The 144,179-nt window shown below is 33.6% G+C and overlaps 4 protein-coding genes and 1 non-coding gene across 7 annotated transcripts; 4 read left to right on the forward strand and 1 right to left on the reverse strand.

Moving 5' to 3' along the window:
- Positions 1–11,383: 11,383 nt before the first annotated feature.
- LOC112731956 (small nucleolar RNA R71) lies at positions 11,384–11,488 on the reverse strand. Its single transcript, XR_003167703.1, has one exon. It is a non-coding gene; the product is annotated as a small nucleolar RNA R71 (small nucleolar RNA).
- A 35,270-nt stretch (positions 11,489–46,758) lies between these two features.
- On the forward strand, positions 46,759–51,616 carry LOC112727712 (vesicle-associated membrane protein 722). Its single transcript, XM_025777577.3, has 5 exons — positions 46,759–47,393; positions 49,098–49,239; positions 49,335–49,455; positions 50,358–50,420; positions 51,158–51,616. Exons 1-5 carry the CDS (start codon positions 47,204–47,206, stop codon positions 51,299–51,301), a joined length of 660 nt encoding a protein of 219 aa, XP_025633362.1. The 5' UTR covers positions 46,759–47,203; the 3' UTR covers positions 51,302–51,616.
- A 629-nt stretch (positions 51,617–52,245) lies between these two features.
- On the forward strand, positions 52,246–88,779 carry LOC112727714 (uncharacterized). The gene is made up of 13 exons (XM_072209480.1): positions 52,246–53,166; positions 65,177–65,260; positions 65,355–68,131; positions 70,415–70,672; positions 70,852–71,568; positions 72,322–73,143; positions 73,819–74,556; positions 76,483–77,313; positions 77,497–78,240; positions 78,447–79,274; positions 79,795–79,871; positions 80,812–80,860; positions 88,345–88,779. Exons 3-11 carry the CDS (start codon positions 65,381–65,383, stop codon positions 79,819–79,821), a joined length of 7,716 nt encoding a protein of 2,571 aa, XP_072065581.1. The 5' UTR covers positions 52,246–53,166; positions 65,177–65,260; positions 65,355–65,380; the 3' UTR covers positions 79,822–79,871; positions 80,812–80,860; positions 88,345–88,779.
- Positions 53,165–55,182, forward strand: LOC140177069 (uncharacterized). Its single transcript, XM_072209481.1, has 2 exons — positions 53,165–54,807; positions 54,904–55,182. Exon 1 carries the CDS (start codon positions 54,191–54,193, stop codon positions 54,791–54,793), a length of 603 nt encoding a protein of 200 aa, XP_072065582.1. The 5' UTR covers positions 53,165–54,190; the 3' UTR covers positions 54,794–54,807; positions 54,904–55,182.
- Positions 88,780–114,078: 25,299 nt separating the features above from the next.
- On the forward strand, positions 114,079–118,622 carry LOC112727715 (meiotic recombination protein SPO11-2). Of its 3 annotated transcripts, XM_025777582.3 has the most exons (13): positions 114,086–114,530; positions 115,618–115,665; positions 115,926–116,130; positions 116,223–116,306; positions 116,537–116,666; positions 116,755–116,892; positions 116,976–117,064; positions 117,171–117,299; positions 117,444–117,538; positions 117,609–117,671; positions 117,826–117,902; positions 118,006–118,133; positions 118,360–118,622. In XM_025777582.3, the coding sequence occupies exons 3-13, from the start codon at positions 116,050–116,052 to the stop codon at positions 118,492–118,494; spliced, it is 1,149 nt and encodes a 382-aa protein (XP_025633367.1). In that variant the 5' UTR covers positions 114,086–114,530; positions 115,618–115,665; positions 115,926–116,049; the 3' UTR covers positions 118,495–118,622. The 3 variants fall into 3 exon arrangements, with proteins under 3 accessions (XP_025633365.1, XP_025633367.1, XP_025633366.1); XM_025777580.3 differs by having other exon boundaries at positions 114,079–114,530; positions 115,618–116,130; XM_025777581.3 differs by lacking the exon at positions 115,618–115,665.
- The last annotated feature ends 25,557 nt before the right edge of the window (positions 118,623–144,179 follow it).

Consider the following 144,179-nt stretch of genomic DNA (forward strand, 5'->3'; position numbering starts at 1 on the left):
GGTCACACAATTCTCAACCCAATCATTAATTCACGTTACATATCAACTATGCATATTAGCACCAACCATTTACATAATCCAAACTTAATCCTAGGGGCATCTAGCCTAGGAATTCTCATCACAACACATGGTACTTAAATGAAACTTAAACCGTACCTCTTGTAGCCAAACCAATTGAGCCTCTTCTTTGGAATTCTTCACCAACTTTAGCTCCAAGCCTTACCAAAGCTCCTCAAGTAATATCAATCTCCCAATTGTGCACCAACATCACCAAATACACTAACATAACCAATATCACATACATACATCAACTTAGGGCTCATAAAAATGACAAATTACAAGGGTTTGAGCACTTCTTACCTCAGTTCATATGAAGTAGGGATAGAACCCACTTAGAATCCATGTTGGAGTATCCCTAAACACCCAAAATCATAAGATTTCAACACTAACTACCCAAAAACGTATAACAGTGGGGAATTTCGAAAACTGGGCAGAGATGAATGGAATACTCACCACCAAACTTAGATATAATTGTAGAGGATGAGAAGAGTGACGCGTGGCTGCAAACGGCTCGTCAATCGGAGCTCCGTAGCTCAAGTTATGGTGGTTTGAAGATCAAAGAGAGTTAGGTTTTTTCTCTTCTCTTCTCTCTTCTCAAATCAGCGCCTCAACCCTTCTTTTTAGGGTAAAATGAGCTGAAATGCTCACAACTAATGTTTATATATGTTGGGTCTTGGGCCCACTTAGGCCCGGTTCACTTATTTTTGCCTATTGGCCCAATTTTGGGCCAAAACCTTTAAGATTAGCGCTCTAAATCGCACTTTAAATATTTCTACCTTCCCTAATTATAATTCCTCATTTCTTAATCCTACTTACTCATAATCAATTTTCTCAGCTGCAGTACCAGACAGGTCTCAGCCGGTACTGCCGGTCAAAATTCCACTGCGCGCTTTTACGCAGAAAACTATGTCTTCCGACTCGGAAAAATTCACTGAATCCAAATATCATATTTAAATCATCAAATTCCAATTGCCAAATCTTTCAACCGTATTCGCTCCTATTTAACCTATTATTTAATTAATTTCGGTTAGACCGGGTATTACACGAAGCAAACCAGAACGATAAATCTAAAAATTTTCTCTCTCTCTTTATATAGTGTTTCACCTTAAGTAACTCTTTTTTATGGATAGTATTCAAATGATGAACAAAATAATAAGAAGATTCTTATTAGATTATGAAAATTAATCTCATCCTTATAATACGATGGCATTATTTCAGAACATATAAAATGAAATAATAAATTATAGTTTAATTGATGTGCATAATAAAATAAATATAAAACTTATAAAATAGCAGTCAAATGTGGATAGCAATGGTTGCCTTCTGTCTTAAGGTACTATATTAACTGCGACTTAAATTTATAATTATTAGTTAAAAAACTTATAATTATGTACTATTTTTTATTATTTTAGTTGAAAATAATATATTTTGATATTATTTTTTAGGATTATTGACATCAAATTTGATAATTTCAAAAAATTTTAAATACTTTATGTCTGAAAGACAATATATAAAGGGAGTAGGGAAGTTTGGTGTCCAATTTCTGCTTTCCCATCTTAACCCTATTAATAAAGAGTAACTGATGTATCCTTTTATTTCGAATAAGGTCAAAAAAGTAAATTATCAATTAACTTTTTTTTCATTCATATTGCGGTTACTTTTCCATTCCACGCATAACTTTCCATCACTTTGTCTTCCTTCTTATTCCATTTTCTTCTTTCAGGTATTTGTCTACTTTTATTATTTTTTTTATTTCTTTGTATCTTTTTCTCTTTATTAAATTAATTATGTATTACTTTTATTTTTTTTTCTAAAAAATTGCAAGAAAAAAATGATTCATAATTAACCATACGAAAAATTTTTCCATTTTTATGATAACTATAAGAAAAGTGGTTATAACTTTTTAACAATTTGTGGTAGTATAAAAGATTATTTATACTGGATTAAAACACAGTCAAAGAAAAATTGAGAATAGATAGAGTATATATTTTTTTGCATTCATATGGTTTACATAAAAAATTAAGAATTGAACGATTTTTAAGAAAAAAAAAGTATACTTTAGAAGGGAGGAAGACAAGAAAAAAATCTTAATTTATATGGTTTAGTACTCACTACGTACTCTGTGATACACTGTACTCTGACTTGCAATTCGACCTCAATTTTTAACAAACATAAATAGAGAATTCATTATATGCATACATGCATTTTTTTAAAGATGATATTATAAAATAATAAATTAAATTTTTTATTTATAATATTATTTAATTGGTATATATCTAACTTTTTCTTTCTCATTCTTTTTACTATTTCAACTCTTAGAATTTACAATTATTTTTTATTTTTTTTATTCTTCCGTAATTACTTATTGACTATCCTAATGTTTATACTTATCTTCACATAATATTTTATGTACCTGTTGATTCACATAAGATTTTTGAATTTTTTTAGTTATTTTTAAAGTGTTATTCACTTTTAAATCTCGAATCACTGTGAGTGTGTTTGTGAAACACGTTGGAGAAGATAAGAGTGCGTTTCAGTGCTTTGAACGCTGTTCTTTGATTTTTGGCAACTTTTCTTCTTTAAACGCCAACGGGATTCTACATCCCAAAAGCTCGTTTACTAGAAGTAAGAAATTATAACTTTTGCGTTTATTCAACCTACGTTTAGGTTTGTTGCTAGTTATTATTGGTTTTTTCATAATTTTTTCTAAATAAATACTGAGAATATTAAAATAATTATTCTAATTTTTGTGCATTATTTACTATTTTAATTTTTTCTAATATGTATTATTGTACCTATTAGAAATGATAAATTAAATAAAAAATTAATTATAAATAATAATAAAATATAACTTGTAAAAAATTAGAACATAAAATAATAATAAAAATAAAATTATTAAGAATACTTAAAAAGGGTACTAAAATATGTTATTTTATATATTATTTTTAATTTAATAAATAAATATTATTTTTAATTTTATAAATAAATATTAATTTTTATTATAATAATAAAAAATTATAATATACTAAAATAGAGGACTATAAAAAAATACTATATAAAAAATATTAAAATAATATAAAAATATTAAATATATTTAAAAAAATAATATTATAATTTAATATTATATTTTTTTAGTAATTAATTAATTATTTATCTAGAAGTGATTTTAACTAGTATTATCCAAATAATATTTATTTTATCAAAATTAATTTTAGTAAAAATTACCAAACATAAATCATGTTGACACAAACTCACTTATACTCAAAATCAATTCTACAACATCGCTTCCATTCAAACTCCCGTTTACCCAACGTAAATCCAAACACACACTGTGTTGGATCGTCCTTTTCTTTTTTTTTTCATCTTCTTCAAATTATAACTTGACACACGATTCACGATTTCTAACTATATTATGCGATTCACAAATTGAATTGTTCGATACTGAAGATTATCCAATTCTTATCATTGATTCGAAATTATCAGAATACTGACTCGTATCAAATCGTGCGATTTACGATTCGCATGACTCTTCTACCATGCTTTGAGCCATTTTTAGAGATTACACTCCAATTGTCAAACATTTAAAAAAATAAAGTTTTTCATGTGGTTGTTATTCGTACCAAGAGCGAGTTCATTAACTGAGGGGTTAGAGATCGGAAATTCTAGCTTTAGCCTGCATAGAATCAAGTCGGAAAGATAACCTACAAGACACTCTGATACTTAAATTAGCTGAGTGTTTAGGTAATATGTGCTTGTTTGTGCACCATTATTTTGATAAAAGAATATCTTTTTTTCATTGAAAAAAAATTTTTTTTTTTATTTTTTAGCGTGTTTGGCGAATTTCTAGTAGTAAAAGTAAAAGCACTAAAAAAATAAAAAAAAAAACATCTTTTTTGAGAAGCTCTAATTTACATCTTTTTTTAAAAGATCTTTTTCTCTTAAAAAAAAGAATGTTTTTCATGTAATAAATAAACAAAAAGTACTTTTATATTGTTATACCCAAACATAATTGATAGATAAAAAGATCTTTTTGCATGAAATACCCAAACATAAAATTACTTTTACTTTTTCATAAGATCTTTTAAAAAAAGATAACTCGAAAAAAGATCTTTTTTTAGAAGCTCACCCAAACAAGCTCTATGTAAGATTTGAAATTTACTTATTGAGTGTCTTTCTCTTTTATTCCCTCCCCTTGAAGCTGCAGTTACATAGGTTTTAATGCCTTTATATCTTGGTCTTATCGAGATATGGCGATTTCTCAAAACGGCATTCCCGTTTGTGTTATAATTGGACAACATCCCATAACGTTGGATTCTCATTTAATGGTTATTTTCTCACGTGACTATTTGTCCGAAACAGTTGTAGTGCTAAATCTCACATAAGTGATTTTCTTCTACTTTTTTTATCTATATGTAGTCCTTTTACAAATTTATTAATAAATTACGAACGGCTGGATATCTCCATTATTTGTTAGAAGAGACAATATAGAATTGTCACACTTTCAGTTTGCTGATAACACTGTGTTGTTCTGTCCACCAGAGGAGGAGACTATTAAGAACTATAAGAGGCTTCTATGATGTTTTGAGTTGATGTCGGGGTTAAGTATCAATTTTGACAAATCCAGTTTGATCCCAATCAATTGTGACCAACGGTGGATTCGAAGTATGTGCAGCTTGTTGAGGTGCAAGGAAGCGACTCTTCCGATCAGATACCTTGAAATCCCTTTAGGAGCTAATCCGAGATTGGTTAAGACTTGGAAGCCAATTATAGACAAAGTGGAGGAGAAGCTCAATTTATAAAAATCTAAGATACTCAACAAAGCGGGAAAGTTGGTGCTCATTGAAGGATCACCATGTGTTCATAACACGCAGCAGAAGAAAAGAAAGTAATCTTAAAAATCTATTTTGTGCCTAAATTTTATTCAAATAAACAATATATAGATCAGATCTAAATACCTGTGTATACTAGTAAAAGTCACTTTCTCCTTCGATGGTACAAAGGCGCGATGCGTATCCACATCGAGACCAACATTTGCTGTCAACTCCTTGACCAATGGACATTTGATCTAAATTGAGAAAACTCTTACAACTCTTTGCACGCCATAAAATTCTTCTCTAAGAATTAGGTTCACATACCTTTATGTGTGTAGAAGTAAAGGAATAAGACTCGTGTTTTATTCTCATCAGTTCTTCCTCTACTCTTGGCATACATATATATAGTATGAGATTTGTTACTGATTTTAAATTTGAATCTCAATTCAAATTTAAATTATATCTTGTTATTTTAAACTTGAATCTTTTAAATTTATGAATCATATCATAACTCAATTTGAAACAGAATCAGTTAGGATCTCATCCAAATTTAGAATTCAAATTTAGAAATAGAATAATTAATCATTCTCAAATCTCACTCAATATTCTCAATTATCATACTATTATTATATTTTTGGTGCTAGTAAAGAATACAATAATATTTCATTTGAATTAATATAATTATTTATTTGATCAAATAAAAACAATAATTAAATAATTCTACAGCAAAGATTAGAACACTCGTTAGTGTGTGACCCTATAGGTTCAATAACTAAGCGGGTAGTAAATTAGTCATACTAAATTTACTAATTAAGGTTGGCGTCTAGCAACACTCCTTAACGACTCGATAGTATGAAATAATATATTTTTACTAAGAACCAAGAAGTAGAACAAAGTATAATTTCTTCCATCTTTTCAGCTCTTGGTTGACCCTTAGAGTATGGTTTAATTGTCAAACTCTAACTTGTTACCATCAGTGACGGATCCAGAAAAATTTTGTTGTGGGGGCAAAAAAATAATAAAATTTAGGTATAGATATATTTTGTTTGGTTTTTCAAAATATCCAATAAGTTAAGAATTAATCTATTATGACTTTGAGTTTCATTTAAGAGGCCAATGAGTTGCTACATATACGAAATGAAATTCGAACTCCTAACACTTGTTTAAGCGGACAATTAAGCTAATTATTCGACTAACCCAAATTTGTTTAGACATATTTAAAATTTTATATTAGAATTATCTATATATATTGATAAGAATTAAAAACATACACACAATTATTTATTATAATATTTAAAATAATAAAAAGGTGATTTCATTCAATATAATATTTAAAATAATAAAAAAATAATTTATAATAATTTTTTTATTTTTAATATAATTAAATATTATTTTTTATATATGTTTTTAAACAATTATTTTATTTTTTATTATCTCATATTTAATTATAAAATCTACTTATTATAGTTTTTATGGTATAAATAAATCTTTTATCTAAAATAATTACTATAATCAAGACCATTTTAATAATAAATATTAGTAGAGTATATTAATATATAAATAATATGTTTTTTTATGTTAAATATTTTTTAAAAAATTACTAATAATTTAAGTTGTATTTAATTAAAAAACTAAGTTTCAATTTAGTTATCAACTAATTAACTAATATAATAAAATTAATTATCACTATTTTTTAAATTTATTTATTTTTTATTTTTATAATAAATCAAATTTAACAATATAATTATTATTAAATGTTAAGTTTAACAAAATATTTTTTTAACATAAAATACAAAAAAAGTTATTTATATTTTATTTTAAATAAATATAATATAATAAAAAGCATATATATATATAGGTATTAGCTTTTTTTGTAAAACTCTGTGGAGGCAGATGCCCCCTCCTCCTTCAATGTAGGTCCGTCCCTGGTTACCATTATTATAATGAACCGTGAATGACTTAACAAACTAATTTCTTCATTCATTCAAGTCCCTTGGCCAAGGTTTTATTCATCTCAGTCATTATAATCATAAAGCTCAAACTCTTTACCGAGAGTTGATGGATTCCTTATTGACTAATCATTAATTCTACAAATATTTAAATCATACCCAATATCCATTCAACTAGCACCCTAGGGTATTAGATGTCTGGAATCAAAGTATAATAAATATATTGTTAATTACTATGACAGTCGTAGGTCATAGAAAACTCTATTACTATGTTCATCTTAAGAATATCCTATTGACAAATATGCGGTAATTATAACCATTACGATATATTTTGGTTTGATTTGAGTGGATTTCATCACATAAACCCACATTTATTCATCTAAATAGCATGCTTTTGAGATTTCTCCCTAAATTGTGCTTGAAGGTGAAGACATGCTTTTTTGTGCTTGATTTGGTCAATTTTAATTCACTTTAATCCCATTTGGTACCTTGATGTGTTTTTTAAGTGATTTCAGATTTTCAAGACAAGTTTGGGTTGAAGAAGTGAAGAAAGAGCATCAAAAAGGGGGAGAAATCATGAAGAAAATGAGATTTAGAAGCTGCTGCAAAGATGCGTACGCGCAGTGATGCGTGCATAAGCACAACGGTGACTTCGTGCAAGGATGCATACACACCAAATGTCGTGCGTACGCACGATGGAAATTCTGCGCAACCGTGCGTACGCACAGTAGGTCGTGCGTACGCACGCATGCATGCACGTGAGGTCATTAATGCAAATTGCTGGAGGTGATTTTTGGGCCTCCAAAATCCAGTCCAACTCATTTTTTGAAGCTATTTGAGGCCAAAATAAAGAGGAATGAAGGGGAGCAATTAGGTTTAGCTTTTATGATGTTTCCTCTTAGTTTCTAGAGAGAGGAGCTCCCCCCTCTCTCTAGAATTAGGGTTTTTAACTTAGTTTTCTTTTAATTTCAGCACTTTAATTCTTGTTTTAGTGTAGTTTCATTTATGTTTCTATGCTTTCTTGTCTTTATCTTCTTCATGTCTTTTGTTATTTTCTCTTTTATGTTAATTTTCATGTTATGAACACTTTTGTTATTTTAATTCCAATTAATGCAAATTTATGTTTCCATGTCATTGATTGCTTCCTTTAGTTGTCATTGTCATTTTTTTGCTTTTGGTATTTTAGAATTTATTATTAATATAATTTAATATTATTTTATTTTCATGCACACCAAGTGTTTGATAAAATGCTTGGCTTAGTCTTTACATAGTTTTTCTTAACTCTTGGCTTGGAATTGTTGACTTTGGTGTTCCTTGAGTCATTGATATCCATTCTTGTTTGATACATTAGAGTAGTTAGTTAATTTGGTCTCCCTTGACTCTATGTAACCCCTTAGGGTTGACATAGGACTTAGGGATTGAAATTAACTATGCCTATTTGACTTATCTTTGATGTAAGGTTAACTAAGTAGGATTAAATCTTCATAATCATCATATGTTTGTGGTCAATGGTTAGGATAGGTAGCCTTAGCTCTCAATTATTTTCCAAGATATTTTTCTGCATTTGAAATTTCCTTTCTTTGCATTTCATTGCTTTGACTTTCATTGCTTTGATGTTTAATTTCTTGCATGTTTAGTTTTCACACTCTTGGTTGAGAAATTGGGTGTTTGGGTGGAATTGAGTTGTGGATGTCCATTTCGCATTGTGTGAGAATAGTTAATTGGTTTGGTTTCCATTGACGCTAGCCTTTCACTAAGTAATTAGTGAGTTGACTAGGACTTATGGATTGATATCAATTATACCCTTTGACTAATTCTCAAGGAGGATTGACTAGTTTGGATTGATTCCACACAATTGCCATGTTTGTGGTCCATAACTAGGATAGGAAACCTAGACTACCCAATACTTGCCAAGAGTCGCCATTTACATTCCTTGCATGCTTGTTTGCTTTCTTGCTATTTATATTTCTTGCTCTCTTGCATTCATAATCCCGATGCTCTCTCATAGCCAATAATTGTACATTTCATTGCAACTCCTAGGGAAGATGACCCGGGAGCTAAACACTCTCGATTTATATTTTATTTTGTGTTGTGATAACATTTTATTGATGGCCAATTTGTTGGGTTAGGACTATACTTACAACAACAATTCTATTTTGATAATCAAATTCCTAACCTATGCAAATTGCTCATTGTAATTTGGCTCTAGTTGTCAATGGAACATACGTATATCTTACACCGAAAGTAGAAAAAAATTGGAGGTGAGGAGATATAGTGGTCCTCATACTTGCATGCAAACATCAATTTGGCTAAGACCATGGAAGGTTGGACTTGAAGATAATTACTCAGCACATATTCACAATGGTCAAAACAAATCTAACCATAAGAATAATGGTTCTATAAAGAGGTGTGGAGAATCAATTTGGTTACAAGGTGTCGTACAGAAAGGTTTAGCTTACAAAGCAGAAAATCATTGCTAGGATATATAGAGATTGAGAGGAATCATAAAATGAGCTTCCAACATGCCCGTGCATCTCGTCGATGTTCAATGGGCTGGTCGGAATGCTGGAGGCTACCAAAGTGTCGCATCACGTGGTCTACCTAGTGTCACTTGACAATGGCAAAGTACAATAGTGGACATACTACTGTAGCAGAGGCTTCAGCCTCAGTGGTCCTCCGTGAAACTATATTCTGGATGAGTGGGTCAGAATATGGCTTCCAATCAACCTGTTGACAGATACCAAGAAACATGATATACATTATAAATAATTATTTATAATTTAAATATGTCTTAATTATTTATTACTTACATTATAAATTCCAATGCTATTAAGGACATGCTTCCATTATTGAAGCCTCGTCTTAATGATGCTTTGGCATTTTTAGTAGTATTTTTTTAGCATTTCTTTTAATAAAAATTAGTAGTTTTCTTAGAATAATTAAAGTTTTTACAACTAGTCTATTTTATTTGAAGTTGTGTCAGAGTTGTTGTGTTCTCAGGATATTTTCAAGAAAATTTACATGATGAGAAGAAAATCCAGAAGCAATCAGGGAAGGTGGGGCACCCAACGACCACACACTGGTGCCCAACGCCGATGAAGTATCCAAAGGTGGCATGAAGAAGCAAGGGTGGGTGCCCAGTGCCCACACACTGGCGACCAACATCCATGAGGAAGCAAGGTGGGTGCTCAGCGCCCAACGCCTACGCACGGACACCTAGTAACTTTTTTCGGCGCCCAGTGCCACTTCCTCATACTTAATGCCCAAGATTTTCTTCACGTCCAGGGCTCCAATGCCAAGCGCCCAATCTTGGCGCCTAACGCCTTCGAAGAAAAATAAAGTAGCACCACAACTGGCGCTCAACGCCCATGGTCAGAAACACATCAAAAAGCCATGGGGCCTAGCGCTATGGGCCAGCGCCTAGTGCCTGTGCATTCATTCAAGTCCTAGTTTTTTTTAGAAAAAATAACATGGGCATTTAACACAGACCACACACTCCAAGGATTTATCAAGATTTTATTTTTAGTTAATTTAAATTAGAAAGATTATGTTTGGTTTATCTTAATTTTTTTAAAAAAGATAAGATTAGGTTTAGTTTTAAATTTAAAAGTTAGGTTAGGATAGAGGTTATAAATAAGTTGGAGAAGAGTAGTTTGGATATGTAGCCGACATTTATTAGTATATTTTCATCTTTTGTTTTTGTTTGTTCATGAGTCGCTAATTCCTCTGTGTTAGGAATAGGAGTGTTGTTTAATTATATGGATTAATAATGATTGTTCTTTTATCTTTATTAATGCATTGATACTTTTAAGAAATTGGATTTTATTTTATTATAAATGATTAGAGATATTAAATAATATTTTTAGTTTGTTTTGGATTCCTTTATTATCTTGGGAAGGTTATTATTGTGATTATTTGGTTGAATCACTAAATTAGATATTTGTTTTTATTTTTTATTTTTTTCTTTTATTTTATTTTGTACCGTGCCTCGAACTCCCTTCATTTTGACATAGGAAATTCTAACCTTCATGCTGTGATTTTTTATTTGTATTTGTGCATGCAAGGTAGTGAAGATTTCACGCCTCTCTAATTTGATCCAGAAATAGAGAGAATACTAGCAGAATTAAGAAAAAAATCAATGGCTAGGAGAGAAGTAGAAGAGCAAGAAAGAATGGTAGAAGGTGACAACAATGGCAGGAGAACTCTAGGTGACTATACCACACCTACCACTAATAGATGTAAAAGTAGTATAGTGACATCTAGCATCCAAGCCAACAACTTTGAGTTGAAGTCCTCACTCATTCAACTGGTACAGCAGGAGCAGTTTGGTGGTAACTCCTAGGAAGATCCTAATATCTACATAGCTAGTTTTCTGCAGTTATGTGACACTGTCAAGAGTAATGGAGTTTCCACAGAAGCCATAAGACTGCGTCTATTCCCATTTTCATTGAGAGATATAGCAAAGTAGTGGTTTCATGCACAACCTCTAGAAAGCATAGCAACGTGGGAGGATTTAGTTAGTAAATGTTTAGCTAAATATTTTCCACCACAGAAGTTGGCTCGATTAAGAAATGATATTAATTCCTTCTTCCAGAAAGATAGAGAATCACTCTATGAAGTCTGGGAAAGATATAAGGAGATTTTAAGAGAGTACCTTCATCATTCATTTTCGGAGTGACTACAAATTCAAAATTTTTATGATAAAGTCTCTCAAACCTCTAGAATCATGATTGATGCATTAGTAGGAGAATCATTGCACAGAAAGACACCTAAAAAAGTTTGGGAATTGATTGAAACAATAACATCCAATAATTACATGTACTCAACTGAGAGAATAATGAAGAGAGGAGTGATGTGGTTGAACACACTGAACACACTCTTAGCACAAAACAAAGTCATGTCTCAACAACTCACTTCACTCACTAAACAAATAGGACAAATGCAAGTTTCCGCCATTGAGACACAAGTTATCATCTATGAATAATGTGGAGGAGCTCATAAAAATGAATAATCTGAACTATTTAAGGACGTCTAACCTTCAACCGAGCAAGTGAAATATATGGAAAATTATTCAAGACCACAAAATGATCCTTTCTCAAACATATAATCCTGGATGGAGGAACTACCCAAATTTTGGTTAGGAGAATCAAGGATAGGAAAACCTCAATGCTTCGTACCAATAGCAAGCACCTCATGTGCAATCACAAAATCCTCAGAAACCTTCATCTCTTGAGATTTTCATGAAAAAATTATCTCAATCAACCTCCATGTTTATTCAATAGACTTCTAATTTTATGCAAGAAATATGAGCAAACTTCAAATATTAGGAAGCTTTCTATAAGGAACTTGGAGGTGAAAGTGAGACAAATTGCTAAACAATTAGCAGAAAAAACCAACAAATTCTTTCTCAAGTTATAGAGTACCTAATCTTAGAGAGAAATTCAAGGGTATTAATCTTAGGAGTTGAAGAATGGTTAGTAAAGAATCTCCAAAGAACAATGAAGAACAAGCTGAGAAAACTTTAGAAACAAAAAAGGAGAAGGAACTAGAGAAGAACAACACTCCTACACCTAAAGTCAAGAAAGAGAATGCAAAAGAGAAGACCTATGCACCTAGACTTCCATTCCCTCAAAGATTACAGAAGCATAATTAAGAAAAACAATTTTCTAAATTCTCGGAAGTGTATAGAAAGTTGCAGAATAACATTTCCTTCGCAGAAGTTTTAGAGTAAATGCCTCTCTATGCTAAATTTATGAAGATTTAAGAAACTATTATCCAATAAAAGAACTCTCAAAGAAGACGAAATAATGATACTCACCAAGAAATGTAGTGCCATCATCCAAAGAAAACTATCACAAAAATTAAAAGATCCAAGAAGTTTTCAAATTTCTTGCACCATTGGAGACATCACCATTGAAAAGGCACTATGTGATTTAGGGACAAGCATTAATTTGATGCATTTGTCCGTGATGAGAAAGCTACAAATAAAAGAAGTAAAGCCAACAAGGATATCTCTACAATTGTCAGATAGATCAATAAGGTTTTTACATGGAGTAGTGGAAAATGCCTTGGTCAAAGTGGAAAAATGCATCTTCCTTGCAGATTTTTTAATCCTTGATGTGAAGGAAGATGAAGATGCTTCAATCATCCTAGGGAGGCCATTCTTAGCCACAGGATGAGCTCTCATAGACGTCCAAAAGGGTGAGTTAATATTGAGGGTTCATAATGAACAAATGGTCTTTAATATCTTCAAAGTCATGCAGTCTCCAAGTGAAACAAAGAGTTGCATGAGAGTTGATTTAATTGATCTATTAATTCAAGAAATTCTTGATGAAGAATCTCTTGTAAACTCTTTGGAAACTCCATGGTACCCATGTTCTGAAGCAATGGAAGAATTGGAAGTAGTGAATTCAATAGAAAATACACCTATGTCCACCTCATTCATGCAAGAAGGAACAAACAACACCAAGAAGAAAGATGATAAAGGGCAAGACCCACCTAAACTGGAGTTGAAACCCTTACCTCAAACTTTCAAGTATGCATTTTTTGGAGCTAATAAAACTTATCCTGTTATTATAAATGCCTCATTGAGTGAAGTAGAAGAGGAAGGATTATTGCAAGTGCTGAAGGAACACAAGACTGCCATTGGATGGACAATCAGTGATCTCAAGGGAATAGTCCCCACGATGTGCATGCACAATATTTTATTAGAGGATAATTCTAAACCAGTTGTACAAACACAAAGAAAGCTTAATCCAACAATGAATAAGGTTATTCACAAGGAAGAGATGAAGCCATGGGACGTAGGAATCATTTATCCTATTTCTGACAGTCTGTGAGTCAGTCTAGTGTAGGTTGTGCAAAAAAATGGAATCACGGTAGTTTCCAATAAAAAAATGAGTTAATTCCTACAAGAACAATTACAGGGTAGAGAATGTGCATTGTTTTTGAAAGCAAAACATGGCAACTAGGAAGGATCACTTTTCTTTGTCATTCATTGATCAAAAGCTGGAGAGACTAGCTGACCACACCTTTTACTGTTTCTTGGATGGATATTCAAGGCACAACCAAATTGTAGTTGATCATCTCGATCAAGAAAAGACAGTTTTCACATGCCCCTATGGATTTTGTGCCTACTTAAGAATGCCTTTTGGGTTGTGCAATGAATCCGCCACTTTTCAAAGGTGCATGCTTTTCATCTTCTCTGACATGGTAGAAAAATTCATAGAGGTATTCATGGATGATTTTTTTTTTGTATTTGGTGACACTTTGACACATGCTTAAACTAGTTGTCTTTAATTTTGAGAAGGTGTCAAGAAACAAACCTGATTCTGAATTGGAAAAAATGTCATTTTATGGTAATAGAGGGTATTGTTCTTGGACACTGAATCTCAACTAAAGGCATAGAGGTTGATAAAGCTAAAGTAGAAGTAATTGATAAATTACCATCATGAGTAAATTTGAAAGCAATTTGGAGTTTTCTAGGAAATGCCAAATTTTATAGGAGATTTCTAAAAGATTTTTCAAAAGTTGCAAAACCATTGAGTTGGCTTTTATTTAAAGATGCCTCATTTGTGTTTGATGAGGAATGTCTGCATACTTTTAAAACTCTGAAAGCTAAACTTGTGTATAATTATCCCACTAAATTGGTCTGCACCCTTTAAGTTAATGTGTGATGCCAATGACTACGCAATAGGCATAGTCTTGGGATAGAGAAAAGATAAGTTATTGCATGTCATTTATTATGCAAGTCGTGTCTTGAACGACATGCAAGAGAATTATTGGCTGTAGTGTTTACTTTTGATAATTCAGGTCATATTTAATTGGATAAAAAGTAATAGTTTACATTGATCACTCTACTCTCAAGTAGCTTTTGCCTAAGCAGGATGCCAAACTCAGGTTAATTAGGTGCTTAGAAAATCCTGTGGTAGACCATTTATCCAAAATCCAACCTAAGGAAAAGCAAGCACCTCAAATCCTAATCAATGAAAAATGTTCAAATTAGCAACTTTTGGATATCCAAGTGACTCCATGGTTTGCTGACATGGCTAACTATAAGGTTGGAAAGGTTATTCCAAAAGAATTGAATTGGAATCAAAGAAGGGAATTGGTTCATGATGCTTGTTACTTCCTATGGGATGATATTTACCTTTTCAAGAGATGCTCAGATAACATAATCAAGAGGTGTATCACCGAAGAAGAAGTACAAGGCATGTTATGGCATTGTCATGGTTTAGATTATGGCAGTCATTTTAGTGGAGAGAGGACATCAGCTAAGGTTCTCCAAAGTCATCTTTACTGGCCAACATTCGTGAAAGATGCACGAGCTTTTGTTGAGAGATGTGATAGATGCTAGAGAATTGGAAACTTGTCCAAGAGGAATGAGATGCCATAAAATTTCATCCTCGAGATAGAACTATTTGATGCATGGGAAATAGATTTCATGGGACTCTTCCCATCCTCATACTCTAACCTCTACATATTAGTGGCCATTGATTATGTATCTAAGTGGGTGGAAGCCATGCCATCACCCACTAATGATGCTAAAGTCATTATTGGATTTTTAAAAAAGACAATCTTCAACAGACTTGGTGTGCCAAGAACACTAATCAGTGATGGAGGAACTCACTTCTATAATAAACAATTGGAAGCTCTTCTTCAAAAATATAGAGTAAGGCTTAAGGTTGTAACTCCATACTATCCACAAACCAGTGGATACATTGAGGTGTCCAACAGAGAGTTCAATAGAATTCTGGAGAAAACAATGAATATGCTTCTAGCAAGGATTGGTCCACACTACTAGAAAACTACTTGTTATAGACAGATATTTCTGACATATTTTATCCTACGAAAATATAGACATATTTTGAGAAGGAATTTTTTGTCAAAAACAAAGGAAAATGAATTATCATAAATTACAGACGGAAAAGAGAATCTGTCAATAATTCTGTCGAAAAAATTATTTTTTTCATGGAAAATAGTTATCGACAGAAAATCCGTCGGTATTTAAATGAATAAAAACACTGCATTTTATTAAATTATTACAGACAGAAAATCCGTCTGTAATTTAAAATATTCCGTCAGAAAATATTGAGTTTAACCTAACTTTACCCCCACCCTATCGAGCTCAATTCACACTCCACACAAATCAAACGAGCTTGTTCTTCGCTCCGTCAACAAGCTGCTTCTTCTCTCCGTGGCACGAGCATCTTCCACCGCTGTTGCTCTCGTCGTGTCTGCTCCTTTCATCGCCATCATCGCAGATCTCTCTCCGCGGCTCTCGTCGCGTCTGCTCCCTTCATCTCCATCGTCATAGAGCTCTCTCCGCTGCTGCTCTTGTCGCATTTGCTCCCTTAGTGAATTTTAGGTATACTCTGATTTTGTGATTCTGGTGCTTAGGGCTGAATTCTTTTGTTCCAATTTTAGGTTTATCAATTTTTCTTCGCAGTTTCCATCTTCTTTTTGTTGTTGATGCTGATTGAGCTTGTTGTAGGTTTATCAATTATTTTATTATCAGTGAAGAAATAGATTTTTTTGTCGGTCATTTCTGCAATGATTCGTGAAATTCAGCTCAACTTGGTGGAAACTCGGTGGTTATTGTTGAATGGTGAAGCTCGGAATGATAGTTGACTCTGTTGGAAACTTCTTCTCCCGTAAAGACCAGCTTCCTTGGTGTGACCCTGACATCGTCACTGTAAGCCTTTTCTTTTTCTCGATTCCATTTTCTTCATTCAAAATTGATATCAACTTGTGATTTCTTGTTATCTATTGGTCGTGATTTTAGTATTGATGTTTAGGTCAAAATCAAGTAAGCGCTTGCAATAGGTTTAGGGTTTAGATATAAATCAATCATATATCTTTTGTTACTTTTGTTAAAGAGGAGAAATTACAGCTTCTATGAAATAATTCCCTGTTGTGATGGATCATTGTGTAATCAGTTAAAGCTATAGCTTGGAGCATGGTATGTTTCATTCACAAAAGAAATTGTTGATAACAATTGAAACCTCCTTGTCTTTTTATTGTTCCTTTGCTGCTTTTTATAACTCGAGTTTTTATGCAGGGGCGCGAGAGAGAGGTTGCTAGGGCTGGGAAGCAATCTGATGAGTTCTTGCAGGAGTGTCTCCTGCGATTATCGTGGGCTCTTGTTAATTACAAACGATCGCAAGATGTACAATGTGGCATTGTAATGCTTGAAGGTGGCTCCAAATTTCCTTACCTTCTAAGTTTTCTTCTCTCTAACATTCTTCTTTGGCTGAGAAGCTTGACAAGGATTTCATAGAGTAAAATTTACAAGATAGTGAGAAAGTGAGTATAAATGTTAGTTTGCTAGGTCTGATAGAAATTTTTAGTGTCATAACATAGTACTGAAGTAGTATATTTGGTTGTTCTTGTTGATGAACAAATAGAAGATATTGTGTTGTGTGAAGGTGTTTAGAAGGGCCTCCAATCCTTATTGAATTTGTGTAGTGGGTAATTGGTTTCCATAGCACTCTTCAATATAAATTTTGATAATAGATTTTGCCAATAAGTGAAAAAAATCCAAAATAATAAGGTTCTAGTTGGTTACTTGGTTCCAATTTTTAAAATCTGATTTCAAATACTGAAAAAAACCCTCATTAAACTAATTGTTACCATAGTTTTTTTATTTATTTTTTTTAAAAAAATTATTCCCTAAGGCAGTCATTGTTAAGGTAGTTACTAAGTAGATACATAATAAAGTAACAAAAGTTGAAGTTCTTATGATATATTGTATAGATGCAATTGGGTAGCAAAATGCTGCTACTTGTCTGGTTAAAAGCAAATGTGGATGTAGTTATTGATTTAAGGCACAAATTTAAAACAAATCAAATTGTGACAATATATATGCTAATGACATGTTGCTGCATCTCTTTTCTCCATTTATTTAATTCAACTTGTTGCTGATGTTTCTTGACTTTGTTCCATCACTCTGGATGCAAGTGTAGTGTAGTTACATTAAAAGGTTAGTCGTCAATTCTCTCATAGATTGAGTGTAATAACAGACAAAGTGCTAATTCCTAATTGGTTATATGTTCTAGTCAAGACATTCAACTTGTTTGCTTCTATTTATAATTTATGTTTTCTGTTGATACTCCTGTATTATGTACCAGCAATATCAGAAACAAGAGAGAGAAGCTGCAATATTGGTAAGAAAGTAGAGGACTTATGACATTGTGAAGGCTGATGATGATGATGATGATTATGTTGGTGGTGAAGATAAATCTTCCAAAGTTACTACATCAACGTCTAAAAAGATTTATAGCTGTAACAAACATTTCAGGAAGAAAACTGAATATCAAGATGATGAAGATGATGAAGCAAAGTGCTCATAACCTATTAGGTTCACTTTCATATTTTCTGGAATGGTAAGCTGCTGATCAACGGCTCTTCTAATAGCAGGTGACTTATTTTGACCAAATGCAATTCTATCGGTAATTTCAAGAAAGGAAATGGAGAGACAAGTTAAGAGACGAACTTCTCCCAGTGAAGATACTCTATCAGAGGTGGAATTTTTGGATCCTGTGTCAATCTATTATTATTTTGGAACAAAATAAGATTTGTGTTCTACGAAAAAATAAAAGGAAGATTGCACTTATCTTATTCTTTTCCGTTTTCAATTTTCTATTTTCTTTTTATTTTTTTAATCCTGCGAAAGAGTGCCGTTTCTTGAGATATAATGTTCTTTTCCTTTGCATTTCCTTCCCTTCTTTCTGGTTTTAGAATATAATGCTTAACTATATCAGTTTTGTTAAGGTTTTATTTTCTTCTCTTGAGGTGGTTCCTTCCCAATTTTGCAAACAATCAGAAAAAAGATTAAAAAAGAATAAGGACTAAGGAAGGAGAGTTAGAAGTAAATAGAGTGTGAACAATCAACAATTTGAATGGATACTATTCTGCAATACATAGTTATGTATTTTGTTGATGTCAGTCGGTTTGGCTGGGGTTTTAGGTCATGGGTGCCTGTTAGATCATACCCATTCTCATCAATTTATTAACTTGTTTTTTTACAGCTCATAAGAATCTTTAATTTGTTGAAGAACTGATGTTTCTATATGTAGAAGCACAAATAGATTCTTCTATACTAACATTTCAAGTGCATTAGTTTTTCTTTTTGTTTCTTCTTTCCTTTTCCATGTTTTGATTTTTTGTTTCTTTATTCTAATTATTTGAATGTGTTCTTGTTCGACAATCGACTAAACAAAAATTGACAAGAAGGGAAGAAGGTATAAGCTTTTCTTGTTTGAGGTTACTTGCTTGTTAGATTTACAGAGACAAATTCTTTCAAACAACTATCCATGTAAACTTCATGTACTTTGAGTTTGATTTTTATGTTACAGAAAAGGCAATTCGAAGATCTACTGCACAAGAGTAGGATGATATTCAAGCTTTGAGACTTGTTACTTTATTTTATCAAGGCATTAGTGATGGATGGAGATAATGTATGTCAATAACTAAGCTTTGCTCATGACTTTTTAAATTTGTTGATTTATTGTGTGACGAACAGATTTTTGACGGTCTAGAATTTTACAAATGAAACCTCGTTGCAAGTATAGTTTCTAAACCAACAAAGAATCCTTTCATACAAAAATTTGGTTGTCACAAGTAACAAACCCCTATAAAAATAATAACCGGAGTATTCAATCCTCGGATCGTCTCTCAAGGAATTGCAGGGAAGTGTACTTATAATTGGTTATGAGATTGTATCTTTTTGGGGTTTTGAATAAGGAACAAGAAAAGTAAATTGCAAGAATTAAACTAATAGCTAATAAAACTCTTGGCAAGGTATGAGAATTAGAAGTCATATCCTAGCTATCCTTATCAATTGTGACATCAATTGTCCATTGCTCCCACTTAGTTAACCTCTAACTATGAAGGAAAGTCAAGTGGATGAATCAATTTGATTCCTCAAGTCCTAGTCAACTCATAAGGAAAGACTAGCTTTAGAGGGATCCAAATCAACTAGCAACTTTCAATTATCAATCAACAAAGGAGTTTGATAACTCAAGAGTCTCCAATTACTCAACCAAAGCCAAGAGGAGAAAAATCTAACTTAAAATCCGCCCAAGCATTTTATCAAACACTTGGAAAGCACAACATAAAAGCATAGAATTTAATAAGAGACAATAAAACCTAAGCAACCAATTGCAAGGAATCAATAACAACAAATGAGAAAAGAAGTAATAAGCATGAAATACCTAAAATTGCATTAAATAGAAAATCAAATCTAACATGAGAATTCATAAACCAAATTGGAGAATAAATAAATCAACAAGAGAAGATAGATAAACTAAAGGACTAGAACAAATAAGAGTAGAGAAAAAATAAATTAAAGCAAAGTAGAAATCTGAGATTAAGAAAAGCTAAACCTAAAATCCTAAAACCTAGAGAGAGGAGAAAGCCTCTCTCTCTAGAAAACTACATCTAAAACCTAAAATTATGTGAATGAAAGTTGTGTGAATGAATGAATGGATGATTCCCCCACTCTACAGCCTCTAATATGTATTTTTCGGGCTTGAAACTGGGCCAAAAACAGCCCAGAAATCACTCCAGCGATTTCTGATACGTACAACACGTGGTTCGGTCACGCGTACGCATCGCCCACGCGTACGCGTCGCTTGTCTGCCGCACTATCCACGCGTACGCATCATGCACGCGTACGCATTACCTAACAGCAAAGAAACTATGGCAAATTGTATATCATTGCGAAACCGCATATGTTAGCTTTCCAACGCAACTGGAACCGCCTTATTCAAACCTCTGTAGCTCAAGTTATGATCAATTTAGTACGAAGAGGTCAGGCTTGACAGCTTAGCAATTCCTTCAATTTCTTGTCTTTCTTCCACTTTTGCATGCTTCTTTTCCATCCTCTAAGCCATTCCTGCCCTATAAACCCTGAAAACACTTAACACACATATCACGACATCAAATGGTAATAAGAGAGAATTAAAATTAGTAAATTTAAGGCCAAAGAAGCATGTTTTCAATCATAGCACAAAATTAGGAAGGAAAATGTAAAACATGCGAATTATATGAATAAGTGTGAGTTTAGTGGATAAAATCCACTCAATTAGGTACAAAATGTACTACAAAATAGTGGTGCATCACTGTGATTGAGCCAGCTAGTCTCTCTTTGTAGTTTGATTAATAGAAGATTCACTTGAAAAGCCTAGAGCAAAATCAGCTTTAGAGGCACTTCAAGTAGCATTCATGATTCATCAATGAGTTCATTAAGTTATGAAAGAGTGGTTTGGCAATTCAATGCTTCTCATAACCTTTTCCTGCTAATGTTTGCAATAGTTTTAGGCAACAAGCATTAAAAATAGACAAAGGCTTTTAATTTTGAAAAGAGTGGTTTGGCAAAAATGTTTGTTCAACAACGCTCAACTGTTTCTGGCTACTCGAATTGATTGTTTGAGGCAACAAAAATAAGATAACCACTAGATGTGGTGATAAACCTCTATTTCATGGTTTATCTTATGCTCAATTGAGTAGTTTTTATCAACTCTTTACCCACTTATTCATACTGTTTGCATGGTTTTACATTTGTCTTCCTAATTACGTGCTTTGATTGAAAACATGCTTCTTTGGCCTTTATATTGCTAATATTAATCCTCTCTTATCACCATTAGATGCCTTGATATGTGTATTAAGTGATTTCAGAGATTACAGGACAGAAATGGCTCAGAGGATGGAAAGGAAGCATGCAAAAGTGGAAGGAAAACAAGAAGTTAGAGAAATTGCTAAGCTGTCTAGCCTGACCTCTTCGCATTCAAATGGCTATAACTTTAGCTACAGAGGTCCAAACGACGCGGTTCCAGTTGCGTTGGAAAGCTAACGTCCGGAGCTTCGATTTGATATATAATATGCCATAGTTTCTCTAACACTAAGCGACGCGAACGCGTGATCCACGCGGACGCGTCGCATCTGCGAACTTCAATCCGCGCGGCCGCTTGGGCGACGCCTCCGCGTCACTTGCGAGCGACCTGAACATACCAGAATATGCTGGGGGCGATTTCTGGGCTGTTTTTGACCCAGTTTGTGGCTCAGAAAACACAGATTAGAGGCTATAAAGTGGGGGAATGCATCCATTCATGGGAGAGCTCGCCAATTTTCATTTTCCATGATTTAGATTTAGTTTGAGAGAGGTTTTCTCCTCTCTCTCTTAGGATTAGGATTTAGGACTTCTCTTAGTCTTTAAGAGTGACTCTCAATCCAGGTTTAATATTTACTTTAATCTATGTTTCTATGCTACTTTTACTTTAATGCTTTTATTCGTATCTATAAATGTTGCCAAATTAGCTTATGAACCCTTTCCATGTTATGATTTGAATTAATGATTATTTGAGGTATTTCAGTTATTGATTGCTTTCTCTTTAATTTGTGTTACCATTGCTTTCCATCTAAGGACATCTTTTATTCCAGCAATTTTACTTTTTCCCCTTTTGGTCTTGGTTAAGAAATCAGTAACTCAACAGTTATCAGCTCAGTATAATTGATAATCACTATCTTGCTAATTGAACTGAATTTCAATAACCCCAACTTTTTCTTAGGAAATAAATAGGATTCGAAGGTCAAACTAATTAGTCCCTTGACTTTCATTTACTTTAAAGGTTAACTAAGTGGAATTTAGATTCAACTTTCATTATTGTTGAGAAGGATAACTAAGTTGGACTTCCAATTTCTCCTACCTTGCCAAAAGTTGCTTTACTTGCCATTTATTTATTTTACCGGCCATTTATTTATTTTAATTGTCATTTAATTTACTCGTCATTAAATTACTTATTCCCCTTTCTTGAGACTCCGAATTACTACTTTTATAACCAATAATAAGAACATACTTCCATGCGGTTCCTTGAGAAGACGACCCGAGGTTTGAATACTCGGTTAACAATTTTTAACAGGGTTTGTTACTTGTGACACCCAAAACGTTTGCACGAAAGGGATTTTTGTCGGTTTAGAGACTATATCTACAACGCGACTGTTTTTATGACATTCTTTACTGGCAAAAATCACTAACGTCAAAATGGCGCCGTTGCCGGGGAACTGCTAACGTGTGCCTTATTATTGATTATTGTAAATATTTTTCTTTTGCTTGTTTATTTATTTTTGTTTTTCCTTTTTATCTTTATTTGCTACCATGAACTCTCACCTCTCTTGCTTTGAGTTTGGTTCTAACTTTGTTGAAGGAAATAGAAGTTACAGCAGGAATATGCATCAAGGTCAGACCAATCAAGGATGGATGGAGCCAAGAGGATCTAATCAACCCTTTAGGCAGCAACACCCTCCGAGATATCCTGGACAAAGACCATTCTACCGTGCATTTCCAACTGAAAGATATGGTGGACAACCTTGCAACTACCAACAAGCCCCACCCCGTGCATATAAACCATCCTTTCAACATAACCTCGAACCACCACTCTCACAAGCTTCTCTTCACCATTCGCCACCATATGATCCTTCCTTACCCCAGTACCAATCCAATCACCCCCAATTACCACCACTTTCCTACGTATCATGTCCAAATCCGGCAACCCGAGAAGCAGAGGTTCGCCTAAAGGAAACAGTAAATAAACTTCAAACAACCATTCGACAACTGGAGCAAGCAGTAATTCAATGGGTTTCTAGGCGCTCAAATACACAAGGATCAGCCACAGCCCCATGTGAACAATCTAATGAAGAGCGTAGCATGAAGGAGATATTGGAAACTCTAGTGGACAAGACAGAGCACGAATTCGTACTAGAACAAGTAGAAGAAGCTGTTATTGTTCAAGAAGAAGAGTTGGTTGAAGATCTAGGAGATGCTGAACCTCCATGGGAATCCAGAACTGAGGAGAACTCCGTCAAAGATGCTACAGTTGATGCTAAGGAGGATATTGTACAATCTCCAAGGCAAGTTGTTTATGAAGAATCAGATGGAATAACCCAGGACACAAATTCCCTTGATGATGATAGTCACAAGTCAAATTCTCTTAGTAATGAACTGGCATCCGCAAGTGAATTCTCTAAGGTCGAAGAATCTTTCCCAAGTGAATATGAAGACGATGCGGAGGTAGATTTCTCTCAACCTCCAATCTATGACTCAAGTGATGAGGAAGACATAGAAGACTTTGACCAGGACACAGATACAATTGGAGAACCTTGCAAGGAAGTGGAGGAATTCACAGAAGAGCATAAGGGAGTAGAACTTACGGAACCACCGGAAACACCTATCCCAAGTTCATTACCACCTAATACAAGCTTCAAGTGGGTACAATCCTTAACTTATAACTTTACTTATTCACTTGAATATGGTTTGCTTGAAACAGATGGCCAGCTTAGAGCTCTTCGCGGTTTTAAGAGTAAGCGAAAAATGGCTCGTGCTCAGAGCAGGTGCACAAGGTTCAATAAGGTTCCACGCTTCAACTCGAAGTGCACGGATTGGCTTCACATTCAATCGAATGGATCACGAAAAACGTTTGGTTACCATGGTGAGAATTTACTCTTTAAACCGCCCGGATGGAAAAATATAGATCAAGACGGAGGCGGATTTAAAAACAAGGCTTGGGATCCTGGAATCTATTCCGACATTCGTCACCCCGGGAGCCTGATAATCTGTTTGAAGCTGCTCAGAAGCTTTACATGCCTAGTTTCGGACCCCGGAGGCTATTGGCATTCCAAGCACTGGTGGAGGTTTCTGGATGAATTTAAACACAAGCCACCATAACAGAAAGCTCCTCCAATGTCCAACTTAAGGACTTTAACTAAAAGTACTAGGTGGGAGACAACTCACCGTAGTATGATCGTTCCTTTTGTAATTTTAATTTTATTTAGTCTTGTTTGTTTTTGAGTTTTATTTTATTTTATTATTAAACCTAGAATCATGCATAACATTCACATTGAGCATTGCATTCTGCATTCTGTAAAAAAAAAAAATTTCATGCGACGCGACTGCCTGATTGACGCGTCCGCGTCGCAGGTGTGGGAGAGAATAACAAAATGAACAGAGAGTCACGCGAGAGCGTGACTGGAGGCGTGCCAATGGCACAAATCGTCTCACGCGATCGCGTCATCTGGGAATAATGGCCTCCCACGCGACCGCGTGCCCCACGCGGCCGCGTGACCAAGATTTTGACGTCAAAGTGGTGCACACCCGAAAGTTGTGTGAGAGTAGTGCTGGATTGGTGCTGAACGCATAATCCTTCCCACGCGGTCGCGTGACCCACGCGACCGCGTCATATTCCTTTAAAGCCCACTCACGCGATCGCATGCCCCATGCGATCACGTCAATTAAAATTTGGCACTAATATGATTTTGAACAGAGAGTTGTGCGAGCGCGAGGCTGCCCTCGCCCCAGTAGCATAAACTGTGTCACGCGACCGCATCAATTCTGATAAGTGCAAGTCACGCGACCGCGTGCCCCACGCGTCCGCGTCGATTGCGCCGCACAGCTTATCCTAATTTGCCAAATATCTTATCTTTTCTCCCCCAATCCTAATTTCTTCTATCTTTTCTTCTTTCTTCTTTCTCTCTTACTTTATTTCTTTCCATTCTAATTCTTCTTCTCTTTTATTTTATTTTATTTAATTTATTTGCATATTTCATTCATTGCATCTTAATTTTGTGCATATTTTTGTTTTCTTTTCTAAATTCATTATTTTTCCTTTGGTGTTAAAACTTTCTTATTTAACTGTTGCATCTCCTCTTGAATTATTTTGGGTGCTTAGTGATTTATTTTATTCTGGTTAGGTAATATTATTTAAGTCAATGCCAATCTTTTATACCTGTGTTACTTCTACATTGACATGAATTTATATTATCTCTCCTTATCCACACTCTCTTCCCTATTGTTGATTTTTACACTCTTGATTTGCCATGTACTCCTACTGTTTTCTCATTTGCATGTTATAGCTACCATGTAATTGAGACTCTCATTTTTGGCATTAACCAACCCATGTTTTATTTGTTTTTTTATCTTTGCTTTGGGTTACTTTTCTTCCCTTTTTCTTTCAGAATGGCAACCAGGAAGAGAACCAGAAGACATTTGCATGGGGAGACACAGCAAGTAAATCTGCACAATCTATAGAGAAAGGAATCAGTTGGAGCAGCCCGTCCACTTGTATATCTTAGCATGCACCGAGGACGGTGCAATCTTTAAGTGTGGGGAGGTCGATACTGATCTCCATGGGTTAGTCACTCTTCTATCTCAACACCATTGTTTTATTTTCTTTTCATTATTGCAATTGCATATTTAATTGCATGTTTATTTGATTTTATGCATTTAGCCACTGCTTGGTTAAAGTAATAAATTTCTTTTTAAGATCCTATTTTTTGAAAAATTTCACTAATTTAAATTAAAAAATTTTTTTGATAAATTTGTTTGAAGTTGTATTTGGAACATGGTTTTTGAGCCAAAGAATACACAACCTGTGAGATTTTGAGTTTATTTACATGGTTACATTATTTAACCATAAATTTTTATTCCTGTGTGTTTCCTTCTCTATGATTGTAATCTATATTTTGTTCCAATCTATATGTTCATTATTTAGTGTATTTACATGCTTGCATATGATTGAGGCCATTGTTTGATTTTAGCTCACTTATCCCAAATAAGCCTACCCTTTAAATCACCCTTGTCAGCCACTTTGAGCATTTTAATCCCCATTTGTTCTGTATTTTACCACATCACTAGCCTTAAGTAGAAAAACAATTAAATATCTCAATTGAATCTTTGGTTAGCTTAAGATAGGGATTGTGCATCAACTAAGTGTGGGGAAATTGTGGGAACTTGGGTTAATAAGGGAATGTATCATGTTCCTAATTTATTTGAATATTGGGAATTTGGGAACCTACTCATGAAAAAAAAAAAACCAAAATAGAAAAATAATAGAAAATCCATGTGCATTGATAAGTTATGTTTATTTCTCTAAAAAAAATAGAAAAGAGAAAAAGAGAAAAAGAGAAAAAGAAAAATAATATATATAATATAAATAAATAAATAAGGGGAAAAAATTATCCCAATGTTAAGTTAATAAAAGATCAATGCACATGTGATAAAAATTAAAGAAAATTTGGTACATGAGTATGGAAATTATACAAAAGTGGAAATTACGGGTAGCTAGGCATGAATTTAAAAGTATATAGAGTATATGTATATTAGGTAAGAGTTTAGGTTAATTGAAGATTCATATTATAGCTCACTTGGCCATACATATATCCTTACATTTACCTCAGCCCCATTACAACCTTGAAAAGACCTCATGATGTTTGCATTGGTACATTAAATATTTGTTGATTGGTTACATGAAGAACAAGGTTTAGCAAGCATGACTAGAGAAGAGTAGAGTGAATAACCCTATACACTTGAGAGATTAGAGTGATATACACTACCAGTGAGGGTTCAATGCTTAATTATATGTTCCCTGCTTTCATGAGCTGTCTTCTTACAAGTTTACTTGCTTTTTATTGTATGATTTGAATTAGTGAAATCTGGTTTATGTTTGTCTTGAAGAGCTTATTTACTTCTAACCAAGTAGGTAGAAACATTTTTGCATGTAGTTGCATTCATAGGTTGCATTTCATACATTCTACCATTCCTCTTCACTCTCTTATAGCTTCTCTTGAGTTTAGCATGAGAACATGCTAATGTTTAAGTGTGGGGAGGTTGATAAACCTCTATTTCATGGTTTATCTTGTGCTCAATTGAGTGGTTTTTATCAAATCTTTACCCACTTATTCATACTGTTTTGCATGGTTTTACATTTGCCTTCCTAATTACGTGCTTTGATTGAAACCATGCTTCTTTGGCCTTTATATTGCTAATATTAATTCTCTCTTATCACCATTAGATGCCTTGATATGTGTATTAAGTGATTTCAGAGATTACAGGACAGAAATGACTCAGAGGATGGAAAGGAAGCATGCAAAAGTGGAAGGAATACAAGAAGTTGGAGAAATTGCTAAGTTGTCCAGCCTGACCTCTTCGCATTCAAACGGCTATAACTTTAGCTACAGAGGTCCAAACGATGCAGTTCCAGTTGCGTTGGAAAGCTAACGTACGGAGCTTCGATTTGATATATAATATTCTATAGTTGCCCTGATGCTAGGTGACGCGAACGTATGATCCACGCAGACGCGTCGCATCTGCGAACTTCAATCCGCGCGGCTGCATGGGCGACGCCTCCGCGTCACTTGCCCGCGACCTGAACGTACCAAAATATGCTGGGGGCGATTTCTGAGCTGTTTTTGACCCAGTTTGTGGCCCAGAAAACACATATTAGAGGCTATAAAGTGGGGGAATGCATCCATTCATGGGAGAGCTCGCCAATTTTCATTTTCCATGATTTAGATTTAGTTTGAGAGAGGTTTTCTCCTCTCTCTCTTAGGATTAGGATTTAGGACTTCTCTTAGTTTTTAAGAGTGACTCTCGATCCAGGTTTAATATTTACTTTAATCTATGTTTCTATGCTACTTTTACTTTAATGCTTTTATTCGTATCTATAAATGTTGTCAAATTGGCTTATGAACCCTTTCCATGTTATGATTTGAATTAATGATTATTTGAGGTATTTCAGTTATTGATTGCTTTCTCTTTAATTTGTGTTACCATTGCTTTCCATCTAAGGACATTTTTTATTCCAGCAATTTTACGTTTTTCCCTTTTGGTCTTGGTTAAGAAATCAGTAACTTAACAGTTACTAGCTCAGCATAATTGATAATCGCTATCTTGCTAATTGAACTGAACTTCAATAACCCCAACTTTTTCTTAGGAAATAAATAGGATTCGAAGGTCAAACTAATTAGTCCCTTGACTTTCCTTTACTTTAAAAGTTAACTAAGTGGAATTTAGATTCAACTTTCATTATTGTTGAGAAGGATAACTAAGTTGGACTTCCAATTTCTCTTACCTTGCCAAAAGTTGCTTTACTTGCCATTTATTTATTTTACCGGCTATTTATTTATTTTAATTGTCATTTAATTTACTTGTCATTAAATTACTTATTCCCCTTTCTTGAGACCCCGAATTACTACTTTTATAACTAATAATAAGAACATACTTCCCTGCAGTTCCTTGAGAAGACGACTCGAGGTTTGAATACTCGGTTAACAATTTTTAACGGGGTTTATTACTTGTGACATCCAAAACGTTTGCACGAAAGAAATTTTTGTCGGTTTAGAGACTATATCTACAACGCGACTGTTTTTATGACATTCTTTACTGGCAAAAATCACTAATGTCATGTGGACACCAAGGTGTAAGATGTAAGATGGAAGTTGAATTTAAGGTTGCTATTATATTTATGAATGATATTATTAGAATAATCATATTTATATTTTAACACCGTGGCGGAGAAACTGGTTATGAAGTTGATTATTACGTTACCATTTTAAATGTGTGTGTCAAGCAGAAAAAAAAGGGTCCAAATCTTCTGACTTATCGGGAGGAATTGCTCCATGCTGTGCATGATCATCAGGCATGGTTTTTCCTCCCTCTTCTTCTGTATTCTTCTCTATTTCTCTTTATTTTTTTATTTAACTATTTCTGATTGTTGGTATTCTGTATCCTGTAGGAGTGAATTTCACCTTTGTTGCAAATAAACTGTTGCATTATGACATTTAGTTGCATTCACTACCATCTTATTAGCTTTATTCTTGCATATATATATATATATATATATATATATATATATATATATATATATATATATATATATTCAAATTAACCTTGACTGTTTTTTTCAGGTGCTTGTAATTGTTGGAGAAATTGATTCTGGAAAGACCACATAGATTCCCCAATATCTTCATGAGGCTGGCTACATTTATAACCACTCACTGTTATATGCTTATAAAAAGCTAAGTGTCATTGTTTGGTAAATATGCCCTATTAGTAGCATATTCTCACTAAGTGTTCTGCATTTTGAATGGATATTTGTTTTAAGTTGATAATCAATCAATAATTTTTTTTTTCTGTCTCAATTCTCTCGGAGTTGATGATAACTTGGGCAGGTTTCTTGGGGAAAAAAGGTACTTCTAATTGGAGGGAAGACAGATCCAGAAAGTGACAAGATTTCAGGTTCAACTTTGCGCCCTTTATATCCAATTGATTTGTCCTAGTTCATGTTGTGTTATTGATCTAATTATATTTTTTATCTTTGTAGTATGGACATTTGATACAGAGATTGAGTGCAGTTCAGAGACATACCAGTATGAATTTCTACTAATAATTATGCAAATGCCTATGAATATCATTATTCATGATTGAATAAATATCTTCACAGAAATAACACTAGGCAGTACTAATAAAGATTTTGTTCTTTGAAGGTCAGAGCGTCAAGTAGTTCCAGTGTTGTTCCACTACCACTGCCACCACCCTCAATCTCTTCGGACAAGGACTATGATGATAATAAGGATGAATATGACACTAAGGAGTATAATTGATAGTTTTAGTATGATTGAACAATATAATAAGGATTATAGTTAATGTATCAATACATTTTGTTTATGTTTTAAATTGACTTGCTTGTTTATGGTACTTTTCTTTTAGTTTGATAATACGATGAAAATTTAGATGAAAATTTGTCTTCATTAAATTTATATGTATTTTGTATAAAAACAGGTTTATTTTGCAACGGAAAAATCCAAAAAAAATTATGTTTTACCTTACAGACAGATTTTTTGTCTGTATTCAGAGTTTGGAAATGCTTTCCAAGGCTCCAATTACCGACGAAAAATCTGTCAAAAAATCTGACGCTAGTTACCGACGAAAAATCTATCGAAAAATAAAACAGTTTAAGAAAAATTGAAATGACGATTACCGGCGAAAAATCTGTCGGTAACGGATAAAAATCTATCAGTAAATTATCGACGGAAAAAAATCCATCGGTAAGCAATTTTCGATGAGGCTTTTATAGAAGGACAAAATCCGTCGATAATAAAAAATTCGTCGGTAAAAGAGACTAAATATGTCTGTAAATCCATCTATAATAAGCAATTTTCTGGTTGTATCCAGAAAAATTGATGATGCCCTCTGGGTCTATAGAACAACACTCAAAACTCCAATCAACATGTCACCGTATCAACTAGTTTATGGTAAAACATATCATTTACCTGTTGAGTTAAAGTATAAAGCATTCTGGGCAATCAAATTCTTAAATTTTGACGTCAAAGTTGTAAGTGAAAAAGAAAAAAGGAAAGGAATCAGCAACCCCGTCTTATGATATAAAAAGATTTCGGTCAAAACAACATGAAGACCACTATAACAGTTGAGCGATTAAAAAATCTGTGATTCCCGAAATGGAATTTGACTTGAAACCTCATGAATATCCTGAGATTCAAGCCGAAATCTTACAAAAAAATTAGGACATTTTATGCACTCCACCAAGAAATGTGGAGATTTTTCTAGTTCAAGAATTCTATGCCAATGCTTAGAAGACAAGAGAAGAAGAGGAGAATAAGGACCCGAACTACATTAGCTATGTCCGAGGACAACCAATTGATTTTGGATCTCAAAACAACCGAAGGGTCTTCCACCTACATTCTTACCCCTCAAGCACGGATTATGAGATAAGAATAAAGAGGAACCCAAGGTTGGAAGATGTGGTCCACGACATATGTGTCCCAGGAATACAATATAAACTAGATGCAAAGGGGAACCAAATCAGCTGAAAAAGATCGAGCTTATCCCAACAGCTTGGGAATGGTTTAATTTTATCTAACATTTTATTCACCCCACATCTAACTACTCTGATCTGAGGTCACTATGGATAGAGTAGTGTTAATCCATTCCATAATGATAAGAGTAGAAGTAAAGATGGACAAGCTTATCACTAAGAATCTAAACAATATTGCTCAAAACTTAGACCTGAGAACAAGACTTGAGTTTCCAAGCCTCATTCACCGCTTCTGTGAAGTCGCAGGGGTAATAATTGAAAATGACATTTGGTGAGCGCTAGAGACTGGTTTAGAATCTTACAAGTTTAAAAGCTCGAAATTCTTTGTAGCTCTAAATCAAAATTCAACATTCTTCAAAATTTAGTAAAAGTGTCACAATTCAAAATAATAACCGGTAGTTTAATCCCAAGTCGTTCTTCTTTGAAATCACAATTGAGTGCATTATCATTAGCTTTGGAAAAATCAGGAATTTTAATTGCAATTAACGAGAATTGAAATAGCAAGAAATTAAAGAAGCAAGTAATAAGTAAATGTCAAAAGAAATTAAACTAGAAGCAATAAAGACAATGAACTAATAAAAGAAAGTAAATTCAAATGCTAAAAAGATCTTGGTAATGGTTGAGGGTTAAGGATCACTAACCTTGTCACTAATCACATGATAATTACAAAGAGCAAACCTAATTCGTCAACTTCTACAAATTGAAGAAAGTCAATTAGGCTTAATTAATCTTAATCTATAACTCCTAACTAACTTACTAATTAAATTAGTAAAAAATTAACGTTAATAAAAACAAGAATTAATTAATATTTCTAAATTATCAATCAACTTAGACATTAATAACTCAAGGACATCCAAGTTCCCAACCCAAGTCAAGAATGAAAAATCTACTCTATAACTAAGTCAAGCATTTTAGCAAACACCTAGAGTGCATAAATATAAAACATCATAAATTACAAAAAATAATAAAATCTATAACTATCACATACAAGAATTCAATAATATCAACTCAAATAAGCAACAATAAAACATAAAAGATCAAATTCATTAAATAAAATTGAAAATTCAACAAGAGTTCATAAACTAAAATAATATGATGAATAAATTAACAAAATATTCCAAGTAAAGTAGTGTGTGAGAATAAGAAATAAGAGCAAAACTATACTTAAACAAAAGTAAAACCTAAAACTAAAGAGAAAATGAAGTAAAACCCTAGGGATTTTAGAGAGGAGTTGGAGCTTTTCTTTCTATAATCGCACTAAAAACCTAAGAAAATGTAAAAATAAGTGAGTGTATGAGAATGTATCAATCCTCACTTCATCTTGGCTTTCAAATACCATCAGAAATAGCTATTGGGGCCTTAGAAAGCTCATAAATGATAATGCACATATTTCATTAAAGCAGGCATGTGAGTTCATCTCATGCATGAGAGAATCTCGTTTAAGCGAGCTGCCAGACAACTTCTCTTTTAAATTGCTTTTTAATTCGCTTTTTTGCTCCATTCTTTTCGATCCTTTGATACCATTGATGCACCTTAATCCTGAAACACTTAAATAAATTTTATTACGGTATCGAATGGCACAAATAGAGATTAAAAAATTAATTATTAGGAGCACAAAAAGCATATTTTCACACACACTTCATCGGAAACAAGATTTGAAAAACTTAATTAATTGAGCTGAAATTGTGTAAGATAGTTGATAAACTCCATACTTTTTAACACAAATTAGAATGATAAAATAGAGTTGATTAACATTCACATTCAAATAGAGAGAGAAATCTCTATGGCAGTAATGGAGAGAGCGAAGAAGGCGCCCTGAAGAAACTCATAGAGATGAGCCTGAACGGCGTCTACCTCCTCTACTTGAAAATCAAGTGGGATTAAGCGAAAACCAAGGAAAAAAAATTGACATACAACATGTTTATAGATATTTCTAAGAATTTAAAGTACAAACAAATCACAAGTTAGATTATCTCTATGTTGCAACTCATCTATCGAATCCAACAAAAATTCTGCTCTTTGCGGCACTGGATCCAATTTGGAGTCAGAGGAGGCAAGAAGAGAAAATTTAGAGGCAAAGAAGGTGAGAAGAAAAAAAGCAAGGACTTTGAAATGCAAAGAGAATACAACAAGAAGAAAAGGATAGCCCAGAGGAAGAAGAGGCTGATGATGATGAAAATTGAAAAGTAAAAAAGTGGTAACTTTCTTGTTGTTTTTAAATTCTCGGCCATGTGCCTTTAACTATTTTGTTTTTGTTTTTTTGCACTATATTTATATTGTCTATGTGTCTTCCATTCTGTTTTTAGTTTAGGCTTTAGTTTGTTTAATTGTTTGTTGTCTAGTATCTGTATGTGTCAGAGAAAGTCTAAGTAGAGTAAATTGAATAAAATATAAAAAGAGGATATGTAAGATTAAAAAAATTGAGTTATGTGAAAAAAAATGTGATTACATAACGGATTAAATATGTGTGAAAACTTGCATAAATATAGAGCTAGAACATTTGAGAGTGAGATCTAGAAAAATATTATAAGAATTCTTGGAATAGTCTAAAACCGTGAAGCAGTTGAAATGACAAGAATGGTGAAAAAAAAAAGAAAAAAGAGAAAAATACTCAAGGCTCCCAGTACCATTGTCTAGGATACATGAGATAAAAGATTTTTCTAGTTATCTGTTTGTGGTGTTGTGTCAAGAAAAGAGACTTGGGGGAGTAAATTCGAGGGATATAATACTTCCTTGATGCGTTGGGCTCCACACTAAACTTGAAAAAGCTCAAGTTCAGCGTGGAGAAGGCCGTGTGGAATGGAAGAAAAGAGTATACTATTATATATCGTTGGAAAGATCTGGAAGTTAGCTTTCTAATGCCGCTGAAATCACGTCAATTAGATCTCTATAGCTCAAGTTATTTCTATTTGAGTGCAAGAAGGTCGGGGTTGACAGCATCATTCGCTTTCTTTCTTTTCTACTACAAAACTCCGTCAAATGCATCCGAATGCTACCTGAAATAAACAGAAATTGCAAACAACTCAAAGTAGCATTCATAGTTGCTAAAAGATATTTAAATCTTTATTAAACTCCATAATTTGAATGCAAATTCACTAGGAAAAGATAGAGAAGATGCTCACGCATCACAACACCAAACTTGAATTATTGCTTGTCCTCAAGCAACCAAAACTAATATAGGCCTAGGATGTGAATTTGTATGAGAGTGAGAGTTCAATTAAACTCATGTCTCTTCTTAAAGTGGGGTTTACAACTGCAATCCTGAATAGGTTTGGCATCTCACTATCCTTTGAATCAGAAGAATATTACTGTCATTCGGAATTAGAATCCGGATAATATTATGAATTCTCTAATATTTTATGCTTCAGTTTAATCCTTGAACACAGCAAATTTCCTTTAATTCTCTTTTCTTGGGTGTTTTGCACCCTGAGCCTAGTCGTGACTTTAAATGTTTTGTCTCAACCTTTATTTGACACAAAAACACCCCAAACACTTAACTGGGGAACTCTCTTTAAGTTCTGATTTTTCTTTCAGTTACTCCCAGACAGTGGTGCGCAAAGCCTTGGGCATACTCTGCTAAATGCACTTGATCTTGACTCTTAGTGCTCTATCTCAAGGATTACTTGACACAATTACACCACAAGCATATGACTAGGAAAATAAATCTTTGAGCTTTTAATAATGTCAGACCTCCCTAGTCATTGATGCTCAGAGCCTTGGACCTTGTTCTTATTTTTCTTTTGTTGTTTCTTTTGCTTCAAGGATTAAGCTTTTGTTTACTTTAGAGTATTTATAATAGTTCTCTAAATTCCTATTCCTTATACATCAATATCCTTTTATTCAAATTCAAATATGTACTGTTCATGTCATGCATTTAGAATCACAAATAATACCACTACATTTAAGTAAATAAGATTACTCTTAAATATAAACTCAATTTCTCATGCAATACATCACTTCTTTTTCTTTTGAATTCAAGCTCAGTGAGCAATACATGAGACAAAATTTTTTTAACTAAAAGCAAATTACAGAATGAAACTAAATCTAAGAACTGAAAGTACTAAAGATCATGCAGGCAATCAAAGTAATAAAAAACAGAAGACAACAAAATAAGAACGGAAGGGGAAATAGAATGAAAGGAATTCAACCACCTCAATTATACTGGTGGCTATCTCATTCCTCCGGACTGTGCTCCTCCGTAAAGATGATTCGCCTCCCTTTGGTGCCATTAAAATAAACAGAAAATCTACAAGCGAAGCGACAACACCAAACTTAAAAGTTTGCTTGTCCTCAAGTAAAGAAAATCTGAAAACAAAGAGATATAAAAAGTGCACCGAAGAGGAAAAATAAAAATTAAAAAAATGAAAATGATAAAAAGAAAAAAAAGTTAAAACTAATTAAAATATATATATTTTTGTATTTTTTTTTAATTTTTTTTTTTGAATTATATATATATATATATAGTTATTTATTTATTCATTTATTTATGTATTTAGTTATTATATTTTTTTTTTATTTATATATATAATAGATAGGGGGGGGTTATAGACGTGAAAATATATAGGAGGGGGAGGGGGATAATATATGTATACGTATATAAAGGGGGGTAGTATTATAATTATATATATTATATAGTGGGGGCGTTAGGGGGTTGGGAAAAAAAAGAAAAAGGGAAGGGAATCAGGAAGGGGGTATGACATATATATATATATATATATATATATATATATATATATATATATATATATATATATATAAGAGGGGGAGTAATATATCTTATATATATGGAATGGGAATGGGGAAGGAAATCGGATCAGGGGGGTGGGGATTTTGAAAAAGAAGAGGAAATCTTGTAATTGAATGGGGGATCGGATGCAAGAGGTTTTAATTGGGAATAGATGAGATTGCTTTTAACATAGGCCAATTTGACTAAGCCAGCGCCGAACTTGAAGAAAGGAAAGTTCAGCGTTGTAAGTCCTGAATGAAGCATTCACCTCCACGCTGAAACTAAGTTCCGCGCCAACTCCCCTTTTTTTTTTTTAAATTCCCACGCTGTATTTGGAGATAGGCAAGTTCAGCGCCCATTCTTTTTAAATTTGCACTCTTTTGCGTCGTTCTCTATGCTGAACTTGGGATTTTTCAAGTTTAGTATGGGTAATACAGTGACTAATTCCATTTTTGTGCACAAATCCCACGTTGAATTTGAAAAATTTTAAGTTTGGCGTAAACCTGGCAGAATCAACTTTTTTCAGAGTGGGCAAAAGTTTTTTTAAGTGTCCAATTTCTGTTCTGAAAAATTCTGGCTAGGAATGGTCTTCCTAGAATTATAGAGGCATTCTCATCCTCCCCTTTTGTCAAGAATCACAAAATCTGCTGGGAGGAAGAACTTACCCACTTTGACCAAGATATTTTCCACTAGTCCATATGCAGGCTTTAGAGATTTGTCTGCCATTTGTAATGCTATCCTTGTGGGTTGTGCCTCTTGAATTTTCAACTCCTTCATCACAGATAAACGCATTAGATTTATGCTTGCCCCCAAATCACATAGGGATTTCTCAAAGGTGATGCTCCCAATGGTACATGAAATTTGGAAACTCTCTGGATCTGGCATCTTCTTTGACAAGTTATTCTGAATTATGGCACTACATTTCTTAGTCAAGACCACTATCTCATCTCCCTTTAAAGGCTTCTTCTTTGACAATAACTCATTCATGAATTTGACATAGAGAAACATTTGCTCCAAAATCTCAACAAAGGAATATTGATTTGCAACTTTCTGAAGACTTCCAAGAACTTTGAAAACTGCTTGTCCTTGGTCTCCTTTTGAAGTCTCTGAGGATATGGTATTTTAGGATTGTACTCAGGAGCTTTTGGCAATGTAGGATAAATGTCAAGAGAGTCTGGGAATGGGTTGTCCGCACGCTTTGGAGGGACGTGCTCTACTTCTTCCTTCTTCTCCTCTGGAGCTTCTTTTTCAACAGGCTCCTCATTAACTTGTGCTTCCGTACTTGCCACTTGTCCACTTATCAAGGTGATAGTCTTGCATTCCTCTCTTGGATTTGGAATTGTGTTACCAGGAAGGCTATTAGTGGTCCTCTGATCAATTTCATTAACTTTTGTGGCTAATTGACCCATCTGAATCTCCAAGTTCTTGATTGATGCTCTGGTTTTCTGTCTAAAACTTGCCAATATTGCTTCCAAATCATTGTTCTACTAGGGCTGAGAAGTTGCTTCCTGAGATGACTGAAACTGGTGGTTATTAAAATTATTCTGTTGAAAACCACCTTGAGAATTATTATTAAAATTCTGTGGTCTCTGAGGTTGGTCTCTCCACCCAAAATTTGGGTGATTTCTCCATCCTTGATTGTAGGTCTTGGAGTATGGATCATTGTTGGGATTTCTAGGGCCACTCCCCATGTAATTGACCTGTTCAGAAGAGGATTGAGTATAATCATGAATATCATTTTATACAAAATTATCTGTCATGTCAAAAGGGACCTCTTGAGGTGTATTCTGGGTGTTGACAGCTGAAACTTGCATTCCACTCAACCGTTGGGTAATTAGATTTATTTGCTGAGATAAAAGTTTGTTCGAGCAAGAAGGGCATCAACAGCTTCCACTTCCAAAACACCTCTCTTCTGAGAGGTCTCAGAGTGCAAAGGATTCCTGTTGGAGGAATATAAGTATTGGTTGTTAGCAACCAACTCAATAAGCTCAATAGTCTCCTCTGGTGTCTTCTTCATGTGAAAAGAACCACCTGCAAAATTATCTAAGCGCATCTTGGACATTTCACATAAGCCCTCATAAAAGATATCCAGCTGAGTCCATCTAGAGAACATGTCCGGAGGACATGGCCTAGTCAGTAGCTTGAATCTCTCCCAAGCTTCATAAAAGGGTCTCATCATCTTTCTGTCTGAAAGTCTGAACCTCCACCTTTAGCTTAGTCAACTTTTGAGGTGGAAAAAATTTAATCAGAAATCCAGTGACAACCTTGTCCCAAGTATCCAGACTCTCCTTGGGTTGAGAATCTAACCACAACTTTGCCCTATCCCTCACAGCAAATGGGAAGAGCATGAGTCTGTATACCTCAGGATTCACTCCATTGGTCTTCACAGTATCACAAATCTGTAGAAAATCAGAAATAAATTGATTCGGGTCTTCCTGAGGAAGTCCATAATACTGACAATTTTGTTGCACAAGAGTAACTAGCTGTGGCTTCAGTTCAAAGTTGTTTGCAGCTATAGGAGGCACCACAATACTTTTGCCATAAAGATCTGCATTAGGAGCAGTGTAAGAGCCAAGCACTCTTCTAGGTTGCTCATTCCCAACTGGATTTGTCACATTGGCATTAACAGCATTATTATGATCCATAGTGGACTCTGCAGTCTTGTACAGTCTTGCTTGTTGCAAACGCCGCCTGAAAGTCCTTTCAGGTTCAGGATCAAGGTCTAAAAGAGGTTCCTTATCTCTGTTTCTACTCATAAACAGACAGAAAACAAAAAAAAATGGGAATCTCTACGTTAGAGTGCAGAGAATTCCCAATGAGATAACCTATGTAAAAGAAATAAAATAAAGCAACTAAATAAAAAAAAATTAAAACCTTTGAAATAGTTTTATTTTTTTATTTTTTATAAAAAAATATAAATAGGTAAATTAAAATAAATTTACTAGGCGACACTAAACTTAATTTTAGAAAATAAAAAAAATAATTGAGCAAAAATTCAAGAGTTAAAGCTAAAATTTAAATAAGACTAATAAAATAAAAAAATAAAAAAAATGAATATATAAAGAAAGAAAACGGAAATGAAATAAAATAAAGTAAATAAAAAAAAGAACGAAAGAAAGCTTGAAAAGAAATAAAAAATGGATAAAATAAAACTAATAAAATAAAAAAATAATGAAAAAACAATACGAAAGTGGAATAAAAAATTAAAAAAAGAAACGAAAGTAAAAAAAAATAAAAAGAAAACGCGGTGGGGGAGGGGTGAACGAGAATAAAGAAAGAAAAAAATAATTAAAAATTGAAAATGAATAATGCTAAAAAAAAAATTTACTAAACTAAAAATTATTTAATCTAAGCAATCAAACAACTAATAGTTGTTAATTACAGTCAATCTCCAGCAACGGCGTCAAAAATTTTGTGCGAAATTTATAACCACAAACTAACCGGCAAGTGCATCGGGTCGTACCAAGTAATACCTCAGGTGAATGAGGGTCGATCCCACGAGGATTGATGGACTAAGCAACAGTGGTTAAGTGATTTACTTAGTTAGGCAAATAGAAAATGGTGTTTGAAGGTTCAAAAGCATTAACAATAAATTCAGAATATCAGAAAGCAAGCAGTAAACAAAGTTGTGAATAATATATGTAGAAACAGTTAAGGCTTCAGAGTTATCTATTTTTTGGATTGACTTTTCTTACTAACTATTTTAATCATGCAAGATTTAATTCATGACAAACTATATGTGACTAAACCCTAATTCCTTAGACCTTTTTAGTCTCCTCTAACTCTCATCAACCGCCAATTCCTTGGTCACTTAATTCCAATTAGAGGGTGAAACTTAATTCTAGTTTATATGCCACAAAAATTCTAATTACCCAAATATAAGAGGATTATATGTAACGTATTCCGTTAAGTCCAGATAATTATAAATTTAGGAGAATATGTTTTCAAGTTATTGTTCAAATAAAGAGTTTTTCCAAGTTATACAAGAACTCAATTAGAACAAGGGTCATACTTCCGTTCTACCCAAATTCATAAAATAAAGAACGAAAACAATTCTTGAATTATAAATCAGTACATGAATTAAAATAGAAAAATAATAGTATCAATCCATACAATAGACAGAGCTCCTAACCTTAACGGTGAAGGTTTAGTTGCTCATGGTTCATAGAGAAAACTAGGATTCGTAAAAACTGTAAAATTTCGGAATGAGGTAGAAGAGAAGATAAGAGATTCCCGAAGGGCTGATTCTTTTCCCTTTTATATCTAATCCTAATTAATGTAAAAATATCATTCCTAAACTAAATAATATCTTTTCCTAATTATAAATAAAATAAAAATTTAAATCAAAATTATTTTAAATTGATCCGTGCAGCTTTGGACGAATTGGGGACCACTTGATTCATTAAGGTCCACGCTGAATTTGGAAATTCTCAAGTTCAGCATGGACGAGGCAGTGTTGCAAACTTTGTTTTCCTTAAATCCACGCTGAACTTGAGAATTTCCAAGTTCAGCGTGGAGTAATGCGTGCAGCTTCCTTGATGCGTTGGGCTCCACGCTGAACTTGAAAAAGCTCAAGTTTAGCGTGGAGAAGACCGTGTGGAATGGAAGAAAAGGGTATACTATTATATATCGTTGGAAAGATCTAGAAGTTAGTTTTCTAATGCCACTAGAATCATGTCAATTGGACTTCTATAACTCAAGTTATTTCTGTTTGAGTGCAAGGAGGTCGTAGTTGACAACATCATTCGCTTTCTTCCTTTTCTGCTACAAAACTCTGTCAAATGCATCCGAATGCTTCCTGAAATAAACAGAAATTGCAAACAACTCAAAGTAGCATTCATAGTTGCTAAAAGATATTTAAATCTTGATTAAACTCCACAATTTGAATGCAAATTCACTAGGAAAAGATAGAGAAGATGCTCACACCTCAATATCCATACTTCATGAAATACTTCTTCAATTTCCATCATTAAGACATTCTTTGTGCATTTTTTTTATTGCTTGGAGACTAGCAAAGTTTTAAGTTTGGAATTGTAATGTCTTGGCATCTTTAGTAATTTTTTAGCATTTTTTTAATAAAAAGTAGTAGTTTTCTTAAGATAATTGAGGTTTTCACAACTAATCTATTTTATTTGGAGTTGTGTTAAAGTTATTGTATGTTTAGGATATTTTCAAGAAAATTTAGACGATGAAAAGAAAAGCTAAAAGAAATCAGGGAAGGTGGAGCACCCAACACCCACACACTGGATCCAACGCCCATGAAGCATCTAAAGGTGGGTGCCCAGTGCCTACAAATGGTGGCCAGTGCCCATGAAGAAGTAAGGGCGGGCACCTAGCGCCCAAGAGAAACAAAAGAGGGGCACCCAGTGCCCACAAATAGCATCTGTAACACCCCGTTATCCTAAACCTTACTTCTATCCGTAAAGCAAAGGATAACAAAGTGCCACGACAGTTCTAAAGCTTATAATATATATATATATATATATATATATATATATATATATATATATATATATATATATATATATATATATATATATATATATATATTGTGTCCAAGAATTTATATAACTAGAAGCTCGATGAAGGAATAAAGCTCAAAGTTGCTTAAAGCGGAATAACTCAACGCAAAGCGTTCGCACACGATAACTAAACGTGTAGGTATGAACAGAACAAGCCATAATACTTTTGAAATCTTGTAGATAGCTCCAGGATACACAAGGTAATAATTAAAATAAACAAGACATATATATATATATATACACACACACACACACACCAAAAAGAAGACTAGTCACAGCCTGCGGAGCTTAGCCCGGCTAGTCAAACTGGAATACAAAAGAGTTTTTGGAAGTTTAAAATAGCTTATACAATTTATGTATAAAATCAAGCTTCTAAGGCCATAAAGTCTAAAATAAAAAGGTGAGAGAAAGTACTACAACAATTGTAAAGTAAAACAAAGCATAAAAAGATCACCCTCCGCTCTGTCACCATACCTGCAAACTCACCAAGGTGGGTTGCGATCTGCATCTGAAAAACAACAACATATGGTATGAGAACCGGAGGTTCTCAGTATGGTAACGGTACCCAATATGTAAGATGTAAAGTTCCGGGACGCCGAAGGCAATCCTAGAACTTCACACCAAACAGATATTCAAGCTTAACGAAAATAAATAATTTAAACCATAAACAGGGTTATCTAATCTTAGAGGATTTCTAACTAAAACTAGTCACATCGTTGTATCCCACAGCCTTCACCAACCTAACCTCCGAGCGATCCCATCGCCGTTGCCTACCTGACCTCCTCAGTACCAAACAATCACAGATATATGCAAATAAGTAATACACAGGTAATATTCATGTATAACAAGTAATTCAAGAAGCAAGTAGGCATATAATATATTTAGGCAAACTGCAAGTAATCAAAGCAAACAAGCACATAAGAGATGCATATGATGAATGCCTGTCCTATTGGCTCGTGATATCACTTGTCGGTCCATGAATACCAACCCAACACATCCTTTCGGATGTCGCCTTTCTGCCACGTTCGAGGATATAGTGCCTGGCACGCTTTTGTATCGTTTCGAAGATATAGTGCCTAACACACTTGCATGCTCCAAGGATATAGTGCCTGACACACTCTTGCGGCAGAGAAGGAAAACAACAGCAACATATGGTTCATCATAAATCGTTATAGGGATATAGTACACGGCACACTATCATTCCAAGGATATAGTGCCTGGCACATTGTCCACATCCAATAAGTCCATCAACCTCAAATCATCATCAGTTATCACCATTTTGTCATCTCAATACACTTTCAATTCTCAAGTCTCAACATTCCAAGGATATAGTGCCTGACACACTCTCCTTCAATATCCATCAAGCTCATCATAACCATCATCAGTTCTTAATTCCACAAGCTACCATCCACTCACAAGTTCTCAAACTATTGCCAATACAACATTTCGCTAATTCACCCACAACTTCAGAAACCTAAGTCTCTGTCTTCTAAGCTCATATAGAAAATTACCAATTTAGCTCACTAATGCATCTCTATTAGTCTTAAGATCTAATTACTAGTTAGCAATCTTAAACAGTAGATAAAAAAGTTTGGAAAGCTAGAGAACCCTTGCAAAGTGAAAAAAAAAACTATTTTTCAACAAAATAGGGAGTGTGCGTATGCACACCCCTGCCATGCGTACGCATAGGGTTAAAAAGTACGTCCGTGTATGCATACAAGAAAATTGGACCATTTCGTGTACGCATACCTGGGCCACGTACGCGAGAGTGCTGGGCAACTCAGAAAAAAGGGAAAGACGAAGAGATGAGGGTGTAGTGATGGTGATGACGGTGACAATGGTGGTGGCATATGGAGCAGTGATAAATGGAGAGAAGCAGTGATAGAAGAAGAGAGAGGAGAAGATGAAGGGAGAAAGGAGGAAGAAAGACGAAGAAGGGAGATCTGAGAAGAGTAAGAGATTAGGTTATAAAAGGTAAAAATAAAAATACAAAAGATAATAAAGGCAAAAATGTAAAAAGAAATCTATGCTCATGTCTAAGATTAGTGTCTCAGCTAAGAAAATAGACACTAAATACATGTATTTCATGTATACTTGTACACCACCGTATTTATAAAAATTTGTGTCTCGTCAAACAAACGGTTGTGTGACACCGTGTCTATGTCTCTAGTAGACATAGACACTAAGGCTCCATTTGGTAACAAAGACACAAAATAATGGACAGAGATACAAAGACATAGACATAAATATACACAAATTTTTTATTGTGTTTGGTAACAATATACACAATAATACACTAAATTTACATTCATATCAACATACCAAATTTACCCTCATTAGTAACACTATTACCACCACCATTATCGACATCTACAATTACCACCATCATCTATAATCATCATTAGTACCAATATCAGATTCATCATCATCATTTATATATAATTAACAAAAAAATTGTGATAAATTTTTTAACAATAATCATTTATCTATCTCAAAAAAATGAGAGAGAAGCAAGACAGCAATCACAGTGAATAAATCCAAAATAAAAAAAAATCAAGAGAATGAGAGATGGCGCTGACAACAATAGAAGAGCAGAAAAAGATAGTAGCAACTGCGAGATGCTGGGTCTTGAGAGGTGGATGACAATGGCGCTGTGAGTTGCTCGGTTGCGAGAGGTGGACGATGACAGCGCTGCGACGGCGCCGCGACTTCCTATCTCGTTACGGCTAGACGACGACGCCACTTTGATTTTGCTATTATGTGAGAACTGCATGGCAACGGCGCTGCGACTGTTGCAGTGGTAGGCGACGGATGTGGATGAGTGGCAAAGAGTGGAGGCTGCGACGGTAGAAAAGGAAGAAATGATGGAAGGAAGAGGGTAGTGGTAGAAAAAGATAGATGAGAAAGAGACACAACAACGAAAGAAGGAGAATGGAGAAAGGAGAAAGAAAGAGGAAGAAGGTACCTGGATGTTAAAAGATTTATGCTTTTCTGGAGTTAGAAATTCATAATGAAAAAGATAATGAAAAAAAAAGGTTAGAGTTAAAGTACATAATTGATATTTAAAAAAAAAAATAAAAATATAAAATTTTATATCTTATAAATTGTATTTCAATATTTCAATTCAAATAAAAAATATTAAAAATATATATTTTATATACATTTGTGTATTATTATGTCCATTAAAAATTTATATCTCAACAAATAAATAATAAATATGTACTACTATGTTTATATTTTTAGTGTACAATAATGTACATAAATACCAATTAAACGCACGCTAAACAAACGACTACCTAAAAGCAAAAATAGTGAGACACAAACGATGGTTGTAATGTGGCGGTTAAAAATTTAAAATGAATTTTCCTTCCTCGAGAAGATAGTAAGAAATCATATCTGCTGGCTGCTTTTACACTTTGTTTGGGAGTGGAAAGAAACAGGAAGAAGAGAAATTGGGTGAAAAGAATTAGAAAGGAAAGAAATGGAAGTGAAATTTAATTTCTATAGGTGTGTTTGGATGGAAGGAAAATAAGATGGAAAGATATTGAAAGATAAATAATTTATGTTGTTTGTTTAAAAAGGAAAATAGAGAGGAAAAATGAATTAAGTTATACAATGACAATATTACCCTTCATATTAATTGTAATATTATTATGTATATAATTATATAAATATTCATAAATGTGATTAACTAATAACAATAAAATTTAGTTATATTTATAATATAACAAGTTAGGAATACAAATTTGATATAATAATAATAATAATAATAAAAAAAAGAAGAGGGTAGGATTCGGAAATGAGCCACTGCAACGCGTTTTCTTTCCATTTTCTCGCCTTAGGTGGAGAGGAAAGTTTTTAGTGGGTCCCACTAGCTTTTTGTTACTGTTCTCTCTTTTCCTTTACATTTTCTTTCATTCCCAAACAATTGAAATATCATATTTCCTTCTTTTTTCTTTCCGTTCATAATCACTTCCCCCCAATTTCCATCTAAACAAACACAGCGTTAAAGATTAAGATAGTTTAATTCCCAAAACCATTTCTCAACGCAGACATCGATTAGATATTATATCCTAATCAAACAATGAACCAGCATTGAAAAAGATAAATAAATAAGAACAGTGAACTTCGCGGAAGCTGACCGTTGATCCAAATCTTGGTATGTACCGTAGAAACAAAACAAAGAAATAGAGAAACTGTCTTAATCAAATATTCAAATATATGCGTGACAAATTATTAGTCGAAACTTAATAATAAAATGATAATTAAGTTTAGCTTATCTGTGATGGATTTCAATGGGCCATTGGCATTGAACGTATTTAAATTAACCGTTTTGTTATTGTCCTATTGATAGCACAATACAGAAAAATAAAATATCAACAAACTAATAACATCTTTGATTATACATATATAATTTTGGCAGAAAAAACCAAATTTAAATATTTTACAAAAAAATTAATAAAGTGACAAAATAAAATATTAAATTTATAACTTATACATATGTATTTTATTATTTTATTAGTTCTTTCAATTTAAAAATGTTTGATCCGAAAAATCTATTAATAATAAGTTTATTCTTGGAGGGGAGGGGTACATTTCATTCATAATTTAATATAAGTTTAATAGCGGATTTTTATTTAATAAATAAATTAATTATAATAATTATCGAAATAAATAATTTAAAAAATATTTACCAAAATAAATATCCTTTTTTTAGTGTAAATATTTATTTTAGTAAATATTTTTTAAATTATTTATTTTAATAATTATTATAATTAATTTATTTATTTAAATAAAAATTCCGTTTAATAGCATTGAAAAATTAAAAGAAATATATTTGATCTATGTCTAATTTGAAAAAACGCATTCAATGTTGTTTTTTGGTGTCTAGCATCCGCTTAAATACCAATTTTAATATTAGATAATTAATATAAAAACTAAAAAGTAACAATATGGTCATACAAATAAAAGAATCATGTGGACGAGGATGATTGTTTTTGTTTCATAGTTTCATTACCTGATTCTTTTTCAATTAAAATTTCGAAATTTCTTTCAGGTGAATGAGACATACAAATTAAATTAATTTTTTAGGAAATAAAAAAAATTCAACACGGTATTCAGTATTCAGAAATGAAATGGTATTGCTGGATTTGCTTCTAGAATAAAAGACCTTGGTAATAGTTTTCCCACATTTTCCCCTGAAAGCCCTTGACGCTGTCTAGTTCTTCTCCAATACCTATCTCAGTTTCCATTTAAGCCCTCCAAAGTTGACAAATTCACTCTCTCTCTCTCTCTCTCTCTTCCCAACAACTTCAAAACAAAAACCTTTCCCATTCAAAATCCCCTTCTCTTCAATTTGTTTTCTCTCTCTAACAACAAAACACAAGTCACAGCCCTTTCCATTCGATTTGCCTTCATTCTCGTTCCTTTCACTTTGTTGTTGTTGTAGAGGGGGTTTGCGTGAGAGAGGATGGGGCAGCAATCGTTGATCTACAGCTTCGTGGCGCGTGGGACGGTGATCCTGGCGGAGCACACCGACTTCAGCGGCAACTTCACCACCATAGCCTTCCAGTGCCTTCAGAAGCTCCCTGCCTCCAACAACAAGTTCACTTATAACTGTGATGGCCACACCTTCAACTACCTCGTCGATAACGGATTCAGTAACCGCCACCTCCTTCTTCATCCTCCTCCTTTTTCATAACTGCCTTTTTTGCTTTTCCGATTTTGTGCCTTGCTTGTTTCCTTTTTCTCCTGTTTTTTTTTTTTTTTTTTTTGTCTTTGAATTTTTTTCTTTTATGACCTGGGAATCCCGGAGAAGAAGCCGGAAATGAGTTTTTTTTTTTTTTTAAATTTTATTTATTAGTTTTGTTTTGATGAATCTGTTTTTCGGTTCGGAATTTAAACCGTGAAAGGATGAAGCTTTGACCCTTGGAGGCGGAACTGGGTTGTTGAGTTTTTTATTTTCTATGGATTTAAGGTTGAAGTTGAACTTGATCTTAGAAAATTGTCTTCTTTATGTTTTATTTATTAAAAAATTGTATGATCATTATCTAATTTTGTGATGAAAACTAATACTGAGTTGATTGAGTCGTAGTCAAACTCATATCCTTTCTGGTCTTGAGTTCAAGACTTAAGTTGGATTAATTTCATTAATAGGGTCCGAAACTGGTGACAAAGAATGAACTTTTGTTTTGAAAAACCTCCTTGTCTATGAAATTTTTTTGCATATAAAAGAAATTCATTGGACAGAGCTTTTGTTGCTATTGTACATAATGCCTTATTAAGATTAGACTTCAAAGTTATTGGTCAACAATGAAGATGATCTGTTTACATCGGAACTAGGTAGTTGTTCGCCTGCATGCAAAAAAAAAAAAAAAAAAAAACCTTGTATTATTGATCTATAACAGCATAAGTTTTAGTTGATATCGATACCCTGTAGTGATGTGATCATGGGAATAACATAGGGATTGTGATTTCTTGTCTTTATTATGAGCCGATTCAAGATGATCTATTTGGATGATCATTTTCAAGTATTAATAATTCTGTGGCATTTATGGTGAACTAGATGTGGTTGCTTCTGTGAGCTGCTTCAATATGTGGGGAAGTTTATAGTCTACTTTTGCATTTATTCTATTGATAACTATGGGTAGAGGGCTAGAGGCCGAGTTTTACTTCTGCTTACTCTAATTAAGACATTTTGAAAGTTTTTTTAATGTAACAGGGAAGCTGGTATTGTTATACTTATTAATAGGTCACATAATTTTTAGAAGACAAAATGGGAAAAACCATTTTATCAATGTGGTATTATTTTAATAAGAATAAGATATGTCATATGCGGATAGCATTGCATGTTGTAGTTCCATGATCATTCTTCACTTTTTGTGGGAGTAAGCATCTTAATTAGCTAAGTAGGAGGAAACTATCCCTTTTTGGGCCATCAAGCACTCTGATTTTGGGCCCTGAAGAAAAACAATCCAATTGTGAAGACCACTTATTTCATTGTATCAATTTGCAGTAATTTTAGGCAGAAATGTTATTGCTTACCCCTCAAATTATTTGTTTAGTTTCATGCATGGTTTATAAAATTGTATGTGGGATGTTTTCATAATAAACTTGCCTATTTTGTAGCAATTTCATTGAATGGCATGTTCTTATCATATTCTTATGACCTATTAAGAAGTATTGGTCCTGATGTATATATCAAATGAAATCTTGAGTTTTTACAAAGATATTGTGCAATGATCCTTACTTGCCGAAATTGCTTCTTGTGCCCCAGCTCTGACATTTACCCTATTTTTATATCAATTCATGCATGTTTTGTTGAAATTGTTCCATAATTTGACCAACATGATCTGTTTCTGTAGCTTACTGTGTAGTGGCAGTGGAATCTGTTGGTAGACAGATTCCAATGGCCTTTCTTGAACGCATCAAGGAGGATTTTACTAAAAGATTCGGTGGAGGAAAAGCTGCGACAGCAGCTGCTAAAAGTCTTAACAGAGAATTTGGGTACTTTTTGTTTAATCTAATCTTCTATATAAATAAATTTTCCTCTCTCCTGTGAATTTCACTAGTATGAAGTTTCTGTTTTGTATATGCTTCAGCTCAAAGCTGAAGGAGCATATGCAGTACTGTGTGGAGCATCCGGAAGAGGTTAGCAAACTTGCAAAAGTGAAAGATCAGGTTTCTGAAGTAAAAGGAATTATGATGGAAAACATTGAGAAGGTACAACACTTCATATTTCTGGAAAATGTTGCATTCTGTTGCAGTCCTTTGAAGTGTTCGCTACTTCAGTTATCAATTTACAAGTAATGTCATGAAAGAGTTGTAACTTGTAAGACATAAATTTGGTCCTCACATCAAGTTGGTCATCAAAAGATTTGTTATATATATTAAATTCTTCAAAGATTAAACTTTGCGTCAAGTTAGTCGAAAAAGTTGTCAAAGTTTGGACTAATTTGAAATGGGTTTTAGTCCCCCTAGAACTAGATTGATCTCATTAAATTAATGTCCTAACACCTCTTTTGAGTACCAATTGATATCATAATTTTATTAATGATGTCCTCATAACACTTTGGAGGACCAATTTGGGCTTTAACTCTAAATAAAATTATAGCAGATAATGATTTTTTGGTTGAGGAATTGATTGTTGGAAGGTTTGTGACAAATTGTGACTTACTATATTTTCCATAGAATGGTCTTTGTGATGGGTAGAATGTAGGGAATATCTCCTTTATTTTCATTTTAACATCTAAACTTCTTGTTTCTTCTTATTTTTAAATGTCAAGAAATGTGACAAATGTGTGTAGGAATTATCACCAAAATTTTCTTTCTAACATCATAGGATGCATTTGGTTTGTGTCTTTATTTTGTTTTCATTCTCGGTGTTTTCTATTTTTAGGATTTTATGAAGAAAAAAGAAAAAACAGTAAAAACGATAAAACCATGTTTTCTATTTTCACCTTCTGTTTTCCCTTTTTCCTTCACAAAATCCTGAAAACAGAATACTGAAAAGAAAATAGAAAACAAAAATGCAAACCAAATGCTCCCTTTAGTTCTCCCCAGTCTTTCTTTGCAAGGTTATTTCAATTCTGCCTGCTAATTATTTTTGTGTGTGCTGTATGCAGGTTCTTGATCGAGGAGAGAAGATTGAAGTTTTGGTGGATAAAACTGAGAACCTTCACTATCAGGTTAGAATTTAGATGCTTTTATTATTTCCATTAATTCAAGTAGCTTGTTGTTGATCATAATATGGAATTTTCAAATTCATGTTCATTTATGTCAAACCACGGTAGTAGTCTGAAATTGCTAGTGTAATTCACTTTAGTCACTGAAATTTTAAAATTAACTATTTAGTCTTTAAATTTAAGTTACACCCCATTGGTCATTTAATTAATTTAGCTCTTGATCGATCAGTTTTTAGGCATGTGTCATTTGTGTTGAGTCGTGTTACATCAAGAGACATGTCACTATGTTAGTATGCCAGGTGATTTTGATTGATGATTGTGTGGCATGGCATGCCATGTGGCATCAGAGTCAACACCATGTGGTGGATGTTGATGTTGACTTGTTGATTAACATGATACATTATTAGAATGATGATGGTTGACTAATGATTGAGTTACATGGTACTAAAATGATGATACAGAGAATGTAACTTCAAGGATTAAATATATAATTTGAAGTTTTCAAGGACTAAAATTAATTACTCAATTTGGAGGCCAAATTGAACCTTTAATTCAATTCTTGATAAAACCAAGTTCAAGTGTTTGAGTAATACAACTAAGATAATAGTGTTTACGGTTAGTAGCGATTTCTTTCTTTCTTCACAACATCCAATCTCCATTTTCATTAAATCGGGATTCGAATAGTGCCTTGCACAAGCTTATTTTTGGTGTAACGGCTGTAATTGGGAATGGCTTTTCAGGCACAAGATTTCAGGCAGCAGGGAACCCAGTTGAGGAGAAAGATGTGGTATCAGAACATGAAGATAAAACTAATAGTTCTTGCCATCATAATTGCCTTGATTCTCATAATTGTTCTTTCTGTTTGCCACGGCTTCAATTGTTGAAGTGTTTTCACTCATTTGGGATCGTCACTACATGGATTTTTTTTTTTAATTTCTTTTTGGTAGTCTAATATGTTTGTTAACATATATGTATGATTATTAGAACATTAATCGGTTTTGTGAATAATAAAACAAAATGGTAGAAGGAAAATGGTGCAAAGAGAGGAAGGGAGAAATAATGTGACAAGGTACACATTATAGTTGCTTTTCATTTCTTTTGCTTCTCATAAACTCTGGATTGTTTCATCTATTGTATTGTATAGCTTTGGTAATAGTATTGTGATTCTTGAGTTTGGTTTTATGAAGAATTAATCGGTACTCCCATTGTGTATGACAAATATATATTTTTTTAAATACTATATGCACACTAAAAAATCATCCACCAAGATATATTAATGGATAAATATATGGATAGTTTAATTTATTTTTAATATATATTTTATATTTTAATATATATTTTATATTAATAGTTGATTTGGTGGTTAATTTTTAGTGTATATTAAACATTTTTTATTAGTCACCAAAAAAAAAACATTTTTTATTACTGTTACTCATGTTCATATACTCTTACTGTTAGTGCTCGCCAACTATTGCGCGCATGATTAAGATCCAGTTTCAATTTCTCAATCTCTTGTCGAAATAATAATGAAACAAATCTTAAACATCTAAGGCTAAAATGTCAGTTACTACTTCATAAGAAATTCAGACTGAGATGACGTGGCTGGAATATATTTTCATCGTTGTTAAATCTATAGATGCAGGTGCAGCTGTTGAAGTGCGATTGAAGGAAATAATAGTAAAGGAAAAAGGATTAAAGAAAAAAGGAATAAAGTAAATAAGAGTAAAGGATAAAGGATTAACTAAACTTCACGTTAATAATTTATTCGAATCTTAGTTATCAATCATTTAATCCAGACTATTAAAACAGGTTTCCTTCGCCATGTGATGAACATTTATGATTTATGCACACTCCAATTTCTTGCAAAAAAAATTCCTGAAACCCACTCTCATCTGCATCTTTAAAAGTTGAATCCAAAAGAAAAACTGTTTCGCTGATTGTTTTTCTTGTCAGTCTCTAGTTCCTTCTAAGTTCCTTGTTTATGTAATTCTGTTCACTTATTATTTGTTTTCCGTAAAATTTGTCTTGCAAATTCAGTGTGTCATTTTTCAGTTTATACATCCGGAAAAGAAAAAAAAAAAACAGAAAATCTTGTTTTTATTTAGACTAAAATCTATTTCCTGTTTTTTGTGTTCTGTAACCAAAAAAAAAAAGAAAAAAAAATCTATTTGCTGCTGATTTTTGTTCTTTCGATTTTAAACTTCAGTCTATATACATTTCCCCTAATTTACTTGTTTCTGGGAGAAAAGTTAATTGTTTCTGCTCCACTTCTTAATTATTACTGTTTATCATAGTCTTTTTCTTGACAAACTCTTTTTCATCTTCAACAAGCTCAAATCTCAAAAAAAAAAAAAAAGTTACTTGTTTCTGCTCCACTTATTATTGTTTATCATCAATTTTTTCTTGATTTTACATCTTGAACAAGCTCAAATCCGAAAAAAAAAGAAAAGAAAAAAATATCTTGCAGATTTTTCTTATTATCTTTTGGATCGGACAGAGAATTTCAGCGTTCTTTTCCTTTTGGCTTGAAACTTCGAATCATCTTCGAGTCTTCTTTGCTTTCATATTCTTGTGTGCATATTAATATTAATCAACCCTAACTATTTTAACTTCAATACTTCACACACACCCAAAAAAAAAAAGAGAGAAAAGAAAAGATCTAGTTTCATATTTTGTGGTCATCATCAATTTGCAGCAAAAGTATTCACTCCATTTGAAGTGCTAGTCTTCTTGTTTCTTCTATAATCAGGTATTTCTGAAATCTTTTAATTAGATATATATATTTTGATTTGTCTGATGATAGTTCCATTGTAATATTATTATATTATTATATTTCCATTTTTTCCTCATAATTCTCACATTTATTTGGCTTTTTCTCTATTCATATATTAAGAATCTCATTTCTAAACATAAATATATAAATAAAAATAAATTGAGAGAGCAACCATATATGATATTTAGCTCCCAAATTTATCGAGTTAGAAATGCTTCATAAAATTAAGATTTAGTTAGTTTATTAGTCTTTATAATTTTATTAATTTTTTATTATGTTTTTCATATAATTTAAAATTTGTAATCAAATTTTTATGCTAAATTTAAAAAAAATAAATTAGACTTCTATTAATAATTATCCTTTAAAAAAAGTACAATACTCATAGAATATTCACTTATAGTATATATTACCAAAATAAATATAATAATTATCAAAATAAATAATTTAAAAATTATTTATCGATTTAAATTCTCCTCTCTTATCTCGTTTACGACTTTTCACGTATTTCGTTTACAGTGTAAACGAGATAAAACACGTCAGGCAGCTATGTGTATATCTCGTTTATACTGTAAATAAGATAATATATCTCGTTTACAGTATAAACGAGATAAAAGAAGACAAATTTGCAGCTGCTATAAAAGGATGTGTAACCCTTGGTATTCTCCACACACATTTTATGTCCTTTTTCTGTCTTATTTTTCTCACAAAAACAAAGCAGCAATGGCCAATAACAGTGTATATATGGTTGTTGTGTGTTTATCCCAATTGTCGTATGGGAAATGGCAACAACGGGTGACATTTAAGTGTGAGAATCCAATATTGTTGCGTACTTAGCGTGTAAATACGTTGTCGGAGTTGAAGAGTTTGATATTGAGCAAGCTCGGTGGTACAGAAGTGAGGGAGATTGGAAGGGTGGGATATATGTTGCTGGCACCCATGGGTAATGGAGTTTTCCGGTTTCGACTATTCCGACTTCAAGGGGGATGAGCATGTGTGACTGATGTTCGACATCCATGGGAGGATCATGGCGGAACAGGTAATGGAGCTTTTCGCCGAGGTGGAAAATAGTGGTCGTGGTGGTTCTGTACACTCAACTTATGTACAGGACGACCGACCTCTTGCACCACCGCCCATTCATGTCGCAATTCCATTGGATGAGGCGAAGAAGGGCGAGGAGGAGTCGGACGAAGATTATATGGCAGATAGTGCAGACAGTGATTCTTCCGAAGGCGGCGATGAGGATGATTTTGTGCCGGAGATGCTTGCCCAGACTGTGGCGCGCCATGTCCTGCCTCCACCTCACCCAATTCCGACGCTACACACGGTGCCAAGTCACTATCACAGTTTGGATCTAGACGCCATGCATGAGAGGACTCCATTTTCTGACACGGGTGAAGAGGATTACAACTTAGACGGTGGGGTAGAGTTTCGGGTCGGCCACAGGTTCAAATGCCGAGAGGCAGTGCTGCAGGGTGTGAAGAACTACAGTATTTGCAGGAGTGCTGAGTACCGGGTGATCGAATCGGACCGGTTAAAGTATCATGTTCAGTGCCGTCAAGCTAACAATGGGTGTCTATGGAGCCTTTGTGTGGCCCTTCGGTAGAACCTCAGATACTGGTAAGTTCAACTTTAATTGTGCTTTTGAGTACTTCTGTGCAATATATTAAGGAGGTTTGAGATATGGCTGAAGTAATACTGTTTCGCTGTGTTTAGGGAGGTTCGAAGGGTTGGTGGAGCGCACAGTTGTCTAGCACCCACCATGTCTCAAGACCATCGTCAGTTAGACAGTAGTCTCATCTGCAGGGTCATATTGCCGTTGATACAGTTAGGGGTGTTCGCGGTGCGGTTTGGTTCGGTTTTAAGAGAAAAAGTCATCCGATCCGAACACTTAATTTATGTGCGGTGCGGTTTGGATTGGATGAACTCTTTTTGAAAATCTAATCCGATCCGATTACAAGCAGTTTAGATCGGTTTGGATTTGCGGTTTTTTAAATAAAAAAAAATTAAATACATATAACAAGTCTTAACATCAAATTTTAAATAATCAGTAATGACACAACAAGTCTTAACATATCTTAAAAAGCCAATAATAGCATAACAATAGAAATAAAATTATAGGTTAGTTAAAATAAATAAATAAATAATATTTTAAACATAAAATATTTATTAAATAATAATAATAGATGAATAATAGAAAAATGTATAACAAATTGAACATGTTATAAATATAATTGTAAATATAATAATAAAATAATAATATTATAGCACATTGTGTGGTTTGGATTGGATTGGATCGGTTATGAAAAGTAAATCCGAAATCCGATCCAATCCAGTGGTTTGCAAAAAATAGAATCCAATCAAATCCGAATTAGTGCGGTTTTAATCGGTTTTCGGTTTGAATTGGATTGGATGAGCGGTTTAATTTGGATCGGTTTGAATTTGAACACCCCTAGATACAGTCTAACCCCTCTGTGAGTATTCCGATGTTGCAAGGTGCGATCCAGGCGAGCTATCACTTCAAACCCTCTTACAGAAAGGTGTGGATGGCAAAGCAGAAGGCAATTGCACAGATCTACGGGGATTGAAAAGAGTTATATAACAAGGTGTCGAAGCTGCTTCAGGCACTGCAGAGCTATTTTTCTGGAACCATTTGTGACCTACGTGTCAAACCGTTCTACGATGGGCACCTCCTGGTACGCGACTGTAGCATGTTCGACTAAGTATTTTGGACTTTTCCCTCATGTGTTGAGGTATTCAAGCATTGAAAGCCGTTTGTATCCGTTGATGGCACGCATTTGTATGGTAGATATGGTGGAGTGTTGCTTATTGCGGTGGCGCAAGACGGCAACAGCAACATCTTGCCTATTGCTTTTGTCGTTGTCGATTTCGAGAGCACCGAGTCATGGTCGTTCTTGCTTACTAATTTGAGATGCCATGTCACCCCACAAGACGGCCTGCTGGTTATCTCCAACAGATCTCAGGTCATCAAGGCCACACTAAGCTCCGATGATAGTGGTTGGCATCCCCCAAGAGCATTCCATGCTTACTATATCAGACACATGGCTGCGAGTTTCATGACTCGGTTCAAGTTAGCTGAGGAAAAGAGATACCTCATAAACACTGCTTACAGTCCATGCAAGGCTAGGTATGAGTGGTGCCACCAACGCCCACGTCTCAGTGTGGTACCACCTACCGAAGTCACGGAGGCACCCCCAACGGGGTTCCCGTGTGAACGTAGGCCTAGGTAGTACGCCACGTCTGGCAGGGTGATAGTGACCTCACCCCACAGGAGATGAAACGTGTGCGTCTCCGGACGCCATCGCTCCACGAGTTTCGAAATCAGGGAATTGTCAAAAATGAAATTTCTGAGGGGCACCGTGTCGCCGAATCCAGCCTCAGCCAGATACAGGACGATGGCGTCGGGTGGAGAAAGGGTATGACTCACTTGTCGGGGTAGTAGAAGGCGAGGCCTCTGAAAAATATAAAAAAAATTCATCCTTATAAAAGAAATAATCTTAAATTTTTGGTTTATTTATTTCTTACAATTTCTTTTTAGTTTTGTAATTAGAACAATTTAACATGATATACAAAACATTAAAGTAAAATAAATATTTCTTTGTTACTTACATCTACTTCTACTTAAGAACATATTTCTATGTTTCTAACTTACACATATTTCTAAATTACATAGTGCATACTAAACAAACCCTAACTAGAACGTTATAAATACTAACAACTTAGCACAAGAAAAATAGAGTTCCAAACTAATAATCATGTCGTAACAACCTTGCACAAGAAAATACAGTTCTAAATTCCTCCTAAAGACCTACTACTAAACCTGCCAACTTTGTTATGGTTCTTCGGGACTACCCTGACCGTGGCCACATACTTAGATTAAACAAACAGAATAAAACTAACCTCAAAGTCGGCCGCTCCGACGTAATGCGACATCTCGTTCAGCCTGTTGATGTCTCCGTCATTCCCCGCCTGGCGCGCCATCTCAATATCAGTCGAAAATAGGGTGAGAAATGGATAATAGAGAGGAGAAAGTGGTTGATGTAACACCCTAATTAGCCTAAGCTTTACCTCGCGTCGTAAAGCAAAGGTTAATCAAAGGTTACGACAGTTCTAAACTCATACATATAATATATAGAAAGAATTTATATAATCTAAAAGCCCGATGAAGGATATAGCTCAAAAACAGGATTTACAAATCGCAAAACGTACTAACGAAGCTACTACTTAAAGCACAAGAATTAGATACAAATATATCAAAATATAATAGTATAATATCATGAGAGTCTAGCCACGGCTCGTGGAGTTTAAGCCGGCTAGCCATATACAGACCAAAAAGAACCAGACAGTAAAAATAACTTATACAATTTTGTTCTCTCAAATACAAGCCTCTAGGCAAAAACCAAAATACAAGAGTGAGAGACATCTACATAACAAATAAAAAAGACTCAAAAAAGGTATCCGGATCCTCCGCTCCTGTCACCAATAAAACAACTCACCGTGGTGGGTTGCGACCTGCATCTGAAAACAATAACAGAAATATGGTATGAGAACCAGAGGTTCTCAGTATGGTAACAGTGCCCAGTGATATAGGATATAAGATCCCGGGACGCCAAAGGCGATCCTAGACTCCATATCCGTCACAAGATTCAAACTTAAAGCATTCTAAAACAAATAAGCATAATTATATAAAACCTTAACATAACTAAACAGGGTACTATATCTTAGGGGATTTCTATTCTAACCAACACCGCTGTCCCACAACCTTCACCAACCTATCCTCCATGCGATCCCATCGCCACCACCTTCCGAACATCCTCAATCCCAGTAGAAAACACAATTATATACAATGCAAGTAAAACACAAGTAGGAGCATAATATGCAATTAATTCAAATAGCACTTAGACATGTTATACAAATAGGCAAGCAATTTCAAGTCGGCAAAGCATGCAAGCAGATAGAAAATACACATGATGAATGCCTGCCATATTGGCTGTAATATCACATTGTCGGTTCAACTGCCAACCCGACACATCTCCATGGAGATGTCGCCCTTCGGAATCATCATATGGGAACCCCCGAGATATAGTGCTCGGATCACTGTCCAGGATTTTGCGCTTGCACGCTCTATTGATCCGAAGGGATGCGAGCGGGATACTCTTGCCTCAGACCTCACATCTCAACATAAGCGGGATTAATCACCGTCCCTGCCGGGCGCATAGCGTCTCATAATCTCAGTACAAATCAGTACTTCAGTGGTTTTTAGAAAATATTTTTAGTTTACATGGATCCATCATCTCATTCAGAGTCCTCGACTCATCTCAACCACTGTCAATTCATATTTTAGTTTCCCAACATCAACAGTTCATCATTCTTCATCTCATATATCAATCATCCTTCATATAACGTCAAACCATCCTTAGTACACCCGAAACCTAATCCTCCGTTTTCTGATTTTTCCAAATAATATCATTTAAAACCCTTAGATTCTTTCCCATGTTTTAAATATCCAAAACTAGGTCCAAGAGTCCTAAAATAGTGTTAGAGAAGCTTACAACCTTGTTGGGAAGGTAGAATAGTTGAAAACAAAGAAAAATTTGAGGAATAGGGTGTGTGCGTCTGCACGGGGGTGTGCGTGCACACGTCCTGGAGAGTTTTAAAACGTGTGCGTACGCATAGGAGTGTGCGTACGCACAGGTGCCAAAATTTACAATGCCTGTTCACCCACACAACCTGTGCTAGCGCTCCCAACAGGCTTCCCCAACGTGTGCGTGCGCACAGGTTGCAATTCTTCATTGATGTGTGCGCGCACCAGCTGTGCTAGCGCCGCAACCAGTGAGCACTTTCCTGCCTGTGCATACGCATAGGTCTGTGCGCATTGTTGTCAAACTCTCGAGTTAACTCGTAAACTCGTACGAGTTTACGAGTTTAGATATAGAATCGAGTTGACTCGGACATAGACTCTATCCTGAGTAAACTCGGCTAGACTCGGTCAAACTCGGACAAACTCGTGAGTTTAGGACCGAGTTAGCGAGTTTGTGTTTTTCTTCATTTTTGCTCAAAAAAACGTTATTTTGAATCCAAAAAAACACTTTTTTTATTAGAGTTACGATAACACTCTCAAAAAATGAAAGAAAACTCACCCACAACTCACTCATTTGCGTCGTTTCCCTCAAGTCTCACTTTCTCCATGTTTTGCCGCAGTCGTTGTTCCCCGTCAAGCCACCGTTGTTCGCCTGTGTCTGCTATCTCTGCTCTGATTTGCGCTATTGTCTTTGTGAATTTTACCTATGTTGCCCTCTGTTTTGTATTTCTTCATATCTCCACTATCCGCAACTCCATCGTGCTATCACTGTTCACGAGTTCGACTACTTCTCCTACAGTCCTATCTCTGCTCTGGTATGCACCGTCGTGAAATCCATGACTCTTTGTCGCCATCGTTTCGTGCTGCTGCTGCACCCTCACCACCGCTGCCTGCTGCACCCTTGCCTTCGATCTGCTGTTGCTGGGACTTTGCCCCTTCTTTTCTTCTGCATCCTCTATTTTCCGTATGCCTTTTGCCCTTTTTTTGAGCCTTTACTTCTTGATTTAGTTTTTTTTTTTAAATTTTATTGCTTCTAATTTTAGCCTATTGCTTATCGTTTATGTTAGATGGCCAGATGGTTCATCCATTCATGGATGATTAGTAATTAATTATTTTGATTAAAGTTAATTTGATTATTTGATATTGTTCAATGTTTAATTAAAGATTTAGTATTACAGATTTAGAATTTTTAATTTTGTGTGTTCTATGTTGTATTTGTAAAAGAATAATTATAGTTGATTTGAATGTGTATTTAAAAATATTTGTTATAATGTATACTACTATTTTAATTTATTATGTACTTTAAGATTGATATTATTAATTTTGAAGGGTTAGAATTGAGTAAATATACATTATGTAAGAATATATATATATATAAGCTTCATAACAGGTGAACTCGTACGAGTCTACGAGTTAACTCGCGAGTCGAGTCTAGGTCAGCTCCACGAGTTTACTTAGACTCGCGAGTTTGACAACCTTGTCTGTGCGGACTAAGATTTTTGCAGGGTTGTGCGTGCGCACAAGGCTGTGCGTGTGCACATATCAGAAATCATAAAATTCTGCAACTTAGCAAAATTTCAGATTTTCAACACCAACTTTGAATGATCATAAATTCCTCTACAAAATTTCAAATTTCGCAAACTTTATATCGATTAAAAGAGTTTTCAATAAACTTTAATTCTAAATAAATTTCAACAAATTTTGAAAACTGAGGTAAAGATTATGATCATACAAGGTTTACCAAAAACCTACTTTTACCAAATTCCACAATTTCTTACCATACACATTCCGCACCATACCAAACCATTCAAAACTCCATTTTTCATCAAAATTAATCTTTTTGTGTCATAATACACCAACATTACCCCATTTTCCTTCACATTTCACTATTCTCAACCTCAACATCAATTATATAACACTTATCATCAACCCACATTCAAAGTTACCATTTCATCAACCTTAACATCACATCTATCATAATAAACCATCTTTCTAATCTATACAATCATTCAACATCATCATATCATTATAAACCATCATAATTGCACCCAACATTCATCAACTCATCATAAACCATCATTCATTAACATTCAACACACCAACAATCATTTTATTGCAAACCTATCCTATGGGTCACTAGTCTAAGTGTCTATGAATATTATATAGTACACAGAGGAAACCGAAATCATACCTTGGCCGATTCCCTATATGCGCCAAAACTTCAAAATAGCACAAGTTGAGTTTTCCACCACAAGTAAGCCACCAATGTAACTCCAACAAGCACCAACAAGCTCCAAATTCACAATAATCAAACTATATATACATAAACCATCACAAATCAACCTAGGGTTTCATTTAAACATAAAATCACAAGGGTTTACTGGCTCTTACCTTTTCACACAGATTTGATAGCAAAAATCCAATGCTAAGCAAGGATTAGAGCAAAATAAACATCCAAAATCACAAAAATTCATTTAACCTAAAGCCCTAATAAATATGAAATTTTGAAGAGATAAACTGAGAGGGATTCGAGATTTCCTTACCAGTTTCTTATAGGAGTTTTGTAGAGCTCTTCACAAGGAACGCGTAGCCGCTGATGGCACGCAAATTAGAGCACCGTAGCTCGAGATATCACAAAGAGAAAAGATGGGTGAATAGTGTTTTCTTCTTCTTCTTCTCCCCTTTCTATTTCAGCATGGGTGTGTTGTGTTTATGTGTGTGTTCTGGAAATGGATTCATTAATGAACCTTTTATATGTTGGGCTTGGGCCCAATTTGGGCCCGGTCCAATCCGTTAGCGTTTTTAGTCCGTTTGGCCCAACTTCGGGCCAAACCTTTAAAATTAATGCTCGGTTTTTCATTTCTAATATTTTTCTAAGGTTTTTGACTGTTTTCACTTTTTCTCGTGCGGTACCGGACAGACTTGAACCGGTTCAACCGGTTCAACTGCTGGTTCGCGGTTTTTCGCAGAAAACACATTTTCTGACTCAGAAAGACCCACTGAGTCCAAAAATTACATTTAAATCCTCAAATTTTCACTCTGACTTTTTGGGATCTAATTTGAGCAATATAATCACTTAATTAACCGGTTTATTAGTTGCGGTTCTTACAGTTGACAAGGTCCAACTGGGGCCCAAAATGACGCTGTGAATAACATATACTTATAGACGTCGACAGGTCTTATCTCATTTACAGTGTAAACGAGACATACACGTGGCAGCCTAACGTGCCTTATCTCGTTTACACTGTAAACGAGATACGTGAAAAATCATCTCGTTTATAGTGTAAACGAGATAAGAGAGAGGAATTTAAATCGATAAATAATTTTTAAATTATTTATTTTGATAATTATTATATTTATTTTATTTATTAAAATAAAAAATTCCAAATTTATCGAGTTACAAATGCTTCATAAAATTAATATTTAATTAGTTTATTGGTCTTTATAATTTTATTAATTTTTTTATTAAATTTTTTATATAATTTAAAATTTAAAATCAAATTTTTATGCTAAATTTAAAAAAATTAATTAGACTTCTATTAATAGTTATCCTTTAAAAAAGTACAATACTCACAGAATATTCACTTCTAGACTTCTAGTATATACCATAATTAATTTTACATTGAATACAAATAGTATTCTAATAGTATTTAGTACTTTTTAGCAAAAACGTTTAGGGAGGAATTTATTGAAATCTTTTGTCTATATAAAAGTTGTTATAAACTCTTAAATTCTAATGATTTGTTGAACATTTACTAAAATTATAGCAATTTATACATAAATTAGACCTAAATTTAAAATTCCAATCAAAACTAGATACAAAGAATGAACACTAAGAAATTGAGAAAAACAACCAAAATATGTGCGAGATTGATTTAGAGATATAGTTCTTTGCTGTGAGAAATGGAAGATGGAGAGAAAAGGAAAAGAATAAAATTGAAGAGGGAGAAAGCTAGAAAAAACTACATGGGTATTCATAAATCTATTTCATTTCAGCCACTTTGAGAACAAATTGCTTCAATGACGGTTCATGTGTAGGCATGGTTAGCCTATTCAAGATTTCCTTGCCCAAATGAACTTTGTGGCACAACTTAGTTCTATACTTCTTTGGTCTTGTAAATATCATAATTACGTCTGCATGAAAGTCCTACAATTTTTGTTCTCTTCAAAATATAAATATATAACATATAACATGCTTACATTACAAAAAAATTATCTACCATCATCGAATTTTGGTTGAATTTTACATATTCATTTGACGTAAAATAATATTATTGTCGGATTTTATCCCTTAACAAAAATATATTACCATCAGATTTTTTATTCTCAACAAAAAATCGTTGGCCTTTTGACAAATCTAAGTTATTATTACCTTCAGATTTTTCCTACGCTTAATTCGACGTAATGTTTTGACACTAATATAATTTTTTTTTTAAAAATTAAAGTTTTTAAATATATTATATATTCATAATTTTGTGATCAAAATTTATTTCTAAATCATGATTAAATAAATTTAAAAATCAATAATACTTTTTATTAAAGCAATAAATTAAAATATCAATAATATAAAAAATATCAAAAATTCAAAATAAAGTGACGAATGAAAAGAAGAGTCAACTAAAACAAAAGATGCACTAAACAATTAAACAACAAAGTCCTACAGGTCCACATAATTGTCAGCATCATCCTCGTGCTGATTGTGATCCTCCTACAGCGTTGGTGGTACCAGTGTTGATGACAAACCCCCACTTACGGAACTAGGTCTAGTGGTACCATTGAGTCATGCAGATCAAAGCCTCTTGGAATTGCCGACCTTGATCATCCAAACTTTGTGACGGTCTCCTGAGAATCCAGAAGTGCACTCGTAGCCATGGAAGGATGTTGCTAGAGGACCAAATCGAAGTGTGTTGACGAAAAAGGATCCTTTTTCATAAATGCAAGTCTTGTATGCTTTCCAACCATTTCTTGCGATACCACATTTTGATGCAAACTAGTAGCACTGTTTGATCTGTTGCCTTCCTGTACACTTTGTTAGGATTCTTGGGTCCGAGTCTCCAAGATTTGTGTATGCTTGCCCTATGCATTAAAAAGAGATTTGGTTACCACAATTGAAATTAATATTATTTGGAATAACTATTAAAAAAAATTAATACTTACATATTGACGCTTGGACTACTTATCCACCCACAAAATCTTGTTCTACTTCCTGGTGCTTAGATGCCTAAAGACCTCGCGTCAGTCAACTCATGCTCCTTCTCTTTGGACTGCACATAGTCAACCACAAAGCTAGATAAGTATAAATACAATTATGGTATTAACAAAACTTAATTTAATTAATATTTAAATACTTTACCATCTTTCTTTTAGTAGTCTTTTAGTAGGTGCAATGGTCTGCATTACACAAAAAAAAAAAACTTTGAATACCATCGAATTTACCGTCAAATTTTGTGTCGGTATTTATTTGACGGAATAAATTTCGCCGATAATATAACATCGGCAGATTTTTTTGTCCAACAGTAATTTCTGTCGAATTTAACGATGGAGTATAGTTAAAAAGCAGACGAGATCTGTTGAACGTCAGTAACATTGGCGTGATTTGATATGTCTCTGCGCCATCTTATCGTTGGATTAATTTGACGATAATGTCGAAGGAAATGTTTTTTAATTTATTTTTAAAAAAAATTGGCTAGACTGTTATTGTCGGTGTATTCTGACAATAGTCTTTTTTTTATTTTTTCATAAACTTTTCCATCCATTGAAAGAGTTGGGTCATCAATCTGGTAAGGTTTCTAACCCTCTATCCTATCATCAAACTCAATGTGGCCTCTTGACTTAGTCTTAATCACAACTACCCAACTAGACTTGCATGAATTCGGATAAAGAAAATAATATACCTGTCGTACATTTTGAGGTAGAGTAAAAGGACCGTAGAGCCTATATTTTGTAATTACATTAACTTCAGTGATATCGTAATCCTTGTGCTTGTATGTTCCTTGTCGTAAACTTAGATCATACCATTCGCATTTAAACACGCATTCCTTGGATCGAACAATTCTAGCTACTGATTTACTGGTCCAACCGATTCAATTGCGGTTCAATTGAAAAAATTGTTTTATAATAAAATAATAAATAAACACTCAAAAACATATTGAATGGTGAGAAATCACACTTTCTCAAACAATTGGTTAAAAAAAGTTGAGAAAATTCACTCTCTTTTTTAATTCCGTATCAAGAATCATCAACATGGCTTGTTTTGCTTATTTACTACTCGTAAACTATGCCTGTCTACTTAAATTACTTAATTTTTGTGGGTGCAACCCTTACCAAGTCCGTATCTTTTGTCTCCAATTTGAAACCAGTAATAAGCAATTAACATCTATGTAACAGGAAAAAGGTGTGCCTTGAAGTATTTGATCTTTCAAGCATATCGATTACTCTCTTTATTCGCCCAATTTAACTCCAAAGGAAAAGGTATCAGCATTTAACATTTGTGTATGTTTTTCATTTTACAATGTTTTCCATGAACTCTTTTTCTCATTTAAAATTTTCCTACTTTTGCTTGTAGTTTGAACTCTTGAATCAAAAGGATCAATGGATATTCTCATTTCAGTTGCTGCAAAAATAGCTGAGTACACTGTAGCACCTATTGGAAGGCAAGTTGGTTATCTAATTTTCTACAAAGCCAAATTTAAAGAGCTAAGGGACCGTGTCAGTGATCTTGAATACAAAAGAGACGAAATCAAGCAACGTGTTGAAGAAGAAAGAAGGAATGGGAAAACAACTTCTGATGTTGTGCAGAATTGGTTGAAGAATGTGGATGAAGCCATTGGAGACGTAACTCAACTTCAAAATGATCCTCGTCATGCAGAGGCTGGATGTTCTAGATGGTCATTTCCTAATGTGGTGACACGCCATCAACTCAGTAGAAAAGCTACAAAAGTTGCCAAAAAAGTTGTTGACGTACGGGGAGAAGGGGACTTTTCCCAGGTAGCTTACCGTCCCAAACTTGATGCAGTGTCAGCATTTACTACAAGGAGTAGTCAAAACTTGGAGTCAAGGAAACCAATTATGGAGAACATCATGCATGCTCTAAGAGACCCCAAAGTAAGCATGATTGGAGTCTACGGGCTTGGTGGTGTTGGTAAGACCACTCTCGTTGAAGAAGTTTATCAAATAGCTAAGGAAAACCAGTTGTTTGATGAGGTGGTTATGGCCACCATTTCCAAAACACCAGACATCAAAACCGTTCAAGAGGAGATTGCTGATCAGTTGGGTCTTCGTTTTGAAGAGGTAACTGTTGCTGGTAGAGTACCTCGTCTATGCCAGAGAATCCAAATGGAGAAAACTATCCTTCTCATATTGGATAATATTTGGGAAGCTCTTGACTTGAAAAAGATAGGGATTCCCTCTGAAGGTGAACACAATGGCTGCAAAATATTGATGACTTCTAGAAATTTAGATTTGCTACGACAAATGGGGGTCAAAGAGAATTTTAGACTAGAAGTTTTAAATGAAGAAGAATCATGGAGCTTGTTCAAAGCTCTGGCTGGTAATGTAGATGAAGAGTTTAGCTTGCATCAAATTGCACTCCAATTGGCAAAAAAGTGTGCAGGATTGCCTGTTCTCATAGTTACAATGGCTCGGTCATTGATAAATCAAGACATTCATGCGTGGAAAGATGCATTGAACCAATTAAAAAAGGTTGACAATGAAGAGTTGCAGGAGATAACCTATTCAGCTTTGGAGTTAAGTTACAAAAGGCTGAAAGGAAATGAAATGAAAGCCTTATTCTTGCTTTGTGCTACAGTTGCTGAAAATCCTTTGGTTTCTGACTTGTTCTATTATGGAATGGGTCTGGGCATATTCAACAACACAGATACATTGGAGGGTGCCAAGGACAGGCTTCACATAATGATTAGTGCATTAAAGGCATCTTGTTTGTTGATAGAAGATAACACTCAGACGAAGGTGAAAATGCACGATGTTGTTCGTGAAGTAGCTATCTCCATAGCTTCAAGGGATCATCACATGTTAATTAAACACTACGGTGAGTTAAAAGAGTGGCCAACAATAGATTTTCTTAGAAGGTGCTCTCAGATTATCTTGCACTGCTGTCAGATCCATACCATTCCTGAAAAGGTAGATTGCCCAAAACTTTCTATTTTTCAACTGGAAAGTAAGGATCGTTCTCTTGATATCCCTGATTGTTTTTTTGAGGGAATGAAAAGCCTCAAAGTTTTAGACTTAACAAGGTTAAACTTGGCTTCATTACCTACCTCTATTCGTTTATTAACTAGACTTACAACATTATGTTTGTATAATTGTGTTTTGGAAAATATGGATGCAATTGGTGCACTAAAAAGTTTAGAAATTCTTATCTTCCGCTATTCTTCAATGATCAAGTTACCAATTGAAATAGGGGAATTGAACAATCTAAGAATGCTCAATTTGAGTGATTCTGGGATTGAAGTCATCCCACCAAACATCATATCAAGCTTGATCAGATTAGAGGAGCTGTACATGGGCAATACATCCATTAAGTGGGAGATTATGAATTCTGATAATGAAGGAGAAAATGCCAGCCTTGATGAGCTTCGTCAATTGCCACAATTGAGAGCTCTAGAACTACAAGTTCAGGAAGCATGCATGTTGCCGAGGGACTTGATGTTCGATAACTTAGAAAGTTATAAAATAGTCATTGGAGATATCTGGGAATGGTCTGCAATTACAAATGTTTCAGTGAAAACGTTGAATCTCAAGCTTGGCACCAATATTCATTTGGAGTACAGCATCAAAGAACTTATAAAAAGATCAGAGATTTTGTATCTGGATGAAGTTGAAGGCATTTCGAATGTGCTCTTTCAATTAAACGGAGATGGATTTCAACAATTGAAACACTTCCACATCCAAAATAATGCCATAATTAAGCACATCGTTGATTTGAAAGAGAGGACTCATGTTCCAATCCCTTTTCCAAATCTGGAAAATCTAGTGATTCAGAATCTCAGTAAGATGGAGAAAATTTGTCATGGCCCACTTGCAGTTGGTTCCTTTGCCAAGCTCCAAACAGTCAAAGTTGAAAACTGTAATCAAGTGAAATACCTTTTCTCTGTTTCCATGGTTAAAAGGATGTCTCAACTTTCAGAGCTTCAAGTTTCTCAATGCGATCTTATGGAAATGGTAGTGTTTGGAGACGGTGATGCAAGTGCAATGAATGATGAAACTAATGAACCCATTGAGTTTGCCTCACTCCATTCTCTGACTCTACAGCATTTGCATGCACTTGCCAGCTTCTTCTCCCATGAGCCCACATCTTCTCATGTTTCCCTTTTTAATAATCAGGTAACTGTTTTAATCTTTATTCACATAAGCGTAAAGTCATTAAGACAATTATTTTTGTTGATAAGTAAGATACTTTTTCTAAAAGAGTTTTAGCTGCAACAAAATGTCAAATCATATACCTAATTAATATTAAGTAGTAGTATGTTCTAAAGGATATTAGAAGTCCATTTTGCATCGTTGTTATACTTGATTGTGTATCTCCAAAATTACCTTAAAACAATTTTGTTTAACAATTGTAAAAAATAATTATTGATCGTCACAAATACTACTAAGGACTTTTATATAGATTAAGAGAAAAGAAGAGTGTTAGGGGTAAGCAAGTTTTGTGATTTGTAATCATTAATTAGTTATTATTAATGTTTTCAATGGTGTGGGATTACATCTAACAGTATGAGATTACTCACTCTTCTTTTACTGGTTAAATCTTGGCCAGATTTTAATAAAAGTGATGGTCCCATAAACTTTTTCTAAGAGAAAATTTTATTCCCCTCTTCTAAAAAATGTTAAAATGATATTTTCTTCCTCTCTATTTGTAAAATATACATTCTTTTCTTTTATAATTTTTAAAAAATCTCATGTTAATTAATGTTAATTTTATTCATTTTTTTAAAAAAATAAATTATTTTTTTACAAAAATATTCATTAGTAAAAATTTTATTTTTTGTGATTAAATTTTATTTATCGAAATATTCTTTAATAAATCATTTTTTATTGTATTTTTATTTTTTCTTTTTAGAAAAATCTAAAAAGAAAGCCAAGTGGAGAAGGAGAACTATGGATCCTCCAAGGATAACCTTCAAAAGCAAGGGTCAATGTCATTTTTGTTTTTGAAAAAAATAATTTATCTTAAAAAAAAATAATTTAATCATTAAATTTTTTTTTAAAAAAGATTTAGTATACATACAATTTAATCAGTAAAAAAAATAAAACTTTTACTATAGAGTAACTTCATAAAAAAGATTTTTCTTAAAAAAAATGAGTAGTTATTTATTAGCTACTTTTATTAATTTTGTTTTATTGGATTTTCTTTCTATAGTTAGATTATTATTAAAATATTATTAGAGTTGTTAGTAGTTGAGAGTTAAATTAGTAATGACTAGTAGTTAATAAATGAATATTTATGAGGTTAACTGGTAATATCCTTATAAATAGGGGGTGACTTTTGTATCATGTAAAAATAATTTCAACACAACAACTTCACATATAATATTATCTTCTTATTTTATTCTTTATCGTGAAATTTAACAAGATATCATAGCCATAATATCCTCTTTAAGAAGGATAAACCATTAGTTTTTTGGAAAAAAATCATCATATTTCTTTTCATCCAAATATTTTTCATCCATAATTTTTCTTTGTTTTTTTTACTGATTTCACCTCACCAAATAATCCATCCTATCCGTATTGTCCTTGAGTCCAACGGACCCAAAATTATGGCTGTTGAGAGATGAAACGCGTCTTCCCGTGCCTCTCAAAATTTGTTCTCACCATCACTTTTTTTTCTCTACTTCTTTTATCTTCTCTTTGGTCCTTTTTCTCATTCTTCCTCTGTCAAGAACCACTCTTATCCCCACCTTTTCTCCTTCTCTTTATCTATCTGTTCGGCCCACCGCCGGCCACCCGTCGCAGCTTCCCGACGTCCCCTTTCTTCTTCTCTTCTTTTATCTCACTTCTGTCTCACTCTCAAACACAGAACCAGAACAGTAGCCTTGTTCCTCCTTTCCGCCATGACCAGAATCGCCAGTCCGCGACACACGCGTCTTCCTTCTTCCTCTGTGTTACTGCACGCCACTTTCGTCTTCCCCAAACCAGAGCAGAAGCCCTGTTCCTCCTTTTCGTTGCAGCCCAAGCCGCACATCTCTCGTCCTTTGTCTGTCTTCCTCTGCGTCTCGCGCCACACGTCTCTTCCTCTGCGTTACCGCGCCACACATCTCTTCCTCAACCATCTCATCAAAATTTATTCAAATTGGGATTGTTGACATCTTAAAATATTATTAAAGTTGTTAGTAGTTGAGATTTAAGTAGCAATAACTAGTAGTTAGTAGATAAAAATTTACGAGGTTAGTTGTTAATATTTCTATAAATATAGGGTGACTCTTGTACCGTGTAAAAACTAAAAACAACTTCAACACAACAACTTCAGATATAATATTATCTTCTTATTCTACTGTTCTCCCTGAAAGTTAACAATTATTACATAACTCGTACAAATTTTGGAATAACATTGAATGCAAAGCTTTTTATAATGTTTCCTCAATGTTAACATTTTTGTATTCTTTGTAGGTTGCATTTTTTAATTTGGACACTCTCAAGTTGAGTTCACTCAAATTGAATAAAATTTGGAAGGATAATCAACATTCATTTTACAAATTGACAAATTTAATTGTTGAGAATTGTGATGGTCTAAAATATTTGTTCTCATCTACAATGGTGGAGAGTTTTCCCAACCTCACAAAGCTTGAAATAAGTGAATGTCATCTAATGGAGGAGATAATAGCTGCAGAAGAAGATAGTGACAACAATATTGTCACACTAGAAGAGGTATGATAACTAAGTAGTGATTCTATTGTTTTGAAAAAAAAAAATTAGGACCTTTGTTCAAATGCTATGTATCAATATACATTATATATCTTCACTAATAACTTTTTTCGGTATTTATTCTTTGTTAACAGTTTAATGACGATAGAAGTTATGTATGGTTTTTGAATTCTTGAATCCAGGTTCGATTTTTCAAATTGCAAACAATTATCTTGAAGAATATGAAGAGCTTGAAGAAAATATGGCACAAAGAATTTTCTAAAGTAAAGACATTACAAGTCAAAAATTGTGAAAAAATTAGAGCAATTTTTTCTTCTTCAATGCAAAAAGCATATAATGATCTAGAGACATTAATGGTTACTGGCTGTGTTTCGGTAGAAGAGATATTTCAACTGAGTTCTGATGAAAATTATAGTACAGAACAAACACAGCTGAAAAAAATTACTCTAGAAAGATTGTCGAAGTTAAAACAAATATGGAGCAAGGATCCTGAAAGAGCTCTTAATTTTTGCAATCTAGAGGAAATAAATGTAGAGAGCTGCATAAACTTGGAATTTGTATTTCCATGTTCAGTAGCCACAAGTTGCTCACATCTTAAAGAACTTAGAATTAAATGGTGTCAAAACATGAAGGAAATTATTGGATTCAAGGAAGAACCCATGTTCTCATCTATTTCCTTTGAGTTTAACCATTTAAATACGTTGGTGCTTTGGTACTTGCATAAGCTCAAAGGGTTCTATGCACGAAATTACACATTATCATGTCCATCTTTGAGAAAATTAAATATTACTGGATGTGTGAAGTTAAATTTGTACAGAACTCTTTCTACAAGTAGTCATCAAAAGCTTTCAGATGAAGAATATATTATTTCAACACAGCAACATTTGATAGCTGAACAGGTATGAATTGTTTACATGATTACATATGCTAATTTGCATTAAAGTCCAATGCATATGAACACGATTTTCTACTTTTCATTCAGATTTTTATTTAAAGATAAATCAAATTTTACATTTAAAAATTGGTACAGTTAAATCAAAGAAAATATTTTTTCAATTCAAAAATAGCATTCTCAGGCATGAGTATTGGATTTAGTGTTAACTTTAAAACAAATCTTAGAAACAAAAGGCTTAATATAAGTTTTTGGTCAATATAAAATTCTTATTCTAGTCCTAATAAAAATATTATTTTTTATAGAAATATAAAAATCATTGTTCTTGTTCTTGTCGTCAAGAGACTTCTTTGATGATCAAATAGCAAATTAAATATTGTGACAATGTTATTATATTAAATTAGATAACTTTTAAATTTGATTGAAATAAAATAAAAAAATTGAACATTTTACAGTTATCCAAAATTTATTTAAGCTTGAAAGAAATTTGATTTTACGAAAAAGTTGAGAGAAAAATATTAGAAATTAAACCTTTTTATATATGCAATTAATTATTTGAATAATGAGGTTAGTGATTGCTGATTTCTAATGATTTTTAAATACCATTAGTAAGTTTGGATTGAATCGAGCAAAGTATAAGATTATTCTGAATTTTGATTAAACATTATATTTGCTTTCTTTATTCTTTTCTTAGGCTATTGTGAATTAAATTTATTGGAAATAGTATCTTATTGTAAATTGCTTTTTGTACATGTTTAAGGTAATGCCTAATTTAGAGCACTTGGTAATAGATGAAAAGGATGCTGTCAACATATTGCAAACCCAAAATATAGGTTCCTTCTTCAACAAAATATCATTTCTTGCTCTATCCCGTTACAAGACAGAAGGTTCTGCTTTTCCTGATCAGGTTCTGCAGAATATATACAGTTTGAAACGGCTAACTGTTGAGTGGAGTTCCTTTAAGAAGATATTTCAAGATAAAAGGCTTACAAATGAAAAAAATTGTACAAAGCTCCAAAGTTTGACACTCTATCAATTACCAAATCTTCAACATATATGCGAAGAAGGACTGCAAATTGACCCAGTTCTCGAGCTTCTTGAATGTTTATTTGTTGATGGATGTTCAAGTTTGATAAACATTGTTCCTTCTTCTGTTACCTTTTGCCATTTGACCTATCTTGAGGTAGCAAATTGCAATAGCATGATAAACTTACTTTCTCCTCGTACAGCAAGAAGTCTGGCCAAGCTCACCGTAATGAAGGTAAAACAATGTGATTCACTTGAGGAAATATTGTCCAAAGAGGGAGAGGAGATAACAAATGACATTGCATTTTTCTCCTTGGAAACTTTGGAGTTGGATTCTTTACCAAGTCTAGGTAGATTTTGTTCCCAAAAGTGCTTCTTAAGATTTCCATTGTTGGAGGATGTAGTAGTTAGGGAATGTGCTCGCATGAAGTATTTCTCTGAAGGAGACAGGGTGAGCACACCAAAGCTTCGAAAAGTGCTAACAGCAGAGAATAGTAAAGAATTTTATTGGAAGGGAGACTTGAATGGAACCATAAAAAACATGTTTGAAGACAAGGTATGATTTATTTTATTGATGAGATTTGCTTTGGTTTTTCTAAATTGGATGCAAGATGACTTAACTTTGGTATATAATACTTGTGACTTTAAAAACAAAAGAAACTTTATTACTATCTATTATATTAGTTATCCCATTTTTTTTTTTTTGCCAAAATGAAAGAAAAATGAAAACAATAAAGTAAGGGGCATAAATCCTTGTTGTAAATCATATTAATATGTCATGAAAACATTATGTTAACATTGATTTATAAAGGCCACCTTCTTTATTTCTCTTTCACATGAATATTAAAAATTTATATTTTTATGATATAAATTATTAGAAGTCAGGGAATTTGTTGCTTACATTTTTACATGAGTATATTGAAATCGCATAGATAAGAATTAATGGTCATTGTTTTCACTACCTTCTTATTTTCATCCTTTCCAATCATCTAAACAAAAGGTCAAAATAAAATTTGATTAAAATAATGTCTATTATTCTAAAAGTACATAACAGTTTAACCATTTTGAATTTGCATTCTTCTTGTGGCATGTTAGTGAGTTTTTGTCGTATATTCTAGTTAGTATTCTTTTTCAAAAAACATAGCTTCATAGTTAAAAAAGATATAATAATATTAAATGTCATTAACGTTTACTCACGCGGTTATAAATTTACAAACTTTATTGAACGCAGGTGTGTTTTCGTAGTTTCGAGAATTTGAATCTATCAAAATATCCTGAGCTAAAAGAGTTATGGTATGACCGACTTCAGAACAATATATTTAGCAAATTGAAGAAGCTATTAGTTCACAAGTGTGACTTTTTATCCGGTGTGTTATTTTCTCTAAATATAATTGGCCTGCTTGTGAATTTGGAAGAGTTAGATGTAAAAGACTGTAATTCTCTAGTAGTTGTGTTTCATATCTCAACATTTTCTGAAGAAATTGAGACAAGGAAATGTTCTTTTTTGAGAAAGTTGACTCTTTGTAGTCTTCCAAATTTGAAGCATATTTGGAAGGAAGATCCTAACACAACTTCGAGCTTTCAGAATCTATGTGAAGTCTCTGTTGTAGATTGTCCATGTTTAAAAAGTCTCTTTCCATTCTCTGTAGCTACAAATATGGCCCAACTTGAAGATCTTGAAGTATTAAATTGTGGGATTGTGGAAGTAGTTGATAATCAAAGACGGCCAAGAGAGATGATTAAATTTGTGTTTCCTCATTTAAGGAAACTATGGCTAAGAAATCTGCTTAATCTGAGGACATTCGTTTCTGGCATCTATTCTATTCAATGTAAATCTTTAAAACATTTAGATGTGATCAACTGTCCAAGACTGAAGTTATTTCAGACTCCATATCCCAGCTGCCAAGAAAGAGCTGTGAATGACAAAATTTCTATTCCAATACATCAACCTCTTCTTAAGGTTGAAGAGGTATGGACAATATTATATTTCATCTCAGTTACTCTCTTAATATTTTTTCACATGTTGAAAACTTTTTCTTAACATGAACATTAATTTTGAAAAAAAAAAAAAACAACTCTTCGTGAAACATTTAATTTATACCATTGCATCAATATTTTTTTCTATGACATTAATACATTATAGATCTCATTTATAGAACAATATTTTCAAATTGAATGATTGGGATATTTTTTATTTTATTTTATCTTGCACACACTATACATACCATACCAGATAGCTTTTGTTAATAAATCCATGAAGATAAAACATATTATTAGTAATTTAATTTCTTAATGTGGTTATTAGGGGATGAGAGTCTTACATTAACTCGAATAATACTTGTGCGCAAAAATATACAAAATATTATTACGTATGGTAGAAACAATAAAAAATAATTATTCATAGTAATATAAAAGTTTGGTAACATGAAAGAAAAAGAAGGTAGTTGAATTCAAAGTCTAGTTAGGGGTGTGCATGGGTCGGGTGAAACCGGGTTTGATGTGACCCAGACCCGGCCCGAAATATATACCGGGCCTATTTATTAGACCCGAACCCGACTCTAGACCCGATGAAACCTATACACTTTCGGGCCACGATTATACCAGGTAAAAACCGGGTGAAAACTGGGCCGTTAACACTACATTACCTTTATTAATTGTGTATGATGACCGGGCCACCGGGCCGACTTCGGGTGACCCGAGTCATGGCCCGGACCCGACCCGAAATAATGACCGGGTCTATTTTTGAGACCCTTACCCGACCCTAAACCCGATGAAATCGTAGCAAAATAGCCCTTAAAGTGTTCGGGACCGGGCCGGGTCTTCGGGCCGGGTCGGGCCATGCACACCCCTAAGTCTAGTAATTATTTTTTACATGTCTTATTTGAGCATGTATTGTTTCATGTTTTAATTAATCACTAGTCATTTAAGATCAAAATAATACTTTATTTTAAAATTATTTTTTTATTTCGTTATTTCAGTATATTAGTAGAATAGAGAAAAACTATATATCTTAAATCTTGATATATAATCATCAAAATTTTTGTATTTAGTAATTTATTCTCTTAATGCAATATTGTAAACTTAAAATATAGCTACTAAAGTATATAGGCATATGTATATTTGTCTCTTGTTTTTTCTTTATTAAAAATAATATTTGATATTTATGATATTATTAGTTATATAATTTTACTTTTCAAAAAAATCAATATATATAATATAACTAATAGTGAGGGTATTAAGTCAAGATTAGCTTATTTTTGTTTATATAGGAAGAAAGTGCTGTATGCTTATAGAAATAAAAGATGTCGAGTACATTTACTCTCACTTGTTCATTGTTGTTATTTTTTGTTAAACTTTTTTGTTTGGTGAGAAGTTGATTTTTTAGGTTACTAAATGTCTATTAGTAGAAAAAGAATTGTTATGTACCAGTTTAATTTTTTCTTTAATGAAAAATATATAGGAACACTTAATTAACTATAGGTAATAAGTAATAATTAGATTCATATTTTGAACATGAACATGTGTTATTTAATTATTTTGCCTTTATAATAGTAATTTGGGTAGTTAAATCCTTTTCATTAATCACGTGTGGGTTTATATTTATAGGTTTCCAGGATAATAATCGAAATGGTTGTAATTTAACTAAATAGAAGAAAGAGTGATTTGACGAAAGTAGTACAATATCTATAAATAGTTAAATACTGGAGGTTATATATATATATTAAAAATTCTTATTACTCCCTCCATATTTGATTATAGCTATTTATTTATCTTGTGTTTTTATTATATATTTTCTTTCTTTAATTATTTTTTGGTAATCAATTATTTATCTTGTGTATTAGTGTATATAAAAATATCTCTAAAATAATCATATTTGGTTTGTTTTATTCAACAGGTACTTCCGAACTTGAAAGTTTTGGGAGTAGACAATAATAATGTTGAGGTTATATTGCAAAGCATGTATTCACAAGATCAATACGACAAACTTGAAGATCTTAGAGTGTCTTTATTTGAAAGTGAAGGCACCACATTTCCATATTGGTTTTTGGAAAATGCGCCGAATTTGGAGTCACTAAATGTTGAATGGAGTTCTTTTGTAGAGATATTTCATGATCAAAGCATTGGTATTGAGGAGGGACAAGTCACAATTAGCACACGACTAAAGGACCTTAATCTAGCTCAGCTACATGACCTTTGTCATATATGTAAAGAAGGATTTGAAATTGACCCTGTTCTCCAACATCTTGAACAGTTAGCTGTCGGCCATTGTTCTAGTTTGGTAAACTTGGTTCCTTCCTCTGTTACCTTTGCTTACTTGAGACATTTGGAGGTAGCAAACTGCAATGGAATGATCAATCTGATAACATGCTCAACAGCAAAGAGTCTTGTCAACCTCGCAACAATGAAAATTGAGTCATGCAATTTACTACAAGATATAGTGAATACAAATGAAAATGAGAAAGACAGAGAAATTGCATTCTCCAGCTTGGAGAAACTTGAACTTGTGTCTTTACCAAGGTTGCGTAGCTTTTGCTCATGCAAATGCTCCCTTCTCTTCCCACTGTTGGAGAATGTATTGGTGAAAGAATGTCCTCGAATGGAAATTTTCTCTACAGGAGACACAAGCACACCAGATCTTCAGCAAGTTCAAATAGAAGAAAACAATAAACAAAATTTTTGGGAAGGAGACTTGAATGGAACAATAAACAAGTTGTTTGGCGATAAGGTTTGTCTTAATTTTGGTTTAGTTTAAATTTCTACTATATCTATCATTAACTATTAGTTAAGGAGAAATTATAGCAACAAAATCCACACACATGCATTCTTAAATGTTATTGGACCATACTTTTTCTTGTTATTATGTTTTTTCCCATTTTATGTCCATTGATATTTAATTTTTATTGAATAGGTATCATTTTGTAGATTCAGACATTTGACCTTGTCTGATTATCCAGAGTTGAGAGACTTTTGGTATGACAAAGAATACCATAATTTATTTGGCAATTTAAAATCTCTGGTGGTGCAAAAATGTGAGTTTTTGTCAGATGTTCTTTTTACGTCAAACACATTGCAAGTTCTACATGAATTAGAAGAACTGGAAGTACGGAATTGTGATTCATTAGTAACACTGTTTGATGTGAAAGGAATGAAGTCTAATGGAGCAATGGTGAAACAAGCTAGCAAATTGAAAAAATTAAGCTTGTCTAGCTTACTAAAGTTAAGGCACATATGGAATGCAGATCCTTGCGAAATTGTTAGTTTTGAAAACTTGTGCACAGTGGATGTTGTTAAGTGCAAAAGTCTGTTGTATTTATTTCCACTCTCAGTATGCCTTGATCTCCCATATATTGAAAAGTTGAATATAAAGTCTTGTGGAGTTAAAGAAATTGTTTCAATGGAGAAAGAATCAACTGAAATCAACTTTAGCTTTCCTCACTTGAGTTTCTTGAGATTTATTCGACTGAAAAAACTCAAGAGTTTCTATTTGGGAAGATTTACTTTAGAGTGCCCTTCATTAAAGACATTAAATGTATATCGCTGTGAGGCACTACAAATGTTTACCTTCAACCATTCAAGTCTTCAACAGCATCATCAGATAGAAGAAATTAATGATTCGCCGCCTATTCCTCAAGCACTCTTTTCTATTGAAAAGGTACTCACTAGTCTTGGTTACATTATTGTTGCTATGTTTTATTATGACTTTGTGTTTATCTTCATATGCATTGATCAAAATAAATTAGGACTATACTTTTAAATAAACAAAATAAAACAAACTAGGACAATTTTTTTTCACTCTATTTTTGACATTAAATGAGAATTTTTTCCTTTTTTTTTTCCTTTGGGTGCTTGGTATTTCAGCTAAGCGGCAACTCATTGGAAGAATTGGCACTAAATGGCAAGGATGCAATGATGATGATCAATGGTCATATGAAAGAAGCTAAATTTTCGAAAGTAGAATTTCTTCGCATGCAATGCCTTTATGACACACAACTTATTTGTTGGAATGATTTGCTTCAAATATTTCCCAATATAGTGACTCTTCAAGTAAGACAAAGTTCTATGCAAACATTGTTTCCTGTTGAAGAAAGTGCTCATTGCAGTACAAGGATTGCTCAACAAGTGAGGAAATTGGGGCTTTTTGAAATGGAGCATCTCAAACATATTTGGCACGAAGAATCTCTATCTGATCAACTTGCCACTCAAAATCTTGAGACTTTAAGTGTTATCGCTTGTCCTAATATGGCAAGCGTGGTGTCATCTTCAGTGTCATTCCAAAGTTTGAAAGAGTTGTATGTTGAAAACTGCAAGGGGATGACTCATTTGATAACATCCTCCGTTGCTAAAAGTTTAATGCAACTAGAAAAGTTAATAGTAATAAATTGTGAGATGATAATGGATGTTGTGAATGTTGATGAAGAAGGAGCAGAGGAAGATATCATATTTGAGAACTTGGAATACTTACAACTCTCTACTCTAATTAGTTTGAGAAGCTTTTGCTATGGGAAACATGCACTCATATTCCCGTCTTTGATACGGTTCATTGTCGAAGCATGTCCTCAAATTGAGGTTTTCTCACCAGGATCCATTATAGCACCATATCTGAGGACAGTTGAAGTGGAAAATCAAAGAAAGCAGTGGAAAGGTGATCTTAATACTACTATTGAACAATTATTCAAAGATAATCAGGTATGCAATAAATTTGAAACTATACCATTAACTTTATTTATATTTTCCCTCAAAGTTAAAATCCTCGTTGTTGCAAGTGTGTCATATGTAGCTAAAGGATCATAAAGTCTGCCAGTTATATACCCTTCATTTTTATTTATTTTTTATTTATTCCTTTTGCATTACTCTGAATCTCTGATTAAGTGGTAAGTAGGAAGAAGGCTACTAATCATGATCATGACTAATATATAGAGCATAGTCTTAATTAAAAAATTCATTAATTGTGATTTTTGCATCGCATACACTATCATTAGAAATTTGTAAAATTCTCATTCTTTTTATCTAACTATAAAATTTACATATATATGTAAGACAATTAGACTAGTTTAAATTTCCTTTCTATATATATCTTCTAACTTTCTGCTATTTAGTACGTTTATAGAGGCTTTAAATCAAAATAGTGAACTGATAAAAACCGTACAATAGAAATTACATACTAAGGACAGATATATATTTTGATTTTATTATGTTTTGTGAATAGGTAGTCTCACATTCTAATAAAAATTAAGGTCTTCTGCAAAGTCAAGCCCTCTATTTGCATGCAGTATGTATGTGCAAGTAAGTTTTTCTTTGAATCGCAACTTATTGAGAATACCATTTGGACACATTTCTCAGTTCATTAGCAAATTCTTGTTAGTATCTAGAGTATTTTGATTATCTTATAGTGGAATGTTTTTCTCACCCTTCAATTTCGAAAAGAACTATATTTTGACCGCACAACATGCACATATATTTTATACATTTATATAATAAATTAGAAAATGGGGGCCATCCCACCCCCCACCCCCTTCCTCGTCCCCCTCCAATTTTTTGAAACAAAATTAGTAGTTTTGATATATGTAGTATTAGTTGTTCAATTGGTTGATATTTTTAGTTTCCTAACTCAATTATCTTAGAGAATTTGGATTCAAATCCAAACTCAATTGTAATAATATATAACATATTGGATTAATAGATGAGATGAACTCAGATAATTGGCCTTCTTAAATTTTCACTAACTAAAAAACTCAATAAAATAAACACAAACCCACAAAACCCTTCCAAAATTTCATTAATTTTATAAATTCTGAATTTTGTAATTTTTTTCTTATCTACTTAACTTAGTATTATTTTATTCTTTATGAATTGATTTTTTTTTTTGCTAAACAAAGACATTCAAATATTCTACAATTATTGCAATTTTTAATGTTTATTATTCTAACTATAATTTTTTAATATTTTATAATTTAAGTATTCCAAATTTTTACAATTATAAATTATTTAGACAATTATTCTGTATCTGGTATGTTTAACCTCTGTCACTATTGTGAATATTACGTCCAAATTCATACATGAGATTTGACCATGATATATAACTATCTTTTTGTTATTTGACTATATCCAGATTTCTTTTGTAAGTTACTATATGTTGTTATTATTAAAAATTATCATACCCTTTTGAACTTATTAAGTTCACAAACTAATGGCTATGACTTTGGAAAAATGATTTGTTTGACAGTATTTGAATGGTGTTCATCATGCCTCGATCCCAATGAAGCTATGTCCATGTGAGTTTTTGTGATTTTTTTCTTTTTATTTTTTTAAAAGCTTACATAATTGCTTATATCTCCAATTTGTATTGATTAAAAATATTTTGTTGTGTGTTATGCAAGTTTTGACATGATTTTTGTGTTATTCTTTTGATACAAATGCTTTAAAGTTGTAAGACTCTTAAAAACAAGAGACTAAATTGAAGAAAATAAGGTATACTATTTAGTGTGGTGACTAATAATGCAATATACAAGGCTATATATAGATGCTAGAAGAATTAAAACAATAAATAAATAATATTCTACAATAAATATATAGATATGCTAAATAATTATAATTGATGCTAATTGATCCTAATTATATTCTAACATTTTCCCTCAAACTCAAGTGGAAACTAAGGATACCATTTTGAGTTTGGACACTAGAGTCCGAAAACGAGTAGAATGATGAGCCTTCGTGAAGATATCAGCAGTCTGGTCCAAAGTCCCAATAGCTACGAGACGAACAGCATCAATAAGGAGACGTTATCGGACAAAGTGACAATCAATCTCAATATTTTGGTGCGTTCATAAAAAATGTCATTATGGGCAATCTGAATAGCATTGGTATTGTCACAATAAACATCAATTGGGGACGACTGAGGGGCATCCAAGTTTTCGAAAAGCCAACGAATCGAGACAACCTCAGCAGTGGTGTCAGCGAGAGCACAGTATTCAGTTTCGATGCTTGATCGAGCAGTGAACGTTTACTTCTTGGCTCGCCAGGAAATAAGAGTCACCAAGAAACAAACAATAACCAGTAATAGAGCGACTATCAATGGAATCACCGGCTCAATCAACACCTGAGTACACTTGAAGGGTTAAAGATGAATGGGCAGAAAAATAAAGGCCATGAAACAGAGTGCCTTTGATGTAGCAAAGAATGCGAAAAACTGCCACATAATGAGTAGTAGGAGAAGATGACAAGAACTGACTAATAACATGAACTAGATAGACAATGTCTGGTCGTGTGACAGTGAAGTAAACGGGACTTCTAACTAACTATCGATAAAGAGTATAATTATCCAAAACAGTGCCATCCATAAGAGTAAACCGAACATTAAGCTCAAGAGGAGTAGACTCAGTGTGACAATCGGTAATGTCGGCTCGAGTAAGAATATCAGAAGCATACTTAGCTTGGGAGAGATAGATACTGTCATAAGAGGATATAACTTCAAGGCCAAGAAAATAACTGAGAGAACTAAGATCTTTCATCTCAAAAGTTTAGTGAAGGGATGCTTTAAGATCAATGATACCATCAACATCATCTCCAGCTAGATCATGTCATCAATATACAAAAGTAGAAGAACAACTCTACGTTCACTTTTACGAATAAAGAGAGCATTCTCATGAAGGTTGCAAGTAAAACCGAGATTGCATATAGTGATACTAAACTTTTCAAACCATTCACGAGGAGCTTGCTTAAGACCATAAACTATCTTATAAAGAAGACAAACTTTGATAGAAGGAGAAGGATATCTCGGAGCTAGTTTCATATAGACCTTCTTTTTTAATTCCCCATTAAGAAAAGCATTCTTCATATCCATCTAATTGAGAGACCATTTTTTTACCGCAATAATAGCAACGAGAGCATAAACAGAAGTGAGATGAGCAACAGGAGCAAAAGTTTCTTCATAATCAATACCATACTCTTACATACATCCTTGAGCAACCAATCATGCCTTATAATGGTCAATAGAACCATCAGAGCAAGTCTTGATCTTGTATACCCATCTACTACCCACAATTTCTTTATCAAAAGGAGGATCAACCAAGTCCCAAGTGTGTGCTTTTTCTAATGCTTGGACTTCTTCCTGCATTGCTTGATGCCAATTAAGATTGATGCAGGCTTCTCAGAATGACTCAAGTTCATAGTGACAAAGAATAGTAGAAAAACAATGATAATAAAAAAAGATGACGAGGTGAATTTCTTACTCTAGAAAAACGAGTGGAGGGATGAGGCATGGTAGCAAGGGCAAGATCATCGTCCGGTATGGAATTATCAGGAGGTGGAGAAGCCGAAAGAATGAGAGGCTCGAGAGGATGACTTGACATAAAACCTGTATAATCATCGCTAGGAAAAAGATCAATATTAGGGTTAGTGAAAAACGGTGACTGAGTACAGGGAATGGACACAAATGAGGAGAAATTAGAGAACATGTGATACTCCCAAAATACAACATGATGAGATATACGAATACGTCGAGAGATAGGATCCCAACAACGGTAACCCTTGTGTTCAATGCCTTAACCAAGGAAACAACACATGCGATCCCGAGGTTCAAGTTTATTATGTTCATAGGGATGAAGAAGAACAAAACAGACACAACCAAAAACTCAGAGAGTTGTAATCTAGAGAAGTATGATAAAGACACTCAAAGGGAGTAATGTTAACAAGAACAGAAGAAGGAAGTCTATTGATAACATGGACAACAGAGAGAACAGCTTCACCCCAAATATGCTCAAGACACGAAGAAGAAATAAGCATTACACGAACATAGTCAAGAATGTGACGGTGTTTGCATTCAGCCTGTCCATTTTGTTGAAATGTACTAGAGTAAGAAAACTCAAACAAAGTACCTTGTTTAGCAAGAAAATTTAAAAGTTTGGAGTTACGGTATTCCATAGTATTACCGCGACGAAAAAGTTTAATGACATTGGAAAACTGAGTTTTAATCATAGTGGCAAAGTTAATATAAATCTGAGGCAGCTTATGTCGATTAGTCATAAAATAAACCCAAGTAAAACGTAAATAATCATCAATAAAAGCGACAAAGTATCGAACTCCTCCCATAGAAACCGTGGGAGCGGGCCCCAAACATTAGAGTGAATAAGACCAAAAGGAGAGCAAGCAAGCAATGAATTATTATAAAAAGTTAAAGCCGGTTGTTTTGCAGTTTGACAAGAGATGCAATAAAAAAACTCATTATTAACTTGACCTAAAACACCCTTAGACATAAGAGGATGCAAATTTTTTTAAGGAGCTATGGGCAAGACGGCGGTGCCATAAGTGAAGAATAGACAGAAAAAAAAAACACAAAGATTTGACGTAGAAGGAACTTGAAGATTCTCAAGCTCAAACAATCTTCCGACCTTACATCCAGTCCCGATGATCTGTCCCGTCTGATGATCCTGCACACGACAACCAAAATAAAAAAATTGACATCAAAATCGAGATCAACAAGTTGACCAACAAAGATAAGATTAAACTTTAATTTTAGAGTAAAATAAGTATCAGGGAGATTAAGATTTTACTGTGAAATTGGTGTGCGTGTACGCAAAACCCACACTATTTCGTACAACAGCAGCAGTACCAGCAAGTGCACTGGGTTGTCCAAGTAACACCTGAGTGAGTCAAGGTCGATCCCACGAGAATTGTGGCTTGAAGCAAGCTTATGGTTGTCTTGCATGTCTTAGTCAGGCGGAATCAGAAGGAGTTGGTTGTGAAACTATGAAAACATATAACTAATAAAGATATCAAATGGGAATAGAGTTGAGAGTTGGAGTTGCTTTGTTTTTCTGAAGTAACTCTGGTACTACCGTCTTCTTTGCTTGTGAATGATCTTCTTCTATGGCAGGCTGTAAGTGATCAAAGCCATTCCAATGGTCTTTGATCTCCTCTGCTACAAAAAGAACGCCAGGGCCCTTGGTATTCAATCCAATAGAGGATGAAGTGCATAGCAATCCATTCTCTTGGCGATCCTACTAAAAACTCCACAGACAAGGTAGAATCTTTCGAATTAGAGAACGCTGCTTCTTGGATCTAGCCTATACCACGAAGACCTTAATCTCCCCGGAGATCGGCTGAACTGATGTCTCGAGAAGTCCCCAATGAAATCGTGGATTAACCGTCTGAGAGATGTAAATCCATAGCTGTTGGCTCGTGCTTTCCAGCCAAGTATTCACACGAACCCAAGTAGACACGAGTGTTTGTCAGGCACGCTCGTCTTAATGTGATGAATATAGCTAATTTGTCAGATCGTCCTGTTCATCACGATGAAGATCGGGATATACATCTTAGAGATAGATCAGACACGGATCGAAGAAGAAGAAATAGTACTTTAATTAATTCATAGGACTCAACAAGGCTCCTCCCCTCAACCTAGGAGGTTTAGAAACTCATACTCAAAATAAAACAAAGATAAAAATGTGTATGGAGCTCTCCTGAATCGGAGAGTTCTGAAAAGTGGTCTAAAAGACTCTGAATTACATAAAGTTAATCCTTTAAATACTAAACAGATGACTAGTAAGGGTAAAACAGTCTATTTAGTGCTAAAATCTACTTCTGGAGCCCACTTGGTGAGTGTTTAGGATGAGCTTTGATGAAATCCATGTGCATTAAGGTCTCTTAGGCGTGGGATGCCAGCCAGGGGTCCTTTCTGGGCCTTTGGACGTTGGGCTCTACTCTTTGGGCACTGGACGTCTAGAAGGGAGCAGGTAGCTGGCATTGGACGCCAGTTTTGGGTCTTCTAATCTGAAGCAAAGTATAGACTATTATATATTGCTGGAAAACTCTGGTAGTTAGCTTTTCATAGCTGTTGAGAGCGCTCTGTTTGGACTTCTGTAGCTCCAAAAAAGCTCTTTCAAATGTAGGCAGGTCAGATCTGGATAGCATCTGCAGTGTTTTCTCTGTCTCTGAATCAGACTTCTGCTCCAGCTCCTCAATTTCAACCAGAAAATACCTGAAATTGCCCAAAAATACAAAAACTCATAGTAGAATCCAAAAATGTGATTTTAACACTAAAACCTATAAAAACTTAATAAAAACTAAATAAAAACTACTAAAAACTATATGAAAATGATGTCAAAAAGCGTATAAAATATCCACTCATCAGAAATAAAACCCTTATATTGACAGAAGGTGTATTTGTAGTAGTAGACAAATTTGAAAAAAAGATGATACAAAGGAGACATGTGCTTAAAACGACCAAAATCAAAATGCCATTTATAATCTCTAGAGGTGTGGAAAGAGCAGCGGAGAATGAAAGAAGTTACTTAAGAAGAGACTCAATATCGGATGGAGAGACAGAAGGTAGGTTGAGATAAGCAAAGTTGGTGGATTCATTAGCAGCAGCAACAACAGTAGAAGCAGGCATATTCTTAGAGTAGTTTGGACAAGAATGATACTTATTCTGATCTGAATGTGGTGGGTGAGTAGGACAGATAGTAATCAAGTGTCTTAAGACCTTGCAATAATGGCAACACAATTTTGGACAATTGGAGCCAAAGTGACCTTTCTGTTTGCATTTTCAGACATTTAATAGAAGGACAATTTGAAAAAAGGTGCCCAGAACGGTTACGGTTTTCACAAAATTTATCCTTTCTGTCTGTGACAACAAAGGCAGTCTCACTCATAGAGTGAGTCAATCCTAGGCGTGTTTCTTCAGACTTAATATGATTAAGGGCATCTTCAAGACAGGATTCTGATGAAGAAGAGAAGCTCTAACCGGCTCGTAGTCATTAGTAAGTGCCATAAGAAACTATATGAGACGTGTTTAATTGCGATAATCCTCATATGCCTTAGCATCAGTTGAATCTTTAAGAACAGGCTCATAAGAGATCAATTGATCGCAAATAATTTTTATCTGAGCAAGAAAATCAAAAATTGCTTGTCCACATTCTTGCTTAAGGCTATGAAGCTCCTTTAGCAGGTGGTACTGATGGGAGAGGTCAGAAATGGTGTAACGTTTTGCCAAATAATCTCATACTTCTTTAGCAGTTTCAAAATGTCCAAACTGTAAATTAATGTCTGGAGTAAAGGTGTTGCAAAACCAAGTGACAATTTGATATTTTTACTATTCTAATCTTTCAATTTCTCTACAAAGTATTTCTCAACATCCTCCTTAAATTTGGAGGTCCCATCTTTTGATTGTTCAGTCACAGTTGGCTTAATAGGACAAACAACATCACTAGTCACATAGCACCATAACTTGCACACTTTAAGAAATCTTCTCATAACTTTAACCCAATGAACATAGTTAAAGCCATTGAGAATAACAGGAATAGGCTGAAAAACATCTAATTTTTCTATAGAGACAAAGAAAGGAAAGAAACTGCAATATTAGAGAAAAAACGAGGAAGCAGAAGAAAAAATCGGAAAGATCTCACAAAAAAAATCTTAGGAGGGGTCCTACTATCTGCGACGTCAGCAGACACGTCAACGAGTGGCTTGGCATGCGGGTCAAACCATCGGGTCGGGCCGAGTGACACGCGGGTTGGAATGTGGGTTGGTGGGAGGCGTTGATGCTTGACACATGTGAGGCTCCTGGATCATTGATCATTGCCGCAGATCCAACGGTGCTAGAAGCGTCTAGAGAGAGAAAAACCATGGAAGCGAACAATGACCTTGTAGCGGTGCGTCCAGCAGTATTCGGAGACAGGGCTGGGCGTTGTGTACTTTGAACGATGAGACGAAGACAATGGTATGGTTAGTGACGAAGGAAAATGTCAAGAAAGTGAGTGAAAATAAGAACAGAATACTGTCGGAAGAGAAAAAAAAAGAATTATAAACTAATTTTCATGAAGAGAAAAAGAAAACAGGTTCTAATAATATGTTAGAAACAAGAGACTAAACTGAAGAAAGTAAGGTCTATTATTTAGTGTGGTGACCAATGATACAATATACGAGGCTATATATAGATGCTAGACGAATCAAAGTAATAAAGAAATAATATCCTATAATAACAGATATACTAAATAATTATAATTGATGCTAATTAATCTAATTGATCCTAATTATACTCTAACAAATACTATTTTTGTGAAGAATGGAAAATAATCTTACTGCTTATCCATTCTCAGAAATTGTCTTTATGCCATTATTATTTACTTAGAACTATCTGAAAGTGTACGGGTATCACATGTGAAGGATATCTTTCTTGATTTAAAACATGATTCTTTTATTTAGTATCTATTAATACTTAGCTTTTTTCCTTTCTTTTGTATTATCGATAACATGTCCTCTAAGTGTGAGAGATCTTCAGGTGCCAGAGATAGTAAATTTTGTCCCAAACCTAGATGTCTTTAAATATGTTACTGATAAAGAATATAGGCACAATTTGCACACTTGGGAATTTTCGCTCTTTGGAAATAAGAGCTTACATTTCTGTCCTTGGGGTTCTTTGCAAGATGTTTACAAATTTCAAAGCTTAGTTTATTGTTATTAGGATATCTAAACAATCTGGATCTTTTTCTCAAATGCAATCATTAGGTGAAACTGCAAATTCATTAGTTCCACCAAAAAAAAAAAAAAAAAAAAACTGAATTAGAAATTACTCAAACTTATAAAGAAGAAATAATATTTAATTTTAGAATGTTTTGTATTCTGCAATTGTCATTGATACATTTCTCTTTTCACCTAATAATAATAAATTTATCATATCAAATGATCTTTATTTAGATACATATATTTTTTTCATAAAAATTGACCAGAAACTCAAAGTAATTGAATTGTTCCATCCCAGGTTGAGCAGTCTTTGTGTCTTGACTGTATGAGTGTATTGTCTGAAAAGCTTCTTGATAAGGAGATTGAAGATGTTAACAGGGACATTGAAGCATATGATTCCTGTTTTAAATTTTTTGTGGGAAAAGCTAGAGATGTTCTCAGTGAGGCTGACTTTCTTATGGAGAAATTGAAGGTGGTCATCATGTTTACTATTTCTATTGTGTTTATTGGTGGTAATAATTGTCAACATAAATCCAAATAATAAAGAATAATTGCTGCCAGTGCATGTTTGCATGATATATTGGCTGATTATGCAGTAATACTCTAGCTCATTACAATTTGTCATCAATTCTAATTTATTTTTAGTCCACATTATTTATAAGATTTTGTTACTTTTGTTTTAACAATAGCTTATAAGTGTTGTCTGCTTTATAATAAAGTTAAAATTAATAAATTAGTGGCCTCTACTTTTGAAGGAAGTATTTTTTTTTTCTTTTAACTCTATTTCCATAATATATAGATTGTTGTGACGGAACTGATAAAAATAATGGTAAAGTAGCATACCCAAATAGTGAAGCATGTTGAATTTACTCTTTATTAACGGTGAAGTGTTGTGATTAAAATTGAACTTTTTATTTTATTTTAAATCAACTTTAAAATTCTGATCTTTTGGTATGTGCATAAAAGGAAAAAAAGGGAATAAAGGGGGAAAAAAAAGAACTTTTGATCCTTTTGTTATAAAATTTTTTGTTCTTGGTTGTTGTTCATGTCCGCAATACAGAAGTGGTTTAATGACGTTCATTTGGCTGAAGTCTCTCACAAATGTGAGGATGCTCTGAATCTATTGACAAAGGTCTATGATTGTGAAGTAACTTCATCATAATTTCATGTAATTCATGATTAATTCAAGCAATTGTAAATAGTATACAATTCTTTGATATTTGCATATAATGGAGATTGTAAACCAGGGTTTCATGAGATTCGAAATATCCATGTTGTATATTAATACTCCGGTTATTGATCTAATTTTGTTATAATAAAATACAATGTGTTACATATAAAATCTAAAAAGAAAAAACATCCAAAACATAAGAAAAATAAATATTCAAAAACATATAAAAAAGCTACATCCGAGACCTAAGAGAATGACACATTCAAAATTAGTAAAAAAAAAATCATCCAAAACCTACAAGAAGAAGATAAAAAAAAAAGATTTGGCAAAGAAAGTGATCGAAACGTCGAAGGATTGGGCGGCAGCACGACGAGATGATTTGGTGAGAGAGGCGGCAGCGGTGCAACAAGAGGAGTTAGAGGAGGAAGGCACGGCATTCGGCGAGTGAATTTGCAGGAGAAGGCACAATCAGTACAGCAATAAGAGGATTCGGAGGGGTAGAGTAGCGATGTCGTGGCGACTACGACAGAGTCAAGGCGGTTGGGATCACACTAACAGAGGAGGCACAGGCGCTGAGGAAGCAGAGGAGAGCAAACACTGACAGAGCAAACACTAGTGATGAGAATGACGAGTGATGATCAGCAATAAGAGAGGTGAGAAAGGTGAAGTGAAAAGGCGCGTGTTTTTTTAGCGGAAACCTAGTTTTTTAAAATTTAAAAACTAGATTTTTTGAAAAGTTAGCTACCTATACTTTTTCTATCTTTTCATCCTTTTTATTTTTTTTCCATCTTTCTAATACTATAATTTCACCCATACCACCAACCATCCGCCACCACTACTGTCGCCCGCCACCTTATTGCTGTCGTCACCGGTCAGCCACCCTCAACCCTAAATTCTAAATTTTAAATCCAAAATTATAAACTCTAAATCCTAAATTTAATGCCTGAAATTAGTTTTATTTTTTCACTTTCAAATTTTTTTTTATTTTAATTTTGGATGTTTTGATTGTCTAGTTTTGAATTTTTTTTAGAAGTTCTTTCTTTTCCATCTAATTATTATCTGATTTTCAAGTTTTTGGCTGAATTAATGTGGACTTCTTAGGGTGTGTTTGGATTTGCGTTGGGGAAGAGAGAAGCTCGTTTGAGTTTCTTGAAAGCTTCATCTTTATGTTTGGCAATATTTTTATGCTGTAAACGCAGAAGTGATTTTTGCTTTCAACCCAGGTTTACCAAAAGCTAAAAATTCTAGCTTTTCCGTTCACCTTTTCACGTTAGATTGAACCTTAGGTTCTATGTACCAATTATGTCCTTCATTATTCATATGTTTATTTTTTTTATAGTACTTTTTTCTAATACTCTCTTATGTATATTATTATTTTTTATAAAATTTCTGTTTTTTTATATGAGTTCTTTTACTGTTATTGTTATTTCTTTTTTGTATGGAATATTTTTTTTTACTTTGTATTATAATTCTATTAATTCTATTAGAGTACTAAAAAATATTGAGAGTACTAAAAAAATATTAAAATTTATTTAAATATTTAAAATAAAATTATAAGATAACATAAAATAATTATTTAAATTCATGTCCTTTTTTGTAATTTTTTATCTAAAAGTGATTTTGAACAATGTAATCCAAACAATATTTAGTTTACTATAATCCATTTTGAATAAGAATTACCAAACATAAACCACGTTAATACTAACTCACTTTTGATCAAAATCAATTCTACAAAATCAATTTTATACAAAACTCTCAGTTTGCAAACCGTAATCCAAACACACACTTAATCTTTTTCCTCTCCAAATAACCCTCTATGTGAAATGTCCCCTATGCAACACACGGTGAACTTGGTTCAACATAAGAACAATGATCATAATATGGACTACAAACTATGTTATCTGAATCCGATATATCATGCAATAAAAGGGACTCTTCACATTAAGTAATTGGCGGCTTCACCAAATATAGGCTTTAATAACTCCAAATAAGTAGCGATGCTTTGTGTGTTTGGAATGCCTGATATTTCAGGTATGATAAGATTTGCAAGTAATTTTCTTAATTTTCCTACAAGACAAAGAAACATGTGTTATAGCACTACCAATAACTCAAGTTATTATCCAAATACAAAACAATTCTGCAAAAATTTTCAGTAAAGCTCAAATTGATGTCCAAATTTAATTGTAAAATAAATAACATGTTTATCATAAAAGATATATAGTTAGGATCCTAATTAAGAATGATATAAATTTCATATAATTTCAACACACCACATCACATCACATGCATCATGTTATTTCCCAACACATTTTCTTACTTCGTGTTGTTTGATGCCTACCATAAAAAATGATGTCATTTTGTGAAATTTAACCATGCATATTAGCATGAGTCAAATGACATGATGAAAATAAAAAATTGAATTAGGGAACAACTTGATTGAATACATATTATCCACCTTTAATTTATTAATTGTCACTTGGGTAAAATGACAGAAATATTTATTTTAATTTTTTTTTCTTTTGGCAAGTTATTTGCATTGCTCTTAATATTCGTATGCCACTAACAGTTGAAGAACTTCCACGTCTTTCTTCATTTTTGTGTAAGGAATCTAATTAGATAAGATAAAGTAGCTGAATTGTGTTGCTAAATATTCATAAGAAAACTATATTGATAATATTTATATGAGAATTATGAACTTCACTATTTTTATTTAGTGTAGCTGTCATTTTTTTCTTAAAGTCAAATAATATAGTAACTTAATGTCATTTCTCTTTGATTATCTTATGGTAATCATTAATTACGTGAAAGAAAAATCACTCATTATGTAACAAAAAGTATTTTGGAAACTCTGAAGATAAATAATATATCGTGTTAGAGAATTGGAGATATTTTTATTCTTTGCTGTTGTATATATTCACAGGATAATTAATGGAATATAAACTTCTATAGGTCCTAACCTGTATTGTCTTTTTTATTCATCAGGTATTTCCAAACTTGAATGCTTTAATAGTGAACAATAATGATGTTGAGGTTATATTACAAAGCATGTATTCACATACAAGACCAATACAAGAACCTTGAACATCTTAGAGTTTCCGAATTTGATATTGAAGTCATCACATTTCCATATTGGTTTTTGGAAAATGCGCAGAATTTGGAATCATTAACTGTTGAATAATGGAGTTCTTTTACATAAATATTTCAAGATCATAGAGTTTCTAGTGAAGAAGGACAAGTCATAACTAGCACATGAATAAGAGGAAAATGCTACTTGTACAACAAAATTAAGCCTTTTACGTTTTCTCTCTCTTTGTAACACGGTTTTTTTCTTTCTTCTATTCTGCTACAATATTTCAATTTGTATCTACAGAAAAAAAAGAATTCAAAGTCAGTGCTGTTGAGTTAAGAAATTAACTAAATTAAATCAATTAGTGATGACAAACATTATTTTTGGGCAAAATAAATAATTAGTGTTGATTATTTATATCTTCTTGTTAACTAATTGTTTATTGTTACAGGCCAAATGTTAATAGGCCAAATGTTAATAGCCCAAATGGAATAGAAAGCAATCAGCAAGGATATTGGGCTGAAAGCAAAATTAAGAGCCCAAGGAAAAGCAAAGAAAGAAGCCAAAGAAATCAAATCGGGCCATGCTTACCAATACTCGAACCAAGCCTGATCTGGTTTCAGAAATGCAAATCCCTCTCTTTTGCTTAACCAAAAGCAACGTTCATCTCTCTCTGACCAAGTCAAATCAACTTCAGAAAAGTAAGAAAGAGAAAGAGAGAGAGCTTCTTCACCAAGATAGTCATCAAAGAAGCAAGAAAGAGAAACTAAGCTTGAAAGGCAGAAATCATCTCAACAAATCCAAACCAAATCAAGCTTAAGTTATAGGTAAATATTTTCCTCATACATGCAACTCGGTTACATCTCTTCTTCCCAACCCTCTGCTCTATCCGAAATGGGATACAAGGAAAAGAGGATTTCTGTTCTTCCCTGTTGTGTATCTACGGTCTTAAACAAGACTTGGGGACCAAGTTGGTTTTCAAGGGCTCAGATCAAGTTGACCATGAGAAGATCTCTATGGTTGCTGCTTTATGGCTTTTGGTCAAGATGAAGAAGTCAGAAAGAAAGTTTCTACTCTGAGGATTAAGGAGAAAAAGTGATTCTGTGGGTTGGTGAAGCTCAAGGCTCAAGGTGTTGACCTTGGAAGAAGAACCAAGCAACATGCAAGGAGATAAAAGGAGCTTGCTGTTCATTCAGAAGGCAAGGAGAGAAAACCAGAGTGTGAGAACAGTGTTCTGTTAAGAAGTTCCTCTGCTTGGATAATGCTTTCTTTCAAAGGAGCATTCGGCCAATACTGAAGAACTGCATCTGAGGTTTGCAAATCTGGTTTTGCGCATAGCAAAGAGGCTGCTGATGAAGTCAATCTCCTTCATGTTTTACTGATTGTAATGTGCTTTTCTAAGTTTATCTTTCTGTAATTTCTTGAGAGAAAAGGCATTGTGAGAAAGATTATGAAAAAACCATGAGTGGAAAAAGGCTGAGAGAAACACTTGAGAGAGAAGCCTAGAGTTTATTTCAGATTTCTATAGGTTGATTAAGTGTCTTGTATCTTGTACCTGTTGGGTATCCCTTTCTTAGTTGGGTTAGCATTAAGAGTGAATAGTTAGGTATTAGCATAGCCAATGTCAAGTTAGGTTAGAACTTGAGTGTGAGAGGATTGGGTCAATCCTGTGAAATGGGTGTATGTAATACAGTTAACTATAGTAAAATTCTTCCATAGTTGTGGAGGAGACTGGATGTAGGTTGCATAGCACAAGGCAACCGAACCAGGATACATGCTGGTGTTAGTTTTTCTCTTTTCTGCTGAGTTCTGTTTTCTGATATTCATGAGACAAAATAAATTGTCTCATAAATTTCCGCTGCTGAGTTCAAACAGAACTTGAATTGAAAGTTCATTTTAAAAGGGTAATAAAAGCAACTTAAAAGGAATGCATAGATTCAACCCCCCTTCTCTAAACCTACCACAACCTTCAAGTGCATTTAGAAAAAAATTAATCCCTTACTTATTGTACCTTTGATAAAATATAGGATCTGTTTTGCAACTTTCTAGTGATGAATGGTCGAATATAATTATATACACAAACTAAAATATTTTCAATTGTAGTTTCTTTTTTAATTGTAACACATCTAAAATTATTAAGTTATATAAAAAATATTTTTAAAACACATCCAAAATTATAAATCTAAAATTTAAATTTAAACATTAAAAAATAATTGTAACACATCAAAATTATGAAGTTATACAGAAAATATTTTTGAAACACATCCAAAATCATAAGTCTAAAATTTAAATTTAAACATTAAAAAACTATTGTAACACATCTAAAATTATGAAGTTATACAGAAAATATTTTTGAAACACTTCCAAAATACAGAAATTGCACATGCAAAAATAATTTAACATTGCAATATATATGAAAAATCTCTTCGGGTCATCTTATTCGATTTTTTATTTCAAAAAAAATAAAAAATTTATACAGAATGATAAAAAAAAGTAATGGTGTCAGAAACCCATCCAAACCTTAGGTAAGTTTTCGGCGTGGATGAATGGCGACGTTGATGCGGACGAACGGTGACGAGGAGGAGGAAGGCGGTGATGAAGATGAGTGTTAACGAAGGGGAATGTGGCGTTGTGAATGAGAACCGAGAAGGAAGAAGGCAGCGTTGAGGATGAGCGCGGAAGAGGAAGGTAGCGCGGATGAACGACGGCGGAGGATGACTTCTCGATGTGCGCCTCTGAGTTTTTCATGTGCGCCTCTGGGTTTCGATGTGGGGCAAACGTTACTTCTATGCTTCTTTGAGTGTTTTGTACGGATTTAGTTAATAATTAGATGGTTTAAAGTTTATTTTATAATTTTAAAATTAAAATTTTGAATTTTGAATAATTTGATTTTTAGATATGTATTTAAATTATAATATATTAATAATTAAATATATTAAATCTGAAACAGAAATTTAAAATTTAAAATTTTAATTTTAATTTTATTTAGTTTATATTCTAAATGTGTATTTAATTTTAAAAACACATTAAATCTATTCATAATTTTTAGATGTATTTATTTTAATTTTTTTAAATTATTGTAATAAAAGATTGAATATTGTATCATTTTTAAAAGATACCTAGTTGAATTGCATGAATAAAGGACCTTATTCTATATATATCAGCTGCATGATCTTCATCACATATGCAAAAAAGGATTTAAAATTCACCCCATTCTTCAACATCTTGAAATGATAGTTTTTAAACAGTGTTTTAGTCTGGTAAACTTGGTGCCTTCTTCTGTTACCTTTGCTTACTTGACATTTATGGAGGTATCAAACTGCAATGGAATGATCAATTTGATAACATACTCAATAGCAAAGAGTCTTGTCAAGGTTGCGTAGGTTTTGCTCATGCAAATGCTCCCTTTTCTATTTCCATTGTTGGAGAATGTATTGGTAAAATTAAGAATGTCCTCGAATGAAAATTTTCTCTACAGGAGACACAAGCACACCTGATCTTCACAAAGTTCAAATAGAAGAAAATTACAATAAAGAAAATTATTGGAGGCAGACTTGAATGGAACAATAAATAAATAAGATAGATGTTTGAAGATAAGGTTTGTCTTAATTATCGTTTTAATTAAATTTTTCCTATGTCTATCGTTGACTTTTAGTTAAGGAGAAATCATAGCAACAAGATCCACACACATGCATGCTTAAATGTTGTTTGACCATACTTTTCTTGTTACTATGTTTTTCTTTTTTCTTTTCTGTCTGCTAATATTTAAATTTTATTAAACAGGTATCATTTTATAGATTCAGACATTTGACCTTGTCTAATTATCTAGAGTTGAGAGACTTTTAGTATGTCAAAGAACATCATAATTTATTTGGCAATTTAAAATCTTTGGTGGTGCAAAAATATGAATTTTTATCAAAGGTTCTTTTTACATCAGACACATTGTAAAAGATTTGTATGTGTTCATAATACGCAGCAAAAGTAATAAAGTAATTTTATTGATCTATTTTGTGTTAAAATAATATTGTAATAAGATGAATTAGATGTCAATAACCGAGTAAAAATACCTTATGAGTACATAGTTGTAAGAATCGGACTGGACCGACCGGTTCGACTGATAAACTAAAGAATTCACAACTGGTCCAGTATTCGACCGAATCATGCTAGAGAAAATTTTAAAATTGTTAAAGATGTGGTTTGAACCTAGATCCTTGATGAGAGAATTTTTGTATGGTATAGAATTTCACTAATGAAATCTCGTTGCAAGCATAGTCTCTAAACCAACAATAATCCTTTCATACAAAAATTTGTTTGTCACAAGTACAAATCCCTAATGAATCTAATAACCGAAGTATTTAAACCTCGGGTCGTCTCAAAGGAATTGCAGGGTAGTGTTCTTGTTATTGGTTATGAGTTGTATATTTTGGGGGTTTTAGGATGAGAATTAAGAGAAGTAAATTGCAATGGAAATCAAATGATAAAGCGGTCTTGGCAAGATTTAGTGGTCAAGGATCTCTATCCTTATCACTAAACACAACATGATAATTGCAAGGATCAATCCCATTAAATCATCCTCTAACAAGTAAAGGAAGGTCAAATGAGCTATATCAATCCAAGTCCATAAATCCTAGCTATCCACTAATTGAATTAGTGAAATTCTATAGTCAATGGCTACGAATCATCAATCACTTAGACATTAGTAACTCAAGAGTTCCTAAGTTACCATCTCAAGCCAAGAACATAAAATTCTACTCTAACATCCTTCCAAGCATTTCATCAAACACTTAGAAGGCATAAAAGGAAAGCATAGTAGATTGACAACAAGAATGAATTCTAACAACAATTAATTGCAAAGAATTAACAACAATAATCAAAGAAATCACAATTAACATGAATTACCTCAAATTGCATTAAAAGAAAACAAGGAGAACAAGAGTAGATCAACTACAAAATATGGAAACAAAATAGAGGAAATTGTAACAAGAGGATAGAAGAGCAAGATGTAGAAACAAAGAATTGAAAGATAAAAGTAGATGAAAGCAAAGATTAAATCCTAGATCTAAGAAATTCTAACCTAAACCTAATCCTAATTCTAGAGAGAAGAAAGAGCTTCTCTCTCTAGAAACTAACTCCAAAACTAGCTAAAACTATCTAATGGTATCTAATGTGTGTAAAATGATGGAGTCCCCCTTTTTCCTTCAATCCTTGATCCTTTTAAGCATTTTGGCGCCAAAGTTAGTTCCAAACTGGGCCCCACAGCCTCTGTGAATTCGCTAGGCACAATTTCACTTAAAAATTACGTGCCAGCACCGACGCGTACGCGTACAGCACGCGTACGCGTCCATGGGGTTTTGACAATCCACGCGTATGCGTCTAGTGCGCGTGCGCGTCCATGGACGTATCCCAAATCTTTGGCTTTTCATGATTTCTCCACTTTGCATGCTTTCTCTTCACTCCTTTAATTTGATCCATTCCTAGCCCTTTTCAATCTGAAATCACTAGCAAACACATCAAGGCATCTAGTGGAATCAAAGGAAGATTAAAATTATCAAATCAAGGGTCCAAAAGCATGTTTTCACATTTAAGCACAAATTAGAAGACAATCATGAAACTATGCTATTTTATTGAATAAATGTGAAAAAAGGTTAACAAAATACTCTAAATTCAAAACAAGATAAACCCTAAAAACGGGGTTTATCAATCCTCCTTGTTATTGCATGCTCCTCTTGCCATTAAGCTATGTTGTTCCTTCTTACTTTATATGTAAAACCCGGTTAAATAATGAATAATTAACTAATAAATTAATTATGAACAAAAAGGATTTAAAATTTAAAATTTCATAATTAAAAAAATAAAAATATTTAAAATACGAATTAAAATACTAATCTTAAAGATTTTGGTCTAAAATTGGACTAATAAACTAAAACAAGTGAACCAGGCCTATATTGGGCCCAAGCCTACATACATAACTCCCCTGTACAAGCCAAGATTCAGCATTTTCTCTTTCTTCATTGAGTTCCACGGAGAAGAGAAGGAGAGAGTAACCAAAAGCCCTAAAATACTATTCATCATCACCCCTTTTATCCATAACTTCTAAACCATAGCTCCGATCGAAGACTCGTTTATGGCCACACGTCCCGCTTGCTGTGCTCTTTGATTCAATGTAGCCATTCTAGTAAGAAACTCAAAATTGTTGCCCCGTTCTCCTTTTCTCTTTGAATTTTGTATTTTGGTTTGGGTGTTGAAAAAAAATTGAATTTTTGATGTTTAGGGGATGTTTAATCTTGAGTTCTAGTAGGATTTTGAACCAAGGCTACAAAGAATAAGGTAAGAGAATATTTTTTCATTGTTTAGTTTAAATTTGAGTTATGAACATGGTATGAATTATGTGAAAATTTTGTGATTAGATGGAATAGAGCTTGTTTAGATTGATTTTGAGGTGAAGCGGACCTAGCCTGGTGAATTTTGGTACAGGATTGGACTCCTTGGATCACTTTGGTGTAAAATTGGTAGAGTTTAAGCCGGTGAAGATGGGAATTACCGAAGAAGAGTTTTTGAGGTTGAGACCGCTGTCAACGAAGGTACGGGTCTTGATTTTGGATAGGCATTGTGTAAGACTATGTGAAAACCTAGGTTAGTTGCCCCTAGATTAACGTTGAATGAAAATGTTGATGATGGATTGTGATATAGTTAATTGTATAAATTGTGTGTTGGGTGAGCTATGTATGATTATATAGATTTAAGGTTATAAATGAATGTTGTGGTATGATCATTAATATATTGATTGGTGGAGTGAGATATCTCCTATATGGTAAGTCACGGTAAGTGATAAATTTTTCATGAGTGAATTGTTGTTGGATTGATGAGGATTTGATTATATGAATAGCTTGTTAGTCTGATTTTGATGGAAAAATTATGAAATTGGAATGATTATGTTGGAGCTTGTTTGGTTAGGTGTGGAATGGATATAAGATAATGAGTGAGTGTTGAAATGCATAGAAGAGGTTTTAGAATGGTTTGAAAATAAATTGAACTGAATTTTGGCGAAAGTGGACAAATTGATAAAATTGGTAAAAACAGAATTTTGAACAACTTCGGCATGCCATAACTTGGCACTCGTAGCTTGGATTCGTACGAAATTTATCTCAAATCAAAGCTAGCTAAAAAATCTTTAAAATAGTTTAAAAATGAAAGAAATCAAAATTTTATAGAGAAAGATATGAATGAATGAAAACTAGTATAAAATATTAAATTCTGAGATTATGCAGAAAACCAGAATTTTTGGTATGCGTGCCCACGCACACTATGGTATATGTGCACAGCACAGAATGGGCAATAAGGCTCGTGCGTACTCACGAGGGGTATGTGTACGCATGCCTAGAAATTTTTCAAGTTGTGTGTACGCACAAGGGTGATGCGTATGCACAAGTCCTGTTTTCACATTTAAACTCTATTTTTGACTGTTTGATTTTTCCGACAAGCTTATAAACTTCCATAACACCTAATTGAGGTTTGACAACTTGTTTTTAGGCTCGAGAATGAGTGTGAACATATGGATTGGATTAAATTGATATTTTGGATGAGATTGTGGATTAAAGTTAATGAATATTGATGAAAGTTTGTGAGTAATGAACTTACTAAATACTAAATTGACATAAAACATGAACGATGAGATTGATGATGACTGAGTATGGCCTGATTGGCTAGATTGGCAAGGTCTAATTGATATCCCGCTTGTGTATTAATTAAATATCTGTTTATGGCGAGATCTGTGTGTTATCCTGCTTGCATAATGAATTGAATTTGATTGATATGATACCTCCCTGAGTAGATGCAACGGTGTGGTTCACCTCACTTGATCTGGGTTGAGGATTGGAACTCCCTGGATAGATGCAGTGGTTCGCCCCACTTGCTCCGGGTTGAGATTTAAGACTTTGTTGATCCTCCATCGCAAGATGTGGCCAAACACATATACCTTTCCGGATGATTCCTCAAAGAGAAGTGAATACCTCTTGGGGATGCGTGTACCGAAGGACTGTCCAAGGTTCGCTACTGGATATGTCGGGTTTGGCTGTATGACAGACAGATGAACTCATTGACCATAGGGCAGACATGCATCATTTGCATTTGTGTGTATTGATTGGGTGTGCATCTTGTATTTGGCTTGCCTTGTTGAATAACTGTATCTGTATGCTATTTGATCTAATTGCTCTATCTGTTCTCTCTATTTGTGTATTTTTTTTATTATTTTGTATGTGTTTGGACAACTAAAAGATCCCTTATGATAGTGGTGGTGACGCTGACGGTAGCTCCTGATGTGATGATTGAAGGTTTGTGAAAAATTGAATTTTGATACTAAATTAATGAGTTGAAACCATTGTGATAATGAGAATACTAATGACCTGTATTGAGAAAAATTAGAAATTTGAGAGCACTAATTAGCTGATATTTAGTTTCTGATTACCTTATTTGGTTTAGAAAGGACGCTAGGCTTGAATTTGGGTTGATCGGAGTATAGGATTGTCTAGCTGATTTATATCTTTTTATATTATCTCTATTTGAAATTATTACCCTACTGGGAACCTTTTGGTTCTCACCCGTTTTGGGAATTGTTTATTTTACAGATGCAGGATGCGATGCACCTCGTTGAGAGTGCTGGTTTCCTCTCGAATGCGAAGACTGTCTTTTGGGACTTTTCATTTTGTTTTAGATGTTGTTATTCTCCATTTTTGTATATTGTAACTATATATCCCTCTTAGAGGTTGATTATGGAGAAACAGGTTGTATTATACTATCTAGCCGGCCTTATCTTTGTAGGTCGAGACTAGTGTTGTTATGTATCTTTTTGAATCTTATGTATATATTTATATGTCTCGCTCTTTTCTGTATACCGATGCTTTTTTTTTCAACGTTTTCAAGTGCAGTATGACATTTTTCTATTTTCTTTCTTCACAGGCTCCTAGCTATATTTTATCTTTCAAATATATGTATGTATTTTTGCTTTTATAAGTCATAATGCCACACCATCTCTGATTTACAACTATGGCATAAAGCTTTGTGTGGTAGAGTGTTACATTATGGTATCAGAGCAGTTCGTTCCCGTAGAGCCTGAGGAACGGACTGACTATGCTTCAGAGCCTACTCTAAATTATGTGTAAATGCTATTTAGGATATCTGCTTGATAAACATAGCATGTTCATGAGAATACTTTTGGGACTTTGAAACACTAGACTTAAGATATTTTGACTGATCAAGTTAATCTTAATTGTTTGGTGTGAACAAAATCTGAATGGTGTCTCGTGGATGCGAACGTGGTCGAGGGAGAGGACGGAGAGGTAATGTAGAACCAAAAGAACCGACCGGCAACAACCTGGTGAAATTTATGGCCGCATTAGAGAACATGGCTGATTTTTCACTATGACTGCGGATGATGCGGCTAGGTCGGACACTTTGATCAGAGGTAACTGTGAAATTGGTAACAAAATCTTAACTGCTTTATATGATACTGGGGCGTCACATTCGTTTATTTCATTTGAGAAAGCTAATGAATTAGGGTTGAAAATATCTTATTTAGGCTATGATTTACACGTACATATACTAGACTCTAAGGAGTTGGTAACTAGGCTAAGTTGTCAACAAGTACCCTTTCGAATTGAAAATAGACAGTTTATTCATGATTTGATATCCTTGCCACTGACTAGACTTGACTTAATTTTGGATTTGGATTGGTTGTCAAAATACCACGTATTATTAGATTGTTTTCAGGGTTCGGTTCAATCTATGACTGAAGGGTCAGAAGGGCCAATTGTAGCAAAGGTTTACTATTTGAACTCAATTGTGATAAATTGTAGTAGGAGTGAATGTCAAGGATTTGTGCTGTTAGTTGCGAGTTCGTTGGGAGATGAGCAGAAGTTAAGTTAGATTCTGATAGTAAGTGAATTTTCTGAGGTATTTTCCAGAAACATACATGAATTTCTCCCTCCTCGATAAATAGAGTTCGCAATAGAGTTAATGCATGGAGCCAAACCAATATCAATTGTGCCAGACAAGATGTTACCATTGGAGTTGGCAAAACTCAAGGTTTAGTTGGAGAAGTTGACAAATAAGAGTTTTATTCGGTCAAATGTTTTTCCGTAGGGAGCACCGATTTTTTATTGGTGAAGAAGAAGGATGGTAGTATACGCTTGTGTGTGGACTACAAACAATTAAACAAGGTGATAATGAAAAACAAATATCCTTTGTCAAAAATTGACAACTTGATGCTTCAGTTGCAAAGAGCCAGAGTTTTCTCTAATATCGACTTAAGGTCTGGTTATCATCAGATAAGGGTGAGAGAAGAAGATATCCCGAAAACAGCTTTCTGAACTCGTTATGGTCACTGCGAGTATACAGTGATGTCTTTTGGGTTGACAAATGCCCCTGCTGTGTTCATGGATTACATGAACAAAGTATTCCAACCTTTTCAAGAAAAGTTTGTTGTCGTGTTCATTTTGATATCCTGACCTATTCTAAGACTACGGCGGAGAACGCAGAACACTTTCGAATAATGTTGTAGATTCTACGGAGAGGAAGCTTTATACAAAGCTTTCCAAGTGTGACTTTTGAAAGGAGGAAGTTAAATTTTTGGCACATGTAGTGAGCCGTGGAGGTATAACGGAGGATTCTGCTAAGGTGGAAGTAGTGACAAAATGGGGACAACCAACCTCTGTGACAGAGGTGAGAAGTTTCTTGGGATTAGCTAGTTATTTCCAGAGATTCATTAAGGAATTCTCGCAAAGTGCGTTGCTGATGATCAAGTTAACTCGCAAGGATACACCGTTCGTGTGGACGTCCGAATGTGAGGAGAGTTTTTAGACTCAGAAAGAAAAATTAACTACAATGCTTGTACTTGTGTTGCCTGAACGCCATGAGCCATTTGAGATTTATTGTGATGTTTCGTTGAAAGGTTTGGGGTGTGTTCTGATGCAACATCGGAACGTAGGTCCCTATGCTTCACGACAGCTAAGGCCGCATGAATTGAATTATCCAACTCATAACATGGAACTTGCTGTGATTGTGTTTGTGCTGAAAGTGTGGAGACAATACCTATATGGAGTTAAATTTTGAGTCTTATCTGATCATAAGAGCTTGAAATACCTTTTTGATCAGAAAGAACTGAATATGCACCAAAGGGGGTGGATGGAGCTGCTGAAAAATTATGACTTTGAACTAAACTACCATCCAGGGAAAGCTAATGTGGTAGTGGATGCATTACGTAGAAAATCTTTAAGCATTGCTTGGATGATTATTAAGGAAAAAGAGTTGCTGAGAAAGTTTGTAGATCTTAACTTGGGTGTTATAGAGGTGGCTAGAAATGTATGCTTAAACCAGCTGCACATCTCTAGGAATTTGAAGGCAGAGATTCAGAAAGTTCAACAGGATGATCAGGAGTTGCAGAAGATGATGCAAGTGATTCGATAGAAGAAACAAGGATAGGTTACCCAAGATAGAGAGGGGATTTGGAGGTATAAGGGAAGGATTTGTGTGCCAAATGTGGGAGAATTGAGACAAGAAGTGTTGTCAAAAGCTCACAAGAGCGGATTTGCAATCTACCTTGGAATGACTAAGATATATCATGATTTGAAGGCGATGTTCTGGTGGCTAGGAATGAAGAATGACGTGGCAGTACACGTGTCTAAGTGTTTGACTTGTCAGAAAGTGAAAATTGAACACCAGAAGCCATTCGGGACATTGCAACCTTTGGAGATTCCCCAATGGAAATGGGAAGGTATTGCCATGGATTTCGTGTAAGGCTTGCCGAAGACTAGAGCGGGGTTTGATGCGGTGTGGGTAATTGTTGATAGATTGACAAAGTCAACTCATTTCTTGCCCTTTCATATGACTTATTCTTTAGAGGAATTGGCAAGGTTATACATTAAGGAGATCGTAAGATTGCATGGTGTGCCTACGACTATATTGTCGGATAGAGATCCTTGATTCACTTCACAGTTTTGGAAAGCTTTTCAGAAGGCATTCAGAACTCAATAACAGTTACCATGCGAGTATTGGAATGACTCTGTATGAGGTTCTTTATGGGAGAAAATGTCAATCTCCATTATATTGGTATGAGGCCGATGAATTGAGTTCGTTAGGGGTCTAAATTGATGGTCGAGACGAAGGAACATATTAGAAAGATTCAAGCTAGAATTATTATCACTCTGAGTCGTCAAAAAAGCTAGGGTGATTGGAGGCGAAAGCCTTTGACCATGTGTTCTTGAGGGTTACTCCAACTACGGGAGTGGGTAGAGCGATAAAAGTGAAAAAGTTGAACCCTCGTTATATTAGTTCGTTTTAGATCCTAAGGAGGATTGGACCAGTGGTATATCAAATGGCTCTACAGCCACATCTTTCGAACCTGCACGACGTATTTTATGTTTCGCAGCTTCGAAAATTTACTTCTGATGTAAATCATGTACTAGAGCCGGAGTCGATTCAGTTGAAAGAAAATTTCACGTTTCAAGTGGCCTCAGTAAGAATTGATTATATCAGTGTCAGGCGACTGCGCAGAAAGGAAGTTCCATTGGTGAAAGTTGCTTGGAGTCAGGCCGGAGTGAAGGATCATACATGGGATCTTAAGTCCAACATAAGGAAGGATTATCCTCACCTGTTTACAGGTAATTGTCATTAAATTTTGAGGACAAAATTTTTAATTAGGTAGGTAGGATGTAAAATCCAATTAAATAATGAATAACTAACTAATAAATTAATTATGAGCAAAAAGGGTTAAGAATTTAAAATTTCATAGTTAGGAAAAATAAAAATATTTAGAATACGAATTAAAATACTAATCTTAAAAGTTTTGGCTCAAAATTGGGCCAACGGACTAAAACGAATGAACCGGGCCCATGTTGGGTCAAGCCCACATGCATAACTTCCCTAAACAAGCCAAGATGTAGCATTTTCCCTTTCTTCATAGAGTTCCACGGAGAAGAGAAGGAGAGAGTAACCAAAAGCCCTAAAACACTATTCATCATCACTTTCTTTTGCCCATAACTTGCAAACCGTAGCTATGAACGAAAATCTGTTTGCGGCCACGCATCGCACTCGTCGCGCTCTTCTATTCTATGTAACCATTGTGGTAAAGAACTCAAAATTGTTACCCCATTCTCCTTTTCTCTTTCAATTTTGCGTTTTGGTTTGGGTGTTGAGAAAAATTCGAATTTTTGATGTTTAGGGGAGGCTCAATCTTGAGTTTCTAGCGAAGTTTTGACCCAAGGCTATGAGGAATAAGGTAAGAGAACATTTCACCATTGTTTTGTCCAAATTTGAGTTATGAACTTGGTATGAATTATGTGAAAATTTTGTAATTAGATGGAATAGAACTTGTTTGGATTGATTTGGGGTGAAACGGACTTAGCCCGGTGAAATTTGACGAGGGATTGGAGTCCACGGATCACTTTGGTGTGGAATTGGTGGAGTTTGAATCGGTGAAGGTGGAAATTGCCAAAGAAGACTTTTTGAGGTTGAGACCACCGTCAACGAAAGTACAGGTCTTGATTTCGGATAGGCATTGTGTAAAACTATGTGAAAACCTAGATTAGTTACCCTTAGGTTAGCATTGAATGAAAATGTTGATGATGGATTGTCATATAGTTGATTGTATGAATTGTGTGTTGGGTGAGATATGTATGATTATATGGATGTAAGGTTATAAATAAATATTATGGTATGATCATTAATAAATTGATTGGTGTGGAATTGATCGGAGGCCGAAATAGGGTGAGATATCCCTATATAGTAGTAAGTCACAATAAGTGATGAATTTGCCATGAGTGAATTGTTGTTGGATTTCCCTTCACTCTTTTTTTTCCAACTGCTAGGGTTTCGATTTAAGTGTGTTGTTAGCCTTTGTGTTCATTTACACGCTTATATATGTTGGGCTTAGGTCCAACTTAGGTCCGGTCAAATCTGTTAGTGTTTTTGACCCGTTTGGTCCAATTTTGGGCCAAACTTTTAGAATTAACACTCGATTTTTAACTTTAATTATTTTTCTAAATTTTTCTACAATTTTAATTATTCTCATACAGTATCGGACAAATTTAAGTCGGTACTACCGACTAATTTATCGGTATGCGTTTTTACACAATTTTCTGTAAAAAATTACATTTTCTAACTCAAAAAAAATATATTGAGTCCAAATATCATAATTAAATTTTTTAATTAACATTCTATATTTTAAAACGTATTCTGATCAATTAAATTATTTTAATTAAGTGGTTAATTAATTACGGTTCTTACCATAGACATAAGACGTCTCTTATTTTTCGGGTGAAAAATGTGTTGTTTGATGCTTTTGTATTTATTGGTTTTATTGATAATTTACTTGTTGCTCTTGGTGTTGCAGAGTTTACATTGACATACGTTGATAAAGTTATTGATGAGCTTCTTACAAAAGATTATTCTTGTGATATTGCTTTGACACGTGTCAAGAGAAGGTATGTATTATAGAGCTTTTTGTTGAATCATTTTTATGTGTCTCTCTACTTTTTGGATTTAATGTTTGGTTTATTTTTTTCTATGAAATATAGACACTTTGTTGAATTACCGTAAAAACTTATTGATATTTGTTTAACATACGTGTTTGTTGTATTTAACTGTGCCTTAATAAAAAATAAAAGAGTTTGTATTGTTTTTGACCCCAACATTTAAGGTAAATCCTATTTATATCTCAAATATTTAAATCGTCTTATTTATACCCCTAACGTTTATGAAAATAATTCAATATATCATGCCGTCAATTACACATCATAAACTTTAGTTAGAGTTATGAAAATCTCTGCTTGAAGTCAGAATACAAATGTAAACTTTTTTAATTTGTAAACTTAACATGTGCTTTAAAGACACATATAGGATAAACCCATATTTTATATATATACAAGCGTGATTACCTGTGCCATGCACGTGATAAGATTGACATTAATTTTTTTAAATTAATTTAAATTATAATAATTTGATTAATAAAAAAGTAACATATTATGCATTATTTATTTATTTTTAACTAGTGTTAATTGAATTAACTCTAAAATAGTTATTAATCGATTTTAATAATCTACTTTCTTCAATAAATCACACGTATATACTGAATGTGATCATAAATAATATAGTAAAAGTTAAATCCACCAACAAATATATTGGCTATTATCACACTATAAAATAAATTAAATATAAAGGCTATTAGCACTTATAAATTTATAAAATCGCACTGTCTTTGATTCGTACAAGGGTTTAATTACTTATCAAATAAACTTAAAATATAAACAAAAAATATTTATAAAATGGACCTAGCATCACTTGAAAGAATCATGAAAAATAATCAACTTACCTTATCATCCATAAAAATTATTTCTATGTAAGTCGTCTTGTTCTTGTCAAATTTAGATGGGACTTTCTATAACCTTATAATTCTTGCCTTTATTTTTCAAACTGTTTCATTACATAATCTACCATAGGTAACACTGTTGATAGAATCGTAGTTAGTAGCCCTTAGGTATGAAAAATAATAAACAGAAGAAGATCTATGTTTGAAGTATGAATTTTCTAGATGATAAATAATTGTAACAATTTACTATTACTCCTTATATAATTAGCAAATATTTTCAATGGAGATACTTGCTACAATTAGGTGAAATTTATGCCATTATATTTTATTAACCTTTACGATTAATTCAACAGAGATACTTACTCAATATATATGTTATCTACATTAATTATATGCCAATATTTTTAGGAAAGAGCTAAAAGAGGAGATATATAAATATATATAATATTATTGCTATATAGGAAGCATACATAAATTGCTATATTTTTTTATTATATTATACAACTTAAAATTATAGTATCATGTTATTATTAATTCTAGATACTTGCTATAATTATATCAAATTTAATTATAACTCTAAATAAATAAAATAGATAACGTTTAATATTATTTTTTTCTTTTTTATATTTAATATTTACTGTAAATATAAAAAGTAAAACAATTAATGAAAAAATATGAGCAAAAAATAAAACATATTAACTAAAATTTAATTTGTTATCTAATTAATCTTGTGTCCATATAATATAACTTTACGAAAATGTTATGAATCACAACTTTTTTTATTCTACAAAAAAAATTATATGTAGCCTTTAGTAGTATAAAAATAATTATAAGAATTAATTATTGATATTGATATTAATCACAATTGATTATTGATACCCTAATTTTTTTTAATATATATATATATATTACCTTTTTAAAATATAATGTATGTAGCGTGTAGACCTTTTATTATTATTATTATTATTATTATTATTATTATTATTATTATTATTATTCACTAATTGATATCAAATTAAATGGGTCACTATTAATGTATGCATCAACTATATATCTTCTAATAAAATTATCAAACTTGAATAAGAATTAGAACTATATCAATTGATATAATTAGAATGATTAAAAATATCGATGATTGATAAGTAGTTTAATAACGCATTGAATAATAAATATTGATTTGATATAATTATAATGAATATATTTTCTTAAATTAATATAATCATGCATTATTCATGAGCTAATTGTAATATAATTAGAATAAATTTATTTGAGAGAAAAAAAGAGTTCATGTGTAATTTCCAGCAATTATAATATTTTTTTTTATGTATACATATATATTAATTTTGTTAAATAATTCTCTCTATATATATTACGGTAATTTTTTTTTAATATATATATATATATATATATATATATATACATAAATAATTTTATACATATACATAAATAAAAAAAATATATAAATTATATTTTGTTAAACACCATGTTACCGGTTATTAAAAACATCTAAATCACATATATTAATTATTTTTTTGTTATAATTATTTCATTTTATATATATGATTATTTTTTATTCTATAATCGTGCAATAATTTTTTATTTTTTATATCTATATATATTCTTCAATCCCTGTCTCATTCATATGCATATTAACAGTTTTTTTCTAATAGTGATGTTTTAATTTTTTGTTTTCCTTTTTTCACGTATCTTTCCTTTTTTTGTAAATAGTGATGTTTTAATATTTATTTTTATTTTTTTAAAATACATTTTTCTTAATAAGTACGTTACTAATCTGAAATATAAACTGAGAAAAAAAGGTGATACATATATCCAAGAAAAAAAAATAAACTTAAAAATCAGAAAAAAAAATTTATATTAAAAAATGCAAAAATAATATATTCAAAAAGAATAGTCGTAATATATAAATTGAGTCAACAATAATTTAAAGTTCTCTAAAACTAATTTAATCAAATACCAATATTAGAAATAAATTACTTAAATAATATTTAATCTATTCTAGTCCTTAGACACGTATAGATTAGAGTCATTCTCGTAACGACAACCAACTGAAACAACATCGTAAGTTCGAACATTTAGAATTTGTGCAAATTCAGACTATTCCCTTGTTCTTTAAAAACCTTCTGTATCCCTGGTAGAGTTGAATCGCAATTCCTTTTATAGAAAAAGAGTTACGGAGGTGGCTTTGATGTGTTGGAGACCAAAATTCGGAAGTCACTATTTATATTTGAGTGTGATATCCATTGAACCCTAAAGGCTAAATAAAATAGAATCTTTGGTTTTATTCTTATTTTTACTTCTAAATCAAAAGTAATAATAATGACTTATTTAATTCAACATTTATGATAATAAATGAAATGACCATTATATAAGTTATTTAATATAAAATAGCTTAATTTATGATTAAAATTATTATATGTATTGTCCATAAATAAATTAGAAAATAATAATTTCGTAACAAAATAATCATTCAATTTGAATTACAATTAATTGATTGATAGAAATTATAATAAATTGTATGATATTTAAATAATTAACCAAATCAATTAGTTGATATAATTAATTTATTATAATAAATTGAATTTAATGAGTTAAAAGAAATAAATTAAAAAATACCATCAGAAACATGTCACAACAGTTTTATCATTAAGTGCAGAAATTTAACTTTTATATAATAGAATAAATATTTACAGATTATTATATTAAACATAGACTAAAAAAACAGGCTAAACAAAATAAATGCATCAATGGTAAAATATAACCTAAAAAATTACTTAAATTAAAAAAAAACCTGTGATGAATTATAATAAATTTATATATGAGAAGTAAAAGTAAAATAAACAAATAAAAATAAAGTAAAAAGAGCAATTAAAAAAATAAAAGAAGATAGAAAAGATAATATGTGGAGTAGATAAAAAATATATTGTAATAGAAGATTAATATAATTAATTAATACAAAGGATGAAAGAGAAAAATCAAAATACGATCTTATTAAAAAAAATTTTAAAAGATATTTTAAAGAAGAACCTATTAATCAACTTTTATAAAAATATTACAAAAAATTTTAATTATCTTTAAATAAAATAATAATTCCCTTGAGAATTATTAATCAAAATAAATAAAAAAAATTAATATAAAACAAAATCATATAAAAATTATTAGCAAAATTAAGATGAAAAACAAAAATAAAAAATTATAAATATTTTATTTGAAGTACAAAATATAGAAAGAGAAAAGAAATATATAAAATAATAAGATAATAAATTAAATTAATTAAGTTCATTAATTTCATTGTTTTATATATTATTTAACAAATAATTTAATATTTATCTCGATCAAATTAAATAATAAATTAGTTATAATTAATTTGGTTTAATGAATCAAACAAAATTTAAAATAATTTGATATTTACTCTAATTAAATTAAATATTTGAAGCTATGATTAATGTAATTTAATGAATCAAATAAAATATTAAATGATAAAATATTTATCCTAATCAAATCAAATTACATAATTATTTAGTTATAATTAATACAATTGAATGAATCAAAAACATTAAATTAAAAAATAATTTATTTAATTAATTTGTGTCTTAAGGACACATTTTAAAAATATTTATTTTTCAACAACTTTTATAAAATATTTTTTATAATATTTTTAACCTATGGTCTAAAAGCTCAGTTATAATAACCCATTAAAAAGTATTTAATTAGTTAATACAAATAATTAGTATAATTGATTTAGTTCAATAAATTAAAAGAAATAAATGTGAAAGGAAGAGATAAAGAAAAAGTGAAATTATAAAAACGTGTAGCCATTAAAAAATAATAAAAAAGTCTCTTTTAGTTTTTTATTTATTAATTATTAATTTATTATAATTAATTTCACAACATTTATTATACGTTATTTATCTTACAAATTAATACAATCAATTATCGATAATTAATTATAATTGATATAATTCATTTCGCTATACTTTCTACATAAATAATTAAAAATGCACGTCTCAATTTTTTTGTTAAAGTAAAATAGAATAAAATGCATAAATTGAGCAGATATAAATCCGAAAATTATAAAATTTTATTAACAAATCAAATAAATTAGTACCATAAAACTAAATTTAATGTCTATTTTAAAAATAATTACTGACTTTTTATTCTTTTAATTATTAATAATTTAAATAAAGTAATACCTTATAACTTATTTTGTTATCTATTTTAAGTAATTACTAACATTCTATTTTTCTAATTATTTGCTTGTCTTATTTATCATTTATGCTTTCAATCAATTATATTAATAAACAAATAAACTAAACTAACTCCGGTTATATTTGGACTATTCAACAATTCAATATAATCTTTTTAATTTGGAATTAACTACTAACGATAGAAAATAGAAAATAAAAAATTTAGAGTAATTCAATATTATGAACATTAATTATTATTGTGAAATAATCTAAAATCATAATGTAATTTATTTTTAAAGAAATAATCAAGTATTATTGTTAATTATGAAATAACCTAAACTCATAATGCATTTTATTTTTAAAGAAACAATCATTCATTGATATCTATAAATAGAAACTATCGTCAAAATACTTTGATTAAAAATAGGTGGAAACTCAGGTGCAGTCGACTTCACGTGAAGTTGATAACTGAGAACGGTTAGATAATTTGACTGATTTGATTAAATTTTTATCTAACGGTTCTCAACTACAACTATCAACTTCACGTGAAGTCTATTGCACCTGAGTTTTTCCCTTAAAAATATGAGGGGTTAATTACTATTCATTATTAATAATATATCGATTATATCAAAAAGTAAAAATATAATTATCCGTATTTACACCATTAGAAGAATTACCATCATGAGTAAAATTTTGTCAAAAAAAAAAAATTACATACATAGTGAATTTAAAAAATAAATATTGTTAAGTAATTACGCTTTTTTTTAATAAATAGTAAAAAATTAAATATCATAAACTATATTCTTTTAAAAGTAACCTTTTTAAATTGTTATGTTTGACATGATTTATTTGTATATCATTTAAATTAATATTATTTTTAATTATAATAATCATTTATCCTTAATAATTATTGTTAGAATTTAATAAATTTTCATGCCTTATAATAATTATGTATAAAAAAACATATATATCCTAAAAAAATTATTAAATAAATTTATTCTTTTTATCCTATTTTCACATTAAAAAGTTTTTTGTTCTGTCTTTTTTAATTGTTATTATGTTATTAGAATTGTTAAATAATATTAAAAAAATTCTTTAAAAATAGAAATAGCAATAGCACCTTAAATAATTAATTCAATAGAATTAAATTTAAATGAATAAGATGATTCAATCAATTATACAAATAATAGCATATTTATAAATATTAATAATGAAAATAGTCTCACTAATGTAAATGATCAATACAATAATTATATGAAAAAATAACTAATTACATATTTGTATAATTTTCAAGATCCTATATAATTGAATCTAATGGACAAATTAAAAAATATCTATATTATAATGTCCTAATATTTTAGCATGCTATAAATCATATTATATATAAATTTATATATTATATTATAATTTTAAGTCAACTCCTTAAACACATTATAACATAAACCATCTAAAAAGATACACCAAATTAACAAATATCACATGAGTCACAACATACACTTTAAATTACCATGATATTTTAAATAAAAAGAGCATCAATACAGAGAAATCAATGAATATAACTAAAATAAAGAGCAACAAAGAGACACACGGAAAAAATAATAATAAAAAGAATCAATAAAAACATTAACATATAAATCACATATACGAACAATGTATATATTAATTGTGAATCATAAAAAAAAGACAATATATATATGAATTAAAGTACATTTGACAAAATAGAATATTACAAAACAAAATTATAGTAAAATTATTTAAAAATAACGTAAAGATGACACATCTTTTTTGTTAATCCGAAACTAAAAGAAAAAAAAAGTATGCGCCTAATAATAAGTAATTAAAATAAGCAAAAATTTTAAAAAAATAAAAAAAATGAAATGTATAAATAAACATAAAAGAAACAAAAATTAAATAAATTACAAAAATTGTAGCTTAAACGTGAGAGAAGGATCGAAGGAGAGAGAAAAAGAGAAAAGAGAGCCAATGAATAAAAAATATTTGATCTTGTATAAATAGATGGTATTGAGAAAAATAAACTAATTATACTTAATATATGAAAATACATTTATATATGAAAAATATAATGATGAACCGCAACATTATCAGTCTATTAGGCATGTAAAATCGTTGATTAGAAACCGGTGAAAAACTGTTGGAACCGGCCGGTCGGACCGAACCGGACCCGGCCGGTTTGCAGTTTGCACAGAAACGGAAGCTCCTGTTTCTTTCTCCCTTTCTGTCTTTCTTTCATTCAGAAGGAAATCACAGAAACTCAGCCAAGAAACCCTAGCACTGTAAGCCTACACCACCGCCGCAAGGAGTGGCATACTGCCGCCGTCCGTCGCATTCAAAGTTCGCCGTCCGTCCGTCTATCTAGCTTCCCTCGTGCTCCAAGTCTTCCAACCCTGTTCGCTGTCACCGATTGCAGCTGCTTCCTCGAGCTCGGCGTCCGTCGTCTTTGTCTGCTCAGCCGCGTTTCCGCCGCCGTTTGTTTGCCGTTCATGTTCGCGTCTTCGTTCGCGTTATTCGCCGTTCACGTTCGCTCGGCATTCACCGTTCGTGTTCACTCGCCGTTCACCGTTCGAGTTCGCATTTTCGTCTGGAAGCCACGTTGCTCTGCTTCAAACTCTGACCAACCCGCGCGCTCCACCTAGCCGTCGAACTGCTCTCTTTTGTCGCGGCCGTGAGTTCCCTAAACCCGCCACCAGACAATACACTCACACAACACCAATACTCTGCTTCAAACTCTGCAACTTCTGATTTCTATTACAATAAGTAACTATTTGATTTGGTAGTGGATTGGATTTTTTTTCGTAGACTGAATTAAAGTATACAATACTTATAGTCTCTTCTCTATCACATTGATATTAAGCTTTGAATTCTCTTATTTCGTTTTAATTTTACCGCAGTTAACATGTTTGATGAAATGCTTTAACCATATTTCTGGTTGGTTTTATAATTTCTAGCTTTTATAAACTTAATAAGTTGATTGCATGTGAAATTAGAATAATTGGATCTTAGTAATTAGGGAATTTTATCTGCACAAATAGCATCTTTGCAGAAAACATATTAGCGTGATGATTCCACTTGTATTAGTGTTCTTCTGGTAAATTTTAACTGTTATTGTGAACTTGTTAATTTGCTAATTGTTCTTGTGTTGTTGTTCTGTTGTTCTTCCTTTTTTTTTTGTTGTGATTTTCTGTTCTTGAACTTGTTAAGTTGATAATTTGCTAAATTGTTGGGCTGTTGTTTTAATTTGCTAAATTGTTAGGTTGCTGCGATTTAATTTGTTGGATTTTCTATTGAGGTCTTATTCTTGTTTATTTGCTAAATTGTTGTTGTGTATTTATTGTGGTCTTTGAGATTATTGCTGGATATTGGTGATCATTGATTTATTATATGCTTCATGTTTTCATTGTTTTCTTTTTCTGAAGGAAAAAAAATTTCTGTTTTCAATGTTTTGTTGATTGTTTGTTTTGTTTCAGAAATCAATTTTCTGTGATCAGTGCCCAAACTCTGAATGCTGTTCTGTTGGTTTTGCTGTGTTTGTTTTGTTTCAGAAATCAATTTTTTTGTGATCAATGCTCAAACTCTGAATGTTGTTCTGCTGTTTTTGTTTTGCTTCAGAAATCAATTTTGTGATCAATGCTCATACTCCGAATGTTGTTCTGTTTTGTTTTAAGGCTGTGTTTGGAAGAGGTGATTGATTTCTGAGTTTTGTTTAGTTTTTGTTTTAAGGCCGTGTGTTGTGTTCAATTTTCATTTTGTAGGAAATTCTTTGAGGTATATAAGACTTAAGAAGGAAGACTATTTATATGGTATTACTCTGTTGATTCTGGTCTGCTACAAGCTTGAACATAGAATTGAAGAGAGAAACCCTTTATTATTTCATCATTGGCCTATATTTGGCATTGCATATCATTGTAGTTTGTTTATTCATAGAACTAGTTGTTTATGATCCCCTTTTGAAGTAAAAAAATGCAGTAGAAGAGTGTTTAAAACCAGTTGCTTTATTTATTGAATTTTTATAGAAGTGTTTTATTTTAAAACGGTTTTCTCGGTTGAACCAATGAACCAGTGAACCAGTAATTAAAACGGTTCGATGAGCGGTCCGGTTTTCAAAACCTTGATTTCTTTCCACCTAGCACATTAGGCGTTTTGGCGCCAATTCTAATTTTAGATATTTCAAGCTCTGGAATCCGATGGAAGATCTTCGGAATCCAATGCTGAAGTTCTTCTCTGATCAAGAGCTTTGTTATGCTGAGATCGTCCCTAGTGCTCAGGTATATAGATTTTTCTTTACATCATCCGTGCTCTTTTTTCTCCGACTCTGATGGCACCTTTTTCATCTTGATGATACATGCAATGACCGTAGGTCCGAGCTAGAATTGAAGTTTCAGTGCTCAATTTTCTCAAGAATTTGAATGCATCAAACCCTGCCATCTCAGATTTGCCTCTGGTATACACTTACTTTCATAATCTGTCTCCATTTCCTTATTAATTTGCTAAATCTATTTCAACGAGTTGCTTAGTTGAACGTTGATACCATTGTTTGATTTTGTTGAGCTGAATGCATTCTAATCAATGGTTTGCAAACTGAAAGTTTCAGTGATTCCACTTTTAATTGTTATTTAATCATGAAGCAAATAGGTTGCTAATCTCAGGTTATCAATCCTAATACGTGAACAGATTCAGAGAAAATTTTGCAACAGCCGAGTGAATCATAGCTTGATGACCGACCTATCATGTGTTTTCCTCTCCCATTCTGTTTCTTCGAGGTCCTTGATGAGGCCTAATGCAGCAAAGGCCTTCGTTAGAGGTCTTTTTTTCTTTTCTTCATATTTTGATTTTATGTTTTAACAATTTCTTTTTCCAATTGAGCTCACTATAACTCATTTTGCTTGCAGTGTGGAAGGTGATGGAGTTGTGCTATCAGATACTGCTTCAGGAAAAGCGTGTCACGCAGAGGGAGCTATACTACAAGCTTCTGTGCGATTCGCCACATCTGTTTCCTTCTCAGATAGATGTCAACAGGACAATCCAAGGTTTTATCACTCTCATTTTGCTTTGAGTTTGAGATCTCTTGGTATTTTGAATGCAAATGAAATTATCGATCTGCATGCCATAGATGTCGTGGCATTGCTTAGGTGCAGCCGATACAGTCTCGGAATCATGGCATCTAGTCGAGGTCTAGTAGCTGGCCGCCTTACTTTTCAGGTTCCTCAACAGTTTCACTGACTCCTTACTTGTACAGGTCTCAACTGTTCAATTAAAATGCTACTGCAACTTTACAGATATCTAGTTTCCAATTTTTCCTGCATAGGAGCCGGGCAAAGAGGTTGTTGATTGCTCTGTATGCGGATCTTCTGCACATGCAATTCCAGGAGACGTGAATTTGTTAGAAAACTTGATTCTAGATACTGATGCTAGATACATTATAATTGTGGAGAAGGTAGGTTTCTTGGTGGTAATGTAGGGTTGCTTAGATTTCTTTAGTTTCATTGTCCAATTGAATTGTGCTACTTGAACAGGTTTTATTTATCCCCCCGCCCCCCCAAAGGTAGAAAGTTTGATTCAAGAATATTGTTCTGTTTAGCATGCAATATTTCAGCGGCTTGCTGAGGATCAATTTTTTAATCAAATTCCAAGCATTCTTGTCACAGCTAAAGGTTATCCAGATATGGCAACGAGGTACTGTTATATGAAAGACTCAATCCATTTGTGTGATTACTTGTACCTAAAATTCTGAAGTTGAATGCAGAGTTCTTCTTCATCGAATCCATCGAACATTTCCTGACTTGCCAATTTTAGCTTTGGTGGATTGGTAAGGCCCTGCAAAAAAACCTCTCCTGAAATAGAGTTTTTTTTTTTTTTTTTCTGTCAGAAAAGACATTCTATTGGTTTGCACCCTTTTATTAATGTTGTTGACTTATTGTTGTTTATATCACCTTACCCAATCAACATTTAAATCTTTGAAGGAATCCTGCTGGATTAGCTATTTTGTGCACCTTCAAATTTGGAAGTGTTACAATGGGCCTAGAGGCATACAGATACGGTAATTAATTTTATGATCTCATTTTACCACAGAGAACAGGCTCCAGTATGTTTGGATGATGAAACTTATGCCCAAAATTAATTTTCTTTTTGGTACGATCTAGCGTGCAATGTGAAATGGTTAGGCTTACGGGGGAATGATCTAGAGATGTTGCCTGACGAATCTTTGGTTCCATTAAAGCCAAAGGATCTCCAAATTGCTCAAAGCTTGATGTCCTCCGGAATCTTACAGGTAAAGAAACCACCAAGAATTTCTGAAATATAGCACATATTACTTGATCTGTAGGTTGGTATCTTATATCTCATATATTGCATAACTAAGCAGGAGACTTCCTTGGACAAGAACTATATTGAATATAATCGTACACCAACGTACACAGCCATTTTCCTTTTAAGAAGGTTAACTAGAGAATTTTCCAATTACAGAATGTTTTTTTTTTTCCTTTTCTTTTTAACAGGGGAATTACAGGGATGAGGTGGCCTTAATGGTGCAGAGTGGTAGGCGAGCTGAAATCGAGGCCCTATACTTTCATGGGTATGATTATTTGGGGAAGTACATAGCTAAAAAGATTGTTCAGTCCGATTATATATAATAATATATAATGACATAGATAGTAATTTCTTATGTATAAGCACTAAGCAGGGTACCAAGACCGTTGTAGTCGGATAATCAGCAAAAATTACAAGTTCAACTTTCCTAAATTTAATCCAATTCATGTTAGAGGACTGGTTTCATCCTAATGAGTATAAGCTAACTTTTCAACCAAAGGCAGTAAGTAGAGCGAAATGAGGGTCGAACTCACAACTCGGAGCTCAAGTGAAATACAGAAGACCTTGTCATCAAGTTGTGGGCTAAATTGCGATTAGAAGCTAATTACTTGTGTCCTAAAAGAGAAAGTATAAGGCCGGCCAATTTGAACAACTTTTTTAAAAGATAGGGTTTTGAATTTTAAAATAGGATTATGAATCAAGGTAGCGAAGATTAAGATTTTACGTAGAATCAAAAAAATAATTAAAAATTAGAATCAAAAAAATAATTAAAAATTGTAGAGCGTAAAATCGTAAAATTGAATGTAAGATTTTACTAAATATATAAATTTATCAATATCAATTATAAGAGCAATATAATATGATAAAATTAAGTAATTTAAATAAAAATGAGAATTTAAATTTGACAAAAGTATCACAAATAATAACATAATGATAAAATAAAGCTAAAGTAGCATAAATATATAATAAAATGTAACATTTGTAAAGTTCAATGATAAAAATATAAATTAACTACAAGTCTGAAGTTCAAAATAATAATATGCAACATCACAAATATAAAATAGATAACATAATATCATACTAAAAAATATAAAGACTAAAGCATACTAAAAAATATAAAGACAAGCAATTTATTAAGGTCATGATTATCATGTCCAACATTTTGTGTGTCAAATTCCTCTATCTTCTTGAGAGGATAAGTGACATCATTTTGTGTGTTAAATTCTTCTAAACTTTCCATCATATTTTCATCTTCCACAATCCATTTTTTATCTGAATCTAAGTCTTCAAATCTATAGTCAGCAATGTTTCTTGATGGCTTCTTCTTTGCCAATCTTCAATTGGTCATCACAAAAACATCATTCATTGTACTTGTCTTCAAACAATTTCTCCTTTTCTTGTGAACCTAATAATATCAAAATTTACAAGTATTTATTTAATATATTAACATATGCTAATTAGAAAATAATAGAATTGAATAATTAACTAATTCTATAATTTAGAAAATAAAATTCTAAGCTAATATCAAATTAAAAGTTTACCATCTCAAAAACACTTCAATTGCGCTCACATCCTGATGAATTACAAGTCAAACTCAAGACACGGATAACAAACTTTTGAAGTTCTGGATATTCATCCCCATAAGAATCCCACCATTGTGAGGGTGTTTTGGTTTTGAGAGCATTCTTTGTAACGACCCAACTTCCAATACGTCATGATCGTATCAAAAGTAAGGCGTTACTAACCTGTTATCCTTATTAACTACTTAATATTGAGCCTTTAATTTGATATCGCATTTCAATCTTTAATAAAATGTCAGAAAATTATTTTCAACTCATTAAAAATCATATATCAAACATCACAAAGTAATAATAATCACATAATTACTAATAATAATAATTCTTATACAAATATATCAAAATAAACGCAGATACAACACCTATCCTTCTGTATAAAATAAAAATCTTAAGCAACAAGCGAGGGAACTCTATGAAAGTAACTTAACTCATAAATAAAGTCAATAATCACCCGCAGCTTCAAACTGAGTCTTCGAACTTGTGTCACTGAAAGGGTGGAAGATATTGGGGTGAGAACAAACCACACATTCTCAGTAGGGACGGAAATACCATCAAAGCAAAGAAATACTTGTAAATAGAATTAATTTCATTATAACACAGTTTATCCTTGAAATAACCTTTTGAAGAAATTTGATGAAAATCTTACTTTAAAAGGTATTTAAAGAAATTCCTTTAATTTACAAATCAGTAAGATGAACAGTTTAAAGAAACAAAAGGACCAAAGACGTGCCTAGTGACTTCCTATCCAACTTACCTCGCTCACTCATTTCCAAATAATACATACATTAGAATACTCAGGCAACACCTAGTCCACCTGCCTCAACTTTCATTGTCACATACCAGAAACCACCCTCATCACGCCTCCACCAAAAAAGGTCTCTCAGATAAACATATACATACAAGACAAACAAAGAAATCACAGATAAGATTCAAGTACAGCAAGTAAAACAAGTAGCAGATAAACATGGCAGAGCAATTAGGAAAACCAAAACAAATACACTCAATCAAAACATACAAATGCATATGATGCATGCCTGTCCTATGGCTAATGAGCTCATCTGTCGGTTATACAGCCAATCCGACATGTCCTGGTAGCTAACCATTGGATAGTCCCTCTGTGCGCGCATCTCCAAGCTCAAATAATATCCATGGAGTCAAACTCTAAGTTCAAATATAATATTCCATGGAGTCAAACTCCAAACTCAAATATATTATTCTATGGAGTCAAACTCCAAGCTCAATTATTTAATATATATGCATGCCCATGGGGGAACCGGGAAGTTAAAGTGCCCGGTCACATCTTGCGACAGAGGGTCAACAGAGTATCGAATCTCAACCTGGAGCAAGTGGTGGCAAGCCACTGCATCTACCCAGGAAAGCTCGTGTCTCAGATAATTCAAATAAATAAGCCATATGTATATTTCAATCATAATTCATCAATATCCACATTATTCTCAATCATGTCTCATTCATCACCAATCTTATCATCAATAACATAACCAACGTCATCAATCACAGTCATCACCCGACATCACTATAATTAACCAGAATCATCACCAGACCTCAATCAAAACTAGTTGTCACTAAATCACACCTCAATTTTCAAAGACAACCTTCAAACAACTCACTAAACTCGCCTCCAAATCACACCATACATTTTTTGCCAAATTTCTTAAAATAACTTTCTCCCTCTTAACTCTTATGTTCAATTTCATTAAAAATCTTAAACTCACCCTCCTATTCCCAAACCCTTGAATTTATACTCAATTTACCATTTTAAAGTATTTGGCTAGTTAATCAAATCTCTTTTCATCATTAGAAATCAAATGAGTTTAAAACCACAAGTTAACCAAATCATAAGAATCCAATTTTCCTTAATAATCTTTAAAAACATTTAAAACATACTTCTTTTATTGAAGTTACTTAAATCAAAATCATTTTCGAAATTACAACCAAAACTTCTTCAAATTCTTAGAAAAATTCCGGCAACACCTCCCCTAAAAACTAGAGTTTGCCATCCATCATGGGTCCCCTCTTTTTAACCTCGACTCAATCAAAACCAACATTTTAAATTAACATTTCCAAATCCATCATTTAGAATCAATAAGAACCGATTTCAAACAAAGATTTAAAATCAACATATTCAATCATTTTCGCCAGAAACTCAAAAAACTGACAAATCAATAATCAATTTAACCACAACTTCAATCACAGCAGAAAAACATTTCAAGCACATAAATTATTTCATTTGCATTAATCCACTAAACTCATCAGGTATTCAACCCCAAAATATTTTAACTTTAAAACAATTCCCTGCCTCGATTAGCCGAGTTCGCATAAACTTATCCTGACAATGCCCTTTCCTTTTAATCCATGGCAGCAGCGATAGCATTAACCCCACGAAAAACAGCAACAACTCTGATGCCTCTTATAGAGATCACGTTATTACAAATTGCAATTACAGTAGCCGAAACAGCTTCAAGAAACCCAGACAAGGACATGTACAAAAATTGAATCACAATAAGCATGGCAAAGACAATAAAACATGTAACTGGCCTATAATCGAAAAAGATATCCGACCAGAATCATTAGGAACAGCTCTAGTGTCGGCTCCCAGAAGCATAAGGACAGAAATCAGACTCGGGCATCCGTCCTAGCGGCAACAGCATCACAGTGAATCTGTCTCGATTTTGATGATGGTCGTGGCTAGTGGCAGCATGTTCGACAGTGACGGAGCACCGTGGTGGCAGAACGTTCCTCTTGCGACGACGGCTGGGCAGTGACGGAGCTCCCACACAGCCCCATGTTCTCTCTGCTACATGTGTTGCCTCTCCCTCAGCTCAAACCGGCGGCGGATTCGACCTCACCAACGACAACCAGGGCTCGCGCCGAGGACGACGACGACGAGGCTCGAGGCGACGGCGGTGACTTCGCACATCACGGCAGCGTGACGGTGGCGCGACGTCGACAACAGAACACAGCTCCTCTCCCTTTCCGCATTCTGTTCAGCGGTGCTCTCATTCCCTCTTCCCTTCGGCGGCGCTGACTACCAAATAGCGGCTGCGTGGCGATGGCGGCGGCAAGGCAACGACGCCTCCTCCTCTTCCTCTGCTCTCTTGGATCCCTCTCTCTATTTCTCCTTCCCCCTTTTTCTCCTTCCTTCACCCTCTCCTTCGTCTCTGTTGCCCCTTCACTTCTCTTCCCTCTCCTTTTTTTCTTTGGTTTACTGAAGCTGTGAGTGTTGTGTTGTGTTGTGTTTTTGGGAAAAGGGATATGGCGGCTAGGGTTAGGAAAATTAGAATTAGGGTTATATTTTGGGGATTTAGAATTTAGGTAGAGTATTAATTAAAAATCAAATTTAATCCAATAATAATATCTATAAAAATATTATTTAATTGTTAACTTATAATTTATTTTTAAATAAATACTCAAATTCAATAATTAGCGATAATAAAAGTCAAATTTTTTTTATAATCATGAAATAAAGTTAAAAACCTAATTATTCAAATTAAAGCATATAAAATTTTTATTATTATTCAATTACTAAAGTTTTAAATCATAAATAAGAAATTGCTTAATTTACATATAAAATTTCTTAAAATATAATCTTAATTAAATATAATAAATCATAAACAAATTTATTTAATTTTGTAAAAATTCAAAGTTTTACATTCTTGACTACATTTCTACCAAAAAATTTAGCCTTACCCTTGAAATCCTCAAGTTGACTATCAACAATTGTAACGAGTGCAGGATCTCCCACAAGTATATCCAACAATCATAAAATCCTTTCTTAACATCATACTTAATCTTAAAATTAAGAATATAACGAATTTGTGGATCCAAATAATAGCCTACAGCATGCAAAGGCCTAAAAAGTTGCTTGTATCTTGCATCAATAATATTCCACAGAGGTTTCTAACTAAAGAAAAACATAAAAATAGTGAATTATAAAACTGAGAGGAAAATTGTTTACTTATTACTAGTTTTATTACCTTACTTCAACACTTTGAAAAGCATCTTTAATCTTTTCTTTAGCATGACCAATTTCAGAATACATATATCCCATAGCTGTCTTTTTCTCTGAATCCACTATACAGAGCATATGAAGAAGAGAATAAGCACATCTCAAGCAATGGATAATATTTTTTCAAAATGTTTTATCCAAAACAATATTTTCAATGTTTTTTCCATCCCTTGTCTTTGAGCACTTGCTTTTCTTCCATTCATCCGAGATGAACATTCTAATTATTGGATTCTTCTTCTCATTAAGACTACCAAAAGTAAGGTAGGACGAAGCAAATCGTGTCATACCTAGTCTCACCAAATCTCTTCCTTTGGTGTGTTGTTGTAAAAGGGAAATTAGAGAAGTCCTAGAATATATGTAAGTAGTTAGCCTTCTTCCTTTGGCAATGGTGTCTTTGTGAAGATCTAGCTTGTTCTCAAAATCTTCAAGCATCAAATCAATGCAATGAGCGGCACAAGGAGTCCAATAAAAATTCTTTCTCTTTTCCATCAGCATTTGTCCTACCTTTTTGTAGTTAGCTGCATTATCAGTTACAACTTGAACCACATTCTCTTCTCCCACTTCCTCTACAACTTTATCAATTATCTTGAATATCTTTTCAGCTATTTTTCATATATCAAAAGCATTAATGGATTTCAAGAAAACAGTTTCCTTAGGACTTTTCACAAGAAAGTTGAGAATAGTTCTCCTTCTTTTATCCGTCTAACCATCTGTCATAATAGTGCATCCAGTTTTCTTCCATTCAGTTTTATGTTCTTCTAATGTTAGTTTAGTTGACTCTACCTTCTTCTTCAATAGTTTTTCTGTTAACTCATCATAAGAGGGTGGCTTGAATCCTAATCCATGGCGGCCAACCTTCTCAAACATGCTATGATATTCTTCAGACCTTGCAACATTAAAGGGAATAGTATTATTGTAGATGAACAAAGCAATTTCATCCCACGCCTCTTTCCTTAAGCCCTTCTTAAAAATTGAGTTGATTGTTGTTTGAGTGCTCACACCCCTTTTTTTTAAAGAGACTTGTTGGTGTCTCAATTTCTTTTTCCCTTCTCTTCTCACCAACTAAAGCATCCCCTTCTTCTTCTACTCCTTCATCTTTACTTTGTATATTTTCCTCAAATTCTCTTGTCTTCTTAACTAAATTTTTTTTTGCAAACTAATAAAAATATTAAACATATCCTTTTTAACCTCATCAGAAACACCCATACAAGGTTCAACATCTTTTTTTGTTCCTGCCAAATGATGTTTCAACCTATACACTCCTCCTGTCACCACCTTATCACAATACTTGCATTTTATTTTTTTGGCATCTCCATTAAGCGAAATTCCATGCTTCTAAACTTTGTCACTCCTATTTCTTGCAGTATTTTTAGCGATCTTCTTGGATGCACAACCATGAACAGTTTCAACTCTAGTATTATTTCCACCATTATTCGCATTTGAAGCCATATTAAACCTAAACAAATAGAAGTACATAATTAATTTCTAAACTATGGAATCTAAAATGAGAACACAGTAGCAATAAATTCACATTAATTTTAAAAGAAAATTGTGCAGTCCATTATCAAATTCACTACACTAAGATAAATAAACCAATAAGCAAATATATAATTAACTATGTAAGTATTTAGGTTGTAGGTAGCAATTAAAAGATTTAACTAGTAAAGCTTTAAAAGCCAAAAAATTAAACGAAAAACAAAGTTCCTAAATACCAATCCAATTATGTTTTGTTGACATTTTTTACTTTTCTTATACCTGAGCACAGTACTATGTATGTATTATATTGGAATCTTTGGATACAAAAATAAGAATGAGAGAGATTTTGGTAAGATGTAGCACTACTTAGATTCATTAATCACTGTCATGTCTTTCTTGATCCTTAAACTATTAACAAAATAGAGGCATAACAAAAATAGAGAGCAAGTTGAAGTTGATACATGCCAAAAGAAAATTTTCCTAAACTTTCTTAGTAACAATAATCTGAATCACTATCAAGGACAACATCATGTACATCATCAAGACACTTCTGAGCAATCTCCATGCACTTCTCAAACAAGTCTTTATATAGATAAAGGAAAATCAATACCTTCAAATAAAGCATCAATACCTTTATATAGATATTTTAGCTCTCGAAAGTTATAAGCTGATATAGTTAGGTGACTGTCGTAACTAACTACCACTTTTCAACAAAAAACAAGAAACTTCAATTAATTACTTTCCACTAAGATTACTAAGAACGTAGAACTATATATAATAAGGAAACATCATATCAAATTAATTAAGATTAACAAGAGAACTAGATGAAGTTAGTGTTGTTGGTTCGGTTAGCTGCAACCTGGTTTTTATAATGGAATTTAATCATGATGAATTGGAATCTATTAGCTGCAAAATAAGAAGGTTCTGATGAAATGCACAATAAGATCATGATAAATTGGATTCTATTAGCTACAAAATAAGGAGGTTTTGGTGAAATGCACAAATATGATAGCACTATTCATTCATATTTATTAGCCAATATCATGTGTAAAATCTGGTTAATTAATGGCTAATTAACCCATAAATGAGAATTTATTCTAGAAAGTCAAAAGTGTGATTTTTATGGCTTAATATGATAGAGGAGATTTAAATGAGAAGTTTGATACCAATTTTATAGAAATCGGACCAAGATTGGACCGAACGGGCCAAACTGGGCCAATCAGACCCATATTGGGCCCTTAGCCCAACATAACTAAACCTAAAACCCTCATTTCAGCTCTCTCTCTCCTCACTAAACACTCATTCATGCTCAAAATGGTGGAAGGGAAGGGAAGAACACTTTCTCAAGTTCTAACCCTTGTTTGATCTTCAAACCACCAAAATTTTTGATCTAGAGCTCCGATTGTCGCACCGTTTACGGCTATGCATTCACCGCAAAGAGCTCTACAAAATCCAATACTTTATTCTTGAGGTAAGCCACGATTTCATCTCAGTTCCTCAGCCCTTAATTTTGAGTTTTTGGGTGAAAAGTATTGAGATTTTGGGCTCTTTGATGTTATAGGATCCAACTAGCTTGAAGAAAAATATTAATCTTATCTCCTTGATCCTTGGGTGTGGTAAGATTCTCAACCCTAGTGGAATTTTTTGTTCTATGATGTTTGGGTATTGAGTTATTGTGTTTGGGTATGATAATTGTGGCTTAGGTAGTGTGTAGTGAATATTGAAGATTGATGGAGATTTCGGAAAGCTTGGAAAGGGCATTGGTGTGCTAAAAATCTGTTCTTGGAGGTGTTGAGACCTTGAGAGCTTGTGAAAAAGTGATTTGGAAGTGCTCCGATTGAGCGGGGGAAATCGGTTAAGGTATGGTCTCGGTTTTCTGTATCTAAAATGTAATGTGGTGTGAAAACTTAGGCTAGAGACCCTAAGATAGGCATTGAATTGTTAATGTTGTTGAATGATTGAGATATATCATGTGGTCATATATGTGATTTTGATTATTAATGCCTTGATGGTGTGATGCATGAGAAAAATGCATGTTGTGATATATGCTTGATGATTGATTGAGGTTGAATTGTGGGTGAAACCATGTTGATGGTGAGTATGATATAGATTATGTGTAATGATGGTTAATTGAAAATGGTGTTGTTGGAAATTGGGATGGGAAAGGATGTATGACATGTTAATGTGTTTGAATTTTAGCCACTTGATTGAGATGGGTTAAAATGATGGGATGGTGGTTGTGATTTTGATGAAAATGTTAATGTATGAGTTGAGGAGGTTTGAGGTTGATTTTTGGTATGTTTTGGATTGATTTCCAAAAAGGGTTGAAATTGGTATGTTTTGGTTGATTTTGAAAAGGGTTGAAATTGGTTTGTTTTGAAAATGGCACTTTGTGGTTTTGTATGAAAATATGGTTTTTGGGCATACTTTGACGGGGCATAACTTGGACTCCGGATCCCCGTTTTGTGCAAAACTTGTTTAGAAATGAAATTGGATCTGGGATGTTTATGCCGTTTGAAGAACGGACAAAAAATGATTTAAAACGGAGAAGTTATGCCCGTCGGAAGATTGGGGTTTGAAACTGTGAAATTCTGAAGCTTTAACTTAGTAAAATTTTTGGCAGAACGCACACTCACGCGTACGCGTGGCCGACGCGTACGCGTCGTTTTGAAAATGCACCATCCACACGTGTGCATGGCCGACGCGTACGCGTTGATGCACCAAATGCCCAGCCTAATTCCCGAGAGTTGTGCGAGAATTGTGCCAGTTTTGTGCGTGGGGCACAAACGCACGCGTATGCGTGGCTGACGCGTAGGCATCAGTTGGCTATTTTCCCATCCACGTGTGCGCGTGGGCAACGCATACGCGTCGATGTATTTTTTGGCGTGCGCGTGGGCAACGCGCACGCGTGACCCTGTTTTTATCCCAAAGTTAATTTTTGAGTTTTAAAAGCCAAATTTCATACTTCTAAGCCTCCGATCTCACCCCTTATGTCTCAAATCATTATGATATGCCTAGCGATGGGAAAGAAGCTAGGGAATGTGGTAACTTGTGAATGAATAAAGGGAAAAATTAATGATCAATGATGATCAAAGATGATTGTATGAGATACAGAGGATGGCGGTGGAAGTGCTTTATGTGCCATGAGCCGAAGGGCTGTATTTGTTAATACATTGGCTGTATATGAATTGAATTATGAGTCGAATTACCGAGTTATTGCCGTGTTACGGTGGGGCCATCATTGAATTATGGCTGAGTATGATTGCATATATGCGTATTGAATGAAATGTGAATGTTGCACTTCCATTATCTGAGACACGAGTTTCCCTGGAAGAAAGCAGTGGCTAGCCACCACGTGCTCCAGGTGGAGACTCGAGACTCTGCTGACCTATGTCGTAAGTGTGATCGGACACTGTGAAAGTTATGGATGAGCTTGCCCCCGTGAATATACACCAGTGAGGCTGTTGGATATGAATTATGAATTATGAATTATATTGAGTATAACTCGAGTTGGGGATGCACGACAGAATGACAGTCCAATAGTTAGCTACCAGGACTTGTCGGGTTGGCTTTATAACCGACAGATGATATCATCAGCCATTAGGACATGCATACATCATATGCATATTATGTGAATTATTTGAGAATGCCTAATTGACTACATATTACTTGCTAATTGTCTAAATGCCGTATCTGTTTTCTATTTGTATATCTCTTGTCTGATATAACTGTGTTTGCTATATTACACTCCTGCTGGTGGTTGGGAGGTCTGAAGGAATTGGAAAGGGAAGTATTAGTTAGACTGAAGATCTTTAGTCAGTTGCCATTTATGGTTTAGCCTGCTTATAAGCTTTGATTTATCTGGTGGAAGTTCTAAGATTGCCTTCAGCTTTCCCAGGACATTACATGTTAGATATGTGGGAACTGTTACCATACTGAGAACCTCCGGTTCTCACCCATGCAGATTTTGTGGTTTTCAGATGCAGGACGTGAGGCTTCTCGCTGAAGCATGCTGGAGACTTCTGGATTAGCGAAGATCCTTGGTTCTTAGGATTCTACTTTGGTTTATATCATTTCTCTTAGATACTTGTTATCTCCACTGAATAATACAAACTGTGATGACTCCTCTAGAGGTGGTTTTGGAGAATAGGTTTTCTGTATTTATGTCCCTTTGGATTTCCTTTGGGGTTTCTTATTTTATTTATATGTATATATTTCTATGCTCGGACCGGTTATCTTCACAACCGGATTTTGAGTCTTGATTCCTGTTTTTGGCACTCCTTTGTATATATATAATCTCGCATTAGCTTATCCTTTATCCGTTACGTTATGTTATCAATCAGAGTGCTGCGCTTTTTAAGTTACGATTTTTGTTGTACCCATTTTTCTTCAAAGGCTCCTAGTTATGATCATTTTTCACATTACTATACGTACTAAATTTTTTTTAGAGGTCGTAATATCTTGTCATCTCTATTTTATGACTTAAGCATAAGACTCTGTATGGCAGGGTGTTACATTATGATATCAGAGCAGTTCGTTCCTATAGAGCCTGAGGGACGGACTAACTTTGCTTCTGTGCATTCTCTCTGTGTGTGTGTTATGTGCTTTTAGTATATCTACTTGATATAATTGGCATAAACGTTCATGAGCATGCATTTGGGACTTTGAAGCACTAAACTTCCAATATTGAGACTGATCAACTTAATATCGATTGTTTGGTGTGTATAGGAGCCAAATGGCACCTCGTGGACGCGGTCGAGGTCGTGGGAGAGGTCGTACTAATGCTCGGGGGCCGGGAATTAACCGAAATGACCCGATAGACTTTATGACGGCATTGGAGAATATGACTGCTGCTATGTAGGCCACTGCGGAGGCTCTTGGGCAACAGATGAACAATCATGGCAATGACGGAGGTGGAGCTCAGGGCCCGATGACATTGGAAACCTTCTTGAAGGTTAATCCACCTAAGTTCAAGGGAACCACTAGCCCGACTGAAGCCAATACCTAGTTTCAGGCTTTGGAGCGAGCACTGCAAGCGCAGGTGGTACCTGAAGGGCAGTGTGTTGAGTTTGCTACCTATTTGCTCACTGGAGAAGCATCGCATTGGTGGCAAGGAGTCCGACGTCTCCTGCAGCAGGTTGATGACTATATCACCTGGGATGCCTTTTGGGAGGAGTTCTATAAGAAGTACTTTCCAACTTCTGTCAGGACGGCCAAGGAACTTGAGTTGCTGTAGCTGAAGCAGGATATTATGTCCGTGTCTGAGTATACTGACAAGTTTGAGGAGCTGTTCAGGTTTTTCCGTATATGTCAGGGGACTCCGGGAGACTATGAGGAATGGAAGTGCATTAAGTATGAAGGAGGACTCCGGAGCGATAGCTTCAGCTCAGTGGGACCAATGGAGATTAGGACCTTCTCAGAGTTGGTGAACAAGAGTAGGGTTGCTGAAGAGTGTGTGAAGAAGGCGGCTGTTGGTGCGGAATTTATAACCCACAAACTAACCGGCAAGTGCACCGGATCGTACCAAGTAGTACCTCAAGTGAATGAGGGTCGATCCCATGAGGATTGATGGACTAAGCAACAATGGTTAAATGATTTACTTAGGTAGACAAATAGAAAATGATATTTAGAGCGCTCAAAAGCATTAACAGTAATTTTGAAATATCAGAAAGCAAACAGTAAATAAGTTGTGAAATATATATGGAGAAATAGTTAAGACTTCAGAGTTATCTATCTTCCGGATTGACTTTTCTTACTAACTATTTTAATCATGCAAGATTTAATTCATGGTAAACTATATGTGACTAAACCCTAATTCCTTAGACCTTTTTAGTCTCCTCTAACATTCATCAACCGCCAATTCCTTGGTCACTTAATTCCAATTAGAGGGTGAAGTTCAATTCTAGTTTATATGCCACAAAAATCCTAATTACCCAAATATAAGAGGATTATATGTCACGTATCCCATTAAGTCCAGATAATTAGAAGTTTAGGAGAAGTTGTTTTCAAGCTGTTGTTCAAGTAAAGAGCTTTTCCAAGTCATACAAGAACTCAATTAGAACAAGGGTCATACTTCCATTCCACCCAAATTCATAAGATAAAGAACGAAAACAATTCTTGAAATATAAATCAGGACATAAATTAAAATAGAAAAATAATAGTATCAATTCATATAATAGACAGAGCTCCTAACCTTAACAATGGAGGTTTAGTTGCTCATGGTTCAGAGAGAAAATAAGGATTCTGAAAACTGTAAATTGCGGAATGAGGTAGAAGAGAAGAGAATCCTTTTTTATATCTAATCCTAATTAATGTAAATTATAATTTCTAAAACTAAATAATATCTTTTTCTATTTTAAAATAAAATAAAAATTCAATCAAAATTAATTAAGCTTCATGTGCAGGCTTGTATGAGTGTCTGGGGACCACTCGAGTTATTAGGATCCACGCTGAACTTGGAAATTCTCAAGTTCAGCATGGATGACGCAGTGTCTCCTTTGGTGTGTCCCTTGAGTCCATGCTGAACTTGGAAAATATCAAGTTCAGCGTGGATGATATAGTGTGTTACTTGTGCTTTCCTTTGAATCCACACTGAACTTGGGAAATCCCAAGTTCAACGTAAAGAGATGCGTGTGATTTCCCTTGGAGTTTTCAAGTCCACGCTGAACTTGGAAAGAGCCAAGTTCAGTGTGGAGGATACAGAGATTGCTGGAGAAGAAGCGTGCACTATTATACATCGTTGGAAAGCCATGAAAGTTAGCTTTCCATTGCCGCTAGAATCACGTTAATTTAACCTCTGTAGCTCAAGTTATTTTTATTTGAGTGTAAGGAGGTCAGAGTTGACAGCATCATTCGCTTTCTTCCTTTTCTGCTACAAAACTCCGTCAAATCCATTCGAATGCTACCTAAAATAAATAGAAATGCACACAACTCAAAGTAGCATCCATAATGGCTAAAAGATATTTAAATCTTGATTAAACTCAACAATTTGAATGCAAATTCACTAGAAAAAGATAGAGAATATGTTCACGCATCAGCTGCAGAGAGAGGGAATCATATAGGCCCATTCCCATAGAACCGAGGGAAGAGCTTTGCACCTAGAGGTCCGCCTTTCAAGCAGGGAGGTTCTGGATCATGCTAGAATCAAGGACAGAACAACTTCAAGAGGGCCAACAACAACAACTCTCAGGGAAGGCGCTTTGGGAAGCAGCCTTAGAGTGAGCAAGCATGTGCTAGGTGTGGAAGTCACCATCCGGGAGCCCCGTGCAAGGCCGGATGGGATTTGTGCTATTCCTGTGGTAAGGCGGGGCATAAAGCTGCCAACTGTCCGGAGAAGCAGAAACAAGGTGCCGGGAAGGCACAACAGACTGGTCGGGTGTTCACCACATCAGCTATAGGTGCTGAGGGATCCGAGACACTTATCCGAGGTAACTGTGAAATAGCTGGTCAAACTTTAAATGCTTTATTTGATTCGGGAGCAACACATTCATTCATTGCATTCGAAAAAGCTAGTGAGTTAGGATTGAAGATTTTAGTTTTAGGTTATGACCTAAAGGTGTATAATGCCACCCATGAAGCCATGGTAACTAGGCTAGGATGCCCGCAAGTTTCATTTAGGGTCCAGCAATGTGACTTTGTGCATAATTTAATCTGATTGCCAATGATCGGTCTTGATCTTATCTTGGGATTGGACTGGTTATCGAAGAACCATGTTCTGCTCGATTGCTCTGCAAAATCGGTGTACTTTATGCCGGAAGACACAGAAGGACCGGTTGTATTGAATAGCTATTACTTGAATTCTATGATGGTGAATTGTTATGGGGCCAAATGTCAGTGCATCTTGTTGTTAACTGCAAGTATTTCGGGTGATGATCAAAGATTGGAACAAATTCCGGTTGTGTGTGAGTTTTTGGAGGTGTTTTCCGACGATATTGATGAATTTCCACCTAACCGAGAGGTTGAGTTTGCTATTGAGTTGGTGCCTGGGGTTGGACCAATCTCGAGCGCTCCTTATAGGATGTCACCGCTAGAAATGGCCGAGCTAAAGTCTCAGTTAGAGGATCTGTTGGGTAAGAACTTTATCCGACCAAGTGTTTCCCTATGGGGCGCGCCAATGCGACTGGTAAAGAAGAAAGACAGGAGTATGCAGCTCTATGTGGATTATAGGCAGCTGAACAAGGTCACAATAAAGAATAAGTACCCACTGCCGAGGATTGATGATCTCATGGATCAGTTACAAGGAGCTGGGATTTTCTCCAAGATCGATTTGCGATCCAGTTATCACCAGATAAGGGTGAGGGGAGAGGATATCCCTAAGACCACTTTCAGGACTCGTTATGGTCATTACGAGTACACTGTAATGTCTTTTGGGTTGACAAATGCTCCTGCAGTGTTTATGGATTATATGAACAGAGTTTTCCATCCATTTTTGGATAAATTCGTTGTTGTCTTCATTGATGACATACTGATTTACTTCAAAACTGAAGAAGAGCATGCGGAGCACTTGAGGACCGTGTTGCAAATACTAAAGGAAAAGAAACTCTATGCGAAACTGTCTAAATGTGAATTCTGGAAGAGTGAGGTGAAATTTCTAGGTCATGTGGTGAGTAAGCAGGGGATAGCAGTAGACCCATCTAAAGTGGACGCGGTAATGAATTGGGATATTGAGATTGATCTCCTTGGTATCACTTGTTTAGTATGGACAAGACCTGAATGGCATCTCATGGACATGAGTGAGGTACTCGAGGAGGAATTCCCAAGAACGAACCGATGAGGGAACACCGAGATGGTAATCTTGGCAGTGGTATATATGACATTAGTGCATTGGTTTTGGATTGTTGAGTAAGATACTTGGAGGCGAATAGTTGATTGGATGATTTGTTTAATTAGGCTTGAATTGATTATGACCTGATGATTTAGAGTAGATGGAGCTTGTAATTGACATTGGTATAGTTGAATTTGAATTGGGATGAAAGTTTGTGAAATTGAGCACTTGTGTAGAAATTGGAGAACCACTATGTGCTAGGCAACTGATATTATAGGTTTTAAATGATTAGGATGTGAATTGGGATAACATTAGGAAGATGGTGAATTATTAAGTGTTCAGGTAAGTAGAGTATGAATTGGGCTTGGACTTGGCTGAGTTTGATATTAGTTGGCATGTGATTGTAGTTTTGATAAATGGGATTCATTGATTGTTTAGTATGTAAGGTTGTGTCATTACACTTAAGGAAGAATAAGTTGAGTGGGAGATTTTGTGATTTGTTGATTGAGGTCCTAGGTAATGTGTTCATGAAGATTGAGGATTTTGAGGAGATTTTGATTTAAACATAGAGATGCGCTAACTACGATTGGATTCTTGGCGATTAATAATGAGAGTGATGCAGCGAAAGCTTTTGGTAACGTCGACACAGGACAATTGCGATGAGAAGTAGTAAGGGTGATTAAGAATTCCTTAAATTTTGAATACCTGAACAGTTAGTAGATTAATGCAAATAATTAGTTCCAGATAATTGGGTCTAATTATGGTTGCAAGATTAGATTGTTTTTGAGTAAGTTGTAGAGAGGATTACAGGTACAATTTGATTCCTGCTTAGATTATAGTGTATTTAATACTAGTTTTGGAAGATTGATTTGGAAAACGTTAAATTGAGACATTGATGTGGTCTTGGGGGTCGGATTTGAAGAGTTTGGAAGATTTTATAAAAGGGAGGATGAAAGTACTGTTTGATTAGCTATGGAGGAAGACCTAGACAAAGATAAGAGTGAAACGAATAAGTGTAGTGTAGGTTGGGTTCGGTTTAATTTAAGACGAGGTAAGTAAGAATGAGGAATGTAAATTGGTAATTGAATTAATGATGAAGGAAGGTTGAATGAGTGGTACGAGAGTAGTTGAATTATATATTGATGAACTGTGGAGTAAGAAGGAAATTGAATTGATATTGAAGGATAATAAAATGAAAGGTGTAAGGCTAGTTGAAGTTGAAAGAGCCGTTAGTGGGGGTTTAACTAAGAATTCTATTATCTTTTCGTGGAACAAATTTTAAGGGCAAGATTTTAAATAAGGTGGGTAGGATGTAAAACCTAGTCAAACCGTAATTAATTAAATAATAAATTAAAATATGAGAGAACATGGTTAGAAAATTTAGCAATCAGAATTTGATAATTTAAATATAATATTTGGACTCAGTGGATTTTTCAGAGTCGGAAAACATAGTTTTCTGCGTAAAAATGCGTACTAGGAATTTGACTGGCAGTACCGCCTGAGATCTGTCCGGTACTGCAGCTTAGAAAATTAATTATAAGTAAATAAGGTTAAGAAATTAGAAATTATAAATTGGGAAGATAAAAATATTTAAAATACGATTTAAAACTCTAATCTTAAAGGTTTTGGCCCAAGTCCACTCTATATAAACTCCATTTCAGCACAAAAAATCCTTCTTCCCCACCTTGAGAGTGAGACATGGGTTGGAAGAGAAGAGAGGTGAGAAATCCTTTTTACTATTCATCACCAACTTCAAACCACCATAAACGGAGCTCCAATCGATGAGCCGCTTACGGCCACGCGTCAGTCTCCTCACTCTCTTTGATTCTATCTAGGTATTGTGGTGAGTATTTTGTTTATCTCTGCTCAATTTTCGAAATTCCCCACTGTTACACATTTTTGGATAGTTAATGTTAAAATCTTATGATTTTAGTTGTTTAGTGATACTCTAACATGGATTCTAAGTGGGTTCTATCCTTATATCATATGGGCTAAGGTAAGAAGTGCTCAAACCCTTGTGGTTTATCAAATTTTATGAACTTTAGGTTAATGTATATATGTGAAATTGGTTATGTTAGTTTATTTGATAATTTTGGTGCACAATGGGAAGATTCATTTTGCTTGTGGAACTTTGGTGTGGAGGTTTAAGCTTGTGGGCCTTGGAGAAGAGAATTCAAGTTTGGGCGTTTCATTTAATTACCGTGTGATATGATGTGAATTCCTTGGTTAGATACCCCTAGAATTAAGCTTAAATGGTGTGATTGATTTATATTATATGCGTAGTGGATGACATTAGGTAAGGATTGTGGAATTGTGCATTGTTGTTGTGTTGATTGAAATTAGTAGTGTATAGTGAACTATATGGTTATGAGTTTATGTATATTGACTTGATGAAATATTGGGCCGGAGGCTGAGAATTTGGGCCGGAGACCGAAAAGAGGTAAGGACGGTAAGTATATTTATGTCTATTCTATTTCTTCCTTATATGCTTTAGTTATTTCATTCATTAGCCGAACGCGTTGAATTTCCTTATGCTTCGATACATGAGTATTACGACTTCGCGATTTTATTTTACTCCTTTTTCAGGCTTCTCGTTTAATATCTCCTTTCAACATATATATAATTACGTATTATAATCTACCTTGAGAGTCGTACCACCTTAATATCATTGACTTATGACTCGAGTATAAAGATCTGTATATTAGGGCGTTACACGTCCCACGTCGACCTCCTCTTGCCGCCAATTATGTTTGAGTGGTTGTTATTTTAGGCCGTCCAAGAGAGGAATGACGGGGCATTGTTTTCAAATCTAAATCAGGTATAGTAACTCAATGATTTAATCTACCTCCCAAATTTCTGAGTTGTCAAAGTACATTTTTGTTATGGCTTTAGTGAAGTTTTTCTTTTGACGTTTGATTTTGCAATTTGAAATGGATTCATCTACTATTGAAGGGGGATCGAAAGAAGTTAATTTTTTTGAGTTATCCTTACAACACTTAGGGTGTGAATGTTGCTCTAGGTCAACTAGATGATCAAGTATGTTATTAAGTGTTTGGAAGTTGTGTGTGGTATCTATGAATCTACATTCATATGGTATTTAAACTTTGGTATGTTAATTTGATGTTTAAAACCAAAGTAACATCCGTCCTAAATCAGAGAAGCGTCTAGCTAAAAAAAGAAACATCTACATAAATCAAAGAAACATCAGTCTTAACTCAAAGAAACATCCATGGTAAAACAAAGAAATATCTGTTTAATAAAAAATAAACATAAAAAAATCATTAAAAAAGTGAGGTCAAGCCCATTTCTTGTTTTCTCTAAAGAAACATCCAATCCATTTGAAAAAAACATCCATAAAAAAGCAAAGAAATATCCACATCAAATCAAAGTAATATCTATCAATCCATCTGAAACTCAAAGAGACATCCATTTTATAGAAACAAACATATGCCTTAAATAAAAAATATCCGTATTTAATTAAAAAAATATCCAGCTAAAAAAAGAAACATCCACCTAAATCAAAGAAGCATCCATGTAAATCAAAGAAATATCTATTTAATCACAAACAAACATCCGGAAAACCATTCAAAAAAGTGAGATTGAGCCAATTTCTTGTTCCCTCCAATAAATGCTTTTAACAAAAAATAACAAAAAAGAACCCAATGAACAGGGAACATGCGGATTCACGGTGGGGGAGGGATGCAAGGAGGAGACACTGGCGGTTGCTCTTAATCGAGGGAAGGGTTATGTTGGATAACGACGCCATTAGGAACTCCATTTGTTTAGCCCGTTTAGGTCTTCTCCGGCGAAGAGACACAAGGCAACGATAGCGGTCGGCACTGGGTCGTGGCGGCGGGTTCGGTTGAACGAGGCTCAACGGCACTGAGGACTCCCTTCGTGGTGGATGTGTTCATCGTCATCAATGAGTAGACAGGCAGATGGAGGCTCCTCGGCACTGGTTTAGTGGCGGAGGTGATGGTGTTGGCAGCAGTGTGAGCGCGAGTGGGAGAGGAAAGGGAATGGCGTGCGGTTGTTTTTTTAATTTTTACTGTCTGTGAAAAGTGAAATTAGGGTTACATTGGGGTAAGATTTTGGGATTTTTTTTATTGGAATTTGTTGGACTTTTTGTTGGAAAATCCATTAAAATTGGCTGATGTTGGCTGGTACCTTTGTTGGTTACCTAACAAAGTTAATCCCATTAATATTTCGTATTTAGGTAGATTTTTTTAAAAACAAATAATTGAATACACTTTATCACTTCTAAGATTTTTGTTCCACGATATATCAAGTGGAGAAATTAGTTTAAACAGATTAAAACATATGTGATAATTTAGTTATTATGTTAGTTGATGAGGTTCACGATTAGTTAATTACTATGTTGGTGTTGTTTCTGACTTATATTAGTTAATGTCTATGTTTGTGATGTTTCTGACTTATATTAGTTAATGAGTAGCTAATTATTGGTTAATTAGTTAATGATTAGTTAATTACTAAGTTATGCTTCATATATAGTCTTTTTCTGGTATAATTCAACTATGCAACTTTAAAAATAACCTGAAATATGTCTTTGTTGCTAGAAATAATTATAAACTAGCTAGGTATAAATTTTTTGGTTGGAATGTTCAACATTTTTGATGCTTAGTTTCATTGATATGAAATTATGGTGTATGATTCAGGGTTATATCTGTTTTGATTTTTATTTAAATAAGGTTAATTGGACATCAACCAATGAACGAACATTGTTGTTAAATTTAGCAAAAAGAATTTCATTAAACAATAGTTTTGCACTACAATATTGGTACTTACACTTTCATCACTTGATCAACTACAAAATATCCCAAAAAGCACTTAATTTTTTTCTTTTCTTACCTACATCCTTCCATAATAAGACAGACCATAAACCTACAAAAAATAATAATAGATTTGTACATCTACTGTTCCAGCCCTGCTTTTCACTTGCATTCTTAGTTTTCTCCAATGCATCAATCAAATCTTTTAACTTCTTCACCTTCTCTTCCAGTACAACATCATGACGGCTACCTTATACTTCATAATGAAAATACTTGTCAAACCATACAAAAAATTCACAATGTGAAAGTTTCTCCTGCATTGACGAGTAAAATGCAAAAAATTAGAGTTAATCCATAAATAAAACTATGCAAAATCCAAAACAAAAGGAACCGTATCTAATGTTCCTTATTTTGTAATAAGGACACTCAGAAAAAGGTCTTCTTGAATTTTTTTCTGTTCTAAACTCTACAATAATGGCATATACTCCACAGTAGCATCTTGGATTCTCCCTTTTTGTAATTCCAACTCTGGTGCCACTTGAAGCACTACTAGCACAACCATCTCCGCCACCTCTAACTCATTGATGGTAAGAACTTGCCGAACTCCCTCCACTTGTCATGGTTAACGTTTTTAGAGTTGTCTCTGCAGCTATGAACTGAACCACAAGGGACTAGTGTCACATGAACAAGATGAAGTCTTTGGACGTATAGTTTCAGGTTTTAGGGCACGACACAATGCCATTTTTGTACTTGCTTTTGCAGGAACCAATTTGTCAACCGTCCAATGTGTCATTTGATGTTTGTTTCATCACTTTAACTTGACACAGTGGACTCTGCCGTTAGGGTTTCACAGAGCGAGCTGACAGAAGGATTACAGTGTCTAACATTGTTAAAAGTTAGGGACAAAATTGGTGATTATTTTTTTTTGGGATTAAAACATTCACTTCAAAATTTTGGGTAGTGCTAGGTAGCCAAAAGATAGTGTATAATGTAGATATAGCACAGAATAAACACCAATCTCATGATAAGTGTAAGACCTATAAATTTTAGAAAATCTTATTAAGAGCTAATTTTGATTTATTTATTCATTAAGTACTTTAATCTCAAAAATTATTTTATTAAAGATAATTAAAGTAAATTTTGAATAATTGAGTTTAAAGTAATTTAAGGTTTTATCTGATTTTATAATTACCAAATTATTTTCTATATTTAAATAATAAAGTTTAGCAAATATAAATTAATAAGAATTTTATATGATCTAATTTAAATAATTGAGATTTTAGAATTTAATACTTTAATTTTTATAAACAAAAAATAAATTATATTATTTCTAATTTTAAATTAGAATACTTGAATAAAAGCTGATTAGTAAATTGATAATTAAGTAGTATTTTTAAAGTAATTTTAAGAGATTAAATTATATTTCAAATTTATACAATATACTTTAATTTTATTAAAATTTACCAAATCCCAATTTACCCAAAATTCTTAATTTCACTTTTGTCCCAAATTAAACCCTAATCGTAAAACCCAACCCACACAACCCTAACATTTTCCCCTCACAGCCGCCAACCCCATCCCCTTTCTTCCCTTCTCAAACGACCCCACACACAATACACCAACTCCATGAAGAACAAAAAAATTGAAAGGAAAAAGAGAGAGCACTTGGAAACAGAGATAAAGAGCGCGACGGGAAGGGAGAAGAAGAGGAGGGAAAGACCGCGCCACCACATGCAGTCATCACCGCCGCGCCGCGTCGCTGCTCCGCCGCCGTTCACGCTTCTGTCGCTGTCAGAACTGCACGCCGCCGCTGGAAGCATCTTCATTATCACCGTTAATGGAGGTCGCTGAACAGTGGGAAGACGCGTGAGGAAGGAGAAGCCTTCGCCGTCATGCCTTGTGCTGCCAGCTTCGTCGCACCTCATCATCATCATCGCTGCCGGACCTCCGTGTCGCACCGGCGCCGCGAGTTGCTATCGAGCCACCACAAGCAGGACCCGATGCGAAGAGAGAGAGAGAGACAGAACGACGTGAGGAGAGAGAGAAGGCATTGCGGGGTGGTTTCTGCCGCCGCTACTTTCTCCGCCATTGCCATTTGTGGAGCTCGCTGCCGCCGGAGTCACGAGCTAAGTGGGGGAGGAGGCCATCTTCGCTGTGTTGTTGCAGTCCCCGTGCTGCTACTGCTATGCTTCATTTTCTTGTTTTTCTTAATTACTGTAAGTTATTTTGTTTCTGAACCTCCACTGCTACTATCCTGCTATCTGTTGATTGAGAACTTTAAGGCGTTGATGTTTTAGGATTAAGCCGCTGCAGCTGTAGGCTGTGATGGTTGATGCTCTTTAAGAATCGTTGCTGCTGGGGTGACTGGAATCGCTACTGCTACTTCTAACGTTACTACTGTTGCTGTTGACTTGCCCCAATTCAAGTTCAGCGTCACTGCCCTAGGTCTAGCCTTTCTCCCGACTCTGTTTCACTTTTATACTCTGAATTGCCTTGGTCTCGTTTATCTGTTTGTTATGGTTTTAATTCCATTTTAGTTTCGGTGTTGCCTCAAATTTTCAGAGTTGTTTCTGTGTTTGATTCCATCAAATTCAATGTTGCTGCGAGTGTAATCAGAGTTGGTGATGCTGCCATCATCCCAGTTGTGTTGGAATCGCCACTGCTGTTGTGAGTTTAGGCTAAGTGGGACTGCTGTGTTAAATTATGCGACTGCGACATCGAGGTAGGGCGCTTTTCTTAAACTTGTTTTACTTTCCATAGTTGTTATAAATCGATATTAACGCGTAAAATATATTTTTGTGATTTCGTGAGTCTTATGAATTGAATTGAGTTATTTTAGATGAATGAGATTATTAGTTCGATTGATTGATTGATCGATTGAGAAAGTTGAATATTCTGATTAGTTGACTGATGTTGTTATAGTGGTTTTCCTTGAATTATTGGAAGAAATTTAATATTGGCATTTAGCTTAATTTTGGAAACGATCTTATTTTAGAAAAAGATTTAATATTAAAATTTGATTTGATATTGAACACAATTTAATATCGAAATTTTATTTTAAAACAAATTTGGAAAGGACTTAATATTTGAAAATGGTTTGTTTATTGAGAATGATTTTCTTTTTTGAAAATGATTCGAAAAGGGTTTGAGGAACGGTTTGGTTCGAAACTATTTGAGAAGACCGAGAATTATTAATTATTAATTGATGCTGTTGGTTGAAGTTGGTTTAAATTGCGATTTATAGGATTGGTTGATTGAATTTTGGATTTTGTAATTTCCTTGGATTGAGTGTTGTTATGATAATGGTTATTGGAAGTGATTTGACTGATTAACAGGCGTTTGGTTTGGTTTGGTTGGGACCCGAAATAGGTAGTAGAGTCCGAGTTTTAGAGGAGATGTTGCCGAAATTTTATAAAAATTGGAAGTTTCTTTTGAAGTAATTATTTAAAAAGATTTGGTTTAAACATTATATGTTTTAAGATTGATTTATTTAAAAATAAAGACTTATGTTTTGGATTGGGATCGTTGATTAATGGAATGGAAAGAAGGATGATGAGGATTGACTTTGAAATGTGATTTTTGAATGAATTTAGAAATGAGATATGAATTGACGAATGATGATGATATTGAGAATGGCTTAGATATTAATGAATGATGAATGAATTATTCATTTGGCTTATGAATTTGAATTATCTGAGACATGAGTTTCCCTGGGTAGACGCAGTGGCTTGCCACCACTTGCTCTAGGTTGAGACTCGATACTCTGTTGATCCTACGACATAAGGGTGACCGGGAATGGTACCCCCATTAAGCTATTTGATATATATACGAGAAAAAGCTATACATAGACTCATGGAGATGCGCGTCGGGGGATAGTCCAATGGTTTAGCAAACCGAACTTGTCGGGTTGGCTGTATAACCGACAGATGAGCTCATTAGTCATATGACAGGCATGCATCATATGCATTTATATGCTTTGCTTGGGTTTGAATTTGTTTTGTTTTGCCTAATTGTTAAACTGTTCTTAACTGCTACCTGAATATTTTACTGTAATTGTTACCTAAACCTATGTTTTCCTTGTCTGGTTTGCCTGTGTTTGTCCTGGTGAGCTACTTTTGAGAATGAGCCTTGGTGCTGAATTGATGATTGTATTGATTGATTGCGTGGTTGGTTTTTGATTAAGATCTTCTTATAAGAAAAGAAAGGTTTTGGATTTCTGAAAGATTAAATATTGTTTCTTTGAAAAGGTTTTGAATGATTAGCTATTGGTTTTTAAAAGATTCATAAGGCAACGATAATCACTAAGCTTGAAAACAGTTTTCTTATTAAATATCTTCTTATGACAATTCTGAAACTCCGAGGTGAGACTGTGTGGTTAGGTTCTCACCCCCTACAGCTTTACCTTTTCAGGAATCGGATGAAGGAGCATTATGAAGAGTTATACTGCATTTTATTTTATATGATATTGTATTAATTAGATAGTTTTTCTTCCATCGTCTTTGTTATTACAATTTTAGAAGAGGGATAGGAGTTGTAGGTTTTATATGTATATTACATTATAAGCTGTTATGTAAGAAGTCTTGTATATGACTTTATGCTTGTTTGTTTTTTTTAGATAAAGTATTTATTTTCGGTTTTCAAAGAAATTAGCGATGCGATGTCGATTCAAAGGCTCATATTTTAATATTAAGTATATAAAGTCATTGTAATACTCCTTGCTATCAGAGTAGCGCAGCCAGAAGCGTGACATTCTGATAGTGAGGGTGTTACAATAAGCGAGTGGAGTACACCTGCTTATCAATAACATACTTATCACTCAACCTTCTTCTCCATACCTGGAGTAATTAATTCCATTTCAGTTTTCTCTAAATCAAATCCTTAACATCTCTCATCTACATTTATATCAATTAAAATGCAATTTCTGTCTAGTGCATTAACATTCAAAAACACTATCAAATTAACCCGAGTGAAACATCAAGACTTTTCTCCCCATTTCATTCGAACCATAAGTCCACAACTGAGAAAAACGAAAAGACGCTGCGAGGAGGAAACCCAGCAGCGTCATCATCGGAGCATCGCATAGCCTTGTCTCCAACTCCTATAGGTATGTTATCTAGTTTCATGTTTCGATTAATTGGTATATTGGGACTCCATTATCTGTTGTTGCATGTGGCTGGATTCGATGTTAACGATGAAAGTTTTGGTTCTTATCTCACGTTGATGGGTTTGGAAAAAGGGAAAAGCTTGCAAAGATGGCATTTTGGGGGGGGGGGGTGGAGATAAAGGGAAGGCATCAAAAAAGAAGTTTTTTTCGTTTTTTATAAGCAACCATGATTTTTTTGGGGTGTTACGGTTCCCCTAATTTTTTATTTTA

This window comes from Arachis hypogaea, chromosome 12 (assembly GCF_003086295.3).
Source record: "Arachis hypogaea cultivar Tifrunner chromosome 12, arahy.Tifrunner.gnm2.J5K5, whole genome shotgun sequence".
Lineage (NCBI taxonomy): Eukaryota > Viridiplantae > Streptophyta > Magnoliopsida > Fabales > Fabaceae > Arachis > Arachis hypogaea.

What these genes read in the sequence shown, in the direction of transcription:
- LOC112727712 (XM_025777577.3), top strand. Translation starts at nt 47,204, where the DNA reads ATGGGGCAGCAATCGTTGATCTACAGCTTCGTGGCGCGTGGGACGGTG. An exon ending in CCTCGTCGATAACGGATTCA is followed by an intron (nt 47,394 to 49,097) that starts GTAACCGCCACC and finishes CTGTTTCTGTAG; the next exon opens with CTTACTGTGTAGTGGCAGTG. An exon ending in TGATGGAAAACATTGAGAAG is followed by an intron (nt 49,456 to 50,357) that starts GTACAACACTTC and finishes TGCTGTATGCAG; the next exon opens with GTTCTTGATCGAGGAGAGAA.
- LOC140177069 (XM_072209481.1), top strand. Translation starts at nt 54,191, where the DNA reads ATGTTCGACATCCATGGGAGGATCATGGCGGAACAGGTAATGGAGCTT.
- LOC112727714 (XM_072209480.1), top strand. Translation starts at nt 65,381, where the DNA reads ATGGATATTCTCATTTCAGTTGCTGCAAAAATAGCTGAGTACACTGTA. An exon ending in TTTCCCTTTTTAATAATCAG is followed by an intron (nt 68,132 to 70,414) that starts GTAACTGTTTTA and finishes TATTCTTTGTAG; the next exon opens with GTTGCATTTTTTAATTTGGA. An exon ending in AACATTTGATAGCTGAACAG is followed by an intron (nt 71,569 to 72,321) that starts GTATGAATTGTT and finishes TACATGTTTAAG; the next exon opens with GTAATGCCTAATTTAGAGCA.
- LOC112727715 (XM_025777580.3), top strand. Translation starts at nt 116,050, where the DNA reads ATGGAAGATCTTCGGAATCCAATGCTGAAGTTCTTCTCTGATCAAGAG. An exon ending in CTGGCCGCCTTACTTTTCAG is followed by an intron (nt 117,065 to 117,170) that starts GTTCCTCAACAG and finishes TTTCCTGCATAG; the next exon opens with GAGCCGGGCAAAGAGGTTGT. An exon ending in ACATTATAATTGTGGAGAAG is followed by an intron (nt 117,300 to 117,443) that starts GTAGGTTTCTTG and finishes TGTTCTGTTTAG; the next exon opens with CATGCAATATTTCAGCGGCT.